The sequence below is a fragment of the Macaca fascicularis genome, chromosome 8 (assembly GCF_037993035.2).
Source record: "Macaca fascicularis isolate 582-1 chromosome 8, T2T-MFA8v1.1".
NCBI classification, from domain to species: Eukaryota; Metazoa; Chordata; class Mammalia; order Primates; family Cercopithecidae; genus Macaca; species Macaca fascicularis.
Genome location: NC_088382.1, coordinates 72,936,104 through 73,080,282, shown reverse-complemented (window position 1 = coordinate 73,080,282; position 144,179 = coordinate 72,936,104). Strand labels below are relative to the sequence as shown.

General features: G+C 39.4%; 2 protein-coding genes and 1 pseudogene across 5 annotated transcripts; all 3 read left to right on the top strand.

Annotated features, from left to right (window-relative positions):
* The first annotated feature begins 15,829 nt into the window (after positions 1–15,829).
* On the top strand, positions 15,830–17,522 carry LOC102126829 (TAR DNA-binding protein 43-like; annotated as a pseudogene).
* Positions 17,523–64,831: 47,309 nt separating this feature from the next.
* Positions 64,832–92,513, top strand: TTPA (alpha tocopherol transfer protein). 3 transcript variants are annotated; one of them, XM_005563422.3, is made up of 5 exons: positions 64,832–65,067; positions 77,823–77,976; positions 84,834–85,027; positions 86,628–86,738; positions 89,906–92,513. In XM_005563422.3, the coding sequence occupies exons 1-5, from the start codon at positions 64,864–64,866 to the stop codon at positions 90,077–90,079; spliced, it is 837 nt and encodes a 278-aa protein (XP_005563479.1). In that variant the 5' UTR covers positions 64,832–64,863; the 3' UTR covers positions 90,080–92,513. The 3 variants fall into 3 exon arrangements, 2 of the variants coding, with proteins under 2 accessions (XP_005563479.1, XP_065375359.1); XR_012416450.1 differs by lacking the exon at positions 84,834–85,027; XM_065519287.1 differs by lacking the exons at positions 84,834–85,027; positions 86,628–86,738.
* A 17,962-nt stretch (positions 92,514–110,475) lies between these two features.
* On the top strand, positions 110,476–134,668 carry GGH (gamma-glutamyl hydrolase). Of its 2 annotated transcripts, XM_005563421.4 has the most exons (9): positions 110,476–110,671; positions 113,561–113,675; positions 119,081–119,131; positions 122,375–122,459; positions 123,370–123,508; positions 125,471–125,577; positions 125,660–125,750; positions 132,052–132,189; positions 134,295–134,668. In XM_005563421.4, exons 1-9 carry the CDS (start codon positions 110,563–110,565, stop codon positions 134,414–134,416), a joined length of 957 nt encoding a protein of 318 aa, XP_005563478.3. In that variant the 5' UTR covers positions 110,476–110,562; the 3' UTR covers positions 134,417–134,668. The 2 variants fall into 2 exon arrangements, with proteins under 2 accessions (XP_005563478.3, XP_065375358.1); XM_065519286.2 differs by lacking the exons at positions 132,052–132,189; positions 134,295–134,668 and adding an exon at positions 125,912–126,150.
* The last annotated feature ends 9,511 nt before the right edge of the window (positions 134,669–144,179 follow it).

Below are 144,179 nucleotides of genomic sequence, written 5' to 3'. Positions count from 1 at the left end.
TCGAAAAAGGTTGCTTTACGATGAAGTTAAGTTTAAAAGTAGAAGGCAAAGAATTGAACATACTGACATACTGATTCTTTGAAAAGAAATTTAGAACTCATATCTAACAATCCTCATTATGATACCTCTACCTGTGACCCATGATGGCTGCTCAACTTCCAGCCATCATAATCACATTCCCACCAGCAGAAAAACAAAGTTAAGAAAGCACATTATAGGCCGGGCGCGGTGGCTCAAGCCTGTAATCCCAGCACTTTGGGAGGCCGAGACGGGCGGATCACGAGGTCAGGAGATTGAGACCATCCTGGCTAACATGGTGAAACCCTGTCTCTACTAAAAATACAAAAAAACTAGCCGGGCGAGGTGGCGGGCGCCTGTAGTCCCAGCTACTCAGGAGGCTGAGGCAGGAGAATGGCATAAACCTGGGAGACAGAGCTTGTAGTGAGCTGAGATCCGGCCACTGTACTCCAGACTGGGTGACAGAGCGAGACTCTGTCTCAAAAAAAAAAAAAAAAAAAAAAACAGAAAGCACATTGTTCTCCTTTAAGGACATTTTGTAGAAATTGCATTTTTCCCATCTGTATTAGTCTGTTTTTGCATCACTATAAAGGAATACCCAAGACCGAGAAATTTATAAAGAAGAGAGGTTTAGTTGACTTACTGTTCTGCAGGCTATTCAGGAAGCATGGTGCCAACATCTGCTTGGCTTCTGGTGAGGCCTCAGGAAGCTTACAATCATGGCAGAAGGCAAAGGGGGAGCTGGCTTACACATGGTGAGAATGGATGCAAGAGTGAGATGGGGGAGGTGACATACACTTCTAAACAACCAGTTCTCCTGTGAACTCACAGAAAGAACTCAGTCATCACCAAGGGGATGGTGCTAAACCATTCGTAAAGGATCTGCCCCAGTGATCCAAATGCCTCTCCCCCATCAACATCAGGGATTACATTTAATTGTGAAATTTGGAGGGGACAAACATCCAAACTATATTACCATTTCTGGCTACTTCCTACTAACTAAAACATAGTTTCCTACAAGTATTTAAAGCTAAGTGAAAGCTGGAAAATATATTCTGAGTGGCCATTTGTTCAGTTAAAATGAGGGCTTTTACTACTAAGGAAGAAGGGGAGAATGGTTGGAGAGATACTTAGTAGTAAACTCTGTGCCTAGTAATTTCCTGGATTTGCTTTGTTAACTAGCAGCACTTAAACTTATCTTTGAGTTTTACCAGTGTTTAAGCCAAAATTTCTAAGGCTTTCTGTTATTTAAGTAACATACATAGTACATGAATGAAGTGTAGAAAATTCAACTTGAGGATTGGTTGATGCACTTTTAAAAAGAAGTATTCTTAAATATGCTTAAGGTAAAATCACTAACAGCTTAGAAAGACACTGAATAAAGTAAAAAATCAGTCAATCTTCTTTGAAACAGAAAAGCCAAAACTTTTCCATTTATTCTTATGTTTACTGCAGGGAAATTTACAGTGACAAGAAAAAGGCAGCAGAAAACATCAAATAACCTTAAGATTTGATTAAAGCAATTTCTTCAAACTGTTTCCTTGGGACTAGCAGCAACATCTAGGAACTTATTCAAATGGAGATTCTCGGGCCCAGCCCTTATTTACAGAATCAGAAGCTCTAGGGTTGGGACCAAAAGTCCGTGTATCAAAAAAAAAAAAAAAAAAAAAAAAAAAAAACAGTCATGGTGACCCACGCCTATAATCCCAGCACTTTTGGGAGGCTGAGGCAGATGGATCGCCTGGGGTCAGAAGTTCGAGATCAGTCTCACCAACATGGTGAAACTCCATCTGTACTAAAAATACAAAAATTAGCCAGGCATGGTGGTGTGCGCCTGTAATCCCAGCTACTTAGGAGGCTGAGGTAGGAGAATCATTTGAACCCAGGAAGTGGAGGTTGCAGTGAGCCACGATCACATCACTGCATTCCAGCCTGGGCAGCAGAGTGAGACTCTATCTCAAAAAAAAAAAAAAAAAAAAAAAAAAAAAAGCATCTTTGGTTGGGCACGGTGGCTCATGCCTGTAATCCCAGCACTTTGGGAGGCCGAGGTGGGAGGATCACCTGAGGTCAGACCAGCCTGACCAACATGGAGAAACCCTGTCTCTACTAAAAATACAAAATTAGCCAGGTGTGGTGGTGCATGCCTGTAATCCCAGCTACTCGGGAGGCTGAGGCAGGAGAATTGCTTGAACGTGGGAAGTTGCGGTGAGCCGCAATGGTGCCATTTCACTCAGGCCTGGGCAACAAGAGCAAAACTACGTCTCAAAAAAAAAAAGCACCTTTATTTTGAAATAATTGTAAATTTATGGAAGTATTGCAAAGAGAGTTCCCATGTGTTCTTCACTCCCCTTTCCGTAATTTTCACATCTTACACAACATTGTAATTATGCCAAGATATGGGCTTTAAAAAATTGTAATTGACATGGGTACAATACTTTTAACATTGGTACAATATTATTAACTATAGACTACTTAGAGTTCCTCAGTTTTTCCATGAATATTTTTTTTTCTATTCTAGAATACCATATAACATTTCAATGTCATGTCTCTTTAATCCCCTACAATTTGTCAGTTTCCTTGTTAGGTCTTGTTAAGTGTAGTTAGACTGGCATGAGTAGGGCAGGAGAGGGCTCTTCCCCTACCCACTAGGAATGTCGGGTAATGGTTTGGCAATTATCACATTGCCTTTCTAAAAGTGATAAATTGGCAGCTGGTGCCAGGAAGAGGCCATTTCCTGATGGTCCACACCTATTGCACTAAAACGTTAATTGAAAGCAGACATCAGGGAGAAGCAACTTCCTATGTATATGCATTAAGAGACAAAATGGTGGAGTATGATGTCTCCGGGCACTCCACCAGAAAAGGGAAAAAGTCTTAGATTGGCATGCATACGGGCTGGGTGCTGTGGCTCACGCCTGTAATCCCAGCACGTTGAGAGGCCAGGGCAGGTGAATCACTTGAAGTCAGGAGTTGAAGACCAACCTGATCAACATGGCGAAACCCCATCTCTACTAAAAGTACAAAAATTAAGCCAGGCACGGTGGCTCACACCTGTAATCCCAGCACTTTGGGAGGCTGAGGAGGGTGGATCACCTGAGGTCGGGAGTTCGAGACCAGACTGACCAACATGGTGAAACCGCATCTCTACTAAAAATACAAAAAGTAGCCGTGCGTGGTGGCCAGCGCCTGTAGTCTCAGCTACACGGGAGGCTGAGGCAGGAGAATTGCTTGAACCTGAGAGGTGGAGGTTGCAGTGAGCCAAGATTGCGCCACTGCACTCCAGCACTCCAAAAAACAAAAACAAAAATTAGCCAGGTGTGGTGGTTCATGCCTATAATCCCAACTACTCGGGAGGCTGAGGTAGGAGAATCACTTGAACCCGGAAGGCAGAGGTTGCAGTGAGCCAAGATCATGCCACTGCACTCCAGCCTGGGTGACAAGTGAGACTCGTCTCAAAAAAAAAAAAAAAAAAAAAAAAGGATGGGCATGCGTACAACTTCCTAAACACAGTACGCATGCTCACTTCCCAAGGGGAGGTAGGGCACTGTGCCTGCGGGTGGCCCACCCTAAGCAAAGAATCCTGGAAAGGGGTGAGCCTATAAAGTCCTAGGGTCAACGTTAAACATCTCACTTGACCTCGGTGCCCCCTTGGAACTCTTCCAAGGTTAAACATCTCACTTGACCTTGGTGCCCCCTTGGAACTCTTCCAAGTGTACCTTCCTTTCTTTCCTGTTCTAAAACCTTTTTTTTTTGAGACGGAGTCTAGCTCTGTCTTCCAGGCTGGAGTGCAGTGGCGTTTGATTTCCACTCACTGCAACCTCCGCCTCCCAGGCTCAAGTGATTATCTTGCTTCAGCCTCCTGAGGAGCTGGGACTACAGGTGACTACCACTATGCCCTGCTAATTTTTTTTTTTTTTTTTTTTGTATTTTTAGTAGATACATGGTTTTGCCATGTTTGCCGGGCTGGTCTCGAACTTGTGATCTCAGCTGTCGACCCACCTTGGCCTCCCAGAGTGCTGGGATTGCAGGCATGAGCCACTGCACCCAGCCCCATTCCAAGTCTTTTTAAATAAACTTTCACTCCTGCTCTGAAAGCTTGCCTCAGTCTCCTTTTCTGCCTTGTGTCCCTCAGTTGAATTCTTCCTTCTCAGGAGGCAAGAATTGAGGTTGCTGCAGACCCATATGGATTCACCACTGGCAACTTGGATACCTTCTACCGGTAACAGGAATGCTTTTAACTTTTCCCCATTCAGCAAGATACTGGCTGTGGGTTTGTCATAAATGGCTTTATTACTTTGATATTCCTTTACTTTCCTAACAAACTTGCTTTCACTTTACTCTGTCAGCTTGCTTTTGAGCTCTTTCCTGCATGAAGCCAAGAAGCCACTTGTCCTTCCAGACTGAGCCCCAATTTGTGAGTTCACCCTGCCACGGGAGGACAGTACCACAAGGATAGGTGCCTTTCTCATCACATCATATATCATACATGACTTCAGTATGTATATATTGGTGATATTCCTCTTGATCATTTCGTTAAGATGATGTATGCCAGATTTTTCCATGGCAAAGTTAGTATTTTCTCCTTAAGATGAGTCATTAAATCCAGCCCACACTCAAGAGGAAGAGAATTAAAACTTCATCTCTTTGGTGGGAGAGTACTTAGATATGTTATTTAGAATTCATATGTAAGTAAGGCTTGCCCCTTCTCCCCCATTTATTCTTTTTTTTTTTTTTTTTTTTGAGATAGGGTCTCACTCTGTCACCCAGGCTGGAGTGCAGTGAAGTGATCTCAGCTCACTGCAACCTCCGCCTCCCAGTTGCAAGCAATTCTCCCACCTCAAACTCCTGAGTAGCTGGGAGTACAGGTCCCTGCCACCATGCCTGGCTAATTTTTGTATTTTTAGTATAGACTGGATTTCACCATGTTGGCTAGGCTGATCTCGAACTCCTGGCCTTAAGTGGTCCACCCACCTTGGCATCCCAAAGTGGTGGGATTACAGGCGTGAGCCATGGCACCCAGCCTCCCCCATTTATTTATATAACAATGGACTATGAACCCAAAATATGTGAGACAGGTCTTACTCAACTTTGAAAGTTTATTTTGCCAAGGTTAAGGACACATCCATGACACAGCCTTAGGAGGTCCTGCTGACATGTGCTCAAAGGGGTCAGGGCACAGTTTGGTTTTATACATTTTAGGGAGACATGAGACATTAATCAATATAGGTAAGATGCACAATGGTTCAGTCCAGAAAGGTGGGACAACTTGAAGTGGGGATGGGGCGTCCAGGTCATAGTGATACAGAAGGGCTGGGCTCCCTGCTAAACCCTACCCTTAAGCCTGAAACTGACGCCCTAAGTAAAAACAGCCAACCCCATTTTTTCCACCCAAATGTTGCCTGTTTGATCTGCCATGCCCATATCATGTGCCCATAAAAAGACTTCAGCTGGCAGAGCAACATAAGCGACTGTTGGGGATACAAGCAGCTGAGCATTGGGCATACAAGTGGTTGAGTGGTGATCAGAGAAGCAACTGAGCATTGGAGACTATGGATAGACATGGCTAACTTCAGATGTGCGGGTTCAGAGAGAGGCCTGGCCGGAGATGGCCAGTCTTCAGGGAAAGATCACTTTTTTTCCCATACCATCCATCCCCTTTCTCACTCCCCATTCCACTGACAGCCACTTCCACTGCCCAGTAAAATCCTCCACATACATTACCCTTCAATCCATTCATGTGACCTGATTCTTCCTGGACGCCGAACAAGAACCCAGGTACCGAGAGGGCAGGGGCTGCCAACCTGACCCTTGCAACTGTTTGGCACTTGGCCATCCCCAGATGGCAGAGATGAAAGAGCATTGGTTGTAACATGCTTGGATGCTGCCACGGGGCTGCACAGAGCCTGCTTCCATCAGAGGGTAACAACAGGTGGGTTACAGCGTTCATTTGGTTCATTTGCTCCGGTTCCCATACTTGCTTGCTTGCACGTTCCCTCTCATGAGGAGTGGCCAGCGGAGGGCTAAGCGAAACAAACTATTCCAGTTCCTGCCCATGAAGGGGGTCAAGGGAATTATCCCATCTGGATAGGTAGATAAGAGACAAATGATTGTATTGTTTTGAGTTTCTGATGAGCCTTTGAATACACAACTTATAGTAGTAGTCACTTATGCCTTTGTCTAGCTTAGTGAAACAATAGGGCAAAGGAAGCAGTCACATATGCATTTGTCTCATGGGAGCAGAGGGATGACTGAGTTATTTCTGTCCTTTGTCTACAAGAAATTTCCTTGTGGGAAAGTTGTGAGGGAGGTATACAGCTTTTTTATCTTTGTAGCTATTTTATTTAGGAATACAATGGGAGGCAGTTTTACCCTACAGCTTGACTTTTCCCTTTGGCTTAGTGAATTTGGGGTCCAAAGTTATATTTTCCTTTCACAAGACTTAGAGATATTTGTTTTATTCTTTAGGTTGTAATCCAGTACAGTTATTACTTATTTTATTGTTCAAATTATTCTAGTTTTAGCCTTTTGAAGATCAGGTTGGTTCTTGTGTCTTTTTGACATGTCTCCAACCATTTTTGTTTTTTGGTAGCACTTCACTTTTGAGCACAACTTTCTCATTCATTGTCAGTTTACTACAGGAAAATTTACAATGACAAAATGGTGGGTGTGGTGCAGTGGCTCACACCTGTAATCCCAGCACTTTGGGAGGCTGAGGCAGGCAGATCCCTTGAGCTCAGGACCAGCCTTGGTAACGTGGTGAAACTCCATCTCTACAAAAACTACAAAAATTAGCTGGGCGTGGTGGCATTCACCTGTAGTCCCAGATACTTGAGAGGCTAAGGTGGGATGATCACTTGAGCCCAGGAAGTTGAGGCTGCAGTGAGCTGTGTTTGCACCACTACACGCCAGCCTGGGCAACAAAGTGAGACCCTGTCTCAAAGGAAAAAAAAAAAAGGCAGCAGGAAATTATTTCCTGGAATAAGAGGATCAGCAACACAAGGGAGTTCATTGGAAATGCAGATTATCTACAGCCCACCCCATAGTTATTAAATCAGAAATTTTGAAATTTTGGTTGCGTCGCAACAATTTGTTTAATAAGCTCTACTCATGATTCTGATGCACACTAAAGTTTTAGAAGCACTACACTAAAATTTCCCCAGAGATGGAGGTCAAAAATTTATCCAAAGAATGGCTTAATTCTGTTATTACCCCTGGTGAAAATATTTCTAAAGAACTGCTGGTTATTTACATTAAAAATAATGCAGACAAAGAGATATGGACAGATACTTTACCAAAGAGAATATACAGATGCCATGTAAAAACCATGAGTATATCCAACATCTTTAGCTATTAGAGAAATGCAAATTAAAGCCATAGTAAGATATCATTAACCACCTATTAGAATGGCTAAAATAAAAAAAGAGTGACAGCACCAAATGCTCGTGAAGTTGTAGAGAAACTATGTCACTCCCATGTTGCTTAGGGGATTATAAACTGAGGCAGTCAATATGGAAAACTGACAATTTCATAAAAAACTATACATACAACTATCATATGAACGAATTGTTGCACTTTTGGATACCTGTGAAGCTGCCATTGTAAAATTATAACTGAGACAGTGAAAGAGATCTTAGCTAACCAAGTCCATTTTGCTTCTAACCTCCAAATAATGCTTGCTCATCCCTGGGCATAGGTTGAACTAACTTTGGGAGGAACTTAGTTTGTAGTTTAAAACAAAGATGATAAAAGCCCTTTCCCAAAACAGACCTCCTTCTTGTCTGGGGACATGACTGCCTTTGTAGGACTAACAAATTAGCCACAAGATTAGAAATTATGGTTTTGGAGTCATGCACCTGGAGAATAACATTATTATTATAAAACCTAAGATCACTGCTTGAGATATTTTACAGCCCCTGCACTTCATGAATCAGCTGGCACTGTCCAAGGGACATGAACCAGAACGACTCCATCTTAAATGGGGGCTGGGTAAAATAAGGCTTCTCCTACTGGGCTGCATTCCCAGGAGGTCAGGCAGTCTAAGTCACAGGATAAGACAGGAGGTCAGCACAAGGTCATAAAGACCTTGTTCATAAAAGAATGAGATAAAGAAGCTGGTCAAAACCCATCAAAACCAAGATGGTGACAAAAGTGACCTCTGGTCATCCTCACTGCTCATTATACACTAATTACGATGCATTCACTTGCTGAAACACTCTCCCACCAGTGCCATGACAGTTTACAAATGTCACCACAACGCCAGGAAGTTACCCTATATAGTTGAAAAACAGGAACCCTCAGTTTTGGGAATTGCTCACCCTCTTCCCAGAAAACTCCTGAATAATCCATGCCTTGTTTAGCATATAATCAACAAATAACCATTAAAACAGCCAAACAGCAGCCCTTACGGCTGCTCTGCCTATGGAGTAGCCATTCCTTATTCTTTTACTTTCTTAATAAACTTGCTTTCACTTTATGGATTTGCCTCCAGTCGTTTTTTGCGCAAGATCCAAGAACCCTCTCTTGGGGTCTGGATCAGGACCCCCTCCAGTAACAGCACCACCCAGACTAATAAACTGGCTCATCTGATCTTGTGATCCCCACCCAGGAACTGACTCCGTGCAAGACAGTTTTGACTCCTTATGATTTCATCTCCTTACCCAATCAGTCAGCACTCCTGACTCACTGGCTGTCCCCAACCCACCAAATTATCCTTAAAAACTCTGATCCCTGAATGCTTGGGGAGACTGATTGGGGTAATAATAAAGCTCCAGTCTCCTGCACAGCTGGCTCTGCGTGAATTACTCTTTCTGTATTGTAATTCCCCTATCTTGATAAATAAGCTCTGTCTAGGCAGCAGGCAAGGTGAACCCATTGGGCAGTTACACTTAACCCAGAGAAGTGAAAATTCATTGTGCCCAGCTAAATAATAGCCCCATAATGATGTATACATCCTAATCCACAGAATTTGGGAACACATTACTTTACATGGCAGAGGTTTTTTGCAGAGGTGATTAAATTAGGTGGATTAATGAAGCCAAAAGCAACAAATGCCAGCAACCTCTAGAAGGAAAAGACAAAGAATGGATTTTTTTTTCCCTAGAGCCTCCAGAAGAAAGGCAGACCTCTGACCTCCCTAAGTGTAAGATAATAAGTTTATATTGTTTTAAGCCATTAAATTTGTGATGATTCGTTACAGCAGGAATATAAGTCTAATGTACTTTCATATTCATGCAAAAACCTGTACACAAATGTTTATAGTCACTTTATTGGTGAGAAATCAAAATGAAATCCTAAGACCCTCAACAAACTGGACAGACTCACTCTTGGCCAAGGGAACCCCAGAGAAACCTGGGGTTGGACACACCTCCTTGTACCCCTGTTTATACTCCCTCCTTATACTCCCTCCCTTACTAACCACCATTAGGCTTTCTTTCCTAAGAGTTAAACAGAAACCAGCCCTTTGGAAAGACTCACTCCACCCTGATATCAACCAACTGCCTGATGCTGCCCCTCCCTTTTGAAGTTTCAACAAGGTAACCAACTAGCATTCCTTACTGATAGAGACCACTGACCATGGAGTCATTCTGGCCAGTCTACAGAGGATGCACAGTGAGAGTTTTTGTTTTTACTATTTTTATTAAGACAGGATCTCACCCTGTCACCCAGGCTGCAGTACAGTGGCATGATAATGGCTCACCGCAGCCTCCACCTCCCCAGCTCAGGCAATCCTTCCACCTCAGCCTGACAAGTAGCTGGCATCACAAGAACGCCCCACCACACCCAGCTAATTTTTTGTGTGTTTTGTAGAGACAGGGTTTTGCCATGTTGCCCAGGCCAGTCTTGATCTCCTGGGCTCGAGCAATCCACCTGTCTCAGCCTCCCAAAGTGCTGGGATTACAGGCATGAGTCGCTGTGTCTAGCTCAGTGAGGCTGTGTCCTCTGCTTCACCTTTTGATGTCGGGGGGCCAAAAACTCTCCCCTCAGATTGTTATGGCCACTAGTTTTTGAACATGGGTCCCTGAAGAGGCATGAAGCTCAACTGCACATGTAGGTTTCTCCTTTCATGAATATTCACGACTGCTCCTATTACTTATTGAATATGTATATTTTGCTACTTCATTTAGCATAAATCCATGTCTTATTCTTTCTACCCTCAAGTGTCTGTTTTCAGCTTCTGACCAGAGGCTGCATTTCCCAGCCTGTAAGAATGGCCAACCTACAGGCTGCAACTCTTTATAAGAAATAAAGCTCTCCTCTCCAAATTTATGAACATCATTCTTCAGTTGACATTTATAATAACACAAAACTGGAATCAACCCAGATATCATAGTGACTGAATGGCTGAATAAACTGTGCTACACTGACACTTGGAATAAAAAGGAAAGGACTTTTGACATGCGCATCAACTTTGATAAATCTCCAGGGAATTATGCTGAGTGAAAAAAAACAGTCTCAATGGTTCATATACTATATGAATCTATTGGGGCTCAGCAAGTGATACCCCGAAGACTGGCACTTTGACATGCTAGGAAGCCTTGCATGCTGCCTGAAAGTCAAGGTTTCTCTAACCTTGTCCTTCCTTCTCTCCCAAATGCAGAGAAAGACTCTCTTTGGAGTTTTCTTGTCTGATCAACAAAGCTTTCTTTCTAAAAGAAATTCCAATGTCTTAAATCCGCTCCCTAGAGATCTCAGAAAATAATTGGAAAAGATTAACTACTGGAAAAGAGATGAGGCTAGGAGTAATCACCATGCCCAACACACTTTTCATCTATTCTTCCAAGGGCAGCTCCCAGAGATTACCTGGGGGACTTCATTCACATAATAAGACAACCTTAATTCCTGTGCAACTCCATTCCTCACTTTCTCATAATGTCTGCCTAACACCTCCCAGGTTCATTCACTTCTCTCTAATGATTTACTATCCCTCAGAAGAACTGTCTACATTCCCAATCTCCTTCCTACTCTATGAAAAAGGATAAACAGGTTTCTACATCTCTTGGGTTATTTGGGTAATCATTCTCCTGCTCTTCCCCTATAGTGTGGTCATTTAAAAAAAATTATGTGTGATTTTTTTCTCCTATTAATCTATCTTTTTCCAGTTTATTTTCAGTGAACCCGCAGAGGGTGACGGGTAAACTTCCCCTAGAATTTATTTATATTAACATTCTCAAAATGACAAAATTATACAGCTGGGCACAGTGGCTTATGTCTGTAATCCCAGCACTTTGGGAGGCTGAGGTGGGTGGATCACAAGGTCAGGAGTACAAGACCAGCCTGACCAATATGGTGAAACCCCGTCTTTACTGAAAATACAAAAACATTAGCTAGGAGTAGTGGCACATACCTGTGATCCTAGCTACTTGGGAGGCTGAGGCAGGGGAATCGCTTGAACCCAGGAGGCGGAGGTTGCAGTGAGCCGAGATAGCGCCTCACTGCACTCCAGTCTGGGCAACAAAGCAAGACTTTGTCTCGAAAATAATAATAATAAAAGACAAAATTAGAAAATTGAGAACAGATTAGTGGTTACTAGTGTTTAAGGAGGAATTGGGGGCAGTAGAGACGTAGAGTTAGCTATAAAAGAACAACACAAATGACCCTTGTTTTGAGGGAAAATTTTGCATCTTAGTGTATTGATGTCAATGTCCTGATCGTAATTGAAAGATTCTCTCCGGGGCCTGAAAGCTTAAGGGAATGAATAACTTCTCCCTTCTCAGGCCCAGTCCCAAGGCACAAGACCACTTGTGCCAGCAGCCTGCGAGATAGCAGCCAGTAAGATAACAGAAGCAGGAAGAGAGCTGGCGGGAAGACACATACCCGCCTGAAGACTCAGAGAGAGGCCGTCTGGATACCACGCATAGCAGTTACATCAGACTGAGGCACTTCCTGTTTGCAGGAGACTATGAAACCCCTGCCCCGTTCTCATTTGGTACTGACGCCATTTTAGGCCTCAGCTCACCTGCACCCAGGCGCTCATTAAAACAGCGTGTTGCTCCACACCACCCGGTGTTGTCTGCTGGCCGCTCTTGGGGTTCGAACTGATACAAGAACCTTTCAGTAATATAGAACTCTAGTTTTGCAAAATGTTGACATTGGCAGGAAACTAGGTAAAATTGTGGAAACAAGAAGCACAGAAACTTTTTATTAGTAATTTAAAATATTAAAAAGTTGTGTTAAGTAACGGAATCATAAAGAGTCTGAGTCGTTGCTAGGTAAATTAAAATATTAAAACACTAACTATTACATATAAGGTAAATTTTATATACTTTGGCATCTGATGTTTAATATTAAAAACAATATATTTAGATCTGTTAATTAAAAAATGAGAAGACATTTTCCTCAAAATTATGAAATGGTTTTAATCTATTGATACTGATATAAAACAGTTCAAAATCACTTCCTAGTTTTCTCACTGGAAATAAGGCTTACTAAGATATAACATTGTAATTAATATATGTAATTAAAACTGCTAGATACAAGAGGAAGACTCTTTATGCAAAGTATCAAAAAAAAAAAAAAAAAAAAAAAACAGGATGTGGGCTGGGTGTGGTGGCTCATGCCTGTAATCCCAGCAATTTGGGAGGCTGAGGTGGGTGGATTACCTGAGGTCAGGAGTTCGAGACCAGCCTGGCCAACATGGTGAAACCCCATCTCTACTAAAAATACAAAAGTTAGCCGGAAGTGGTGGCGGACACCTGTAATCCCAGCTGCTCAGGAGACTGAGGCTGGAGAATTGCTTGAGCCCGGGAGGCAGAGGTTGCAGTGAGCCGAGATCGTGCCACTGCACTCCAGCCTGGCCGACAGACTGAGACTGTGTCTCAAAAAACAAACAAACAACAACAACAACAACAAAAACAGGGTGTGTTTTTCATGAAGAGCATTATAAAAAATAAATGAGATACAGTTTTTTTTAATACTTTAATTTTAAGTTGAGGGCTGCAAGTATAGGTTTGTTACATAGGTAAATTTGTGTATTGGGGTTTGTTGTATAGATTATGTCATTACCCAGGTGATGAATATGTACATGTGTTGGTTACATGTGCTCCAATATTGTATGATATTTCTAAATTCTGATATGTCTTGGTATATGAAAAGTACTAAGCTTAGTACCCATTAGTTAATTTTAGTTATTAAATGTATTAAGCCTAGTATCCATTAGTTATTTTTCCTGATTCTCTCCTTCCTTCCACCCTCCACCCTCCAAACGCCCTGTTGTGTGCGCTCCTCTCTATGTGTCCATGTGTTCTCATCATTTAGCTCCCAGAAGATGTAGTTTTTGTTAAAGGCAAAGTACTTTTGTCTAGTTTAGAGGCTGGACACATTTCACATTTTAAAAATTATGTAGAGAAACTAAATGAATATTAAAAGTTGGGAAAAGAAGACTTTTTAAAAATTTGTAAAAAGTTATAAAATTTTATAAAAAAACTTTTGTGGTCAAAGCAGATTGAGATTGCATAGATTTATTTATAAGTTTTTACTAAAATTAGCTTTCACATTAATAATATACTAATGCAAAGGTCTAATTTGGTTTTCTTATATGAACAAGATTTCAGTGTAGTATTAATAAGGGATATTAAAAGGTTTTGTTCACCTTTTGTGTAAACTGCCGAAAAAAAAAAAGAGAGAAGGGAGAGAGGGAACGATAGATTCAGCTGGCTTTATGCTGTCTGTATTGGGTCTTTTGATTGGGAAACTGAGTCTCCTCTCTCAAAGAGTAAAGGTGTTTGTTTTTGAAACGTCTTGTCACTTTGGCTAAATGACTGACTTATTTTATGGTGATTTGTGATCCGATTTTGACATCAATCATTTTATACTTGATCTTAGCCAAAAGGCTGAGAAACGACAAGTATCTTAAACTTTGATATTTGAAATACTTCCCCCAAAATCAAATTTCAAATTCTAAAATCAAGTCTTTTTCACCTGACTAACTTGGAAGTCCCTGGACGTCCAAAAGAGACATATTAGGCTTGTTTGGCATGTTAAAATCACATGGAAAGCACTGTCAAATAAGAAATGGTGTTTAAATTATATTTGTATACATATACATGTGTTGGTTACATGTGTTCCAATATTCTATGATATTTCTAAATTCTGATATGTCTTGGTATATGTTATCAGTCATAATATGATTTTACATTAACTTCTATACCACAGAAATAATCAAATTTCTTTGTCAGTTGCGTCTTTGCATCTTTTTTTTTTTTTTTTGGAGACTGAGTCTCACTCTTTTGCCCAGGCTGGAGTGTAGTGGTGTGATCTTGGCTCACCGCAACTTCTGCCTCCCTGGTTCAAGCGATTCTCCTGCCTCAGCCTCCTGAGTAACTGGGATTACAGGCATATGCTACCACACTGGGCTAATTTTGTATTTCTAGTAGAGACAGGGTTTCTCCATGTTGGTCAGGCTGGTCTCGAACTCCTGACCTCAGGTGATCTGCCCACCTCGGCCTCCCAAAGTGCTGGGATTACAGGCGTGAGCCATCGCTCCCAGCCTCAGTTGCATCTTTAATCATGGCTGTTCTAAGTCTTGTTATCCACAGAGAATTGTTTTTGTTGTTATTTCTGAGATGGAGTTTTGCTCTTGTTGCCCAGGCTGGAGTGCAATGGCATGATCTTGACTTTCTGCAACCTCTGCCTCCCAGGTTCAAGTGATTCTCCTGCCTCAGCCTCCTGAGCAGCTGGGATTACAGGCATGTGCCACCGCGCCCAGCTAATTTTGTATTTTTAGTAGAGATGGGGTTTCACCATATTGGTCAGGCTGGTCTCCAACTCTTGACCTCAGGTAATATGCCTGCCTCGGCCTCTCAAAGTGCTGGGAATTAAAGGCATCAGCTACCGCGCCCCGCCAAATTGTTTTAATTTGATTATCTTAAAAAGCCATTTACTATTTGTTAAAGTCTAAACTTTGCCTTTTCAAAGAAATTTATGGAAAGGACACTGATAAGTACTGTTGAATATAGATTTCTGATAACTTTGGAGATCATACCATTGGATGAGGTTAAAAACTTCCAGATCTCTAATTAAAAGCTGATGTATTCGTGAAGATTGCTAGGCCAACGTCAAACAAAACAAGAATTCATTATATGGGCCTTAACTGATAAAAGACTGATATAATTGTTTATGACTTTTGTTTTCTGAAACCCTTATGATTCCTTTAAAAAGAATTTTTGAAGAGACAAAGACTGCCTCTGATTTTCTCTACTATTCTAATCTTCCTTTTCTTTTCCCTTTTAACTTTAAAATTTTATCCTTAGAAATTGTATCTAATTATGTTGTTCAGGCTGGACTCAAACTGCTAGCTCACGAGATCCTCACACCTCAGCCTCCAGAGTAACTGGGACTACAGACGCGTGCCACCACACCAGGCCTTCTTTTTCCATTTTGTTTTCCAGAGTCAGTAAATCATTTTATATTTTTCTTTTGGTCATTTATAGCTTACATTAATTGGGTAAAATATACTTTTTTGAGCAAAATTGAAACATTTACCTTTCTCTCTACCTGATTTCTCCAGAATTTAAAAACTATTCATGAGTATTATTTTATGACACTTTAGTTATTTGCATAAGTTCAATAAGAATATGTTTTCTTTTGTATCAGGACATTGGAGACACTGGTTATTTTACCAAGGCTTTCATTGGAATGCCGTATTTTCAGATATGAATAGACTGCTTGAGGAGTTGATGTTGTCTTTATAGAGTTGATAAAAAGCCCCTAGCATTTTGTGGGAGCGAAGTGGTTATTGGGCTGTGCTTGAATCTGTCACTCCCTCGGTGTCCCTGTTGGGATTCCCAGCAGCAGCCTAGCAGAAAAGTGAAAGATGTCTGAATAGATTCAGGTAACCGAAGATGAGAACAATTAGCCCATTTAAATACCACCAGAAAACAATGGGACGGCGCTGCTGTCCATGATTACGGCCAAGGGGCTCGCAGGCTTTGCTACAGGAATCCAGTGTCTCAGTGTATGAGAGGTTTCCGGCTGGTAGAAGGAATTCTGCATGCCCCGATGCTGGCTGGGGAAATCTGGTGTATGTTTTCAACTATCCCAAAGACAACAGAAGCAAAATGGATGAGACAGATGCTTCATCAGCAGTGAAAGTGAAAAGTGCTGGATCTCCCATGGAAAACAACTGAACAGGATCTGAAAAAACATTTTAGTACCTTTGGAGTTCTTACGGTGCAGGTCTAAAAAGATATTAAGACTGGTCATTCAGAGGGGTTTGCTTTGTTCATTCTGTGGAATATGAAACACAGGTGAAAGTAATGTCACAGCGACATATAGTAGATGGACAATGGTGTGACTGTAAACTTTCTAATTCTAAGCAAAGCCCAGATGAAACTTTGAGAAGCAGAAAAGTGTTTTGGGGGCAGTACAGAGAACATGACTGTGGATGAGCTGTCGCAGTTCTTCTGTGAGTACGGGGAAGTGGTAATGTCTTCATCTCTAAGCCATTCAGGGCCTTTACCTTTGTTACATTTGCAGATGATCAGATTGCTCAATCTCTCTCTTTTTAAAATTTATTTTTGATTTTTATTATACTTTGAGTTCTAGGGTACATGTGCACAACGTGCAGGTTTGTTACATAGGTATGCATGTGCCATGTTGTTTTGCTGCACCCATCAGCTCGTCATTTACATTAGGTATTTCTCCTAATGGTACCCCTCCCCCAGGCCCCCACTCCTTGACATGCCCCGGTGTGTGATGCTCCCCTCCCTGTGACCAAGTGTTCTCATTGTTCAGTTCCCACCTATGAGTGAGAACATGCGGTGTTTGGTTTTCTGTCTTTGTGATAGTTTGCTGAGAATGGTGGTTTCCAGCTTCATCCATGTCTCTCCAAAGGACATGAACTCATTCTTTTTTTATGGCTGCATAGTATTCCATGGTGTATATGTGCCACATTTTCTTAATCCAGTCTGTCATTGATGGACATTTGGGTTGGTTCCAAGTCTTTGCTACTGTGAATAGTGCCGCAATAAACATATGTGGGTTGCACAATCTCTTTGTGGAGAGGACTTGATCATTAAAGGAATCAGCATTCAAATACCCAATGCCAAACCTAAGCACAATAGCAATAGACAGAAAGAAGTGGAAGATTTGGTGGTAATCCAGGTGGCTTTGGGAATCAGGGTGGATTTGGTAATAGTAGAGGGGGTGGAGCTGGTTTGCAAAACAACCAAAGTAGTAATATGGGTGGTGGGATAAACTTTGGTGAGTTCAGCATTAATTCAGCCATGATGGCTGCAGCCCAGGCAGCGCTACACAGCAGTTGGGGTATCATGGGCATGTTAGCCAGCCGGCAGAACCAGCCAGGCCCATTGGGTAATAACCAAAGCCAAGGCAACACGCAGAGGGAGTCAAATCAGGCCTTCAATTCTGGAAATAACTCTTATAGTGGTTCTAATTCTGGGGCAGCAATTGGTTGGGGATCAGCATCAAATGCAGGGTGGGGCAGTGGTTTTAATGGAGGCTTTGGCTCAAGCATGGGTTCTAAGTCTTCTGGCTGAGGAATGTAAACAGTGGGATTGTGGTTGCTTGATATAGAATGGTGGGAATTTAAATTTTTCTAAACTCATTGTAAAATACATATGTACTAAGAATTTTCAAAATTGTTTTGTTCAGTGTGTAGTACATTCAGTAAGTGTTTTTGATTTTTCTTTAGAAAAAGGAAGAGCTTAAGGAATTTTATGCTTTGTTACATGAAAGGTTGAAATATTGAATGGTTGAAAGTGAACTGCTGTTTGCCTGATCGGTAAACCAACACACTACAATTGATATCAAAAGGCTTCTATAATATTTTATCCCTGGACTTGTCAAGTGAATTCTTTGCATGTTCAAAATGGAAACCATTGATTATAACTACATTCTTTACTCCTTGTTTTAATTTGAACCCCACCATATGGATTTTTTTCCTTAAGAAAATCTCCTTTTGGGAGATCGTGGTGTCACAGTGTTTAGTTCTTTTGTTTTTTAACACTTTTCTTCTCTCATATACAAAAGTACAATAGCCTTCATTTAATCTCTGCAGTTCATCTCATTTCAAATGTTTATGAAAGAAGCACTTCATTGAAAATAGTGCTGTAGATATTCTGCCATAGGAATACTTCTTCTGTCTACACGCTTTCTCATTCAAGAATTCATCATCACGCATCACAGGTTGCGTCTTTGATGGTGGGTGTTCCATTTTTATCTACTATTCTTTATTTCATGGAGTAGTATCAACGCTGTGAATGCAAGGCTGTGATACGGAACCAGAAGGCTGTTAGAACTTTTGAAACCTTGTGTGGGACTGATGGTGGTACCGAGGCATGAAAGGTTAGTATGAGTGAGAAAAGGAGAGAGCGTGTGCGGAAACTTGGTGGTGCATAATGGATATGTTTTTATTTTATTTTTATTTTTTATAGAGTTTCGCTCTTGTGGTCTAGGCTGGAGTGAAATGGTGCAATCTCGGCTCACCACAACCTCCACCTCCCAGGTTCAAGCAATTCTCCTGTCTCAGCCTCCGGAATAACTGGGATTAAAGGCATGCTCCACCACGCCTGGCTAACTTTGTATTTTTAGTAGAGACGGGGTTACTCTCTGTTGTTTAGGGTGGTCTGGAACTCCCAACCTCAGGTGATTTGCCCGCCTCAGCCTCTCAGAGTGTTGGGATTACAGGATTACAGGTGTGAGCCACTGTGCCTGGCCAATGGATACTTTTTAACTTGGCCAGATGTGCCTCTCAGTCCTGTGGCTTTGATGAGACAATGTGCAGAAGGCAATGATAGCAAATAATGTATGAATTTTTTTTTTTTTTAGACGGAGTCTTGCTCTGTCACCCAGGCTGGAGGGCAGTGGCATGATCTCGGCTCCCTGCAAGCCCCGTCTCCCAGGTTCACGCCATTCTCCTGCCTCAGCCTCCCGAGTAGCTGAGATTACAGGTGCCCGCCACCACACCCAACTAATTTTTCTATTTTTAGTAGAGGCGGGGTTTCACCATGTTGGCCAGGATGGTCTCGATCTCCTGACTCTGTGATCTGCCCGCATCAGCCTCCCAAAGTGCTGGGATTACAGGCGTAATCCCACACCACGCCCGGCCATGTATGAATTTTTTTTGCATTCAAAGGACATCCACATCTGTTGGAAGACTTTGAGTTTTTGTTCTTAGATAACCCACATAAGTTTAATGTGTTAAGTGAAATGATACTTGTATTCCCCCTACCCCTTTGTCAACTGCTGTGAATGTTGTATGGTATGTGTTCTCTTCTGTTATTGATCTGTAAGTGTGGTAATGTGAATTGAAGCTGATGGTTTGAGAACATGGACTGAGCTTGCAGTGTGCTTTGCAAGAGTGCTTGGAAGCAGAGTTCGCCAGTGAGCTTAGGTGTCTCAAAAAAGAGTGGAAGTTCTAATGTCTGTTAGCTACCCATAAGAATGCTGTTTGCTGCAGTTCTGTGTCCTGTGCTTGGATGCTTTTTATAAGAGTTGTCAATGTTGGAAATTCTTTTTTTTTCTTTTTTTTTTTGAGACGGAGTCTCGCTCTGTCGCCCGGGCTGGAGTGCAGTGGCCGGATCTCAGCTCACTGCAAGCTCCGCCTCCCGGGTTCACGCCATTCTCCTGCCTCAGCCTCCTGAGTAGCTGGGACTACAGGCGCCCGCCACCTCGCCCGGCTAGTTTTTTGTATTTTTTAGTAGAGACGGGGTTTCACCGTGTTAGCCAGGATGGTCTCGATCTCCTGACCTCGTGATCCGCCCGTCTCGGCCTCCCAAAGTGCTGGGATTACAGGCTTGAGCCACCGCGCCCGGCCGGAAATCCTTAAATAAAACTGATTTAATTTTTAAAAAAGCCCCTTGGTAAGACTGGCCTGGTACATTGTCTATGCTGTTCTTTCACAAGATTCTTGACCTATGGTTAGTGAAGAATGTTACTTTCTGACAGGCCTAGGAAACTAAGATATTTTGAAACTTCAAGAAGAGAGAAATTCACCCAATTTGGACATGTATTACAAGCACAGTCTGATGGTGAATCCTTGACTTGGCTTCCTAGCCTTGAGACGTTTTAAAAACTCTAATCTGGATGGGGCATGTGGTTCACACCTGTAATCCCAGCACTTTGTCAGGCTGAGGCAGGAGGGTTGCTTAAGGCCAGGAGTTCGAGACCACCCTGGCCAACACAGCAAGACCCTGTCTCTACTGAAAAATAAAGAAGCTGGTTGCAGTGACTCATGCCTATAATCCCAGCATTTTGGGAGGCTGAGGCAGGCAGATCGCTCGAGGCCAGGAGTTCAAGAGGAGCCTGGCTAACTGGTGAAACCTATCTCTACTAAAAATACAAAAGTTAGCTGGGTGTCATGGTGCATGCCTGTAATCTCAGCTACTTGGGAGGCTGAGGCAGGAGAATTGCTTGAACCCAGGAGGCAGAGGTTGCAGTGAACCGAGATCACACCACTGTACTCCAGCCTGGGTGACAAAGTGAGATTCTGTCTCAAAAAATAAAAATAAAAATAAATAAATAAGGCCGGGCACTGTGGCTCATGCCTGTAATCCCAGCACTTTGGGAAGCTGAGGCAGGCGGATCACTTGAGGTCAGGAGTTCCAGACCAGCCTGGCCAACATGGTGAAACCCTGTCTCTATTAAAAATAACAACAACAAAAAAAAATTAGCTGGGTGTGGTGGCGGTCACCTGTGGTGGCGGGCACCTGTAATCCAAGCTACTTGGGAGGCTGAGGCAGGAAAATTGCTTAAACCCAGGAGGCAGAAGTTGCAGTGAGCTAAGATCGTGCCACTGCCCTCCAGCCTGGGCAACAGAGCAAGACTGCGTCTCAAACAAAACAAAACAAAACAAAGCACATTTCCAGCAAAGCCAATTTAAAAGGAGCCTATGGCTGGGCACAGTGCCTCATGCCTGTAGTCCCAGCTACTCGGTAGGCTGAAGCAGGAGAATCGCTTGTGGACCTGGGAGGCAGAAGTTGCAGTGAGCTGAGATCACCACTGCACTCCAACCTGGGCAACAGAGTGAGACTCTGGCTCAAAAAAATAAAACAAAACAAAACAAAACAAAACAAAATAAATCAACAAAGAAGCCTATATGGCTAATCACTATTCTTGTTGCACATTATGCAAATAATCAGGCCAAGTATAATAACACTAATTTTTTTTCGCTAATAAATTGGTCTTTCCGTGATTTCTCATTGGTAGAGAAGGGGGACTATAGTGAGAAAAATTACGCTTCAGAAGGAAACTATAGTGCAACTGTTAGTTATTCGATTCTAGCTCTGTTCATCATATTTGAGCTTTTATTATCTTCCCACAATTTGGACTAAATTCTGAATTATTTCCTGGCTACAAGAAGTCTCTGCCAGGCACGGTGGCTAATGCTTTAGTCCTAGCACTTTTGGAGGTCAACGTGGGAGGGTCAATTGACCCCAGGAGTTCATGATCAGCCTGGGCAACATGGTGAAACCCCATCTCTACAAAAATTCAAAAATTAGCCATGATGGTGTGTCTCTGTAGTCCCAGCTACTCAGGAGGCTGAGGTGAGAGGATCATCTGAGCCCTGTCTCATCTGAGTCAAAGCTGCAATGAGCCCCAGTCTGGTCGACAGAGTGAGACCTTATCTCAAAAAAGAAAAAAAAAAAAAAAAAAAAAAACTGGTTGTCATTTTCTTCATGGTGTTTTCAGTTGACTCCTTAATGGAATGTGTTTTGTTGTTGTTGTTGTTGTTTTTCTCATTCTGGCATACAGATTCTTTTTTGTTTGTTTGTTTGTTTTGTTTTTTTGCTTATAAATCTTATGTGTTACTAGAAAACTAAAGTCATGAATTCCAAGGACTAGAGTGATTCAATAGGCCATAGCAGCTCTATAAACCAGTGATTAACTGAGGTCTCATTTTTGTCATTCTGTGATGCCATACCAAATCAACTTTTGGGTACTCTTTAAAAATTCTTCACTGACAGCATACTGGCTTGTGCCTGTAATTCCTGTTATCTGGGAGGCCGAAGTGGAGACTTACTTAAGTCCAGGAGAGGGAGACCAGCCTGGGCAATATAGAGAGACCCCATGCATGTATACTAAAACAAAATTCCTCATTGAAATGTCTCTTTCTTTCCCTCTTGATGTGGGACAGGACTATCCAAGAATGGGCCCTCCGGGTGACAAAGAACACCCTAACACTCAGATTTGGATAATCAATGGTTTCAAGAAGATAGTTATTAAATTTTTAATATTTAATACTTTTTTAATTTCTTTTTTGAGACAGAGTATCACTCTGTTGCCCAGGCTGGAGTGCAGTGGCGTGATCTCGGCCTCAGGGCAACCTCCATCTCCTGGGCTCAAGTGATCCTCACACCTCAGACTCCCGAGGAGCTGGGCCTACAGGCACATGCCCTCAAACCCAGCTAATTTTTGTATTTTTCGTAGAGACAGGGTTTCCCCATGTTGCCTGAGCTTGTCTCAAACTCCTGAGCTCATGCGATTCTCCCACCTTGACCACTCAAAGTGCTGGGATTACAGGCATGAGCCACCACATCTAGCCAATGGAAAGATTTTTTTTTTAATCAAAAGGGGAAATTTGAAAAAATAAAATAAAAGAAGAGACACTTTATCTGAGGAATATGAGTCCCTTTTAAATTGTCAGGCCCAGAGAAGTACTGGAATAAAACAGCAGTCATGTTACTTCACCTTGAGCCAATAATTACCTCTTGAGTCCTGGCGCAGTGACTTAGGTCTGTAATTCCAGCACTTTGAGAGGCCAAGGAGGGCAGATCGCTTGAGCTCAGGAGTTCGAGGCCAGCCTGGGGAATATGGTGAAACCCTGTCTCTGCAAAATATACAAAAAATTTGCCAGGCATGGTAGCATGCGCCTGTAGTCCCAGCTGCTATGGCGGCTGAGGTGGGAGGATGGCTTGAGCCTGAAAGGCAGAGGTTACAGTGACCTAAGATTGCATTACTGAAATCCAGCTTGGGCAACAGGGTGAGAAGCTGTTTCAAAAAGAAAAAAAACCAAAAATCCAAAAAAAACCCCTGTTGAAGTCACTTGTTATGTGGGCTCTAGACTAATAATGCCGAGTAGGCATAAAATGCCACACACCCTATAGTTCAACAGTGTATCACCAATCACTGACTATTGTAAGTTCTGTAAACCAATGAGAATTCCTGACAAAAACCTGTGTAATCACTCCCTCTGCTGATTCATCCCTTTTTCTTTAAAAATGGGATCCTCTCCTTTGTTCCCCAGAGCACTTTTCAAGGTAACGTGGAAGTGCGTCCTGGTCTGCAGTCCTCAAACTTGGCCCAAATAAACTCTCTATATTAATTTTGCCTCAGCTTCTTCCTTTTAGGTTGGCAAAGTGTATACTTTATTATCTGTATTCTTTCTTACAACATATATGAATCTACAATTATCTCAAATGACATTAATTTTAAATAAATAAGTGGTCACATCTCTCTTAAAAAGTAGGGTAGATATGAAAAAATAGTATGACATTAAACGAGAATGTGTAAAAAGTTATATTTTATTTTACATGCGTGCGCACACACACACACATTTTTGAGACAGGATCTGCCTCTGTTACCCAGGGTAGACTGCAATGATGTGATCATAGTTCACTGTAGCCTCTACCTTCCAGGGCTGAGGTGATCCTCCCACCTCAGCCTCCCAAGTAGCTGGGATTATAGGCTTGTGCCACCATGCCCAGTTAATATTTGTATGTTTTGGTAAAGACGGGTTTCACCATATTGCCCAGGCTGGTGTTGAACTCCTGGACTCGGGTGATCTACCCAACTTGGCTTTCCAAAGTGCTGAGATTACCATTGTGAACCACCATGCAGAGGCTATTTCACTATATTTTTGAAGAATGTTTAACGTTATTTAAAAAAATTTAATGTTATATGAAAAGAAATCTAATCAGAATGATTTCAATCTTTTAATTTACTCTATACATAAAAAGACTGAGAAAAATAAAATGTTAATTCAGTATTAATTTATATAGTTATTTTCTCCTCCTTGTAACTCTTCCAGAGTTGAGATTATCTATTCTTATAATTTTAAAAAGTTAACAAGAATTTAATGTATAAAGTAGATAAGGCTGAAATGATACAATGTCTGGGATTTGTGTCAAATGCAAGGAGGAGAGAAGGAATTAGAAGGTTAAAGAGAAAACAAGTTTGGCTGAGTTGCTAATTTTTGAGGCTGGGTGGTACATCCCCAGGGTTTCATTTTACCATTCTCTTTACTTATCTATTTGAATTTTTTCATAACAAAAAATTTTAAAAGAAGAATTAGCATATACAAACAAATGTACAGTCGATTTTTTCTTATCCGCAGTAGTTCTATAAAGTCATCTCAAACACTGAATTAGAGATTATGGAGTCATTGCTCCTGGGTGTAATATAGCGTTAGGTTCCCTCAAGCCCCTGGTCACAACATTCTCATCAGGGGATAACCAGGTAACCTTGTTTTATTCCTGTTTCTGTGTAAAGACACCTTATGTAATATAAACTGTTGATTCATTAACAACAAACTCAAGGCCAAAGCATTATAACTGCTGCCTGAAGGAGGTTTGTTTAACATACTTAATTTTCTTCATAAGACACATTACAACTTCTTCACTTAGAAACTCTGGACAGCACTTCAGAACTACACTTCGGAGCCATTTCAGACAACAAAATCACTAAGAAAAAGTACAAAAATGTAAAAAATGTGGCGCTAAGAAGATCACAAAAAGGAAACTTGTTTACTGTGTAAGAACCGAAAGAAAAAGGCAGAGCATCATCTGGTTTGAGTTCAGCTAGGAAATGGGCCTCCTCCAGCAATGCAATTTGTTTTTTCTGTTCTGTGCATGTATATGTCTGTGACCATGAAAGCACTGGAGTGTTGATTTGGGGATTACAAATTTTTTTTTAGAGATGGGGGGTTGGGGTGTTCGCCACGTTGGCCAGGCTGGTCTCGAACTCCTGGCATCAAGTGATCCACCCGCCTTAGCTTCCCAAGGTGCTGGGATTACAGGTGTGAGGCACCATGCCTGGCCTACAAATAAATTTTAATGAGTGGACATATTTGCAAATACAGAATTTGCAAATAATGAAGATTGACTGTATTTAAAGTAACAAGCATAGTGATTGACACATTGTGATACCTAAGTGTTCCTTCTTGTTGATATAGACTATGATACTGAATTATTAAATATTATTGTAGTTCTCTAAGTTAAATATGTTAGAAAGCAATGTATAGATTAAACAGATATGTCATTTGTAGCTGATTAAAAGTGGTGGTTGGGTCGTAGAAAGTTGGACATAACCTCGTAGCCTATGAGAAAATCAGCTTTAATATGAATGTTTTAAAATTAAAGTTTTTTGGCCGGACATGGTGGTACATGCCTGTAATCCCAGCTACTTGGGAGGCTGAGGCTGGAGAATCGCTTGAAGCCAGGAGGTGGTGGGTGCAGTGAGCCGAGATCATGCGACTGCACTCCAGCCTGGGTGACAGAGACCCTGTCTCATATAAAATAAATAAATAAATAAAGTAACAAAATAAGCAGAAATAATAACAAAATACTATATTGGACAAACCATGAGTCCAGAATTCTGTAAGAGGCAGTGATGCGCTTTACCACATTCTCACACTTACAATTAGCAAATAATCTTAAATTCATCTTTAGAAACCCATCATGAATATTTCATTCAGGAATTACAATTATACTTATTAAGCAGGAGACTGATTTTGCAATATTTATTGGTCTCTATCCAAACCCCCTCTTCTCTTTTTTCCACATTTTCCTTTTGCTTCTTGATCCTTTTTCCATATTTAAGCAGCAGCTGTACTCTTTGATTTATACTCAGGGAAAGGATGTGGCTACAGAAAAAAATAAGGTTGGGGGAGTCTCTTCCTGGCTTTTGATTTTTAAAAGCAGAGACCTACAGATAAAAAGAAGAAACTGATGAATAGACAGAAGAGTTAGAAGATATCGAAAGAATACAACCCTTCATCTTCCATATCCCTATACACCCTTTGCAAACAAGAATCCCCAAGGTTGAGAGGAGTTTGCAGAGTCTGAGAGGAGGGGCGTGGGAGGGCCGGAGAGAAAGAAGTTGCCCTTGCTGAGCTCCAGAGAGCACTACCCCATGTGGGGGCGAGAGGTCCATACCACTTCCTTACTCCAGCAATGCAGACTTCAGCAATGTGCTCAGACTCACTGGAAGCAGCTGTGAGTTGTGTCCGCGCAGGTGCGGTCTTAGCCTCAGGAGAGTTCCCCTGAGCCAGGTTTCAGGACTGGGGTAACCGAATGGGTCCCATGGATCCAATAATGGAGAGTAGAGGAGAGACACCCTGGCTCAGTGGAGTCTAGAATAGGAACAAGGATGTCTCCAGAGAAATCTTCTTGGACTAATTCAAAATGGCCAAATGAGGAATGGATATCTCAGTAACTGAAGGGACAGATGACAGTGAGGATAAAAGAGCTTCGTTTTAGTAGGACTTTGGCTCCATACAATCACAAGAGGAAAAAGAGGGAAAGACATGGAATTGACCAACACGAAATTTCTACTAGCCTTGTAAAACGATGCCGTGAAATACAAATAAAGTGGAATTGTAGAAATCAAGTTATATTTCTTGCACGTCTGAGTTTGTAGATGGAGATTCTGGCCTAATATGCCTGTTTTATATGTTCAACATATAAAGCTTAATTTAATTTATTCAACATTTACTACGTGCCCCTCATGTGCCATGCAGTGTCCCTGCCCAAGTTATGATTATAGTCCAGTGGGAGGCAGGTAGTAAAAAATAATTACAAATCAAATAAATGTTAGCAAAAGGAAGTACATGGGAGCATGTGGCAAAAGTATTTAAACCTTATAATGGTATGGTAAGTGCCTTCTTGAGAAAATTAGTAAGTTTAAGCTGAAACATGAAAAATAATACCCAAGGCAAAATGCAGGGGCAGAAGAGTAGTAGAGGGAAGGGAGGGAAGAACATGTCTCAGAATTGAGAGGATAGAATCAGTACGGGGAGAGCATAGAGGGCAAAGGGAAGAATATTAGTGGCTAGGGCTCAAAAAACTTTTTAGATTTTTATTTTATTATTTCTTTGCTGGGTAAGTTGGCTGCAAAATAAGGTAAATCCCGTATTTCGGTATAAAACAGGGAGAAAAAGTGTAGTAATTATTTAAAATAGCATTCTATCATAATGTTCCAAATTAACTTGCAATGAGAGTTTCTGAAAGATTCTCCCCGGGGCCTGAAAACTTAAGGGAATGAGTAAGTCCTCCCTTCTCAGGCCCAGTCCCAAGGCGCAAGACCGCTTGGCACCAGCAGGGTGCCTCAGCAAGATAGCAGAAGCAGGAAAAGAGCTGGCCAAAGACACATACCTCCTGAAGAGAGGCCTTCCGGGTATGGCGTAGCAGTTACATCAGACTGAGACACTTCCTGTTTACAGGAGACTGTAAAACCCCTGCCCGGTCTTCACTGGATACTGATGTCATTTTAGGCCTCAGCCCTCCTGCACCCAGGCGCTCTTTAAAACAGCGTGTTGGCCAGGCGCGGTGGCTCACGCCTGTAATCCCAGCACTTTGGAAGCCGAGGCGGGCAGATCAAAAGGTCAAGAGATGGAGACCATCGTGGCCAACATGGTGAAAACTCGTCTCTACTAAAAATACAAAAAAAAAAAAAAAAAAAAAAATTAGCTGGGCGTGGTGGCACGCACCTATAGTCCCAGCTGCTCAGGAGGCTAAGGCAGGAAAATCGCTTGAACCCAGGAGGAGGCGGTTGCAATGAGCCGATATCATGCCACTGCACTCCAGCCTGGTGACAGAGCAAGACTCCGTCTCAAAACACCAACCAACCAACCAAACAAAAAAGCGGTTCTCCACACTGCCTTGTGGTGTTTGCTGGCGTGCTCTCGGGTTCGAACTGACACAAGAGCCTTGCTGTTTCAGAGTAAAAAGATTTTCACTCCTACACCCTGTGCCTATCTCTAGACATTATCTGTAGCTTTGCATGGTTTCCAGACGGGGATTCGCTGAACTTTAGAAAGACTGGGTACTCTTGTAATTATGTCACTATCTTTACAACAATGGATGGTGTTTACAAGTAGAAATTAGTTTAGAACTTTAAACCACTTCCATTGGAACTCATTACATTTCAAATATTTCTTTCAATCAGAGTGTGATAATTTGTTCTACTTCTGGGTTAATGGTATCCAACTACATATATTTTAGACAGAGTCTCGCTCTGTCGCCCAGGCTGTGGTGGATTGGTGCGATCTTGGCTCACTGCAATCTCTGCCTCCTGGGTTCAAGCGATTCTACTGCCTCAGCCTCCCGAGTAGCTGGGACTACAGGCGCCTGCCAACAATATATTTATTATGTTATATCTGTGTAGGTTGGCAATTCAGAACTTAAAATGCTTTCTTGCACTAAACTAATGTAAATGGTGACCTATACAAGGATATACATCCTGTAATGTTGCTGAAATGATTTATTCTGCTTGAATTTATTTATTCTTGACATTTGATTGTCATTGTTCATGTGAGACCTGTCCTCGAGATCCGTCCTCTTCTTTCTGTTATTTCTGTTCTTTTTTCTCTGCATTCCACAAAGTATTAATTTATTAAGCCCGCTCTATTTTACTTCTAAGTATCACTCCAATATGTCACTTTCTCACCATTCCCACTCCTGTTTCTTGAGTTCCACTTTTCATTATTTCTCACTTTGACTCGTACCTCCAGACTGCTTTTCAGCCAGCAGCATTTCTCCACCCTGTTGCCGAGGTTTCAGGTCTTGTTGACATACTTTTTTTTTTTTTTTGGAGACGGAGTCTCGCTCTGTCGCCCAGGCTGGAGTGCAGTGGCCGGATCTCAGCTCACTGCAAGCTCCGCCTCCCGGGTTCACGCCATTCTCCTGCCTCAGCCTCCGGAGTAGCTGGGACTACAGGCGCCCGCCACCGCGCCCGGCTAGTTTTTTGTAATTTTTAGTAGAGACGGGGTTTCACCGTGTTAGCCAGGATGGTCTCGATCTCCTGACCTCGTGATCCGCCCGTCTCGGCCTCCCTCGTGATCCGCCCGTCTCGGCCTCCCAAAGTGCTGGGATTACAGGCGTGAGCCACCGCGCCCGGCCTGTTGACATACTTTCTTACTTAAAACCCTTCATGGTTCTTCTTTACTTAAAGTAAGAGTAGTTACTTTTTAGAGTAGTTGTCTTCAAATTTCATTGAACCCATATCCATAACCAGTAAAACAATTTTGAGGATTCAATGTAGCCTAATTCAGTTTTTGTAATTTACGTATTGGTATTGTTGTACTAATATTAGGTGTAATATAGATTATATCATAAGAAGACATTTAGTTCCTAAAAATAAGAACATATATATTCCTACTTTTTTTTTCTTCAAATTAAAGTTTTCTTTTCACTTTTTCTTTTTAAGACAGGATCTCACTTTGTCACTCAGGCTGGAGTGCCATGGCATGGTCTTGGTTGGCTCACTGTAACCTCGGCCTCCCAGGCTCAAGGGATCCTCCCGCCTTGGCCTCCCGAGGAACTGGGACTACAAGCATGCACTACCACACCCGACTAATTTTTATTGATTGATTGATTGATTGATTGTAGAGCCAGGGTTTCACCATGTTGCCTAGGCTGGTCTCGAACTCCTGAGCTGACGTGATCTGCTCGCCTTAGCTTCCCAAAGTGCTGGAATCACAGGCATGATGCACCGTGCTGGGCCTATATTCCTATTAGGTTGGTGCAAAAGGAATGGCAGCTTTTGTCATTTCTTTTAATAACACTTTCTAGCCGCTATAAAGTACTTAAAATTCTCAGTGTACTGTTATTCTCTGTCTCTTTGCACAGATTGTTCTCTCTACCTGGAAATTCTTTTACACTCCCATTCTCCCCGGCCACCTCTTTGCCTAATGCATACTCATCCTTCAGGGCTCATTTCTATTACTGTCCTCAAGAATATCTTTCTTGATCCTTTATCCAAGATTGGATACCTTTCTCTGTATATCAGGAGCATTCTGGGAATCCTTTATGTTGCCTGTGTCTCTTAAAGCTCCTTGAAGATAAGGATGAGGTATTTCATCTTTGGGAGCTAAATGATAAGAACTTATGAACACAAAGAAGGAAACAACAGACATTGGGGCCTCCTTGAGGGTGGAGATTGGGAGGAGGGAGAGGTGCAGAAAAGGTGACTATTGGGTGCTGGGCTTAATATCTGGGTGATGAAATAATCTGTACAACACACCCCTGTGACGTGTGTTTACCTATGTAACAAACCTTCACATGTACTCCCAAACCTAAAATAAAATAAAAATTTTAAGGTATTTTATCTTTAATATCATCGTTGGCTAGTATAGTACTCATAGTGAAACATTACTATTTTACTGAAAATAATTTGGAGGAAAGCAAACTGGTCAACAACATGTCATTTGGGTCATGGGGATGGTTTTGTAATGTTTTATGCATCTTTAAGCATTTTTTGCTTATTTTTTATCGCCCCTCGCCCTCCCCCCCACCGTGGCGGATTGTACTTAAAAAAAAAAAAAAAAACACAAACTAGATTTAATGTACAAAGGGATTGTACTTTTTAATACTAACTTATTTTCATCTACTTTTAACTGCTCTTCAGTGTCATTTCAAAAATTTGGGGTACCCTACTTGTCCAATAAATGGTAAATTGCAAAAAAGTATGTGTGACATTAGGTTGTAGAAAAAGGACACATATTGTTTGTATAATAGAATATTGAAGGATATAATCTAAGGTATTGTAATCATATTTTATTACAAAAATAGATTTGCATTATTAAAACTTTTTGCTCCTTACAGAAAATCAGAAACTACAAACAAGCAAATGAATAAAAGAACAGTCAAATTTTGGTGATTTAGAGACAATTGCTACATGGGAAAAAGAAGATAGGTATATGAATTGAGGATTAGTGACTAGATTAAGAAAAGTTTACTCTTGATAAGATTTTTGGAGGAGGATATAGAATATTAAATGAATTTGATGCTAATCTAGGAGGGGTAGCTTGAAATAAACAAGGAACTCTTTTGAGGGATAGTAAAAATGCCTATGGCACAACTTTGCTGAGGGTACCTGTTGTGATGGTGCCCAGTTGTAGCTAAACTGATCTTTCTGCCTCAGATTAAAGCACAATTTGTTTATTTTATTCACCTACCCTGAATCAAGATGAATTAAGCATACATTCCTGAATCTAAATTTCTAGACTTATTTTCTTCTACTTTTCCAGCCAAATAATGTTCCTCATGCTTCTACTAAATTCTTCCCTTTCTTAATCTAGTCACCAATCCCCAATTCACATATATATCTTCTCTTGACTTTGTGTCTATGCACATAGAACCATTGCCACCAATCATTGTGTACTGAAGCATATTCACCTTTTGAAGCTCACCTAAAATATTTCCTTCCCCATGAAGTCTTCACTTCTCACCCCATGCCTACTACTCAACTACAAGGAATCTCTTTCTTTTGATCCTCCATAGTACTTTGTATTTTACTGATGGCCTTTAAATTCTGGTAGCATAGAAAGGGGGGCAGAGAGGTGAATTCACAATGTGTGAATTTACAATGTGAAGTTCTTTGTAAACTGAAAAGCGTTGTAGAAATATATGATGTTACCACTGCCTCATCCTCAGAATTACATTCTAAGCTCCTTTAGGGCAGACATGATACTTTATTCAACTTTTTGTCCAGATTACCTAATGTAATGTCCAACACATAGTTATTTAAAAAATATTTGCTAAATAGCATATAGTAGTTCTCTTCTGCCTTCCTTGGTACTGAGGAGTGGTCATGGATCTTAAAGAAATGCTTCTTGTTTGTACTAAGCTATTATTCACAAATTCTAAAGAAGTCTTTTCACTGACTATGAATGATGATAAGATATTCATCTTCCCTATTGAGTTTGTGAGGTGTTGGTATATAAGGTTTATTTCCAGGCTACTTCCAGGCATCATGCCCAAATGTCGACTCTTTGATGAACAGATAATGAGAAGTTGTCTTGGTCCTTTAGATCTGGGGCAGTTTATGGACATGTGCTGGGTATAGGTGAAGGATTTTTAGTGTAATGCTTTCTGTAATGCCCTTAGAATACAGACAGCATTTTAAGGGCATTATAGAAAATGTTACACCATCTGCATGACCCAAATGACATGTTCACCAGCTTGCTCTTCTCCAAAAGGGCTTTCTATAATGTCCTTAGAATAGAAGGAGAGCAGACATGCTTCTCTGAGTGACACATTTCAGGACACCTGCATTCACTTTGGAATATCTGCTGCACATTGTCTCTTGCCTCCAATCTTGTTTTATGGTGCCACCAGGAATTTCCCCCTGCCTCTAGGAGTCTGAAAAGGTAACAAATTCCTTCCACAACAGCATTTTAGATGATCTTGTTATTTATGCCCATTATGAACAGGTGGGACTCAACATAAAATTAAGAAGCCTGGCTCTCTCATTCTACTAGCTACTTCTGGACCATACTGAACTACTTGCCAAATGACATAAATTTTCGTTTTTAAAATGTGAGTTATCAGAGTGGGAGGGTTGAGACAAATCACTACTAGATACAGAATTATGTTGTTAGACAGATTTATTCATCAGAAAATTTCCTTTATAAATGTGCATTCATTCATGCACACATATTTACAGAAACATGTTTGTTTCTGCACAGACCATTCCTTTCAGTTCAGTACCCATTATTTGTAGCCTTAATTTGTGCCAGACACCATGCTAGCTCCTGAGCACGGAGAGACGCATGAATTGCAGCCCTGTCTTATGGAACTTAGATAAACCCTCCAATATGCTTAAGAGTTCACAGGGAATTGGGGAAGATCAATAATTTAAATTCACTATGACATGTAGGGCAGCAGACACAAAGTATAACATTAGTGCATAGGAAAGTAATTTTATCACAGTCTAAAAGAACCAAGGAAAGCTTCACAAAAGTGGTAAAAGTTTTGAAGGATAAGTAGGGGTTCACCAAGCCCAAAGGTGTAAAATGGTGTGGCAGTTTTGGGGTACTATAGTAAGTAATGTATTTGAGGAGATCTGTGAGATGATCCATTAGAGTACCAGGTAATATATTAGAGCTTCTATTTAAACAGAAACATTAATTAAATATATGCTTAGAAGCTATTTCCCTGTCAGATTAGCAAAAATCCATAAATTCTACATACTCTTTTTTTTTTTTTCTTTTTGTTTTGAGACAGCATCTTACTCTGTCACCCAGGCTGGAGTGCAATGGTATGATCATAGCCCACTATAACATTGAAATCCTGGGCTCAAGCAATCCTCTCACTTTAGCTTTTCAACTAGATGAGGCTACAAGCATGTGCCATCATGGTCACCTAATTTTTGTATTTTTTGTACAGACAGAGTCTCACTATGTTGCTCAGGATTCTACACACACACACACTCTTTTGAGCACCCTCTACACTGCTAGTAGGAATGCAAATTAATATAGCCCCCAAGGAAGGCAATTTTGAAATATCTATCAAAATGACAAACACACATGTCCTCTGACCTAGTAATCCCTCTTCAAATAATTTATCATATATACATCTACATATATATATTTGCACACTTGCAAAATTATATGTGTTATATAGGTTATTCATTCTAGCATCATTTGTAATACTATTGAGATTCATCCAGATTATTGCATGTACCAGCACTCATTCCTTTTTCTTGCTGATAGTATTTCATTATAAAGAGATTTATTCATTGTTTTTCCACGTTTATCCACAATCTATTTAACAATAAATGGATATGTGTTTTTTCCCAAATTTTGGCTATTATGAATAAACATTCACCTTTACCTCTTTATGGTATTTTGATTTCTCTTGATTGTCTTCTTATGGACTTCTGAGGGTTCTTTGCATATCCCATATACATGTCCTTCATCAGGACATTTCAGGGAGAAATTTTCTCCCAGTCTGGGGCCTTTTTTTTCCCTTTTTCACAGTAGTTCTTCTAAAGACTGGAAGTGTTCAATTTTTATTAAGTCCAATTTATCAATTTTATTTATTATGGTTCATGCTTATTGCATCCTATCTAATAAATGTTTGCCTTAAGCAAGGTCACAAAGATTTTCTTGTATGTTTTCTTATAGAAGTTTATAGTTTTAGTTCTAACATTTAGAGCTGTTATTTATTTGAATTTAATTATTTGTACGTAGTGTGTACATGTTAATTTCCAATAAAAACTTTAAAAATAAAAAGTTTCTAACTTTGTTGACCTTTTGTTGGTTTTGTCAGATTAGTATTACTCCACCTAGTGGATACCTAAAAACACACATTTTATCTGTCAGTTCATATGACATTTTAATTACAAATACAAAAGTTGTTTTTTTCCATAAAATAAACAAAAGTATTTTGACACCAAATGTTTTTAAAATTATGATATAATTTTATTTTTGGAACAAATATATCACCTATACAAATTCTCATATCCCCACATGCTTAGGAAATTTAGAAAGAGATTTTTTAAAACATATTCTAAAGTCTTTCAATTTAAAATGAAGCACTTCTGTGAGATTCCAATGCTTTTAAAGATTTGAAAATACAGCACCTTCCAGGTAGTTGACATTAGAAAACAGCTACTTGACATTATGAAAAGTGGAAATGTATTAAGTTTTCATTGATTAAGTCTATGAAATTGAATAGCAAGTATTGGATCTACATATTTTTGTGAGGTATCTTTTAAAACTATAGCTGATTATCAAAATAAGCTGAACTTATAATTCAGCTTTTGATTGTTGTATTGAAAAGTGATCACTCAAAATTTTAAAAAATGATTATGCATATTCACTCAGTACTCAGCAAAAATATTAATAGTAAGAGCAAAAAGTATCTTTATAACATTAGTAAAACTAAATGATTTTAAATTATTTCTTCTTTATATCATACTGTAAAATGCTTGTCTATATTTTATAATACACATAATTTATAAGCATTTAGTACATAACAATTAGCAATATCCTTAGTCCTAGAACTTTGGGAGGCCTAGTCAGGAGGATTGCTTGAGGTCAGGAGTTTGAGACCAGCCCGGGCATCATAGCCAGACCCCATCTGTACAAAAAATTTTAAATTAAAATATTAGCCAGGCATGGTGGTGCACATCTGTTGTATCAGCTACTCCAGAGGGTGAAATGGGAAGATTACTTGAGCCCAGGAGTTCGAGGCTACAGACAGCTATGATCATACCACTGTGCTCCAGCCTGGGCAGCAGAGTGAGACTCTGTCTCTTAAAAACAAAAAGGAAAAAGAAAATTCCAAGCTTAGCGATCGGAAGAATGGTGATATCATAGACAGATATATGAACATATTTAAAAAGATATCAGTTCGTGATGGGAGAATGTTGAACTCAGTGGTGAAGGTTAAATTTGAAGTCGTTTTGGTAAGTTATTATTTTTCTCTACATTTTCCAAAAAAAAAAACAGATTGAGGAAAAATGGATTGAGATCCTTAATGGATAAAGGTCATGTACAAATCAATAGAAAAAATAAACACATTTTCAATGAAAAATGGGCAAAAACAATAGGCAGGAATTCATCAAAGAAAATACCCAAATGACCAATAAACATGTGAAAAATGTTCAACCTCATAAATAATTTATGAGATGTGAAATTAAAAAAATAATAACTTGTAAAGACGATCAGAATACGCTTTAGCAGAATTACGTTGCTTCTTTAGAGAAATGATTCTTTTACATAATTAGACTTGAATGCACTTAGAATATACTTAGAATTGCTGAGTGATGGAAATGAGAATCTGAGAGGGAGTGCAGCAGGGTGATGCCACAGGACAGATGGGCCAGGAATGCTCTGAGAGGGGCTGACAGTTGGAGGAATTAATAGTGACTACACCAAGTGGAGAAGGCAATCTTTCCCAACATATCTGGAGAAGTTAAGAAAGCACCAAACAGAAAAGTATTTTGCAAATACTTTTCTGCCAAAAGTTGCAGAATCTTAGGCACATCAATACAGAACATAAAGTTTGTCACGTGCACTCCAGTATCCAAGAAATGGAGAAGTGTTATTTGAATATCTAAGAGGATGCCCTAGGAATTCAAAAGAGAAAAATAGATCCCATTAAAGCATAATCATCAGGGGAAATAGAATTCCTCCAACTCTATTTGGAGTCTACAGAAAAAATTAAGGAACAACACAATTATGAAGAAACTTCCTTTTACCAGCTTCAGGACTTGTGGTGTATTTTATGGCAAGTCTTCATCTTCATCAAGATTAATGCAGTTAGCTAGTTTCCTTCTCAACATACTGCTGATTCTTTGAATGTCTAGTGACTACCTCCTATTCTAACTGAATGAAGCTTAGAAACCTCGGAGTGCGTCCTCATTTGCAGGCTGAAATTTTTAGGCCAAGTTGTGCTATGTAGAATGGACTTTCAGGGCCTCAAGCCCTTGTTTATCTACATTTGGAAAGAAATTTTAAAAAATTATAAGTAGATTCTGGATCTGACCTTCAGCATACATACTTCTTTGGATCATCTATCTTCTTGGAGAAGTAGTAACCTTCATTCAGATGCAATTTTTGGTTAGTCTTCTCAGTTTTCACAGAGGATGTCAGACCTCTGACTTGTCTGATGACACACATGAGTCTATTTAAGTGACAGCAGAGAAAATCTGCAGTTTCAGTAACAGTCAAGCATTACATGTCAATTGCTGAGATGTTATCAATATCTTAGCTGAGTGAGAGAAGTCATGTTCTGGAAAGACTGACAGAGAATTTATACTTTGTGCTGGCTGCTGTGGTGTCCTGCCCGGACCTGGCCCTTCAGGACTGACACACTCATTTCCCCAGCTGCTCACACTGTTGGCTACTGATGTCTCACAGTTCCTCTTCAGAAATCATCCTTAGCAGAAGGAAGCTGACTTATCCAAGGTTATGCCCCCTCCCTGGAGACAGCTTCTATCCAGTTATTGGTTGGGGTGAGGGCACAGGCGATTTTCTTTCCTTCATCTCTGAAGGGCGATCCAGATCCAGGGCTCTCTCTGGGATTGACTGACGCCCCTCCAGCTGCTGCATCACAGTTTAACTTCTGCCCAGTTTACTTCCCTGGCTCCCCTAGAGGTGTTCCTCCTGAGTGCATGCCCCAATAAACTCCCTGCGTGCAGATCGCTGTCTCAGACGCTATTTCCATAGAGCCTGAACTAAGATGTAGTCTGAATATTCTTTTAGGCATTGTAAGCTCAACACCTGGATCTAGCTGGATCATAAGAGAGATGGCTTTCTTGGTAGCTTACTAGTGGTCACCATAAAATTGCTTACTTTTAATTTGTTTTAAGGAGTTACCTCTGCTTTTGTGGGGTGATTCCTTAAAGAACAGCCTGTCTGGCACAGGCTGGGAAATTGTGGGAATAACGGCAAGTTACAGTGGCTTACGCCTGTAATTCTAGCACTCTGGGGGGCCGAAGTGGGAGAAGTGCTTGAGGACAGGAGTTCGAGACCAATCTGGGCAACATACTGAGTCATCCCCCACCTGCCCATCACTACGTAAAAAACCAAAAAATTAGCCAGCTGATAATGGTGCATGCCTGTGGTCTCAGGTACTCAGGAGGCTGAGGTGCAAGGATCTTTTGACCCCAGAAGTTTGAGGGTATAGTGAGCTATGATTGTACCATTGCACTCCAGCCTCAGTGACAGAATGATACTCTATCTCTAAGAAAAAAAAAAGTTATAGTCGCTATTCTAAACTTGCCATTATTACCACAATTTCATTTCTTTTTTAAAAATTAAAAAAATTGATCACTGTTTCTACAATTTCATTTCTGCATTGGCTGCATGCAAAGATGTATAAATACAGATAATGATCATAACAGTTTAGAAATAAGACAATAATGGAAATTATGAATATTCACCACATAGACATTAAAGTTTAAAAACACATGTAACAATATATTCATATTGTTGAATTGTTTAATCTCATTTTTTAAATGCCCTAAATATGTTCATGAGTGAAGACGTATGAAGTATGTCATGACAGATCATGACATTAGATGTATAGTAATTAAATACATTGAAGTAAAAGCTGAAACCACATTATTCTTACAACTTCATAAAATGGTATGCATTTGACTCATTTTATTTATTTTTTAGAGACAAGGTCTCACTCTGTCACCCATGCTGGAGTGCAGTGGCACAACCATAGCTCACTGTAGCCTGGAACTTATGGGCTGAAGCAATCCTCCCGCCTGCTGAGTAGCTGGGATTACAGACCCACGCCACTGCATCCAGCTCTCATTTTTATTTAATTTCAGACAGTTATTATGTTAATAAAATGTGTGTGCTATAAAAATTTAACATTTTATTAAATCGATTTAATTTTTAAGCAAATTCTATGAATGTTCTTCAAAATAAAGGAGTTTTAAGGCTTAGTTGTGATAGGTTAATTTTAATAACCATGGAATTACTTCCCAGCATAACTAAATTATTTATTTATTTAGTAACAGAGTCTTGCTTTGTAGCCTAGGCTGGAGTGCAGTGGCGCGATCTCGGCTCACTGCAACCTCCATCTCCGGGTTCAAACAATTCTCCTGTCTGAGATTCCTGAGTAGTTGGGGTTATAGGCCCCCACCACCATGCCCGGCTAATTTTTTTTTTTTTTTTTTTTTTTTTTTAGTGGTTTCATCATGTTGGCCAGGCTGATCTCCTGGCCTCAAGTAATCTGCCCCTCAGCCTCCCAAAGTACTGGGATTATAGGCGTGAGCCACTGCACCTGGCCAGCTAAATGATTTTTATATCTATTTAATTTGCATCAACCAACTTATAGCTATAGTTACTGTTTATTAATTGTCTCTGTACACTAGTTTTTTATTTGCACAATGTGCCATTTATTCCTATTAACCTTATGAAATTGACTTTCATCAAGTTTTATTGAGAACAAACTGACCTTCAACAGATTTAGCCTGAGGTTGCTTATCTAGTTCATAGAATTTTTGAGACTCAACTTCCAGCCTATCTTTTTCAAAGTTTTTTCTTTTGCTTATTTGCCAAGACATATGTTCAAATTACATGTATTTTTACTGAATCCGTCCATGAAACACTGTAATAAATATTTAATAGCTTGATATAACCAACGAAGTTTTAAATGAAAACAGTGTTACAACATAAACTTCATTTTGAAATGTAAATATATACCCATGGACATAGAAAAAAATGTCTGAAATCACATACATACTTGAATGGGGGAATTATGAATGAATGAGTTTTAACCTAGTAGACTTTTTTATTTTGTAAAATACATAAGATGGGTAAGTTTCAACTCATAACTAGAAAAAAATAGTTTTACAAATATAAAGTTGCTTCCATTTTTTTTTTTTTTTTTGAGATGGGATTTTATAATGTTGCCCAAGCTGGACTCTGACTCTTGGGTTCAAGTGAACCCCCCTTCTTAGTCTCATAAATAGTTGAGACTACACGGCTTCTCATTTTTAAATGGAGCATATTCGTTTCCTTGATCACTTTAGGAAGTGCAATTTACTTTGAGCTGACTTTAAAATGAACTCAGTTCACTTTATTTTTCCTTGTTTGAAAGAGAAAAAATCCAATTTATTTCTTCAAAATTTCCACTAGGTGGTGCTAAAGTAAAATTAATTAATTGCCTTTTTAAAAAAATCCACTCGTTCTCAAACTTTAGATCTTAGTTTGGTGTTCAAGGTGTGTTTGATTTCCCCCACTCAATCTCTTCATTGTGTTACTGCTGATAAACAAAAGCAGATCAACTTGTTGCAAGTCTAGAGCTGATTTAATGAAACACCTGGAAGGTGACATCTATCAAGTATTATGGAAAATAAATTGACTTATGTTACATGACAAACAAGCAATGATCTATTAAAAACATTTAAAAGACATAATTTTGACCCTTATAACTGTGAGGTCCTTTGAAATAACAGGTGGTACCTGGACCATACTTTGTAAGCCATTAATTTACAATATAGTACTTTTAGAAATTTGGGTAAGTAATTTTCCAATTACCAGTAGTTCTCAACTTTCAGATATACAGTTAAAGTAATAAAAAATTATGGCACACTTCTGATCACATGCACTTATGTGGCATTACCTATGGTATTTAGAGCAGTCTGCAAAAACTGTGACTTAAATCTTCTTCCTTGGCGCTGTGGCCCAGAGGTCCTTTATCAATGAGGCTCAGTAAGTTTCCCCCTTTACTGTATGTCTGTTTCCCAGTGATCTCTCTGGCTCATGACTACAGATATCACAAAATTATCTCATTGTAATACATGGTATTCAGCTTTCTTCCTGGTTGTATCATCAATAAATGCAGGTTAATTTTAATGAAATTAGTTGTAATTTTATGCCATTACACTGATTTAGCAACTAAAAAATGTGCAAGTTTATTACTTGTGAATAAATTTATAGACTGTCTATAAAAAGGTTTTTGTGGCAGACTGAATAATGGTTCCCAAACATATGAGGGAACTTCAAAAAGTTTATGGAAAAATGGAATTAAAAGATAAAAATAAAATGATAAACTTTATTTCTCAACATAACCTCCATCAAGGTCAAGATACTTTTTTTGTAAGCAATGATATCAGCTGTTTAGTCCATTCCTAAAGAATTGAGAATCCTGGGAATTTAACCATGTTAATGTAGTCTTTTTAATCTTACTAACAGAAATGAGTTCCTTTTAAATATTTTTTTAAGATTAGGAAACAAAAAGAAGTTGAAAGTGAAATCAGCACTGTAAGGTAAATACCTAATGATTTCCCACCAAAACTCTCACAAAGTTTCCCTTGTTTGATGAGAGGAATGAGCAGGAGCATTGTTGTGGTGGTGAAGAACACTCGGATAAAATTTTCTTCAGGGTTTTTCTGCTAAAGCTTTGGCTAAATTTCTCAAAAACGCTCTAATAATAAGCTGATGTTATTGCTCTTCGGCCCTCCAGAAAATCAACAGGTAAAATGCTTTGAGCATCCTGATACACTGTTACCATGACTTTTACTCTTGACTAGACCCTTCACCTCTTGGTAACCATTGCTTTGATTGTGCTTTGTCTTCAGGGTCATACTGGTAAAGTCATGTTTCACTTTCTGTTACAATTCTTTGACGAAATCCTTCAGGATCTTGATTCCACTTGGTTAAAATTTCCATCGAAGCTTGTTCTTGTCTGTAGCTGATCTGCATGCAATGGTTTTGGCTTCCATTGACTGGAAAGTTTGCTCAAATTTGTTTCTTCAGTCAGAATTGTGTGAATGAAATCTGTCAGGATATCTATAGTGTTGGCTATTGTTTGTGCTGTTAACTGTCAGTTCTCTTTAATTAGGGCATGAACAAGGAACATTTTTTTCCTGACAAATTGATGTAGATGGTCTGCCATTCAGGGCTTCATCTTCAACATTGTCTTGTCCTTTCTTAAAACAAGTATCCAATTGTAACCTCTAATTCCTTTGAGGCACTGTCCCTGTAAGCTTTTTGTAAAGCATTAATGATTTCATCTTCTTTCACCTAAGCTTCATCACAAATTTGACGTTTGTTCTTGTGTTAATTTTAGCAGAATTCATGTTGCTGTGATAGGGGCTTTTCTCAAACTGATGTCTTATACTTTTTCGTGCCTTAAACTAGATTCTGTTTAGACATGTTGTAATAAGTTAGTATGAGCTTATTTTGGTGCAAAAAAAACCTTAAAGTCTGTGCATAGTTTTTTCATAATATGTATTTTCTGTGAGTTTTTTGAAGACCTCTCCTATTTATGTCTTATTCTCTGGAACTTGTAAATGTTACCTTATATGGCAAAACACACTTTACAGCTATGATTAAATTAGGGATCTTGAGATAGAGAGACTATCCTGATTATTTAGGTGTGCCTGATGTAATTACAGAACTCATTGTAAGAGAGATACATGAGGAATCAAAAGTTAGAGAAGAAGGTGATGTGATGATGGAAGTAGATGAGTGGTGATGACATACTTTGAAGATGGAAGAAGAAGCCACAAGCTAAAGAATACAGGCTAGGCTGGGTGCGGTGGCTCGTGCCTGTAATCCCAGCACTTTGGGAGGCTGAGGTGGGTGGATCACTTGAGGTCAGGAGTTCGAGATCAGCCTGGCTTACGTGGTGAAACCCTGTCTCTACTAAAAATACAAAAATTAGCCGGGTGTGGTGGTGGGTGCCTGTAATCCCAGTTACTCAGGAGACTGAGGCATGAGAATCATTTGAACCCGAGAGGAGAAGGTTGCAGTGAGCCAAGATTGTGCCACTGCACTCCAGCCTGTGCGATAGAGCAAGACTCAGTCTCAAAAAAAGAATATAGGCTAGAAGCAGAAAAATGCAAGAGAATGAATTCTCCTTTAAGATCCTCCAGAACAAACCCACCTTGTAAACACCTCAACTATAACCATGTAAAACTGATTTTGAACTTCCAGTCTCCAAAATCGTAAGATAATACATTTGTGTTGTCTTTTAGAAACAGGGTCTCACTGTGTTTCCCAGCCTGGAGTGCAGTGGCTATTTACAGGCCTGATCATAACACATTACATCCTCGAACACTTGGGCCCAAACAATCCTCCTACCTCATCTTCCTGAGTAGCTGGGACTAGGCACACGCCACTGCACCTGGCTAAATTTGTTTTATTTTAAGTTACTAAATTTATGGTAGTTTGTTACAATAGCAATGGGAAATTAATATAGTTGCATATTAGTTCCTTATACCCATAAATATAACACTGCTGCATATATTTCAGATTCATAACTTGCCTATTTTGTTGAAATATAAAAATTGTGATTCATTGGAAATATACGGTCTACTTTTGGTAGTTTTATTAACTAATTTGATTTTGCTGGAAGAAGGTTTATCAACATGTATCAAGATATTTAAATACATTTATACTCTGACTATAGAGTGATTCTAGATATCTAAGGAAAAATCTGAATTTTAAAACATACTACAAAGCTATAGTAATTAATACAGTGTTGTATTGGCATAAGGATAGACATATATAGATCAATGGACTAGAATTGAGAGCCTAGAAATAAACACTTCTCATTGACAGTTGGTTGATTTTCAACAAGGGTACCAAGACTGTTCAATGGGGAAAAATAATATTTTCAACAAATGATGTTGTGGCAACTGAATATTCACATGCAAAAGAAAGAAGTTAGATCCCTCCCTCACACTTAATACACAAAATTAAGTCAAAGGTTACAGCTAAACATAAAAGACCTAAACCTAAATGTAAAGGCTAAACTTATAAAACATATAGAAGAAAATGTAAGAGTAAATTTTGATGATTTTGGTACAGGCAAAACCTTCTTAGATGTGACACCTATAGCACAAGTGACAAAACAAAAAGTACATTGAATTTCATCAAAATTAAAAACTTTGCATTTCAAATGACACAAGCAAGAAAGTCAAAAGACAACCCAGAGAATGGGAGAAAATATTTACAAGTCATGTGTCTGATAAGGAGTTTACATCTAGAACATATAAAGAACTCTTACACGTCAGTAATAAAAAGATAATTCGATTTAAAAATGAGCAAAGGATATAAACAAATATTTCTTCAAAGAAGAGATACAAATGGCAAATAATTACATGAAAATATATTCATCATCATTAGGCGTCAGGGAAATGAAAATCAAAATCATAATTAGATACCATTTCACATCTGTTAGTATGGCTATAATAAAAAAGTCAGATAATAACAAGTGTTGATGAGGATGTTGAGAAGTGAGAATCCTCATACATTGTTGGTGACAATATGAAACATTTCACCTACCTTGGAAAACATCCTGGCAGTTCCTGAAAAGGTTACACGTAAAGTTATCATAAGATGTAAGCATGAGGTTACATCAATAGCAGTTAAATGGGAATCTTTTTTGCTCTTTCTTATCTTTCATCCTTCAACCCTCTTCTCCTTGTCCTTTTAAACCCTGAAAGGGCCATAAATAAGATGATGTCAAATGAGTGGAATTTTCAGTTAATTCTCCTTTTTCTAACTGCAGAAAGGCCAAGCTGGGAGTCAAGTGCAATTTTATCTTATTTTTTAATGTTATTATTTGTGCTCTATAATTCAGAGAAACTTTTCTTGTAACAAACTATAGAAATGATCCCTGAAAGTCTTTCAGGTGACAATTTAATTCATAGTTGTGATTCTTAACGTGATTATTACGTAGGACTAAACATTGTAATTTCTAAATCGAGACTGTTTTGCTGAAAATAAGGGATCATGGGAATGATTTTTAAAAAATTTTCCAGTGGTTGGGAAAGAATTTCTTCCAATAGACAGATTGTAAAGCCATACTAGGATACAAAAATAAAGTTTCCTTCTGATTAACTTCCATGGGTCCTGGTTATTCAATGTATTGGTTACATATTAACAGTGTTTTAATTATAAATTTATTTTTATAAAATGATATTTTTATAAAACAATGGGCATTGCCATATTATAGAAACAAACATAGTAGAAAAATATAAATTATTATATATGTGTGAGATATGATTCACATATGTAATAATTCATCCATTTATAGTGTACGTCTCAATGGTTTTTAGAATTTTAGTATGTTCATAGAATTATGCAGCCATCCCACAATCCATTTTTTGACAGATATTTAATACTGTACTGACTCTTTCCTTCTCCATGGTATAGATCAGGGTTTCTCTTTTTTTTTTTTTTTTTTTTTTTGAGACGGAGTCTGGCTCTGTCGTCCAGGCTGGAGTGCAGTGGCCGGATCTCAGCTCACTGCAAGCTCCGCCTCCCGGGTTTACACCATTCTCCTGCCTCAGCCTCCCGAGTAGCTGGGACTACAGGCGCCCGCCACCTCGCCTGGCTAGTTTTTATATTTTTTAGTAGAGACGGGGTTTCACCGTGTTAGCCAGGATGGTCTCGATCTCCTGACCTCGTGATTCGCCCGCCTCGGCCTCCCAAAGTGCTGGGATTACGGGCTTGAGCCACCGCGCCCGGCCTGATCAGGGTTTCTCAATCTCAGCACTCTTGCCATTTGGGCTAGATAATTGTTGTCTTGTATAGGATGTTAATCACCATATCTGGCCTCTACCCATGAGTGTAATGCTTGTATCAGTTGTGACCATCAAAAATATCTTTGGACACTATCAAATGTCCCCAAGGGTGCAAAATAATCCCCGGCTGAGAAAGCACAGTTATAGATGATGTACTTTCCAACAGCTGAACTCTACCCCCTCAACTTCTGTTTCCTATTCATGGTCTGTAGAAGACATACTTCTGTCCACAGCATGGTCTGCCTCATACAGACTGTTTTTGGAACCTGATCCCTCCAGACAGCTTCCCTTGGACGGAATTTAAGGCAGCACCAGGCTAGCTCTTTTTACAAATGTGCTCCAAATCTCATTCATGGGAAACACTCAGCATTTTTTTTACCCTAACAAGCCCTGAGAGTGGAGACACTCAGCTTCCCTCCTCTCCTCTTGCCATAAAGCAGCTCACCAACAGGTCTCTGGCTGGTATGCTTTCCAACCAAGAATTACATGCTAGTCTACGACATCCCCCTAATTACAGGGGAATCATATTAGCCCTCAGAGTGACCCCATTGAGGGCCAACTTTCTTGATGTAAAAAGAAAAAGAGAAAGCCTTCCTTTTCCCTTCCCCACTGGGACTCAGCTTCAATCTCTCTGGAGAACTCCGTTTTATAAATCTCCCCTTCGTCTCCACTTTTGGCCCCTTTAAATCCGAGATGAGGATAAGGTATTCAAAAGTTATGAGCAAGTTTTCAGACAATCATTCTGATATTTCTACAGAGTAATTTGTCTTACAAATCACATTGGTATCTTATATCTAAATACCTTAGGGTCTAGAAAATGTCCATTTTATCATCCTGTTCCAAGTTTAACAATGTTGTGAATGGTTAAGTAACTTATAGTGTATGTTATTTGATAAAATATTATGCAATTATTAAAGTTACCCTATAAAGAAATACAATATGTTGGTTAAAGAAAAAGCTATAAAATATTTTTACCTTATCATTTTATTTTTATTTTTGACATAGGGTCTTACTCTATCAGCCAGGTTCGAGTGCAGTGGCGTAAACATGGTTCCCTGCAGACTTGAACTGTGAGCTCAAGTGATCCTCTCACCTTAGCCTCCTGAGTAGCTAGGGCTACAGGCATACACCACCATGCCCAGCTAATTTTTTTTTATTTTTAATTGTCTTTTAGAGATGGGATCTCACAATATTGCCCAGACTGGTCTCGAACTGCTGGGCTCAAACAATCCTCCTGCCTCAGCCTCTCAAAGTGCTGGCATTACAGGTGTGAGCCACTGCACCTGCCTTACCTTATCATTTTAATATTTAAAAACATGTATTTTAGACAAAAAGAAGGAATATACTGAAATAGTAATTGTGACAATCTGTAGATGGCAGGATTATTATTTTTTTAAATAATTTTATGTTGTTCTCAAATTTTCCACTGTAAGCATGTATTTTTTAACAGAAGAAAAAGGTGTTGTATGATAATAAAATGAAGTTTGGTCATAATTACATTCTATTCCTCTTCAATGTAAATATTGTTAAAACTCAGGTACAGTTAGACGTCCAGAAAATCTAATTTATTTCTTCTTTGGAAAGCCTCTTGTTGCCTCAGGAAAAATCCAAACCTCTTGGCATGGCATGCCAGGCTCTCATCAGGTGGCCTTTTGCCTGTCATCTGCCTCTTGGCTCTCAGTCCCCATGCCCACCTCTCCCTTCTGTACCTGGATATGTATTTTTGGGCTGAGAACCTTGCAAACTTTATTTCTCAGACTCCTTTGCTAGCTGGCTTCTGGTCAACTTCTTTCTACCAATGAGAAGATAGTGGGAGATTAGAAGATGGGGGGAAAGGAAGAGAAATGCATCCTTCATTGTGTCAATATTCTTTCAGAAGCAGTCAGCTATGGAAAAGTGTCTTTTAACTGTCTCATTGTTTAACGGGCGCAGCCCATTCCCAGTGCTGACTTCCTCAGTCCCAGCATTAGCACTCAGATCCTGCTCGTAGTCTCAGCATCTGCTAGGGGCCTCTTCCTCATGATCCCAGCAGTGCTCTGTGGTGGTCCCTCCATCTTTCAGTGGATCCAGCACCAACTCAAGGGCTCTTCCTCTGTGGTCCCAAGCACCAGCCCAGGTGGCATCTCCTCTACATTACTGGTCGCTGGTGACACCAACTCTTCCCATTATTCTTCCAATTGTGCACATGGTAGGTGCTTTCTGACATTACTAATCTTGGCATTTCATCACTTTATTCTTCTTTTTACTTTCTCAGCCCTTTCGATACCTGTGCAAGCAATAATCTGCATTAACTTTCTGTTACTAGAAATGCTTTTTGTCTGCTTTCCTAATTGGCTCTTGACATCACACATCACATCTGCTTAAATTTCACTGGCCAGAATTCAGGCACATGTCCCACCCAACTACAAAAGGAGGGTGCGCTGGGAAATGTGGTCTAGCTGCCTGTCCAGCAAGGAAAACACAGATATAGGTGGTACCAGTAGTTTCTTCCACACTGCCTAACGAGGCACATAATAAGTTGACCATAATGCAAATGTAGATGATTAGGAGATTTTTTTTTTTTTAAAGAATATAATCGTCTAAAGAAAACCTAGGGGTGTGTGTGTGTGTGTGTGTGTGTGTGTGTGTATACATATATATATATATATACATATATATATATATATACACATTTTGTTTTTGAGATGGAGTTTCACTCTTATTGCCCAGGCTGGAGTGCAATGGCACGATCTTGGCTCACCACAACCTCTGCCTCCCAGGTTCAAGTAATTCTCCTGCCTCAGTCTCCCGAGTAGCTGGGATTACAGGCATGTGCCACCATGCCCGGCTAATTTTGCATTTTTAGTAGAGAAAGGATTTCTCCATGTTGGTCAGGTCAGTCTTGCACTCCCGACCTCAGGTGATTCACCTGCCTCGGTCTCCCAAAGTGCTAGGATTATAGCTGTGAGCCACTGCCCGGCCCAAATCTAGGTACATTTAACCAAAGACCTGAAATGAGTTGATTTGTTTTCTTTTCTCTTTTTGTTTTTGGCAGGGTCTCACTCTGTTGCCCAGGCTGGAGTACAGTGGTGCGATCTTGGCTCACTGCAGCTTCAACCTCCTGGACTCAAGCCATGGTCCTCCTGGGCTCAGGTCATGATCCTCCTACTCCTCTTGTGAATGACACAGCTTGGTCAGTTCTCCTGGAGCTATAGCAACAGGATGCCCCCTCTCCTGCTTGTTACATTCAGTTAGGGGGATTTCACAACAGAGACTTCAGGCCTTAACTTTTAAATATTTAGCGAGAAATCTCTGAGTTTACCCCTCCTACAATGAGCATGTTTGTATGTCGTCCTTTATATTCTTGTCCAATAATTTCCTCAAAATAAATCTTTGGATTAAATTGCATGTACTTTTCCCCCAGAGCATTTGAATATGAATTGCCAAACAATCTGGAAATGTGTGCCAAACTATACTCCCACTCTCTGTGGTGTATTGTTCTGTATAAGTATTGGTTTCCTAATGTTCTTCTCAACAATCATGTTGATCTTTAATCTTCATTTAACCAATTCTAATCTGATGTATTAAAATAGTATTTCTGGCCAGGCATGGTGGCTCATGCGTATAATCCCAGCACTTTAAGAGGCTGAGGTGGGTAGATCACCTGAACTCAGGAGTTTGAGACCAGCCTGGGCAACATGGCAAAACCTTGTCTCTACAAAAAAATTATTTCTTTGATTATAGTTTATGCAAGCTGTATAAAAATACATTTTGGAAACATTTAAATCAGGAAAATACCAATTTTTTTGTGTAGTACAAAAAAGCAAATACTGTTTTGAAATATTATTTGAACTTGGCTAATAGGATGAAAGTTAATTTGTATAGCTGATCTCCAGAACTAACTCAAAGGGCAAGGCTAAGTAAGCACATGCTGGCATTGGCCTTTGGATATTTACAACACTGGGTAGCCAACTCCTTTAGTACACTACCCTAAAAAAAAGTAGGTTACCACTGAATAAACAGACTACAGATGCCTGGGTGCCTCATTCTTTTTAAAAACTCTGCCTTCAGATACTTATTCCTATTCCCAGACTACGACAATCTATACAAATGACTTTCATGTAGCAGAGTAATTATGTGTTAACATTCTCTGAAACCAGACAAATTGGCATTTTTCATATTCTTAATCTGACGTTAAATTATAAGTGTAACAGAGAAAATAGCTTCCCTCATATAAAATTCCTTCCTCAATTATGACTCTGCTGCTGTCATCCTTGCTGGGAGTGCGACATCACTTGGGAAGAGGGCTTTTCTTAGTGTGAATTCTAGACGCTACATGCCAAGTAGATATGGCTATTTAGGTTTGTTTTACTTTTATACCATATAGAAGCTCTTTCATGACAAAGAAGATTTTTATACTTTCTAGATATAACGTTAATCATATTAATACTGTCATTTAAGATATTACAGGGGAAAAAGCAAATTTTAGATTGAATATTTTCAAATATTTTAGAACTATAATGCTTACACCTAAGGAAGTATCTAGTCCAATTCCTCTCTTTTTAGACAAGGAAAACAGATTGAATGATTTTCTGTCACTTAACTTTTGAAACAAGCTGTTTTAGCTTGGTGATTCCAAAATAAAGTTTCAGATGATCTTGCAGTGCCTACAACACAGAAAGCTCTTACCAACGTATATCCTATCTCCCATGCTGTCAGTGGCCTTCAATTTCCCTAGACCTCATTTATGCCATGAATACTAGCATGACTTTTATCCATGGAACAGGAGGAATTAGTCAAGCTCACGTGTGCTATGCCTTTTAACTTCCTTTATTGTCTGCCTCTGGATTCCTCTGATCCAGTTTTCTTTCCTAAGGCTTTGACTCTAAGCTTGGAACTGAATTTGGACAAAAATGTGTCTCAGGGGATTACATGGACTCTTTATCATCAGCCAAATGCTAAGGCAAAGCTGTGGAATTGAGTCCTCCTCCAACATGAGAGAGAAAAGGATGTCTTGTGACACACCCAGATAACTGGTGGCTAGAATTACGCTTGCTAAGATTCGGGTGCATGGGGCTTGGCTTTGGTTAGCTACCTTGGTCTCACTTTCCCAAAAAGGAAACCTCTGTATTATGGGCACCCTATTTATTCCCATCACTTGGCAGAATTTGCAGTATAATTGTTCAGAACTAGAATATTGATCCAGATTTTTACATTACCCATCCCTTTTGTTCCTTCTGAGCTGCAGTCAGAGATTGCTGGTTGGTCCACAGGAATAAGCAGGGTTAGATTAAAATGTAGGCAAAAACTTAATAACAACTAATGCGTATAGAATTTAATGACAAATGTATGATAAACCCTGAAACACAATTTCTTTCTCTCCAGTCCTCAATTTTGTTAAAAACAAATCATAATGGGACTGAGTTGTTTGTAAAATAAACTTTAGTCTTATACTTGGCCTGATCATTTGCATAAAGTGCAGCAAGAATAATTATTTCTACATAGGCTTTTAAAATTGGCTTTCGTGGAACTCTATTCTGCAAAGAATCTCAGATAGGACTTTCTAAAGCCGAGCCCAGGCATGAGTTTGTACCCTCAAATACCTGTGAGTTGGGTAAACTTCTCTCTTCTTGAGGTCCCAAGAACATGGAGATCCTGGGCCTGTTAGAAAGTGACATTCTTTTTTTTTTTTTTTTTTTTTTTCCATTGAGACAGAGTCTTGCTCTGGAGTGTAGTGGCATGGTCCTGGCTCACTGCAACATCTGCCTCCTGGGTTCAAGCAATTCTCGTGCCTCAGCCTCCTGAGTAGCTGGGACTGCAGGTGTGCACTACCATGCCCAGCTAGTTTTTGTGTGTTTTAGAAGAGACAGAGTTTCTGCATGCTGGCCAGGCTAGTCTCAAACTCCTGGTCTCAAGTGATCCACTCGCCTCGGCCTCCCAAAGTGTTGGGATTACAGGCATGAGCCACCGTGCTCAACCAGAAAGTGACATTCTTTCCTCACTCATTCTTTATTTGCAGATTAGGAACCCTGTCTACACAGGGACTGTGTAGAGAAGTCCAGTTTTCCCAAGGGAATTTTACTGGCTCTGCAAGTCGAGCTTGACTCCTTAAAAGGAAACATACCCTTCCAGTCAATATTTTGGTAAAAAAATCAGTTTCTCCAGTTGTGTCCTGTTGCAAAAGGAAATGAATTTTTATTATGCTGATGCAAACAACTATATTGTCATAAGTTAAGAATACTAATAGCTAGTTTCCAAATTCTGGAGAAGCCAGGCAGAGAGAAACAAATATGCTCCAAATTTTGTTCTCAGGAATATACCTTACTCAATTATTAAGGGCCATAAATAGCTCAAAATCAGTTTCTTTGACTCTGAATAACAAAACAAGGATCAGCAATGTTCCAAGCAAAAGTCGAAAAACATTACTTCAGTTTTCTATTAGTTCAGTCCATTCTGTTAACTCTTGTTCTGTTTGATATTTGTGAACATTTCAGCTTTTCATGAGTCCTGTACCTTTTTCCTTTATTCCAATGTTATAATCTCCAAAGTTATCAGAAACCTGCATTTGAGAGCACCTGTCAAACTCCTATAGCTGATTATAAACCAACTTTTGAAAATAATCAAAACAAAACAACAATTGTCTGTGAATAACAAACTGTCCAGGGTAGTTACAGTTGGAAACATGATTGACAAAGAAATTTGGTTACCTCCATGGTTTGCAATAACTTAACATAAAAACTTCATTATGATTGATAGCATATAATCACCTTTTCTCATGTGCCCATACGGGTCATGACAATAATGCAAGATTTTCTGCTTTTTAGTTAAGCTACAATCTGGGTTCTTGTGTCACGACCAGGAAAACTTAGGCACATGGATACATTGAAAGGTGAGTACGGTGTACGGTGGTATCTATTTATTTATTTATATTTTTTGAGAGGGAGTTTCACTCTTGTTCGCTCTTGTTCATTGTACCCCAAGCTGGAGTGCAATGGCGCAATCTCAGCTCTCTGCACCTTCCACCTCCCAGGTTCAAGCAATTCTCTTGCCCCAGCCTCCCGAGTTGGTGGGATTACAGGCATGCACCATCACGCCCAGCTAATTTTGTATTTTTAGTAGAGACAAAGTTTCTCCATGTTGGTCAGGGTGGTCTTGAACTCCTGACCTCAGGTGATCTGCCTGCCTAGACCTCCCAAAGTGTTGGGATTACAGGCGTGAGCCACCGTCCCCAGGGGAGACTGGAATTTATTAAAATAAAGCTCCCAGTGAAAAAAGGGTGTCCTGGCAATAGGTTCCCACCTCACAAATTGAATACCAGGCCACCACACATGAGCTGAAGAGGCTAGGCTCCTCTCCCCTGCATAAGGTGTGAATTCCTGGTGGCTCCACCCCATTATCCCAGTGTGCAGGTAGACTACTGGTCTGAGCTACTCCACATTTATTTATTTTCCTTAATGCACATAACACATGTTCCTTAACACAAGGGACAGAATTTTTCACCATGGGCATGTTTGAGCAAGTTCCCTGTGCACAATGACCTGGGTGGCATTTGGCTGTCTCCTCTCTCTATCACATGTTTTTCCATACAATTATCATCCCCTGTGGCATCAAAATTCAGAATTTGTTAAAAGAATCCATGAAAGGACTAAGCCCCATTGGTTATGAACTCTAAGCCAGCTTTGCAATTAAATAAAACTACCATATTTTGACTTTGGGAATGTTGAGCACTGCATCCGATTCATCAACTCCCCCACCTATTTCCCATGACCATTGATTTATACCCATGACCTGCTGGTTGGCAAGGATTAAAAGATTGTACCAGTTAAAGCCTCTATGGAAAACAACATGTGAGTTCCTCAAAAAGTTAAGCAGAGAACTACTGCAGTACCCAGAAAGTCTACTCCTGGGTATATATCCAGAGAAACTGAACGTAAAGACTAAAACAGGTATTTGTATACAAATGCTCATAACAGTGCTATTCACAATCACCAAAAGAAGAAGCAACCCAAGGATCCATGGACAGATGAATGGATCAAGAAAATGTGCTGTATACATAAAATGAACTATTATTCGGCCATAAAGGGGATGTAATTTGATATATACTACCACATGGATGGCCCTTGAAAACATTATGTTAAGTAAAATAGGTCAGGCAGAGAAAAACAAATATGGAACCATTCCATGGATTTTTATTGCACTGATGCAAACAACTATATTGCCATGAGTTAAGAATACTCACAACTAGTTTCCAAATTCTGGAGAAGCCAGGCAGAGACAGAGAAACAAATATGCTCCAAATTTTGTTCACAGGTGTATTACAGTGTATTATACCTTACTCAATTATTAAAGTCCATAAAAAAATCAAAATTAGTTTCTTTGATTCTGAGAAATGAAACAAGGATCATTAATGTTCCAAGCAAAAGTAAAAAAAATATTACTTCAGTTTTCTATTAGAAAGCTTTAGCTTTCTATTACATAGGATACATATAACAGGCAAATTTATAGAGACGGAAAGTAGAATAGAGGTTACCAGAAGCTGGGGGAGTAGGAGGAGGGGAATTATTGGTTAATGGGTACAGAGGATTGTTGAGAATGATGAAAACGTATGTACAGATAGTGGTGAATAATTTGGGAATGAATATGTTAAACTGAACTTGATTACTTAATTGCGTACTTACAAGAGATTAAAATGATAAATATCATGTTACGTCTATTTTACCACCAAAAAAATATTGCGTCATTATTTTATCTCTGATTTTGCTTCCATGTCACAATTTGAAGCCAGAGGTCAAGGAAACCCACTGAGGAAGCCAATAAAGGCCAGCTTTGTGGCACACAGAGAATTGTGGGAAAGAAGAGTCGGTGTACCTGGAGTGGAAATGGAAACTATTCAGCACACTTGTCTGTTACATTATTATATGTTAATTGGGTCTGGTGAGCAGGATATAGCCAACAAATGAGGTGCTTTAGTAAGATGGCACATGCCAGAGGACAGAAATGGGCCTCATATTAGTTCAGGTGCTGCCATGTCAGTGAGGAAAGAGGCACATCGGATTGGCCCCTTGGATGTTAGAAGCAACATGTTACCACACCGGAGCTTGCTGCTCCAGACTACTTGGCATCCAGCTGTCAGGCTGTCAGTGTTGTATGGGGCATGAAGTAAGAAAAGGCTTTGCAGTAGGTTCAAGCTGTAGCACCAGCTGCCCTGCCATTTGAGTCTTATGACCCACCCAATGGTGTTGGAAATGACTATGGCAGACAGAGGGGCCTCATTAGGAGAATCACAGTGCATACTTCTAGCATTTTTTAGTAAGGGCATGCCCTGTTCTGCTCACAACACTTCTTCATTCAAACAGAGCTCCTGGCTTGCTATTGGGCTCTGGCAGAGACTGGAGGTCTGACCGTGGAACACCAAGTACTTATCTAACCTGAATTGTTCATCATCAATTTTTTATTACCTGATCTAATGAATCATAAAATTGAATGTTTGCAGCAGTATTTTGTTGTAAAATGGAAAGAATATATACAAAGCAGGGCTCTAGCAGGTAAGGAAGCATAGAAAAATTTCATAAGTATGCAGCCCAAATTTTCGTGGTACCTCACCCTACTGCTTTGCCATCTCTCCCGTAACTCCCAGCTATGGTGTTATGAAGAATTCCTATAATTAGTTAATAGAGGAGGAAAAGCATGGTCCAGCTTATGAATGGGCCAACACCATAAAGGCACAAACTGGATGTAAACAACTACTTCATGACACGTTCATTCAGGTTATCCCTGAAAGATGATGGTAAAGGGAAACTTTCCCAGTGGGCAGAACTTCAGGTACATCTGGCTGTCTGCTTCATGTTGTAGGAGAAAAGGCCTGAAATACATATCTACTCTGTTTTATGTACAGTGGCTAATGGGTTGTTGGGATAACAGATTTGGAAACAACAATATTAAATATCTGACAATCAGGCAGATGGGTGGAAATGTGTGGATGTATCTCCTGAGATGGGCACAGGCTTCAAATATAAATACCCTTTGGAGACGAGGATTTCTGATGGAAAGGTGATGATAAAAGGTTACTAAAGGTCTCCACTGCAGAGGAGTCTCTCAGTAATCAAGAGGATAAGGCAACCCATCCTGTGTGTGATCCTTTTAATTGCCAGGCACCCTATTGTCAATTTAATGGGTTCCATTACAAGGTGGCAATTACATGATGGCAGAAATGTGCGCTATATACGTAACTCAAAATCCTGACTTCCCTTCACTAAGTCTGAACTGGTTCTTTCCCAATTTGACATCGATGTAATGAGCCCCAATATGGCACCATTCCCTGGGGAGACAATTCAGTGGCTGACCTGTTGATTACACGGAACCCACTTACATAAAGGAGAGGCAGTAATATGTTCTCATAGAAAAGTTACACATTTCACTTATAAATTGGCTTTCCTCACCAAAGTAGCTTCAGAAACACCATTGTGGGTAGACTTACAGATGTCTTGTCGTCACCGTAGTATCGCACACATAATTGCTTCAGACTGAGAATTTATTTTATGGCATAGTAGACATAGTGAAGAGCTCATTCCAACAGAATTCACTGGGTTTGCCAGCCTCCTTACCACCTAGACACAGTTGATTGACTTAGAATCAACTAAAGATTGACAAAGAACCAAGCAAGACTCAATTATGGTGCTACCTGAGAGAAAGCATCCTGCAAGATTTATAATTTGCGTTAGAGGATATCGATATACCTTAAACACATGGCCAATATTTGGTGCAGAAACACTATTGCATAAGACAAGGGTCAGGAAACAATAGATAAAAGTGACTATGTGTCTCTTACTATTACATCTAATAACCTACTTACTAAGTTTGTTTACTGTACCAAAAAGCTTTGATTCAGAAAATTTAAAGGTCTTAGTGCCCAAGAGAATTATTTGATTAGAGAATACAATTATGGTTGTAATAAATTAGAAACTGAAACTGTCACATAGCCATTTACAACTTCTCTTACTATTGAATTGACCTTCAGAAAAGGGGAGTCATAGTGCTAGCCAAATTCTAGCCCCTGCTGGGATTTTCATGAAGAGACTTTTCATGATCTGAATTACTAAGGAGAAATTGGGTTTCAGCTATAGAAGAGGGGTAAGAAAGACCATATTTCCACCCGAAGGAATTCACCCAAGAGTTCTATGTTATGTGGTAATAATTAAGAAAAACTACATTAACTCAACAAAGTTAGGGGCACCAAGGACTCAGAGCTTATGAAACAAAGGTTTGGGTTATCCCATCAGATAGATTCTGTCCCACTGGTAGAGAATATGAGAACCATGAATAAAAACTGAATGAGATTCTTCTCTCCTCTTGTTTTAATGGTTTTGAGAGCTTGACTTGTGACCAAGTGGGAGCACTGTCATTCTGAGTGTGATTTTCACGTCATGTCCAGTAGCCCTGTCTGAAAAGTCTGGAACCCAAGACACACACAATTTTAAGCAAAACACTTTTTGTTCCAAATGTGTCAAGCTCTCAGGAGAGTTTGTCTTAATAAAAAGTTCCATCCATAAGAGGCTTTTGTCTTCTCACCGTTGTTGCCTGGTTAGTTCTGGCAATATGCAATCCCAGGAGAAGCTACCTAGTGTCATGGATTAACAGGTCTGTTAACAATATCCCAGATCTGTGGGATATTGGCAGCACTGTATGCACAAACGCTATGTTTTTTTTTTTCTTCCCTGAGACTTCAGCAGAACAAGCACCATTCATAGCCATCTGTGGCAACAAGTATTTTACTATCTCAGCCTATTCCTCGGAGTAAATTCTCTCTCTCTTTCTCTCTCTCTCTCTCTCTCTCTCTCTCTCTCTCTCTCTCAGATAATCATTGAGATTGCCTTTTCTATGCTCTCTCCAAGAAACTTCTCTTGCTTATATGGTGAAAGCTTATTCTAAATCTGGAAAAATACCTCCTGGGGTTTTCATGAAGAGACTTATTGGACTGAGTCCCAACAAGGATAAGTACACCACTGGAAAGTTGTACTTCTAAAAAGGTACTTTTGGGGGTACTCTTTTGTTACTGATCCTTTTCCCTTCCAACAACAGGTTTTGATTGCCGGTCTTCTTCCGTCTCTGAGAGCACACGAGGCTTTTGGATCTTTGTAGGTAGATGGTCAGCTGAGAAGCTGAGACCCTAGAGAATATGGCTGTACAGAAACGTGGGTTATTCCCTGTTTGAGGCTAGTAAAACTTTCCTTTCTTTGAGCCATCTTTGTTGTAGTCCTGCATCTTGTGAGAATTGCTTTGCAACCCTTTGGAGCTGTCTAGGGCATCCTTAGTTTCAGTAATAACCTTGGTTAAGGCTTATTGATTTTAGTGAGTCACTTGGAAAGATACTTTTGGTTTAACAGAAAAAAAAAGTTCAAAAGCCAGGAATATTGGCTGGTTGTGCTGGTGGAAATCTGATAAGAAATTTGAAAACTTTTTTTTTTTAAAGAACTCTAAGGTCAGAAGCCAGCTTAGCTGAAAGCTGATAACAAGTTATGAATTTTTTTTTTTTTTTTTTTTTTTTTTTTGAGACAGAGTGTCGCTCTGCCGCCCAGGCTGGAGTGCAGTGGCATGATCTCGGCTCACTGCAAGCTCTGCCTCCCGGGTTCACCCCATTCTTCTGCCTCAGCCTCATGAGTAACTGGGACTACAGGTGCCCGCCACCACGCCCGGCTAATTTTTTTTATTTTCCGGTAGAGACGGGGTTTCATCGTGTTAGCCAGGATGGTCTCTATCTCCTGACCTCGTGACCCGCCCGCCTCAGTCTCCCAAAGTGCTGGGATTACAGGCGTGAGCTACCGCGCCCGGCCAACAAGTTATGATTTTTATTTTTAAAGGTCTTTCTACTTTTTCTCTTTTGGACCCTGTTCCTGGAAAGTTTTTTCAGTCGACTGAAATCATTTTTAATAAGGTGTTACTCTCAGAGGGGTTGGTCCCTCTGTTTGCTTCCCTTCTTGTTGGCATGTTTTTTTAATGAGAAAAATGCAAAACTTCATTCGCCTTTGGAAAGCTTAAAATCTCTCCCAATTGACTCCTCTAAGACTTGTTTTTCCATTTACTTCCACTTTGGCTCCTCCTTCCTTTTGCCACATAAAGAAATCTAGAGATTTCTAGCCACCCTGAGACCCCTTGAGGAACCCAGAGAAAGGTGCCACACACCTCCTCTTTAAGGTCTTTTGTCTTCCTCATGGAGTCGCAAGAGTTATGGACAGGTTTTTCTCAGGTCTAAAACTCTGCTTTCTTTTGCATTGAGTTCCATGACCTCTCCTGTCTTCCCCTCCTCTCCCCTCCCCTCCCCTCCCTCCCTCTCTCTCTTCCCTCCCTCACTTCCTTCCCTCCTTCCTTCCCTTCCTTCCCTCCCTTCCTCCTTTCCTCTCCTCTCCTCTCCTCTCCTCTCCTCTCCTCTCCTCTCCTCTCCTCTCCTCTCCTCTCCTCTCCTCTCCCCTCTCCCCCTCCCCTCCTCTCCTTTCCTTTCCTATTTTACTTTAAGTTCTGGGATACTTACGTGGATTGTGCAGATTTGTTACCTAGGTATACATGTGCCATGGTGGTTTGCTGCACCTATCAACCCGTCATCTAGGTTTTAAGCCCCACATGCATTAGATATTTGTCCTAATGCTATCCCTCCCCTTGCCCCCCAACCCCCAAAAGGCCCCAGTGTGTGTGTTCTCCTCTCCATGTCCATGTGTTCTCATTGCTCAACTCCCACTTATGAGTGAGAACATGCAATGTTCAGTTTTCTATTCCTGTGTTAGTATGCTGAGGATGATGGCTTCCAGCTTCATCCATGTGCCTACAAAGGACAGGATCTCATTCTTTTTTATGACTGCATATATTCCAAGGTGTGTATATGTACCACATTTTCTTTATCCAGTCTATCATTGATGGGCATTTGGCTTGGTTCCAAGTCTGTGCTATTGTAAATAGTGCTTCAGTGGACATATGTGTGCATGTGTCTTTAGAGTGGAATGATTTATATTCCTTTGGGTATACACCCAGTAATGAGATTGCTGAGTCAAAAGGTATTCTGGTTCTAGATCCTTGAGGAATTGCCACACTGTCTTCCACAATGGTTTAACTAATTTTCAATCTCACTAACAGTGTAAAAGCATTCCTATTTCTCTACAGCCTCACCAGCATCTATTGTTTCCTGACTTTTTAATAATCGCCATTCTGACTGGCATTAGATGGTTCTTTATTGTGGGTTTGATTTGCATTTCTCTGCTGATCAGGGATGATGAGCTTTTTTTCATATGTTTGTTGGTGCATAAATGTTTTCTTTTGAGAAGCGTCCTTTGCCCACTTTTTGATGGGGTTGTTTTCCTTGTAAATTTGTTTAAGTTCCTTGCAGATTCTGAATATTAGACCTTTGTCAAATGGGTAGATTGAAAAAATTTTCTCCCATTCTGTAGGTTGCCTGTTCATTCTGACGATAGTTTCTTTTGCTGTGCTGAAGCTTTTTAGTTTAATTAGATCCTGTTTGTCAGTTTTGGCTTTTGTTGCAATTGCTTTTTGTGTTTTAGTCATGAAGTCTTTGCCCGTGCCTATGTCCTGAATGTTATTGCCTAGGCTTTCTTCTAGGATTTTTATGGTTTTGGGTTTTACATTTAAGCCTTTAATACATCTTGAGTTCCATGATCTTTTTGGCTTTAGGGGGTACCAGGGATTACTGTGTTTTGTGAGAAAGCACTTAGCCACTGTGTGTGCAATAGCTACCAGGTCACTGGCAAGGGCAGCAGTTTTGGAGACGTCTGAGAGCAGTTGCAGTAAATGGTTATTACTGCAGTGGGCTGTTCATTTCTTTGTGCATTTAGAGGGGGAAAAAGAACAATTTAAACACTTTGAGGCTGTGGAAACATTTGCCTTCAAGGGCAGTAAGATTCCCATTGGAGACAGGTTGATTAGAGAGTGAGCTGATTGATGTTGGGTCACCCACTAGCATCAGGAGAATATCTTTTGAGATGTACCATGGAAGCATTGCATGGTCCATTCTCAAAGCATTTTCCTCTTTTGTGAGGATCTACACTGGGAACAACATAGATATTATATACCTTTTCATGTGATGCACCTCATGAAACATTCTTGCCAAAGTAAGATTGAATCTAAATCTAACCAATCCTCTAGATCTAACTATTCTTTACCAGAAATGCAGAGGAAAGAAAAACAATGTAATGATGCCAATAAGAAGCAATCAGAAAAATCCGGAAGATGGTAAATGCTAAACAAAATTGACCTGGTTATGCAGACAAATTAATAGCATTTAAAAAAGAGGGAGGCTATTCTTGACACTTACACACAGCAACCAAATGCAATGTATGAACTGTATATGGATCCTAATGTGAAGAACTTAAACAAAATATCTTTGAGATAATCAGGGAATTTTGAATATAGACTGGGTACTAGATAATACTGGGGAATTGTTGCTAATTTTTTAAGTGTGAAAAATGGTATTGTGGTGATGTAAAAAGTTTATTTTGTGGTATTTACAAGAGTGTGATATTTAAAATAGTGTAATATGTGGGTATGTCTTTAAAATATTTCAGCTTATTAAAAAGTACGGGAGGTGGATAAAACAAGATTGGCAAAATATCATTGATTACTGAAGCAGGCTGTACATTGGTATTCATTACTATTATTTTTACATATGTTTGAAATGTTCTATGGTAAATATTATTTTATAAATCTTACATAGAGTTTTCCAAGTGATGTGGGGTAATATTTGTGCTTCAGTGGAAAATTATGCATTACATAGACTCTAGATGGCACCTCCTGCATTATTTGATTCTCATTCTATTGAAGCTATTTTACAATTCTATGAACTGTAGATAACTGATAGCAATGGTAAATAATTCTTGTCTAATAACATGCTAATTCTGTCATACCTGGAGGAGTTTTGATTGACCTCTGTCCCTCACTGTGAAAGCAGTTAGTTTTGCCTCCATTTGCACATCCCTTTCAACATCCTTTACTCCATGTAAATGTGTGCTTTTTTTTTTACTTCTTCGAACTTGCAATAACGTGTCTACTTTCCTCCTTACCAGTTGAATAAAATCTTTAACACATGTTCACTTTTATATATGTGTATGTGTCATAATTTTATCTTTTTTGAAAAGTTATCTTTCAACAGAGAAAAATATTTGTCTTTTCTCTGAAGCTGAAAGTAAAATAAATCAGTATACTTATGAATTATTATGTTAATAAATAACTACATGTTAAGTGATTTCAGAGTAAATTGTAAGGTAGCTACAAAAGTCAACGAACTTTTCCTTCCAGTTTTGTTTTTATTTCCTCATACCATTAGTTCCAGAAACCCCTTTGGAATCTTTCAGCCAGAGGCCTGGATGCATTTTCGGTAAACACAAGAGCTCACCAGACAAAAATATGAGCATAGAAAATCTGAAAACACTTCAAAACAAAAATTGAGTAATGTCTCTTGAAAGCTTGTGCCAAGAAATCTAAAATTTTTATACAAACGCAAAATAACATTGTTGAAAGACAGAAGCAAGATCTGTATAATTTACCCCCAAAGTAATCAAATTTTAGTGTAAAATTGTCGCCTTATATGTCTGCCCCATCAATTCTTCAATGTTTTTCTCTCTTTCCCATAGTGGTGCAATCTTTTCTACCACTGGACTAACCACTGATATTGGCATTGCTTCCCACTTGAGTTACAGACATCCGCTGCTTCCTCTGCCACCTCTTAGGTATTCAGGGGCCACCTCTCGCCACCATCTGGGCTCCACGTAAGCTTCATTTTCACTGAGTTTAATGGCAATCAATCAATCAATCAATCTTATTGATTTCTTAGAAGAGTTTCACAGATGCAGAAATAACAGATTTATCAGTTCTAAAAAGGGATACTAAGCCGGGCACAGTGGCTCACGCCTGAAATCCCAGCACTTTGGGAGGCTGAGGCGGGCTGATCACAAGGTCAAGAGATTGAGACCATCCTGGCCAACATGGTGAAACCCCATCTCTACTAAAAATACACAAATTAGCTAGGCATGGCAGCGCCCACCTGTAGTTCCAGCTACTCAGGAGGCTGAGGTAGGAGAATCGATTGAACCTGGCGGGCAGAGGTTGCAGTGAATTGAGACTGCGCCACTGCACTCCAGCCTGGCGACAGAGCAAGACTCCGTCTCAAAAATAAAAAAAAAAGGAAACTAAAATGAAGGAAACCAAAGATATGCCATTCACAATATACTCCTTTGGTCTATTTTGAGATGGCTATTCAGAGGGACTGCCAACACAAGAATAGCCCTGAAAAGCTGTCTTTTATGGGGGAGATTTGTATCTGCAGAGAAAATCCATATAGGTAAAATAAACATCCAAGCTTTCTCTGTGGCTTCCCTTCTCTGGATCTAGGAAAGATTAACTTTTGGGAAAAAGGGACTAAAAGTTGGACACCTTAAAGGTTTGCTAAGGAAACTGCTACCACAGGCTCCTGTCTTATTCTTTCTGAGAGCTCTTCCCTGGAGGATTTTATCTGCAAAACTAGATAAGCTCTATGCCATGCTTTCCTCCCTCACTTTCCCATAACCAGTGTCTCCATCTCTCCCCGAGAAGCCCCAAGCCCCTGTTCTTTTTGTAACCTCAGGATGGTATAAAACTTCATTACCTGGCCCCTTCTATAAGTCTCATACTTTGTGTATGACTCCCTTGTTTACACACGTTAATATACGTGTGTGCCTTTTTCCCGTTAGTCTGTCTACTGTCAGTTTGTTTTATAGACTAAAATCATGGAACTTTCAGAGAGGAAGAAACATTCTCTTTGCACCTTCAACAGCTATCGCTAGATAATGTCCCCGATCTCTCACTGAACTTTCTGCCCAATTTCAAAAAAGCAGATGCTAATTGCTAAAAACAAGTAGGAGAGTGCGTTGAAAAAAATCTTCTTGAAGGGAGGAAAACACGCTCTATAGGCCCTGTCTTATTAATTTACTTTTAGACACTTAAAACTTCTAGAAAAGAAAGACTACCATTGTCTTTTAATTCTTCGGAGCTTCCAGAAAGGCCTTGCACAGGCAGCCCCTCTTGACTAGTACTTTCTTCTTTCCCTTTCTCTCCTTTGGCTGGCAAACGTTCCCAGTACATTCACTGAGGCCATGCAAACAGCCCCTTTGTGAGGCCTTTCCAGATCTCCTAGGGAGTGTTGGTAGCGTTCCTCTGTGTTCTCACACCATGGTCTCCAAACCTGTTTTGTGCACTTGTCACATTGACTCGTAAACCTTTGCTCCAATAGCTCGGTCTCACTGAGTATAAGCCAAAGCTAGGAATCTTTTGTCCCCAAGTATAGTTGCTTTCTGATTGGATTGGGATTATTTACTCTAATGCTTCCCATCTCCCTCAGAATAGAAGCCAAAGCCCACAGCCCTCCAGTCCCAGATACCCCTGGGCCAGCTCGCTCACCTCACTCAGGTGTTTATTCCAGCATCACTATAGGTGCTGCCCACGTTTTGGCTTTGTTTCCCTATAGCATTGACTGCCATTTCTTATATCACATTATTTACTGATTTATCTTGTTTATCATCCATTCCCTCCCCCCAAAGAATGAAAACTCCTTGAAAGCAAGAGTTGTGTCTATTTTGTTCACAGGAGCAGCCTCAGTACCTAGAACAGGGTCATGCAATCACTCTTTCTTTAATGAAATGGCAGTCTCTTTCTCCACCCTCTGAGCTCCTTAAAAGCAAAGATTTGGTTTGTTTTTTTCCAAGTCCAGCATTTAACTGAAGCATAGTATGCATTTAATAAGAAACGGTTTCATGGATTCTCTCTCGGGAAGACACGTCAATTGTAGGCTAGTTCCAATACGGAGAAATCAAGAAAAGGACAATGAAACAGCCTTTCAAGTTTCCACATTATTTTCCTACTTCATCTTCATTCCCCAGGCTTTCATAGACACAATCATATAACAGCTTTGGACTGTCTATTTTAGCGAGTACAGATGCTTAAAATTTAGTGGTGGTGGAGTGTAACAGAGTAAGTTTATGGTGCTAAAAATATTTGGAGGCCAGTCATTGTGGCTCATGCCTGTAATACGAAAACTTTGGGAGGCCCAGGCAGGAGGATCACTTGAGCCCAGGAGTTGGAGGCTGCTGTGAGCCTTGATCAGACTGCTGCACTCCAGCCTGGGTGACAGTGAGATCCTGTCTCTAAATAAGTAAATAATAAATTAATAAAACATATAAATATATAAATATTGGTGGGGAAGGCGGGCAGGGCACGAGCTAGTCACTTATTTGTGTCAGAAACAGGGGCCGGTGCCAGGATTAGAGAAGTTTTCCCGAATCGGGAGGAAGGGAGAAAAGCGGTGAGGCAGCTAAGGAGGCATTGTAGAATGCGTGTTTTAGAATGCATGCTGTAATCCAGTGCGAGGCGAGGGGTCAGCAGTCTGGAATCTGATGGAAAGAGGCCGGAGAGAGCTAGGTAGCGCGTCCGCCACGGGCCATTAAAGGCTCGTTCTAAGGCTCCTTTCAGCTCCAAGACTGTAAGAAGGATGGAAGAATGGAAGCAAGAGAGAGGGAGGAAGGAAAAAGAAAAAAAAAAGGTTCTCTAGTAGATTGTAAAAAACATCCCAACTAACTTTGACATCGTTCCCTCGGTGTTGAGCACCAGTGGTTTCCCTCGCTGGGAAAAAGCTGGGATTCCTAACTAAAGCTGCTAAACGGGTGGTTAGCATCCGTGGGGACACTATGCGGTTTCCTTTAAGAGGCAGCTCTCCTCGGCACGGGTCGGGCGTGCGAGGCCGGAGGCCGCCCTGCCAGGCTGGAGGGTGGTTGTGGGTTGGGCAGCGGCCGCAGAGGCGGGGCCGAGGGTGGCGCGGGGCGCGCGCTTTTCCCGGGTGCTCGGGTAGCTGCGGCCGCAGCGGCGGCGGCGGGCATGGCAGAGGCGCGGTCCCAGCCCTGGAGGGGGCCGCAGCTCAACGCGCTACCGGACCACTCGCCGTTGCTGCAGCCGGGCCTGGCGGAGCTGCGGCGCCGGGCCCGGGAAGCTGGCGTCCCGCTCGCGCCGCTGCCGCTCACCGACTCCTTCCTGCTGCGGTTCCTGCGCGCCCGGGATTTCGATCTGGACCTGGCCTGGAGGGTAAGCGTGCGTGCCCCGGGCGCTCGGCAGTGCGCACCTCACCCGCCCAGTCCCCTGTCCCACGACCCCGGATCCCCGACCCGTGCCGAAGCCCAAGGTGCAGGCAGGACCCTGGCAGGTAATGCGCCGGTAACCACCTGGCGTGGGCGCTGAGGCTGTAGGTGTTACGAGAATCCCGCGCTGGTCCTTCCAGTTTCTCTGGGTCATGGAAACGAGAAACTTAGAAAGTGTTGGAGCGGTGGGATAATGGCCCATTTGATCTCAAGCCTGGGGAACGCCTGCGCTAGATGAGTCTCCTGAACCTACAAAGTTTGGGGGAAATGCCTTCCTCTCTCTGTAGGAAAGCTTGTGGTACAAAACAAAGTAACAGCTTAGAAGTTCGAAGCTCAGATTTATCACACGTGACCAGATTAACTACGTGTAGCGGGGAAAATGAAATTGCTGGTAAAACTGAAGTTCTGAAGCCATATAGTAGCAACATAGTATTATTACTAGTAACACTTAAGTGTCAAGACAGTAAAACAACCCAGTATACTTCGAGTCTGGGTTGTAGCCGGGCAGTTCCTTTGTGTTTCCGGTTTGTTACAGCTCATTGAAAGAAGAGGTGATGGAAAGATAAGGATTAGAAAGAGGGATGCGATCTTGAGTTCTATCACTTTAGGTTCAGCATCCTTATCTGTTAAATAATGATGGAAATGCCTGTCTCATTGATTGTGAAGATTGAACATTAACCAGTTTAACAGAACAAGCTGTGCCCAGCACAGTGCCTGGCACACGGTAAGCATTTAGCAGTTGGACCAGATCTAGCCCTTTCTCTAAGTGGCTTGTTCAGTGTCACACAGCTGCCTAGCAGGAAAGACATTATAGTACAAAATTCCAGTGTGTCTCAGTATGAGGTTTTTGAGGGTTTCTCTTGTTTGTTTGTTTTAGAGTGAAAGCAAGTTTATTAAGAATGTAAAGAAACAAAATAATGGCTACTCCATAGAGACAGAGCAGCCTGAGGTTGTTTTTAACTTAAGTAAAATTATGGTAAAAATAATCTAGACAACACAAAATCCTAAAACGTGAAAAACAAGTTTCTAACACAAACTTTCTAAAGGAAAAAAGCTCCCTACCTCAAACTTTAGTTTGTCAGTCACATACCCAGAGGCTGGTTAGTGTTACTCATTTATCTTTTTAGACAGCCTGATCTTGCACAAGCATGTTTGTGTGTGATTTCTATTTTGTCTTTCTTTCCTGTCTTTGCAGCCATCCCATATCAACTGGTATACATCCATCTTACTCTTTATTGGGCTGCTGTTATTCTACTGTATGGATATAGCAGACTACATTAAAATTTACGTAACCTGTTATTGGACTTAGGGCTTATTGCTGTTCATTCCTTCATTCAACAATTATTTTTTGGACTCTACGATTTGCCTAGTCGTACACAAGTTGCAGTCAACAAGGCGGCTTGGTTTCTTCCATCACTGACTGGGCATGCTTCATGTCCTTATACTTTGTGCATAAATAGGAATATCAACTTACAGGATAAATTCAACCAGTGAAATTACTGGGTGAAATTAGATGTGTATTTTTCAGTGTTGAGTAATATAGCAAAATGTCTTCCAAAGAGTTTTCAGTGCCTTCCAAAGGTCGCAGTGGCTCAGACCTGCAATCCCAGCACTTTGGGAGGCTGAGGATGGTGGATCAATTGAGCTCAGGAGATCACGAACAATCTGCGCAACGTGATGAAACCTCATCTCTACAAAAAATAACAAAAATTAGCCAGGTGTGGTGGCACATGCATGTAATCTCAGCTACTTGGGAGGCTGAGGTGGGAGAATCACTTGACCGAGGAGGCAGAGGTTGCAGAGAGCTGAGATTGTGCCATTGCACGACAGCCTGGACAACAGAGTGAGGCCCTGTTTCAAAAAAAAAAAAAAAGAAAGAAAGAAAGAAAGAAAGAAAGAAAGAAAGAAAGAAAGAAAGAAAGAAAGAAAGAAAATCTCTATCACTCGTCGCTTTGATATTACATGATTTTGCCTTTTCCTCCATAACCCACACTGTATTACCAAACATGTTTTGTGTATAAACCTGCTAGAAGAGATATACTTTTTCATTGTTATTATAATATGCATTTAATTATAAGTGTGATTAATAATTTTTATATACATGTAAAATTTCAAAATTTCCAGTTAACTGAAAATGGCCTGTGTTTACTTTTGTTCATATTTTTACTATTATACTTTAAGTTTTAGGGTACATGTGCACAGCGTTCAGGTTTGATGCATAGGTATACGTGTGCCATGTTGGTTTGCTGCACTCATCAACTCGTCATTTACATTAGGTATTTCTCCTAATGCTATCCCTCCCCCAGTTCCCCTCCGTCCAACAGGCCCTGGTATGTGATGTTCCCTACCCTGTGTCCAAGTGTTCTTATTGTTCAGTTCCCACCTATGAGTGAGAACATGCAGTGTTTGGTTTTCTGTCTTTGTGATAGTTTGCTGAGATAGATGGTTTCCAGCTTCATCCATGTCCCTGCAAAGGACATGAACTCATCCTTTTTTATGGCTGCATAGTATTCCATGGTGTATACGTGCCACATTTTCTTAATCCAGTCTATCATTGATGGACATTTAGGTTGGTTCCAAGTCTTTGCTATTGTGAATAGTGCCACAATAAATATACTTGTGCGTGTGTCTTTATAGTAGCATGATTTATAATCTTTTGGGTATATACCCAGTAATGGGATTGCTGGGATAAATGGTATTTCTAGTTCTAGATCCTTGAAGAGTCACCACACTGTCTTCCACAATGGTTAAACTAATTTACACTCCCACCAACAGTGTAAAAGTGTTCCTATTTCTCCACATCCTCTCCAGCATCTGTTGTTTCCTGACTTTTCAATGATCGCCATTCTAACTGGCATGAGATGGTATCTCATTGTGGTTTTGATTTGCATTTCTCTGATGGCCAGTGATGATGAGAATTTCTTCATGTGTCTGTTGGCTGCATAATGTCTTCTTTTGAGAAGTGTCTGTTCATATCCTTCACCCACTTTTTGATGGGGTTGTTTTTCTTATAAATTTGTTTAAGTTCCTGGCAGATTCTGGATATTAGACCTTTGTCAGATGGGTAGATTTCTAGAATTTTCTCCCATTCTGTAGGTTGCCTCTTCATTCTGATGGTAGTTTCTTTTGCTGTACAGAAGCTCTTTAGTTTAATTAGATCCCATTTGTCTATTTTAGCTTTTGTTGCCATTGCTTTTGGTGTTTTAGTCATGAAGTCCTTGCCCATGCCTATGTCCTGAATTGTATTGCCTAGGTTTTTTCTAGAGTTTTTATGGTTTTAGGTCTAACATTTAAGTCTTTAATCCATCTTGAATAAATTTTTGTATAAGGTTTAAGAAAGGGATCCAGTTTCAGCTTTCTACATATGGCTAGCCAGTTTTCCCAGCACCATTTATTAAATAGGGAATCCTTTCCTCATTTCTTGTTTTTGTCGGGTTTGTCAAAGATCAGATGGCTGTAGATATGTGGTGTTATTTCTCAGGCCTCTGTTCTGTTCCATTGGTCTGTTTAACTGTTTTGGTACCAGTACCATGCTGTTTTGGTTACTGTAGCCTTGTAGTATAGTTTGAAGTCAGGTAGCGTGATACCTCCAGCTTTGTTCTTTTTGCTTAGGATTGTCTTGGCAATGCGGGATCTTTTTTGGTTCCATATGAACTTTATAGTAGTTTTTTCCAATTCTGTTAAGAAAGACATTGGTAGCTTGATGGGGATGGCATTGAATCTGTAAACTACCTTGGGCAGTATGGCCATTTTCACGATATTGTTTCTTCCTATCCATGAGCATGGAATGTTCTTCCATTTGTTTGTGTCCTCTTTTATTTCGTTGAGCAGTGGTTTGTAGTACTCCTTGAAGAGGTCCTTCACATCCCTTGTAAGTTGGATTGCTAGGTATTTTATTCTCACTGTAGCAATTGTGAATGGGAGTTCTCTCATGATTTGGCTCTCCGTTTGTCTGTTATTGGTATATAGAAATGCTTGTGAGTTTTGCACATTGATTATGTATCCTGAGACTTTGCTGAAGTTGCTTATCAGCTTAAGGAGATTTTGGGTTGAGACGATGGGGCTTTCTAAATATACAATCATGTCTTCTGCAAACAGGGACAATATGACTTCCTCATTTACTAATTGAATACCCTTTATTTCTTTCTCCTGCCTGAGTGCCCTGGCCAGAACTTCCAACACTATGTTGAATGGGAGGGGTGAGAGAGGGCTTCCTTGTGCCTGTTTTCAAAGGAAATGCTTCCAGTTTTTGCCCATTCAGTATGATACAGGCTGTGGGTCTGTCATAAATACCTCTTCTTATTTTGAGATACATTCCATCAACATCCAGTTTTTTGACAGTCTTTAGCATGAAGGGCTGTTGAATTTTGTCAAAGACCTTTTCTGCATCTATTGAGATAATCATGTGGTTTTTGTCGTTGCTTCTGTTTATGTGATGGATTACATTTATTGATTTGCGTATGTTGAACCAGGCTTGTATCCCAGGGATGAAGCCCTCTTGGTCATGTTGGATAAGCTTTTTGATGTGCTGCTTGATTCGGTTTGCCAGTATTTTATTGAGAATTTTTGCATCGATGTTCATCAGGCATATTGGTCTAAAATTTTCTTTTTTTGTTGTGTCTCTGCCAGCCTTTGGTATCAGGATGATGCTGGCCTCATAAAGTGAGTTAGTGAGGATCCCCTCTTTTTGTATTGATTGGAATAGTTTCAGAAGGAATGGTACCAACTCCTCTTTGTACCACTGGTAGAATTTGTCTGTTAATCTGTCTGGTCCTTTTTTTGGTTGGTAGGCTATTAATTATTGCCTTAATTTCAGAGCCTGTTATTAGTCTATTCAGAGATTCAGCTTCTTCTTGGTTTAGTCTTGGGAAGGTGTATGTGTCCAGGAACTTATCCATTTCTTCTAGATTTTCCAGTTTATTTGAGTAAAGGTATTTATAGTATTCTCTGATGGTAGTTTGTATTTATGTGGGATCGGTGGTGATATCCCCTTGATCATTTTTTATTGTGCCTATTTGATTCTTCTCTCTTTTCTTCTTTATTAGTCTTGCTAGCGGTCTATCAATTTTGTTGATCTTTCCAAAAAATCAGCTCCTGGATTCATTGATTTTTTGAAGGGTTTTTTGTGTCTCTATCTCTTTCAGTTCTGCTCTGATCTTAGTTATTTCTTGCCTTCTGCTAGCTTTTGAATTTGTTTGCTCTTGCATCTCTAGCTCTTTTAATTGTGATGTTAGGGTGTCGATTTGAGATCTTTCCTGCTTTCTCTTGTGGGCATTTAGTGCTATAAATTTCCCTCTACACACTGCTTTAAATTTGTCCCAGAGATTCTGGTACATTGTGTCTTTGTTCTTATTGGTTTCAAAGAACATCTTTATTTCTGCCTTCATTTCCTTATTTACCCAATAGTCATTCAGGAGTAGGTTGTTCAATTTCCATGTAGCTGTGCGGTTTTGAGTGAGTTTCTTAATCCTGAGTTCTAATTTGATTGCACTGTGGTCTGAGAGACAGTTTGTTATAATTTCTGTTCTTTTACATTTGCCGAGGAGTGCTTTACTTCCAATTATGTGGTCAATTTTAGAATAAGTGCGACGTGGTGCTGAGAAGAATGTATATTCTGTTGATTTGGGGTGGAGAGTTCTCTAGATGTCTATTAGGTCTGCTTGGTGCAGAACTGAGTTCAAGTCCTGGATATCCTTGTTGACCTTCTGTCTCATTGATCTGTCTAATATTGACAGTGGGGTGTTAAAGTCTCCCATTATTATTGTGTAGGAGTCTAAGTCTCTTTGTAGGTCTCTAAGGACTTGCTTTATGAATTTGGGTGCTTCTGTATTGGGTGCTTATATATTTAGGATAGTTAGCTCTTCTTGTAGAATTGATCCCTTTACCATTATATAATGGCCTTCTTTGTCTCTTTTGATCTTTGTTGGTTTAAAGTCTGTTTTATCAGAGACTAGGATTGCAACCCCTGCCTTTTTTTGTTTGTTTGTTTGTTTGTTTTGCTTTCCACGTGCTTGGTAGATCTTCCTCCATTCCTTTATTTATTTATTTATTTATTTATTTATTTTTGAGATAGAGTCCTGCTCTGTTGCCCAGGCTGGAGTGCAGTGGCATGATCTTGGCTCACTGCAAGCTCCACCTCCTGGGTTCATGCCATTCTCCTGCCTCAGCCTCCCGAGTAGCTAGGACTACAGGCGCCTGCCACCACGCCTGGCTAATTTTTTGTATTTTCAGTAGAGACAAGGTTTCACCATGTTAGCCAGGATGGTCTCGATCTCCTGACCTCGTGATCCGCCTGCCTTGGCCTCCCAAAGTGCTGGGATTACAGGCGTGAGCCACCGCGCCCTGCCTTCCATTCCTTTATTCTGAGCCTATATGTGTCTCTGCATGTGAGATGGGTCTCCTGAATATAGCACACTGATGGGTCTTGACTATCCAATTTGCCAGTCTGTGTCTTTTAACTGGGGCATTTAGCACATTTACATTTAAGGTTAATATTGTTGTGTGTGAACTTGATTCTGTCATTATGATGTTAGCTGGTTATTTTGCTCATTAATTGATGCAGTTTCTTCATGACGTCGATGGTCTCTACAATTTGGCATGTTTTTCAGTGACTGATCCTGTTTGTTCCTTTCCACATTTAGTATTTCCTTCAGGGGCTCTTGTAAGGCAGGCCTGGTGGTGACAAATCTCTCAGCTTCTCTGTAAAGGATTTTATTTCTTCTTCACTTATGAAGCTTAGTTTGGCTGGATATGAAATTCTGGGTTGAAATTCTTTTCTTTAAGAATGTTGAATATTGGCCCTACTGTCTTCTGGCTTGTAGGGTTTCTGTCGAGAGATCTGCTGTTAGTCTGATGGGCTTCCCTTTGTGGGTAACCCGACCTTTCTCTCTGCCTGCCCTTAACAATTCTTCCTTCATTTCAATCTTGGTGAATCTGACAATTATGTGTCTTGGGGTTGCTCTTCTTGAGGAGTATCTTTCTGGTGTTCTCTGTATTTCCTGAATTTGAATGTTGGTCTGCCTTGCTAGGTTGGGGAAATTCTCCTGGATAATATCCTGAAGAGTGTTTTCCAACTTGGTTCCATTCTCCCCATCACTTTCAGGTGCACCTATCAAAAGTAGATTTGGTCTTTTCACATAGTCCCATATTTCTTGAAGTCTTTGTTCGTTTCTTTTTGCTCTTTTTCCTCTAACCTTGTCTTCTTGCTTTATTTCATTAATTTGATTTTCAATCACTGATACCCTTTCTTCCACTTGATCAAATCAGCTATTGAAGCTCGTGTATGCGTCATGAAGTTTTCATGCTGTGTTTTTCAGTTCCATCAGGTCATTTAAGGTCTTCTCTACACTGTTTATTCTAGTTAGCCATTCATCTAACCTTTTTTTCTAGGTTTTTAGCTTCCTTGCGATGGGTTTGAACATGTTCCTTTGGCTCAGAGAAGTGTGTTATTACTGACCTTCTGAAGCCTACTTCTGTCAACTCGTCAAAGTCATTCTCTGTCTGGCTTTGTTCCATTGCTGGCAAGGAGCTGTGATCCTTTGTAGGAGAAGAGGTGCTTTGGTTTTTAGAATTTTCAGCTTTTCTGCTCTAGTTTCTCCCCATCTTTGTGGTTTTTTCTACCTTTGGTCTTTGACGTTCATGACCTACAGATTGAGTTTTGGTGTGGATGTACTTTTTGTTGATGTTGGTGCTATTCCTTTCTGTTTGTTAGTTTTCCTTCTAACAGCCAGATCTCTCAGCTGCAGGTCTGTTGGAGTTTGCTGGAGGTCCACTCCAGACCCCGTTTGCCTGTGTATGACCAGTGGAGGCTGCAGAACAGCAAATATTGAAGAATAGCAAATATTGTTGCCTGATCCTTCCTCTGGAAGCTTCGTCCCAGAGGGGCCTATATGAGGTATCTGTTGGCCCCTACTGGGAGGTGTCTCCCAGTTAGGCTACAGAGGGGTTAGGGACCCACTTGAGGAAGCAGTGTGTCCATTCTCAGAGCATAAACATCGTGCTGGGGAAACCACTCATCTCTTCAGAACTGTCAGACAGAACTGTCAACGTTTAAGTCTGCAGAAGCAGTCTGCTGTCTTTTGTTCAGCTATGCCCTGCCCACAGAGGTGGAGTCTATAGAGGCCATAGGCCTTGTTGAGCTGCGGTGGGCTCCACCCAGTTTGAGCTTTTGGCCTGCTTAGTTTACCTACTCAAGCCTCCGCAATGGCAGACACCCCTCCCCGAGCCAGGCTGCCACCTTGAAGTTAGATCTCAGCCTGCTGTGCTAGTAGTGAGCAAGGCTCCATGCGCATGGGACCCCCCCGAGCCATGCACAGGAGAGAATCTCCTTGTCTGTGGTTGCTAAGACCTTGGGAAAGCATAGTATTTGGGTGGGCATGTCCCTTTTTCCAGGTACAGTCTCTCACGGCTTCCCTTGGCTAGGAAAGGGAAATCCCCCAACCCCTTGCGCTTCCCAGGTGAGGCGATGCCCCACCTCGCTTCAGCTCACCCTCTGTGGGCTGTACCCACTCTCCAACCAGTCCCAATGAGATGAACCGGGTACCTCAGTTGGAAATGCAGAAATCACCTGTCTTCTGCATTGATCACACTGGGAGCTGCAGACCAGAGCTGTTCCTATTCAGCCATCTTGTAATGGATCCCATTTTTATGTTTTACTGATTTGTAAAATATTTTAATGTATTTTAGGCCTTTGTCCTTGATTTTTGTCTGTTATGTTAGTTATATTTTTTCTGTGCAGAATTTTAAATTTTAATGTAATCAAATGAATTGATTTTATTAGTCTTTGATTGCCTTTGGGTTTTATAATCTCTTCTCTTGTCCAAAATTTTTTCTAGTTATTTATGTCTTATCTTTTTTATGTTGGAGTCTTTGATCTATTGAGATTTGTTTTTATGTTAGGAGCAAAATAGGAATCCAGCTTTATTTATTTTCATTTTTTAGATGTCTATATAAGTATCCCAATATCATGAGTAATAAACTAATATGTACTAGTAACTACTGAATATGAAAACACAATCTCAGGTCCTATGAAGAATGAAGCTTAAATAAGGCGTTAAACATATATATGTTTAGAGATAACTAACAATAAAACATGTTTAACTTACTGATTTCCTTTTAGCTGCTTTTAAAAAAGTAACGTTTAAATAGAAAAATAAAATTGACCCTCAGCCCCTGGGACATATATATTTTTTTCTGTATTCCTTAAATAAGGAATTGTTTTCATTGCACTATGCCCTTGAGGAATTGGCTAGCAGGACTGTGTCTAAATCCACTGGATATAAATCAAGTTTCTGTCTGTGAACTCTTTGTCTTGCTTTTCTGCCAACTGGAAAGGAAAAGGAGAGGGTAAGAGTGCAAAACTTTTTTTTCATTTTCCTCTGCAATAGCACTTAATTCAACTCTAACTTCTTCATTCATAATATAGAAGCCCTATGGTTTTTGTATAAAGAAAACTTGATAAGTGCTTCAGTCACAATGAAATTTCTCGTTATTCTAGTTTTTGTATTTGAAGTTATAATGAATTAGTAAGGTTTTATTATATAATCCTAATAGCTAATGTGCTTATAGAATGCAACATACTTTGGTAAGTAGGGTTTTCATGGATTATCTTTTATTATTTTCTCATTTTGGGAGAAACAGATATAAAGAGTAAGTAACTTTTCTGAAATTATGTAGCTATTACGTGTTGAAGCAGGGATTTGAACTTGGGTGGGGCTCAGGAGAGAGCCTGTGCTCTCAAATACACTGCACTTGCCTCTTCTGTTTAAAACAAGAAACATATAAAACAGATAACCATTCACTTCTCTGCCTGTTCTACATAGTCTCATGAATTCCTTCTATCAAGTGATAGCCCAGTTCCTTATACTTTTATTCCATATGATAAGCTTTTTATGCTATAATTATCTTTATGGTTTTCCCAAAGCTTTCAAAATTCCATAGATTCTCCCTGCTAATTTCTCTCTAAATGCAGCTTCTTTTATAAACTTTTTCACATCATGTGTCCATTTCAGTTTCTACTCTGCTCCTGATAGTTATTGCCCTTGAACAAATGTGTAACTTCTCAGAGTTTTACTTTACTTTTTTTTTTGAGACAGAGTCTCGCTCTGTTGCCAGGTTGAAGCACATCGGCACGATCTCAGCTCAGAAAACTGCAACCTTCGCCTCCCAGTTTCAAGTGATTCTTCTGCCTCAACCTCCTGATCATGCGCCACCACACCCAGCTAATTTTTGTAGTTTTAGAGATGGGGTTTCACCATGTTGGCAGGATGGTCTTGATCTCTTGACCTCGTGATGCATCCACTTTGGCCTCCCAAAGTGCTGGGATTACAGGCGTGAGCCACTGCACCTGGTTGGAGCGTTACTTTTCTTATTCTTATAATGCCACAACTGTAGCTACTTCTCAGGGTGGTTGTGAGGAGGAATTCAAATGATGGCATTAGACCCTATAAAAGTGCTCCAAATATGGTGGTTCTTATTTTGCTTCAAAGTACATGAAACATGTAAGAAGAAACCTACTCTATTACAAAACATAGTTAACCCGTAACATTTTAAATGTTTATTTACTTCTAATAATTGCAAAACAGACACCTTCCAATAATGAATATTTATTTTTAGCCACTTCTTTGTTGTTGTTGTGGACATAGGGTGATTTGTTTGAGAATTGCTCAGTAGCAGTTCATTTACATAATTTATTTATGACACCTGTACTGTTAATTTATCTATCAGTGGATAAGTAACGACCAAAGATCCAGGTTTAGATCTTTCAGTTTGCAAAAATTGTGCCAGATAGTGATTTGTGCCTCTACATAGAAGTCAGTTTTTCAAGTGTGTGGATCCAGTTGGTTTACTCATGACTTAATTTATTCTTTCATTCAACACGTGTTGTTATCTCCTGAGTGTGCAGCACTCTGCAGAGATGAATAAGCTGAGCACCCTGCCACTATTAAACCTAAATCATCCCTTCTAATGAAGGCACGACTTTTATCATTCCACAGGAAAAAAAACATTTCTATATAGTTACTAATATGCTGCCTCTAGCATTTTACTTGAATTGGAATGAAAAAGACTTTTTATCTCTGAGGAAACTATCAGAAAAGTAAACAGCATTGTAGAATGCTATTAACAGTTATTCTGGTACCCCCTAAGACTGGAGGAGGAAGAGAAATTCACCTTATAGAGTAGAATGAAGATATTAGGATCCACAATGTGCCTGTTGTTCTCACTGCTTTTGGAAACTGCTATTTAGGTCACCAATTATTTCTTTGTTGGCAAATTGACTTTTTTCTTTCTTACTTCTCTCTTGCATTTAACTCTTAGCAACATTCTCTCCTTTTTTAAAGTTAAGAAAAGTTTATTAAATACAGAAATGAAATAGAGGGAGACAGACAGAGAGAGAAAGAGAGGGAGATAAATCAGAGATGGGGATGAGGGGGAGCAGAGCAACACAGATGGCACTGTCTTCCCTCTCCTCTACCAGTGCTGGTTCTCTTAAGGTCCACTCAGTTTCTCTCTTCCTCCAGCCATTCCCAGCCATTGACATTTTCCAAGGCTCAGCATTTTCCTCTCTAGTTTTTGTTGTTTGTAGTTTCTCCACCAGATCATTGCTGTTTTTGTGGTTATAGTTACCTTGTTTATTCCAGTGACTCTCAAATATAAATTCTGTCCTTTTCTTTGCATTGCAGTTTCACGTTGTTAATAGGTCTCTTTAAACTCAAAACAAATATATTGTAACTTGTGAAAAATTGAGAGTGCCAAAAATCATAAAGAGGAAAATTAAAATATAAACATAATAATTTTTGAATACATAATTTGCTTTAGTATTTTCCACAATATGCTGGCGGTGTTCGTATTATTTGCATATGCAATTAGACATTTCTGGTGGTTCTTTTGGAAAGAAAGAAAGTGGGATTTCTTCAAACCATATTTTGACAAGATCCAATACCCAAGCATACTGCTATTGGGCTCTTCTAACTCATTTGATTGATTTCTATACTTCCTTATTTCAAAAAATACCAAAGGTGGTGTTTCAGTTCTCTATTGCTAAGTAACAAGTCACTCCAAGAATAAGTGGCTTAAAACACAATGATTTATTTGTTTTTGATATCACCAGTTTGCGCAGGGCTCAGTGGGAGTGGTTCATCTCTGTTCCACATGGCATTAGATGGGAACTTGGCTGAAGTCACACTATCCAGGATGGCCTCTCAACCTCCATGCCTCTCTCCACATGAACTGCTATCATTCAGTAATCTCACATAGTGTCTGGATCCCAAATAGTAAATTCAGAAGGTACCAGGCTTCTTAAAGCTTGGCCCACGAAGTGTCACTTCTGCCAATTGATATTAGATCAAAGCGAGGTGGAAGGCCAGCCTAGATTCAAGGGGAGGGAAGCAAATAGATGCCACCTCTTAATGGGAAGAATGGTGCATAGGTATATCAGGAGGGGGGGAATTGGTGGGCTGTCTTTGGAGAAATGCCATGGGTGGTGGATGAAAATTGCTCAGCTCTGAATTTGTGATAAACCCCGGTCACCTCAGATCCTTGATAAAAGGAACTTCCAGTTTTCACAGCTAAAAAGTTACCCCAGATTAAACGCTTGACATAATGGATGGCAAAGTTTATACACAATGCCAAAGCTTTTCTTTCATTTTTACAAAATCCTTACCATGTATGCCATTTGTAGACAATTTTAATTTTATTTTTCAGTTACTACAAAACTATTATAAGTGGAGAGCAGAATGTCCAGAAATAAGTGCAGATCTACACCCTAGAAGTATTATTGGCCTCCTAAAGGCTGGCTACCATGGAGTCCTGAGATCCAGGGATCCTACCGGCAGCAAAGTTCTTATTTACAGAATCGGTAAGTCATATACAACTCTTCTTTTTTTCTCCTCTCCTCCAGTTCAGTTCTGTTCCCTCCCCTCTCTTCTCTCTTTCTTCCATTTCTTCCTTGAATACCATATAGAGAGCTTCAAAGCATTCATCTTTAGGAATTTGGGCTTTAGTTTAAAATTTTAGGTTTTAACTTAGGTTAATTTAGGTCTTAATGTCCCCCAAATATAATAACACTTTGGCAGTTGTGAGAAAATTAACAGATACAAGTGAAAATCCTAGTTCCATTCTTCCATGCAGTCAACTGTACAAGATAAGAAGAAAGGAAAATAGTGAAGATAAATAGTATGAGAATATTTTAAAAAATCATGGAATAGTGTTTCAAAAATGCTTAGTGGGAAGTACAAATAAGAATTCTGAACTATTGGCTGGGCATGGTGGCTCATGCCTGTAATCCCAGCTGAGGTCAGGAGTTTGAGACCAACCTGGCCAACATGGTGAAACCCCGTGTCTACTAAAAATACAAAAATTAGCCGGGTGTGGTGGTGCATGCCTGTAATCCCAGCTACTTGGGAGGCCAAGGCAGGAGGATCACATGAACCTGGGAGGCAGAGGTTGCAGTGAGCCAATTGCGCCATTGCAGTCCAGCCTGGGCAAAACAACAAGAGTCTGTCTCAAACAAACGAACGAACAAAAAACAACCAGAATTCTGGGCTATAATGTAAACTCCATGAGATTATGGATTTTATCTGATCTATTTACTGGTGTATTCCAAGCACTGAAAACATGGTCTGGTACTTGGTAGGCAGTCACTAAATATTTGTGGAATGAGTGAGTGAATGACTAGTTCGAAAATGCCCCAGGCCGAGGAGCAAGAGGCTCATTCTCTTGGGTGGAGGAGGGTACAGAGGAAAGGCAACTCCTCTGGGAGCTGTTGCAAATACTGTATTCCATTAACTCCTGTTTATTCTCATTGCATCCCCCTTTTTTCTATTAGGTGTTGCTAGTGTTTCTTGTAGATTGGTGTCTTAGTGTATTCCGGCCACTATAACAAAATGCCATAGACTGGATGACTTATAAAAACAGAATTCTATTTCTCACAGTTCTGGAGTCGGGGAAGTCCAAGATCAAGGCACTGGCAGATTTGGTGTTTGGTGAGGGCTGCTACCTGGTTCCTAGGTGATATCTCTCACTTTAACCTCACATATTGGAAGGGAAAAGGCGTCTCTCTTGGGATTCATGAGGGAAGTAATCCTATTCATGAGGGTTCCATCCTCATGACCTCATCATCTTGCAAAGGCCCCACCTCTTACTACCATCACGTTGGGAGTCAGAATTTCAGTATATGACTGTTGAGGGGACGCAAACATTCAGACCATAGCAGTTGGTGACCTATAACTTCTGTCCTCCTTCAGACCTGTGTGTGATTAAAAATGACAGGCACAGGAGAAGGACTCACACTACTCCCAGAATTTCTCATGACCCAGTTGGAAGGACAAAGATAAACTATCATTTCATGACCAGAATTTTTGAATTATGATTTTACAGAAATATCTATATCTTTAAAGATTTAAACTATTTAAAGATTTAAAATATTTAAATATTTGCATTTCTTGCCTGCTTATAGATAAGATACCTGCCTATAACTCAACTGCTTGCTATACTGCAAGAAGATACTGTATTTAATTTTTGAAAGGGTATTGGAAGATGGAGTAAAATGATTTGGGGCTGTTTTTTATTTTTTATTTTTGTGTGCTAGCTTAAGTGTCAAATAAAATTGAATTAATCATGAAATCCCATATATAAAACAGACATCATGATCTTTCTGTTCTTTCATTGCTGCACTAGTGTCAGAGGAAATTGAATGAGCTCACAGCAATGAAGTTCCTTGAGCTATTTAGGGGTAGTCTTGCCAGATTTAACAAAGTACCTATGTTTTATTTAGAAAATAAACCTATATGTTATAAAATTAAAGGATGCCCAGTTACATTTGAATTTCAGATAAACAACAAATAGTGTTTTTAAGTATGTTTGGAGCATCCTTATGTTAAAAATTATATACTGGTTATCTGAAATTCAACTTTAATTGGGTGTTATATATTTTACCTGGTAACTCTACTCAGGGGTCCAAGAACCATAAAACTGAAACCTGCAGCTAATTATTTCTGTAAATGTCTTGGCTCTGCATTGCCTGGCTAGATTTTATTGTTTCTAGTTTGTTCATAAACTGACTGAGGCAGGTGAAGAAGTAAAAGTGACATCTTGATAGTGAGAAAGCAGATGTGCAGATTTGATCATAAATACCTTAACACTGAACCAGTAGGGATATTTTCTGGGCCTCGTGTAGCACATTAATTTAGAAGTATATTGTTTAACTCAAGAGATTTGAAAATCAAGAAAACGTAATTTAATGATGGTCAGAACAGGAGGGTATGTTGCAAATTTCCTGTATGCTCTGTTATTCTAAGATGAAAGGGAGAAACTCAGAAAGTTTTATGAGTAAAATGAAAACTTTTCTAAATTTAATTGAATTAATGGGAGGAGTTAAAGAAGGAAATCTGTGGTGGAGCTTTTTGATAGAACTTTAGCATAACCACTTCCTCTAGATACCATCTCTGTGTAGTAAAAGCAATGAGAAAATGCACACAGCCCTTTCCTCCATGCGGGCCGGGCAACCCAAGGTAAAGCTAAGTTTTGACCTTTATCAGCCAACATACTGGAGGATATCATTTTATGTCTTTTGAGATTCAATAGTATACTACAGCAGCAAAAGTAAAATTTAACAGTGAGTGTGAAGTTTTGACTGTGGCTTAGTTCTTGTGAATACAGGTTCTGGAGCATGTGACCTGGATTGGAATCTCAGCTCTGCTACATTCTAGCTGTGTGAAACACTATGTAGCTGTAACTGCATTTTCTCATCTGTAAAATGGGCATAGTGAAAAGCTATCACATAGGGTTGCTATAAGCATGAAATCAATCAATCAGTCTGTCTATCTAAAATATAACAAGAACATTACCTGGTACATAAAAGCACTCAATACATGTGAAGTAGATACTGGAGAAGGAATTCAAAATATAAGGTATATTTTCCTTTTGCCTCAATGGAGCTTAAATTCTAGCCAGCACTGTACCACAGAACTTTCTATGATGATGAAACTGTTCTACAGTAGCCACTATTCTCATGTGGCTATTGAGCGCTGAAATGTGACTACTGCAACTAAGAAACAGATTTTTTTTTTTTCTTCTAAGCTAGGATCTTGCTCTGCCACCTGGGCTAGAGTGCAGTGGCACAATCAGCTCACTGCAGCCTTGAACTCCTGGGCTCAAGTGATCCTCCCGCTTCAGCTTTTGGAGTAGCTGGGACTAGAGGCATGTGCTACCACACCCAGTCGGTTATTTTATTTTTAGTTTTTAGAGATACGTTCTCACTATGTTGCCCAGGATGGTCTCACTCCTGGCCTCAAGCAATCCTCCCCTATCAGACCCACAAAGTGCTGGGGTTCTAGGCATGAACCACTGCACCCGGTGAAACTAAATTTTTAATTTAAATTTGAATGGCCACACATGGCTAATGGCTACTATATTAGCCAGTGTAGGTCAAACAGTTATGTTGGTTGGTTCAGAACTTAGGATATTAACTATTTTTTTGATTGGCAAACTTCGTTTGTTCTGCTTGTTTTTTATCATTATTGTATTCAGCCAATGTCTGAAGTTAGTATAGTATTTTTGATCTGGGTTACCTGTGGGTTGATTATTCAAATTCTTATGAGAAATCTGATGTTTGGTTTTTTTTGTTGTTGTTTTTTGTTTTTTTGTTTTTTGTTGTTTTGAGACAGAGTCTTGTTCTGTTGCCCAGGCTGGAGAGCAGTGGGCCACCTCGACTCACTGCAACCTCCGCCTCCCGAGTTCAAGCGATTCTCCTGCCTCAGCTTTCCAAGTAGCTGGGACTACAGGCGTGTGCCACTATGCTCAGCTAATTTTGTGTTTTTAGTAAAGACAAAGTTTCACCATGTTGGCCAGGCTGGTCTTGAACTCCTGGCCTCAAGTGATCTGCCCACCTTGGCCTCCCAAAGTGCTGGGATCAGAGGCGTGAGCCACCATACCAGGCCAGAAATTTGAGACTTTTAAAAAATAACACACCTCCTAAAGGATCCATTAATATGACAGAAAATAAAAATTTAAAAATAACAATCGCATTGTGCCTTCTTAGGAATATTTCTGTTTATTCTTTCTTTTTCTAGATCTTCAACTTTTCTCTTGCTACTACATGCTACCAGTTATCATTTAAATCAATTAATGACCAGCCACCGAAAACAAAACAAAAACTCCTTGTTTCCACAAAACTCTCCATCCTTCTCCATTTCCTTACATCCATCTCCCCCTCTTCTTGTTCTCAGCCAGACTCCTTTTGTTAGCTATGTCCACCATCCACATTTTCTCACAGTTCTTCCTCAGCCCACCCTAGTTTGATTTCACTCCCATCCCTGCTGAAATGAACATAACCAACCATCAGTGACTTTCTTTTCACCACGTCTAATGGACGGGTTTAGTCCTATTTCACTTAACCTCTCAACACAGTGAATCACTTCCTCTTTCTTGAAAAATCCTCTTCCCTTGGCTTCTCTGATGCCATGTCCGCCTGGTGTTTTCCTCTGACCTCACTGGCTGCTCCTCCTTAATCTCTTTTGCTGGCATCTTCTCTTCTATTCATCCTTTAAACTCTGAATTTTTTTAGGACATTGGCCTCAGCATTTTCTTCTCTCTGCTTTGATAGAGAAAAACATAGCTCTGAGATAATCCCAGATTGTCTCATGTGGATCATCATATAGGCATAAACAACCCCCAGATTTGTATCTTCACTCCTACCTTTTCCTTGAGGATCCCGACCCACACAACTAGCTCCTATTCCAGCTGCACCCAGTTGGATGTCTCACAGTCACCATTTTAACATGTCCATACTTATGATCTTTTCCACCCAAACACGTCTCTTATCTCAATAAATGGCACCACGTGTACACCATGGAATACTACACAGCCATAAAACGAATGAAATTATGTCCTTTGCAGCAACATGGATGCAGCTGGAGGCCATTATCTTTAGTGAATTAAGACAGGAACAGAAAACCAAATACCACACGTTCTCACTTATAAGTAGGAGCTAAACACTGGATATATATGACTTAAAGATGGGAACAGTAGACACTGGAGACGACAAGAGAGGAGAGGGAAGGAGGGGAGCAAGGGCTGAAAAACTAACTATTGGGTACTATGCTCACATACCTGGGTGACAAGATCATCTATACCTGAAACCTCAGCATCATGCAGTATACCATGGTAACAAACCTGCACATGCACCTCCTGAATCTAAAAAAGAGTTGAAAATAAATAAATAAATGGTGTTACCATTCTATCCAGTTCCCCATGCCAGAAACTTTGTTTGTTTGCTTGAAAATTTACTATTACTTAGTTAAGATTGTTTTTTTTTTTTTTCTTTTTCATTCATCCTGTCGGGCACTTCAGTCTGAAGACTTACATGTTTTTTTCAGCTTTGGAGAACTTTTCTCTATTGCTATGATTCCTCTCTCCTTTGTTCTCTGTTACTGCCTTCTAGAACTTTTATTAGTTGGATGTTGAAACTCCTGGGTCCAGCTGCATGTGTTTCTTACCTTTTTATTCATACATGTGAACTCTTGGCTCTTTTTGTGCCAAATTTGAGAGAATTCTTCAACTTAATCTTCCAAACCATTTTTCCTTGATCGACTCTGTCTTTTCCAGCATTTATCCCATCAATGAATTTTTTTAAAAAACTTATCTTTTTATTTCTAAGATCTCAACTGAGTCTTTTTAATAATAGCCTGTTCTTGTAATAACTTACAGTATTCTCCCCACCCTCTGCTGAAACTATTATGCTTCTTTAAAAAAATTCTTAACTTTTTTTTTTTACAGACTGGTTCTTGCTATGTTGCCCTGATTGGACTTGAACTCCTGGGCTTCAGTGTCCCCCTGCCCCCAGTTCAACCACCCTAGTAGCTGGAAATACAGGCACCTACCACGGCACCTGCACCTGGCTTCTATTATGTTGTTTTCTTATTTTCTCGAGTTGATGCCTTTGTCTATTGAGTTTGGCTTCCCTCTCTCTCTCTCTCTGTGTATGAATGTGTTTAATATTCTAATTTTTAAGGAATAGATGTCTTTTAAAAAAGATTATCTGCTTGTCTATTCATTACTGTCATTTCTGCATGGCGTGACCTGTCCCGGGGGTGGTGGGAAGGGGTGAGATGAATGAACAAGAATCTCAGTAACTCCTCTCTTAGCACAGGTACTCCCTGTTTTTCTTTGGTGTGGGCAGCCACCTAAGTGCTTCCCTGGCTCTTCTTTCCCAAGCCCTCACTTCCTGCTCTAGCCTACAGGGACATGACTCTGCAATGTGCTACTTGCCACTGGAAGGCTGTCAGAGGATCAACTTGCCTGTCTGTTTCCTCATGCATTTCTCTTAGCCACCTCTTTAGTTGCTATGGGGCCCTAATTGCTCTTTATAATCCAGGCCCTTGCTTTTCCATTTCCAACACCTCTGAGCTTGGAGCATACACAATGGCGTTCCCATCTTTATGTGAGGTTGTAACTTCATCTTGCAGTCAGATTCATCCTGCATCCATTCCTTTTTCCCCCATATTCTTTAAAAGTCATTCTTTGCTAGAATTTGAGGAGGGAGGGAGAAGCAGGCACATGTTCTTGTACCCCGGTTGGATTTATTACTCAATTCATGATCTTTGTAGATGCTTTTATTTCAACTGATCTTTTAAGTCTAAAATGAATTAATCTCCCTTTGGAAATATTTCTGATTTTTTATACAATGCTAAGATATGATGTGCTTTGTTTTTTTAGCACACTGGGACCCCAAAGTTTTTACAGCTTATGATGTATTTCGAGTAAGTCTAATCACATCTGAGCTTATTGTACGGGAGGTAGAAACTCAGAGGAATGGAATCAAGGCTATCTTTGATCTGGAAGGCTGGCAGTTTTCTCATGCTTTTCAAATCACTCCATCTGTAGCCAAGAAGATTGCTGCTGTACTTACGGTAAATGTATATTTTAACTATCAGGCATAATACTTCCAAATTATAGTTTTAAATTTTGTTGTATATTAGACAAAGAGAAGCAAAAGTACATTTATTAGAAATTTAAATACAATTTTAGAAATAATATGTAGAATTCAATAATGCTAAGAGGAAGTAAAATGTTATTAGTTTATAAAAGAAAAAATGGTGCAACAAACTGCAAAAATATGTTCAAATTAGTAACGAGAGGATTTATGCATCTTAATATGTGGTGACTTTATCTTTTCATCATTAAAATATTTTTCCTAAATTAAAAATTGATTAAAAAATATATAAGCAATGGCACAATAAGATGTCACATAAGTCTTGGTAGGTATATATTGATATCTTTTTTTTCAAAAGGTTTTTAAAGTGGTCATCATCTTTGACTCAGTAATTCTATTTCTGGGAAACTAGCTAAGGAATAATCTTTAATATATTAAAGATAGCATATAACAATAATAGCTTACTATGTGCCAGGTACTTTGCTAAGTGTTTCAAATGCATTATCTTTTAATGTCCACACTGAGCCTATGACATATGACTATTGTATTTTCCCACTTTGCAATTAATAAACTATATCCGAGAAGTGACATAGCGATGCCCAGGCACATACAGTTTATCAGTAGTGAAGTGAGAATTCCAGCCCAGGTCATCTGAATGTAAAAGTTGTGCTTATAGCCACCACTTCTCCTATACATAAAGACAGTTACTGCAGCATCAATTTCAGTAAAGAAGTAAAATGAAATAAAATAAAATAAATAGTTTATTAGTCTGGAAAATAGAAAGATGGTTACTTAAGCAATGGTACATTCATTTGATGGATTCTTGCAACAATAATAAAACATGATTATTTGCAAAAGCTGTATTGTATCAGTGGAACACAGTGGGTTGAAAATTATTTAGACAGCATATTAGCAATTATGTTTAAAAGAAAGTTATGCATAGAAGGGATTTGGAAGGACAATCCCCAAGTTAACAATACACCTCTGAAAGTGATGCATGGAAAAAATAAAAGAACTTCACATAAAAGAACCTTGGAATGAAAGGTCTCTGTATTAATAATACAACTTGTAGGTAGGAAAACTATCCTCTTCCTTCAACTCTTAACTTTGTAAACTTTCTAAATAAGCCTATATTACTGTGATGCTAAAGACGTATACCAATGTCAGAGTTTAAAAGTATGTGTTTATTGTGCTAGTCTTTCAATATTTGTGAATTTTTTTCTCAAAATAAACATTTTTTGGGAAAAAATTAAATGTAAATTTCTAAAGGACTCATTGGTTTGTTAAAAGAACATCTATATGTGATGGGAAAGGAATTTTCTGGTGAAAGTGTGCAGATATTTCGTAAAATACTTTGCCAAATCTATAAGGAGAAACCTTTTTAGAGATCTTTTCTTAATCTAGTGACAGTGAACTGTAAGTCACGCTTGTGTGTTGCTGGAATAAATAATTTTGAAGATAAAATCACACTTTAGATATTTCCGTAAGTTTCACAAGTGTTCAAAGAAGAGACTTGACATTAGGTATCAGATTGTAATATTTATGTTTTGTTATTAAGATTTTTTTATTTTCAAAAGGATTCATTTCCATTGAAAGTTCGTGGCATACATTTGATAAATGAACCAGTAATTTTCCATGCTGTCTTTTCCATGATCAAACCATTCCTGACTGAAAAAATTAAGGAACGGGTGAGTAAAGCATATTCAAGTTTGTGTTCCTCTATGCCAAACATTCCAACCCTTTTTAATTTAAGGATTGCTTTATTATCTTTCCTTGTACCTGCCCATCTATGTCGTTAGCCCAATATTTGGAATATTTATCTAACAAGTCAACTAAAAAAAAGTAAATTAAAATTTAGTTTTAATTTATAAAAATGAGGCATATTGGTTGTAAGACTGTGGGGTAACTGGGCTTTTCGTACGCTGCCGGTTGGAATGCTTAATGGTATATTCCTATAGAGGGCAGTGTGGCAAAGACATCAAAATCACTGTCTTGAATTACCTGTACATAAACAAAATTACATATATTAGAGGAGCCACAGCAGCAGAAGACTGAAAACCAGCAGGTGTTCACCATTAGGGCATTGGTTAAATAAATATCGACACAACAGAAAACAACGAGATTGCATGATGTTTTGTAAACTGAAGTAAGCAAAATGTGGAATAGTGTTTATGGCATGCTACCTTTTGTATACAAAGGGGAGAAATAAGAATATATTTCATACATTTACATTAAAAGGATATACAAAAAGTAATATAAGTGGATATCTATAGGGAACAAGAGAAGAGGTGTGAACTACAGTAGATGAGAATAGGTTTGGGAGCAAGACCTCTCACTGTGTATCTTTTATCTTGTTTTGATTTGTAACCATGTGAATTTATTATTAACGCAAATAAAAATAAACATTTTTCTTAAACAGTGAAGCCTAATTAACAGTTTCAGTGTAACTGAGAACCACAGTAACTGAGGTATATGACAATGTCACGCTAGTTAGAGCAAAGATACTGGATTTTTTTTTTTTTTTTTTTTTTTTTACCTACCCTGTGGAGCCTTATCTCAGAAAAAACATCTCATATCTCTTAGACTTTTTGAAATATTGAAAATAGAGTATGCGTTCTCAAGAATGGCAACAATTCTTCTAAATTAATCTGTAAAGAAGAATTTTTAGAGCATCTATTTAGACAAACATTGGCATCATCTAATGCCTTGAACACAAAACAGTTTGTAAAGGCTTTAACAATGTAAATCTAAAAAATTACTGAAATGTCAGCAGTGATAATATAAACTGTAATAACACATTTGGAATTTTTAAAAAAGATGTTCTTTCATATTAAGAAAATATAACATCTTATACCTGGTCAGAAAGTTATGCCCCTCAAGCTTCTTTAGAGGTTATCTGGTGGATATTTCTGTTTGTCTTCAGGAACCACCCTTAAATTGCCTGCTTTAGCAAAGATGGCCATTTTCAGCTACTTTTTATTCTAGCATTTTTATACAAATCAACTTTTTTGTTTGTCTTTTTCTGTCTTCAGTGTAACTTGATGATAGTTGGTTTCCCTCTGTTTAATTCTTAGAGAGTTAAAAATGGCTATTTCTAGTTTGCATTATATTTTAGATAAAAACAAAAACAAGAATAAACTGAACCTAATAAATAGGAGAATATGGAGAAAAAAGAAAGAAAAGTAAAAAGTTGAGAAGTTAGGGGAAGGATGTCAGCAAAAGTTAGTTGACATGAAACAGACTTGCCAAAATAGGGACAAAAAACTCTGATCCAGCCACTGTTTTCCTTTTCAACTTTTTGGCAATGCCCCATACATTTTCTTTCTTTCTTTTTTTTTTTGTGGGTACATTTCTTTTTCTTTTTTTTTTTTATACTTTAAGTTCTAGGGTACACGTGCATAACGTGCAGGTTTTTTACATATGTATACTTGTGCCATGTTGGTGTGCTGCACCCATCAACTCGTCAGCACCCATCAACTCGTCATTTACATCAGGTATAACTCCCAGTGCAATCCCTCCCCCCTCCCCCCTCCCCATGATAGGCCCCCGGTGTGTGATGTTCCCCTTCCCGAGTCCAAGTGATCTCATTGTTCAGTTCCTACCTGTGAGTGAGAACATGCGGTGTTTGGTTTTCTGTTCTTGTGATAGTTTGCTAAGAATGATGGTTCTTATTATGGTTCTTATTATTATGGTTCTTATTATTTTGCCGCTTCCTGAGGAGACAGAATTTCTTCTCAATTAACTGATAATATTTCACATATTTCAGAAAAAAATTAAAGATTGGCTTTGTGAGTTTCCTAAGTGAGTATAGGAAACTCATTTCATCCATCAAGCTTCATACCCTGGCACATAGTAGGTGCTTATTAAATGATTGTTGAATTCATAGAGGAACATATTGCCCTAGAAAGTGGAAAAAGCTTATTTATTTATTTTAGCAGGTGTGTGCTTTTGGTTCAAGTTTCTATGGCTTTCTCTTAACTTCAGGGCATTCTATGATCAATTTTTATAGTTTAAAATATTTGAAAAGTTAAGGTTCTCAACCGTCATAATTGTCTTTTCATATTTTTAAAAAAATTTGACTTTTTTTTTCTTTTTTTTTTTAAGACAGGGTCTCACTTTGTGCAGTGGCACGATCTCGGCTCACTGCAACCTCCACCTCCTGGGTTCAAGCAGTCCTCCTGCCTCAGCCCACCAAGTAGCTGGGACTACAGTCCCACACCACCATGCCCAGCTAATTTTTGTATTTTTTTGTACCAGCCATGTTGCCCAGGCTGGTGTTGAACTCCTGAGCTCAAGCAATCCACCTGCCTTGGTCTCTCAAAGTGCTGGGATTACAGACATGAGCCACTGCACCCGGCTGTCTCTTAACTTTATACTAGCCAACGGTATCCATCGACTGTACCATATAAATTGTTTCTCATAGACCTAATTGTGTGCTCAGATATATGCTTCTAGTTAATATGAATTGGTACCAACTAGTACATTTTTATTATCTATAGACTAGTCCCAAGATATTAGTTTGGTAAGAATCACTTGCAAATAAGGGAATAGAATTTATAAAATAACTTTAGTTAGTCTTTAAAAATTTACTTATGGAAGAGGAAAATGACCTTTTATAAATTTTATGGAGTTATAAGAATGCAAATCCAAGAAAGAGTAAGATTATTAGATCCACAGTAACACAACCTAAACATAAACAAAATTATTAGATTCATAACCAGAGGAATAAAGGATGTAGTATCTATTTATACTTTCCTATTTTAGAAGTTATTAGAATACCTTGTTTTATGAGGTTGATTTTCCACTGGAAATGCATCTAATGAGGATTCCTTCTAAAATGTTTTGGCTTTTTCAGATTCATATGCATGGGAACAACTACAAACAAAGTTTGCTTCAGCATTTCCCAGACATTCTTCCTCTGGAATATGGTGGTGAAGAATTCTCCATGGAGGACATTTGTCAGGAATGGACAAATTTTATAATGAAATCTGAAGATTATCTCAGCAGCATTTCTGAGAGCGTTCAATGAGAAGTTATTTCGTATGAATGGCTTCCTAATTAAAAACATGAGTGATATCCAACCTGGTTAAATGAATGAAACAAAAGGAGCAAATCTTTTAAACTAATGCTTGCCTGATCTTTAAAAATGTAGAAATCTTCTGACATGAGGAACACAAGTGTTTGGAAAGATTTTTTACTTTTTAAATGCTTTTTTCTCTACTTTTGAAGTAATTAAATGGCAGTACATTTTAAGAGCATAAAAATTGGCGATTTTGTACTTGGAAGAGAACACGAAAGTTATTACTAAAGTAGCCGTTCATGTGCATCTTTGTATGTTTCTAGAAAATTATATTTTTAAAAAGTTCTCTGATTATGTTTAGAAATAAATTTAGAAATATTCCACGTAAAAATATTCGCACAAGTCAGCTGATGATAAAAAAATTAACACTTATTTTAAGTGGATGTCAGATTAAATTATAATTCATTATAATTAAAATCTGAATAGAGTTTTATAGTTATTCCTGTGGGCCAGCAAGACATTTAATCTCAGGGAAATTTTATTTTAGTATATTAACACGATAGAGACTTTTTTTTTTTTTTTCCAGACAGAGTCTTGCTGTGTCCCCCAGGCTGGAGTGCGGTGGTGCGATCTCAGTTCACTGCAACCTCTGCTAGGATTACAGGTGCACACCACCACTCCTGGCTAAGTTTTGTATTTTTACATAGAGATGGGGTTTTGCCATGTTGGTCAAGCTGGTCTCAAACTCCTGAACTCAAGTAATTTGCCTGCTTCGGCCTCCCAAAGTACTGGGATTACAGTCGTGAGCCATCGCGCCTGGCCACAACAGAAACTTTCAACTGAGGAGTCTATATACCATACTACTTTGTGTGGCATCTTTAGGTCTCTATGAAATCATTCATGTTGATGTCATTGATTAACAAAAATAATTTAGAAAATACATCAGGCACAGTTGATGGCTTCTCAATATCTGTTTTGCATTTTTAAACAAATCAAAAATGTAATTTTAACTTTTGCTTTTGGCTATTCTTATGACTACACAGAAAGGGATGGAATCATATTTAATTGTCTTATACATGAACTGTTTTTAGTTAAAAATAACATAACTACACAAAGGAAAGGAACTGTTTATATTTTAAAAAAATTACTGTCAATTACGTCTGGTATTTTTCAGATTATGCATAAAATAATATGAGTTTGACTATTGTATCAGAATATTTTAATCAAATCCTGCAATTTATATTAACTTAAAAAAAAACATCTGGTAGAGGCTGGGCGTGGTAGCTCAAACCTGTAATCCCAGGACTTTGGGAGGCCGAGGCAGGATGATTGCTTGAGTGCAGGAGTTGTAGACCAGCCTGGGCAACACAGGGAAACCCTGTCTCTATTTTAAAAATAAATAAATAACCGGTAAAGACATACTGTTTGTACTGCAGTTTATAATATTTCATTTATTAAGAAAGATATCATCTCAGCTTTATATTCAACATAGCTCTCAATGTATGACATAATTTTTATACTTTTTATAAGTATTTTATAATTTCTTAATTTTGTTATAAACTTGAAAATGAAAGAATATGGGGTCCAAAATCTGTTGAACATTTGTTCAGCTAGTTAAGTTTCAACATTAATCATATACATTAATAGTATCTTTATGTAAGGATATGTGAAGGGTGTTTTTCTTTATAAGAAAATTAGTTTAATCAGGTGAGCTGATACTTATGATTATGCATATAGCTATGATAAAATTGAAAGTAATTGTGGATGTTCTTTAGAGAACGTGTTTTGATTTTGACTTAGCATTGGGAAGCTAACAACACTATAATTTTTATTAAAAAACTAGACCCTGCCTGTTTTCTAAAAAACACTTTAAATTCTTTTAAAATAAAAGCATACTATTTAAAATTGTATAATTAAAAATAATAAATGAATAAAACCACTTAAAAAGAATAAACAGTGTGAATAACAAAAAACCTCTGGCTCACCCAACTTTTGTTTCTGGAAGATTTATATCACCAGTTCCACTTCATTTATTTTTGGCTATTTCAAACACTTTCTTATGACTCTGTGGAGGAGTGATTAGTTTAGTACCCAAATAAAGGATAACATTTTAAAATGTCTTTTAAATGTGATTTTTTGATGATAGGATCAATAGCAAATAGAATTAAGATAAGTCAATCAATCTAGGCATATTTTATGATGGAACTTTGTAATGTTTACAAATGAAGCAATTCACTGAAGAATATTAAAAGAAAATTGAAATGAATGGGTAAACGAACAAAGTGTCAAAGCAAGTACTTGTCTAATTGTCCATATTACTTTAGTGATTATACCAGAAGTGCCTTTTAAAAGATTAACTGTATTATGTGCTCATTGTGTTAACTGCACAGTAATTTATTTGTTTTAATATTGTTTGAAAGAAAATAAACATCTTTCACATAAACCATAGTGTACAAGTTATTTTTTAATTTTAAAATATAAATATGAGGCATTCTTTTTCAAAAACTGCTTTTCCTTACAGAAAAAAAAAAAATCTTAGCACATCTATTTGTCCATTACTCAAGTGTCAGTTTTTTCTTCATAAGTTTAGTGACAGGCTGGTATTCCAGCTGCTTAGTTCAACACCATATTTCTCTAATGTCTTTTGCTGTACATAAAGGGACCACAAACTAATACCTAAGCCATGTATAGTCAAGAAGTTAAAAGTTCTAAGCAAAAAATGCCATAGTTTGCCACTTAATCAGATAATTTTATTTTCTTTAATAGACTTCAATTTTTAGAACAGTTTTAGGTTCTCAGCAAAATTGAGCATGAAGTACAAGATAGAGTCATTTGATTTTGAAACAATATGCTATTAGCCTAGATCATGATTTAATTTGTCAAACTAGATTTTTTCTTACAGAAATAGCACTGAAGTCCTATTGCAAATATCTTTATCTTTGTCAATCACCTAAATAAACACTGTAGATCATAAAACAGGTTAGACATATAACCAAGAACTCCAGCCAATTAGTCAGATGGTATTGTCTGAAACACTCCTTACTGGCCTTATATATTGAATTTTGCCATACCTAGATGCTGTGGAGGAACTAGAAATGAGAGCAATAAAATTAGGATTGGCAGCTGTACAACCCTACGACTTTTCTGGTTAGCAATGACATACACCATTCTTCTCCCACACCCATACCTAGCACTCAACGGACTGTTCTCCTCTCTCTCAGGCAATCATATTAATCTGTTAAATATCTACTTTTGATAAGTAGACTGAATTAAGTACTACAGTGACTAGGAAAATTAATCATATGCTGTGTGGGAGTGGGAAAAATATATTCCAAATAGCTAAAGTGCAGTATATTGTAAGGGCCATTAAAGTGATTCCAATAAAGTGTTTCAAGAGTTTAACAGAAGGAAAGATAATTTCCATGTAGGGTACTGAGGATGTGTTCTTTTTTTTTTTTTTTTTAATACTTTAAGTTCTAGGGTACATGTGCACAACGTGCAGGTTGGTACATATGTATGCATGTGCCATGTTGGTGTGCTGCACCCATTAACTAGTCATTTACATTAGGTATATCTCCTAATGCTATCCCTCCCTGCTCCCCACAATAGGCCCTGGTGTGTGATGTTCCCCTTCCTGTGTCCAAGTGATCTCATTGTTCAATTCCCACCTATGAGTGAGAACATGCGGTGTTTCGTTTTCTGTTCTTGCGATAGTTTGCTGAGAATGATGGTTTCCAGCTGCATCCATGTCCCTACAAAGGACACGAACTCACCCTTTTTTATGGCTGCATAGTATTCCATGGTGTATATGTGCCACATTTTCTTAATCTAGTCTGTCACTGATGGACAGTTGGGTTGATTCCAAGTCTTTGCTATTGTGAATAGTGCTGCAAAAAGGAGGTATTATTTGAAGCAAAGCCTTTAAGGTAGCAATGAAAACTGAGGAGAAGGATACTTAAAGAAAATAAATTGAGGAAAGACTTAGAGATCAGAAAGAGTAAGGCATGTCTGAGAAATAGCAAATAGCCCTGTAATTTAATGGCATGAGTTGTATGTCTTCTTTTTCATTTCTGAGTTTGTTTATTTGAATTTTCTCTTTTTTTTCTTAGTCTAGCTAATGTTTTGTCAATTTTGTTTATCTTTTCAAAAAACCAACTTCTTGTTTCATTGATCTTTTGTATTTTTTTGGTTCTCTATTTCATTTATTTCTGCTCTGAATTTTATTATTTATTTCTTTCTGCTAATTTTAAGTTTTATTTGTTGTTGCTTTTCTAGTTCCTTGAGGTGCATCATTGGGTTATTTATTTGGGATTTAAAGGGACAGATAGACCCTAATATAATAATAGTTGGGGACTTCAATTCTTTACTCATAGCATCGGACCAATCATCTAGACAAAAAATCAACAAAGAAACATTGGATTTAAGTTGCACTTTAGAGAAAATGGTCTTAATAGACATATAAACAACATGTCATTCAACAGCTGCAGAATGTGTATTCTTCTCATCAGCATATAGAACATTCTCCAGGTAGACCATATGTTAGGCCACAAAACAAGTCTCAATTTTGAAAAAATCATACCAAATCTCTTTACGGCCCATAATGGAACAAAACTAGAAATCAGTAACAAAAAAACCCTTGGAAACTGTACAAATACATGGAAATTAAACAACATCCTCCTGAATGACCTACGGGTTAATGAAGAAATTAAGAAGGATATTTAAAAATTTCTTGAAACCAATGAAAATAGAAACACAACATACCAAAATCTGTGAGATACAACAAAAGTAGTACCAAGAGGGAAATTTATAAGCAGAAATGCCTACATCAAAAAAGCCTCCTATTTTTGGAGGAAAGGGATGAGTACAGGAGAGTGGTTCATTTACCTAGAAAGATCCATGTGAATCAAATTATGAGAGGCCTTAAACACCAGCTGAAGGGCACTAAGGTGCATGAATTACTTATGTGCCAGGGACTATATTAGATTTACATATATGGCATCATTTCATCTTTGCAAAAAAAAAAAAAAAAAGGTTAAATGGCATTAGACCAATTTGCACATCCTTTGCTCAGAATCACAGAGCTTTGCAAGGCAGAATCAGACTGAACTCGGCTGGCCTGGCTATAAAGTCCACATATTCCACACCACCACCATGCTCCTGTCAGACCAGATTCTGCAGGCCATGGAGATCAGTGGCCATCAAATTCTATCAGTCTTACCCAGAAATGTCTGACCCTGATCCATCTCTGAGGCTTGTCATCTTTCATCCAGTCTTCTGCAATAGCTTCCTCTTGGACTTCAGGTTTTTCATTGTTCCTCCCTTTACCCACGCTTTCCATGCTGCCTGACTTACCTTTCTGATCTTCAGGGGAGCAGCACTGTAAGTAGGGTAAACTGCTAATTGGCACCCAAGGCCCTTCACACCCAGGAACAACCTGTTTTTTCATTCTCACATTGTAGGACTCAACTCCACCTATACTCCAGGCACACCAACCTTTTCACCACTGTGACAATATCATCCCTTCCATATAAGACACATCGGAACTGGCAGAAAGGAGTGGAGGAATGAGGTGGAAGGGAAGTAAGGAATATTTTGGACTCTGAACCTTTGTTCTTTGTCTCCTCTATTCGATGCCCTTGTTCTGTCTGCTCATATAGAGATATAAGTCCTGCCCCGTTGTCCCCTCTGTGAAACATTCACTAACCATCCCCAGTAAGAATTCTTTGCTCCCACTTGTGTGTTCTCCTGTTTGAACTTACAGGCAGTTACCTGCCTCTCTCCCTTCTAGAAAGTATTCTTAAATGCAAACACTGTCTTTTCCATCCTTGTATAACCAGTATCTAACTAGTGTCTATCACAGGGTCAATACTCACAGGGTAGACATGACATAGGCATATTTCTTGTTGCAAGGGTGGGTGACAGCCATCAGCGGGGGCAGCCATGGGTCATACATAGTGCAAATGAAGCCTTGCACTATGCTAAATAGAGTATCATTTACTGAGAAGTTGGGATGACCTCAACAGCCTCCTCATAAGCTCTTAGACTTGACTTTCTCCCTCTACTTTTTCCCACTCATTCTAAGTGTTAGCTGTCTTACAAAAGTTCTTACCCACTAGTCTTTATTTCCATCTCTAACTTCACTCCAATGTCTCTGTTTTAAGTATCTTAACAAATTAGGTTTGATTTTTAATTGATTTTGAATTTCAATTCTTTTAATCTCATATATATTCATAAATATTATAGGCTGGTCCCTAAGGGGTTGTTCAGGAGAATCATTAACCATTGTTAAATAAAAACCTCTTGCAATTTGCTTTTCTGTGTGGCTCTCTCTCCAGTCAACAAGAAAACATGTGCTGCTGCTGCATTGAGCTCTTTTGGTGGGTTTCCCACAGCAGAGCTTTGCTGTGCTCTGTATCCCTCTCTTTCTCAGAGCATCATGCTCTTGGGAAGATGTGGGGGTCTGAGATGGGAATGGTCAGGCATAGCCCCTGCATTGTACCGGCTATCCTTCCCTTCTGCTCAGTCTCATCCACTCATGACTCAGGCCAGCCTCATTTGAGGAACTTCAGTCCATCAGTCACCTCTGAAAGTGTCTGAGCTCCAATATTACCTGAATTCAGAAGGTAGATGACCCCTCCTCAGTTCAATGGTGATTGTTAACACTCCATATTTACTTCAAACTGTTGCCCACAAGGGACATAACATCATTAAACCCAACATAAAATTAACAGCTCTCAAGTGCCTAGAACATATCTCCCTTGAAGAACACACTTTGTCTCCTAAAAGAATTAAGATTATCATCACTTTCCTTTCCCCTAAGGCCAAAAGACAACTCTGTTTCTAAAATACATAGGCTAATGCCAAAACTGGATCCCTAACTTTTCTGCTATTGCTCCTCCCTGAGTAGACTGTACTAAAACCCCTTAATTGGGCTTTTGAGTCTACATTTCAAAGCCTCAAGTTCTCTCTATCCTCTTCCCTCACTGCTAGATGCCCCAATTACTCATTAACCTTTCCCTTTTTATACACGAAAGGGATGGATATACTTCAGGTGTCCTCAGCCAAATCACAGCTCTCTTCTTCACCACCAAAACTGCTGCAAGACTACAAAGCATACAACCTTAGGTTCACATTTCATAATTTAAAAAATACAAGCCTTCAAATAGAAATTCACCCCAAAAGGAAACATTAAATTGGAGGTCTTTCCAGAGCCCCTAGAAGCAGATGATGACATGAGGAAGACTGCTCTCCCAAGAACAACTGCATGATGCCATCAGGTGGCTGACTTCTACCCAAGACACCAGAACAAGATCTCCCTATTTTTAATTCCCTCCATATTCTCCCTTTGTGTCCTTCTTATTGTCCTTATTATCCTTTTGCACTCATAAGTACAAAAGATTTCTGAGTGAAGTCTGTTCTTTTCCTTTTTGCCCTCCCTACCATTTCTTTCTTCTCTATTTCCCATTTACCTACCTTCAGAAAGGATGCTCAAAACTTATGGATGGCTTGTACTGAAGAGATTACCCAATCTTAAAATCTTTCTTAAAATCATTGCTTTTATTCATCCTTTTCTTTCTTGGATCAACCATCTGATATAGTTTGGATCTGTGTTCTCACCAAATCTCATGTTGCATTGTAGTCCCCAGTGTTGGAGGTGGGACCTGGTGGGAGGTGGTTGGATCATGGGAATGGACTTCTTGTGAATGGTTTAGCAAAACACTGTTGATGCTGTTCTTGTAATAGTGAATGAGTTCTCATTTTTGAGATCTGGTTTTTAAAAAATGTGCAGCATCTGTGCTCTCACTCTCTCTTGCTCCTGCTCCTGCCATGTGAGACGCTTCACTCCTTTTTACTTTTCACCATGATTGGAAGCTTCCTGAGGCCTCCCCAGAAGCAGAAGCCACTATGCTTCCTGTATAGCTTGCAGAACCATGAGCCAATTAAACGTTTTTTCTTTATAAATTGCCCAGGCTCAGTTATTTCTTTATAGAAGTGCAAGACTTTACTAATATATCATCTTCCCCCAAATTATTCTTATCATTTTTAAAATCTGCATAGTTATTGATTTAGCTGTTTTCCTCTGCACAATGTTAGGAAATTCTTCCTATATTTCACATCAATCACACAAGTATCCAAATAGAATCTGAACCACTTTTATAAAAAGTCATTTTTATTTCTCTCACAATTTTATAGACAGCAATGTTCTAGATTCTAGTTTCTGGCTTTATAGGATTTATTGTGTCAACTCTGATGACAGTACTTGTAACTATTAGTCATTTTCCCACAGAAAATACAATGTTATATGAAATAAGTTTACCATGGGGAATTGCCATGCAGAGACTAAAGATTTACATATGGAAAAGTACCAATCAAGATATTCCCCTTATAGCCATACTGTTTCCTCAACCTAGTATAGTGGAAGAGAATTGCTCCCACTTCACTTGGTTAGCCATAGAAGACAACTATTTCATTTATGGAAGAGGAAACTACCGGTATCTCCTAGAACACTGGACAGGCTGGTGTTATCTAGCCAATCTTGTCAACCCCTACCATATGTATAGCTCAATTACCTTCTTAAACTATTTAAATTCTTCTCTATCCCTTTTAATGTCCATCATTGGTCTTGATGGTGTACTAGTAACTGTGCCTCCTGAAAATGTAGAGGTCGGCACCAAAATATTACTGCATTCTTCCTTTCATTGTTAGAGCTCAGAGACCCTTGAAAATGAAGCTGAGATAGTAGGAAATCTCCAGAACTTAAAGCTGCATTTGATCACATTTAGGCCACTTTTTTGCCTGGAGCAGCTGCAGTATGGGATACTCAGAGTGAAGAGAAACTCTCACATGTTCCAAGATGTAATATGGGAGATGACCATCACTGCAAACAACCAAATAAAGAACTTCACTCTTTCCAACCCAGAATTTCAAAAGACTCAATACACAGAGTTCCACAACTGACTGGCACTCAATATGACCTTGGCATCTAGAGGTGAGACATGTTTTCTTTGGAAGCAGCTGCTGCATGATTGTTATCTAAAATATCTCTGACCTCTACATCATAAACTAGAATATTTAGTTGCTAATGAGGAAATGCATGCCGCTGCCACCACAATCCTAACTCAATCAAAAAAGGACCTCGTCACATGAATTTCCTGGAATCCACTAGATTGGTCGCTTCCTGGCCTCAAGTCTTGGTTTTACTCCTTAACACACCTCTCATAGTTATTTTTCTGCTTTTGCTTATAAGTATCCCCTTGATTAAATGCCTCGTCTCCAGAGCCCTTCTCAGTTCCAGATCACCATCAGAGCATAATACAGGCATACCTCAGGGATATTGTGGGTTTGGTTCCAGACCACCTCAACAAAGCAAATATTGCAATCAAGCAAGTCATAATTTTTTGTTTGGTTTCCCAGTACATAGGAAAGTTTTGTTTATACTCTACTGTATTTTATTATGTGTGCAATAGCATTGTGTCTAAAAAAACCCCAATGTACACATCTTAAAAATACTTTATTGCTAAAAAATGCTAATGGTCATCTGAGACTTCAACAAATTGTATCTTTTTGCTGGTGGAGGGTCTTGCCTCAATATTGATGGCTGCTGACTTGATCAGAGTGGTAGTTGCTGAAGTTTGGGGTGGCTGTGGCAATTTCTTAAAATACAATAACAATGAAGTTGGCTGCATCGATTGACTCTTTCACAAAAGATTTCTCTATAGCATGTGAAGCTTTTTGTAGCATTTTACCCACAGTAGAACTTCTTTCAAAATTGGAGTCAATCCTGTCAAACCTGGTAGTTGCTTTACCCATTAAGTTTCAACAATGTTCATAGCAACTTCTCATCCAATCAAGTTTCATCATGAGGTTAGAGCAATTCAGTCACATCTTCAGGCTCAACTTCTAATTCTAGTTATCTTGCTATTTCTACCACATGTGCATTACTATCTCCACTGAAATCTTAAACCACTCAAAATTATCCATGAGGGTTGGAATCAACTTCTTCTAAACCCCTGTTAATGATGGTATTTTGACCTAACCCCATGAATCAGGAATAGTCTGTGAATGCATCTGATCCTGGGATTTTTTTTTCTTTTTTTTTTTTTTTTCAGTTGGTAGGCTATTTATTACTGATTCAGTTTCACACTTCATTACTGGGCTGTCCAGGGATTCAATTTCTTCCTGGTTCAGTCTTGGGAGAGTGTTTGTGTCCAGGAATTTGTCCATTTCTTCTAGATCTTCTAGTTTATGTCCACAAAGGTGTTTATAATATTCTCTGATGATTGTGTGTATTTCTGTGGGGTCAGTGGTAATATCTCCCTTGTTGTTTCTAATTGTGTTAATTTTGATATTCTCTCTTTTCTTCTTTATTAGTCTAGCTAGTAGTTTATCTATTTTATTAATTTTTTCAAAAAAGCAGCTCCTGGATTCTTTTTTTTGTTTTTTTTTTTTTCTTTTTTTTTGAAACGGAGTTTTGCTCTTGTTGCCCAGGCTGGAGTGCAATGGCACTATCTCAGCTCACCACAACTTCCACCTCCCAGGTTCAAGAGATTCTCCTGCCTCAGCCTCCTGAGTAGGTAGGATTACAGGCATTTGCCACCATGCCCAGGTAATTTTTGTACTTTTAGTAGAGACGAAGTTTCTTCACGTTGGTCAGGCTGGTCTTGAACTCCTCACCTCAGGTGATCTGCCCACCATGGCCTCCCAAAGTGCTGGGATTACAGGTGTTAGCCACCGTGCCCTACCTCATTGATTTTTTTAATGGTTTTTGTATTTCAATCTCCTTCAGTTAATGTCTGATTTTAGTTGTTTCTTGTCTTCTAGTTTTGAGGTTGGGTTTCTCTTGGTTCTCTAGATCTTTTATTAAGTTGGTAAAAATGTGATTGCAGTTTTTGCATTGTTGGAATTTGATGTTTGATGTCAGAACACATTCTTAAATAAATGTGGTTATGTTGTACATTGTTTTAATGCACATTTCTTGCTTTTTTTGCTAACGACTTATCACTTGCTGTTTATTTTATGTTTATTTTAGACTCTGGAAATGATGTTAGACAAAAAGTAAATTCTAGCTGTTTTCTTATTCGAGTTCAAAATGGGTCATAAAGCAGCAGAGACAACTTGCAACATCAACAATGCATGTTGGCTAGGAACTGCTAGTGAATGTACAGGACAGTGGTGGTTCAAGAGGTTTTGCAAAGGAGACAAGAGCCTTGAAAATGAAGAGTGTAGTGAACCGACATTGGAATTTGACAATGACCAATTGAGAGCAATTATTGAAGCTGATTCTCTTATAACTACATGAGAAGTTGCCAAAGAACTCAACATCAACCACTCTATGGTCATTCGGCATTTGAAGCAAATTGGGACAGTGAAAAAGCTCAATAAGTGGGCGCCTCATGAGCTGACTGAAAATTTTAAAAAAGTCATCATTTTAAGTGTCATCTTCTCTTATTCTATGCAACAACAATGAACCACTTCTCAATCAGATTGTGATGTACGATGAAAAGTGGATTTTATGCCACAACCAGAGACAACCAGCTCAGTGGTTGGACCAAGAAGAAGCTCCAAAGCACTTCCCAAAGCTGAACTTACACCAAAAAAAGATCATGGTCACTGTTTGGTGGTCTGCTGCCAATCTGATCCACTACTATTCAGCTTTCTGAATCCCAATGAAACCATTACATATGAGAAGTATGCTCAGCAAATCAATGAGATGCACTAAAAACTGCAGTGCCTGCAACTGGCATTGGTCAACATAAAGGGCCCAAATCTTCTCCATGGCAATGCCTGATCACACGTCACACAACCAAGGCTTCAAAAGTTGAACAAATTGGGCTATGAAGTTTTACGTCATCCACCATATTCACATGACCTCTCACCAACTAACTACCACTTCTTCAAGCATCATCCCCAAGACTCATAATTATCAGTCTCCAAGGTCAAAATGAAAGAAAAAATGGTAAAGGCAGCTAGAGAGAAAGGCCAGGTTTTCTACAAAGGGAAGCCCATCATATTAACAGCCGACCTCTCAGCAGAAACCCTACAAACCAGAAGAGATTGGGGGCAAATAATCAAAATTCTTAAATAAAGAAATTACAATCCAGAATTTCATATCTGGCTAAACTAAACTTCATAAGTGAAGGAGAAATAAGACCCTTTCAGACAAGCAAATACTGTGGGAATTCATTACCACCAGACCTGCCTTACAAGAGTTCCTGAAGGAAGCACTAAATATGGAAAGGAGAGACTGTTACCAGCCAGTACAAACAAAAAAACACTGAGGCACACAGACCAGTGATACTATAAAGCAACCACGTAAACAAGTCTATGAAATACCCTGCTAACATCATGACAGGATCAAATCCACACATAACAATACTAACCTTGAAAGTAAATGGGTTAAGTGCCCCAGTTAAAAGGCACAGAGGGGCAAGCTGGATAAATAACCAAGACTCATTGGTATGCTGTTTTCAAGAGACCCATCTCACGTGCAATGACACACATATGGTCAAAATAAAAGATGGAGAAAAATCCACCAAGTAAATGGAAAACAACAACAACAAAAGAGCAGGGATTGCAATCTTAATTTCAGACAAAACAGACTTTCAACCAACAAAGATTTTAAAAAACCAAAGAAGGGCATTACATAATGATAAAAGGTTCAATTCAGCAGGAAGACCTAACTATACTAAACATATATGCACCCAACACAGGAGCACCCAGATTCATAAAGGAAGTTCTTAGAGACCTTCAAAAAGACTTAGACTCCTACACAACAATAATGAGAGACTTTAACACTCCATTGATGATATTAGACAGATCATTGAGACAGAAAATTAACAAAGATATTCAGGGTCTGAATTTAGCACTGGATCAGATGAACCTGATAGACACCTACAGAACTCTTCATGCAGAAAAAACAGAATATACATTCTCATTGCCACATGACATATACTTTAAAATTGATCAGATAATCAGAAATAAAACACACCTGAGCAAATGCAAAAGAACTAAAATCATAATCTCTTGGACTACAGTGCAATGAAATTAGAAATCAAGACTAACGGCAGGGTGTGGTGGCTCACACATGTAATCCCAGCACTTTGAGAGGTCAAGGTGGGTGGAACACCTGAGGTCGGGAGTTCAAGACCAGCCTGGCCAACATGGCAAAACTCCGTCTCTACAAAAAACACAAAAATTAGCTGGGCATGGTGGCACGTGCCTGTAGTGCCAGCTACTCAGAAGACTGAGGCATGAGGATTGCTTGAACCCAGGAGGTGGAGTTGCAGTCAGCCAAGATCTTGCCACTGCACTCTAGCCTGGGTGACAGAGTGAGACTCCTTCTCGAACAAATAAATAAATAAATAAATAAATAAAAATCAAAACTACGAAATCTACTCAAACATACAATTGCACAGAAATTGAATAACCTGCTCCTGAATGGTTTTGGGGTAAATAATGATATTAAGGCAGAAATAAAGAAAATGAGAACAAAGATACAACCTACTGGAATCTCTGGGGCAAAGGTAAGGCAGTTTTAAGAGTGAAATTTATAGCACTAAACACCCACATCAGAGAGAAAGGTCTCAAGTTAACAACCTAACATTACAACTATTAGGTTGGTGCAAATATAATTATGGTTTTGGACCGTGAATTTTAAATCATTATAACTAGGCTCAAACATATCTTTATTATTATGTAATGCCATTCTTCATCTTTTCTTATTGTTTTCAGCTTAAAGTCTGCTTTATCTGAAATTAAAATATGAAACCCTATATTTTTTCCTTTTGCTTGGTAGATTTCCATTTGTTTGTTTTCCGTTTGCTTGGTAGATTTTTCTCCATCCATTTACTTTGAAACTATGACTGTCATTGCATGTGAAATAGGTCTCTTGAAGACAGCATATGATGGGGTCTTGCTTCTTTATCCAAGTTGCCACTCTGTGCCTTTTAAGTGGGGCATTTGGCCCATTTACATTCAAGGTTAATATCGATGTGTGCAGATTTGATCCTGTCATTGTGTTGTTAGCTGGTTGTTATGTATACTTGAATGTGTAATTGCTTTATAGTGTCAATGGTCCATGTATTTAAGTGTGTTTTTGTGGTGGCTGGTAATGATCTTTTGTTTCTATGTTTAATATTCCCTTAAGGATCTTTCATAAAGTAGGTCTAGTGGTAACAAATTCCCTTAGCATTGGCTTGTCTTTTAAGATCTTATTTTTCCTTTGCTTATTGAGTTTAGTTTGACTGGATACAAAATTATTAGTTAGAATTTCTTTTCTTTAAGAATGCTGAATATAGGCCCCCATCTCTTCTGGTTGTAGAGTTTCTGCTGAAAGGTCTGCTGTTAGCCTGATGATATTTCCTTTTTAGGTGACCTGCCCCTTCTCTCCAGCTGCCTTCAACATTTTTTCCTTCACATTGACCTTGGAGAATCTGATGACTATGTGTTTTGGAGATGGTCATCTTATACAGTATCTTTCAGGGGTTCTCTGCATTTCTCATATTTGAATGTTCTTTCTAGTGAGGTTGGAGACATTTTTGTGGTCAGTATTCTCAAATATGTTTTTCAAGTTGCTTGATCTTTCTCTCTCTTTCAGGGATGCCAATTAAGTTGTAGTTTAGTTCTCTTTATATAATCCCATATTTCTCAGTGGCTTTGTTTATTCTTTTTTCTTTATTTTTGTCTGACTGAGTTGATTCAATGAAACAATCTTTGAACTATCAGAGTCTTTCCTCACCTTGGTCTATTCTGCTGTTAATACTTGCAATTTTATTATTATATTATTTTAGTGAGTTTTTCAGCTCCATCAGATTGGTTTGGTTCTTTCTTAAAATGGTTATTTTGTCTTTCATCTCTTGTATGATTTTATTTCAACTTTCTCCTGAATCTCAATGATCTTCATCTCTATCCAGATTCCAAATTCTATGTCTCTCATTTTAGCCATTTCAGCCTGGTTAAGAAACATTGCTGAGGAGTTACTACTATCATTTGGATGTAAGAAGACACTCTGACTTTTTGAGTTGCCAGAGTTCTTGCACTGGTTGTTTCTCAGGCCAGGAACACAGTGGCCTGATGTTCCTTTAGTCTTTAAAGTTGCTGTCTTTTGATGGGGTTTTTTGCTTTTATATTCCTTGATACCATAAGGGTTTGACTGTGGTATAAGTTGGGTTTAGTTGACTGGTTTTCTTTCTGGAAGATTTCAGGGGACCAAAGCTCAGCTAATTACTCTTGAGCTGCTTGCTGTAATCCTGGACGTCTAGTACCAGGCCCATAGGTTTGTTCTCTGGCACCTTGAGGTTAAGCACCTACTGCACCTTAGGGGTTAAGGTGCTCCCAGTCTGCTGGTAACAATACTCTGATGAGGAGTGCCAACCAAAGCACTTCGTCAGGGTGGTGGCAGTGGAGTCAATGCTTGCACATGCATGTCAGGAACAGCTATCAGTGGTGTCCAGACAAAACTATTAAAACCAACTATAGCTATAAATTATTAATGAATACAAATTACCAAATATGTAAATTTTGACATCAAAATAATGAAATGTGGGTGGGAGGGAGTGAAAGTGTAGAGTTTTTATATGCAATTAAAGACAAGTTTTATCAGATTAAAGTAAACTGTTTTAAGGATAAGCTATATTATGTAAGCCTCATGGTAATCATAAAGCAAACATTTATAGTAGTTACACACAATATAAAAAGAAAGGATAAAAAGTATACAACCATACAAAGCCACCAAACCACAAAGGAAGATAGTAAGAGAGAAAGAAGGAAGCAAAAGACCTATAACACAATCAGAAGAGAAATTACAAAATGGCAGTGGTAAGCACTTACTTGTCCATAATGACTTTCAATGTAAATGGATTATACTGTCCAATAAAATACATGGAGCAGCTGAATAGATTTTAAAAAAGCAAGATCTAATCATAAGCTGCATACAAGAGACTCACTTTAGTAATAAGGACACACACAGACTGAAAGTAAAGGGATGGAAAAGATATTCCATGCAAATAGAAACGAAAAGAGAGCTGGGGTAGCTATACTTATATCAGACAAAATAGATTTAAGTTAAATACTACAAAAAGAGAAAAAGAAGGCCATTACATAACAAAGCATTAAAATCACCGCAAAGACATAACAATTGTAAATATACACCTACCTAAGATCAGAGCACCTAAATACACAAAGCAATTACTAAACGATCTAAAGGAAAAAATAGAATTTAATAATATTACAGTAGGGGCTCTCCATATTCCACTTGCAATAATGGACAGATCGTCTAGAGAGAAAATCTATAAAGAAACCATGGACTTGAATTACACTTTAAATAGACCAAATAGAAATACACACAACACTGTATCCAATAGCAACAAAATAGACATCCTTCTTAAGTGCGCATAGAACATTCTCTAGGATAGCCCATATGTTAATGCACAAAACAAATCTTAACAAATTTAAGAGAATTGAAATCATATTAAGAATCTTTTGAGATCACAATGGCATGAAATCAGAAATCAATAACCTCCAGGATTACAGATATCTTGGAAAATACACAAATGTGTGGAAATGAAACAACATTCTCCTAAACAACCAATAGGTTAAAGAAGAAAGCAAATAGAAGATAAAAAATTACCATGAGACAAATGAAAATGTTAAGACAATATATCAAAACTTATGGGAGACAGCAAAAGCAATCTTAAGAGGGAAATTCATAGCAATGAACATCTATATCAAATAAAGTAAGGTTACAAATAATCTAATGTTACCACTCAAGAAACTAGAAATATAAGTATAAACTAAGCCCAGTGACAGCAGATGAGAGGAAATAACAAAACTCAGCACAGAAATAAATGAAATAGAGACTAGAAAAACAATAGAAAATGTCAATAAAACTAAGTTGGTGTTTTGAAAAGATAAACAAAGTTGACAAACCCATGGCTAGACTAGGAAAACAAGAGACTACTCAAATAAGATCAGAAGTGAAAGAGGAGACATTACAATATGCATTGCCTATATCTACTATAATAGACATATATACACACACAAATCAATATGTGATATACCACATTATTAAAGGATGAAAATCATATAATGATTTCAATACATGCAGAAACAACATTTGAAAAAACTCAACATCCTTTTATGATAAAATTCTTAACAAATTGGGTATAGGTATGGAGGGAATGTACCTCAGCACAATAAAGGTTACATATGACAAACCCTTAGCTAACATCATTCTCAATAGTAAAACACTGAAAGCTTTTCCTCTAGTGACAAGACAAGCATGCCTATTCTCACCACCTCTTTTCAATATAGTACTAGAAGTCCTAACTAGAGCAATTAGGCAAGAGGAAAAATTGAAGCCTAATAGGAAATGAAGAAGTGAAAATATCTCTATTTTCTGATGACATGATCTTATATGTAAATCCACCAAAAAATTATTAGAACTGATAAATGAACAGTAAAGTTGCAGAATACAAAATCAACATATAAAAGTCAGTAGCATTTTTATATACTAATAACAAATTAAAATGAAATTAACAAAACAATCCCATTTAAAATAGTAACAAAACACTAAATACTTAGGTGTACATTTAATGAGTAAGCAAAAGTCCTGTACACTGAAAACTATAAAACACATGAAAGAAATTGAAGAAAATACAAGTAAATGGAAAGATACCTCATGTTCACGGATTGGAATAGTTAATATTGTGAACGCGTCTATACTACCTGCAGCAATCTACAGATTCATTGTAATCCCTACAAAAATTCCAATGTCACTTTTTTCACATAAATGTAAAAAAATCCTTAAATTTATATGAAACCACAAAAGACCCCACATACCTAAAACAATCTTGAGAAAAAAAATCAAAGTTGAAGGCATCATACTCTGTGATTTCAAGACACATTACAATTATAGTAATTTAATCAAAATATCATCGTACCGGCATAAAAATACGGGCATTGACCAATGCGCCAGGATCGAAGGCCCAACACATATGTTGTCAATTGATTTTTGACAAAGGTGTCAAGAACACACAACGAGGAAAGGGCATCTTCTTCAATAATCAGTGTTGGGAAAAACTGGAAATTAGATCCTTATCTCTCACCATGTGCAAAAATCAACTAAAGTGAATTAAGCACTTAAATATGAGACCCGAAACTGTAAAATGACTAGAAGAAAACATAAGGGAAAAACTTCATGACATTGGTCATTCACATTTAATATTTTGCTATTACAAAAAGATGCTCCAAAAAGCATACTTACACATATTTTTTGTTCACAGGCACATGCATTAATCTAGATACATACTTATATCTAAGAAGTACTGGGTTACAAAATATGTAGATCTTCACCTTTACCAGATATTGCTTAATTTTTCTCAAAAATAGTTACAATAATTACAGTTCCACCAGAAATGCAGAGAACTCTCATTTTACTACATCCTTCACTTATTATCAAGGGCTTACATTTTTGTCAATTTACAGAAACCTGCTTCCAAAGACCGAGGAAGCAGGGAGACTAAAGAGGCTGACCAATCCGTTTCTCAGAAAGAAACACTTAATAGAGACAAACAGAAGCAACCCTTGCACTTGCTCTCCTGAAAGTATGCTTTATTTAGCAAGATATAAGGGTAAAAAGAAGTGCGACTAGTTAGCTCTCAGACTATTGTGATCACTGGGGACGTTAGATAAGCATCTTTATGAGGGATTATGTATGTATGTTATGAACATTGTTTAAAGACCTTTGCTGCAGAACACTTTGGTATGCAGTGGGTCAAACATCAGTTCCCAAGATAGTTTTGCTTCAAGTTGGTGTCACTCTTGCCACGAAACAGGTTGTTTTTCTGCACAGTCTAATGGATGTGACATATTATCTTGTCTTAACTTGCATTTTTCGGATGACTACAGAAAGTTTGGCTTGCTGTTCACATTTTTTCCATTTTTCTAGTGTGTCATTGTTCTTATTACCTCTTTGCATATTTTAGAAATACTTTATATTTTATAACTACGTTTTCCAAGTTTGTGCTTTAACTTTAATTTTCTTAGTTATTAGTCAATTTTTAATTAACTTTTTTTAATGTTTTTTGAAACTTCCGACCGCCAAAGTTGTGAACACATATTTCTATATTTTCTTATCAAAGTATAATATTTTGCCTTTCATATTTACATATTCACTTCACCTGGAGTTTATTTTTGTGTGTAATGCCAGGTAAAAAATTTTTCCTACGTGGATATCAATTATTTTGGCACCACAAGTTCATATTTACAAGGCTACTTGTCTATTTAATCATGCTCAAAACCAGCTCGACCCTTTCATGTCTTTCATCACATCCTTTATTGCTTACCTCTCACCACGCCCTTCTACAGTAGCATTATTTCCTTGTTAAACCAGACCATTCACTGCATTTACTCTTCTTGCAATATGCTAAAACTGTTCCTATTGTCTCTGAGTCATGTTTTCTGCCTTTTTTTCCTTACTAAATTTAAACCTCTTGTGAAAAAGACATTGTCCAATTTATGTTTTCACCTTTAATACCGAGCATTGATGTAGTAGGTTTTCAAATATTCTTGTTTTATTCTGAATTTAAGTTGGCCCTTATAGATGGGAAATTTCACCTAGTACGAGCTATATATCCATATATTTAGGAACAATCACAACAGTTTTAATGAATAGGAACCAGTCATCTTTTCTGCCCTGGTGGATAGGCTACTTAGTGGTCGTCGGTGGATGGCGCTGACCGCGGTTGATCAAAGGAACTGACCCCGTTTGCAGGCGTGGCCTGGGCGTGCTCGCTTCGCAGTAGAAGCTGGGAGTTGGGCCAGTTCTGAGCCTAGTGATGCGCCTGTGTATGTGTTCACATCGCCGTCCAGTCTTCTTCACTTCCTACAGATGCCGGGACCCCCAAAACAGCAAGATGTGGACATTCACATTCGAAGACACAGGCTGTCCGTACAGCGAACGTTGTCACCATTCCCAGACATAGGGCCCCGACCTTCAAGTAGGCGGTGCGGTTGGCGCGCAGTTCTCAGGGGCCTTCTAGAATCTCCCGCCAGCCTCCCCGCTGCCTGGTTACCACACGCTGCCAGGGATACCCAACCTCCCCTCTCGAGGGCCCGGGTTGGCCGGCCCAGCTTTGTAGGGCTGATTGAAGGCCACATCGGCATAACAGTTGAAAGGGAAGGACGCGGACACCACCCAGTACCCGCCCCAGGCGTTTCCAGAGTCTCCGGTTAGGTGACCCGTGGGGGTCGCGGTCGCGGACCGGGGACAGAGCAACGGGGCGGGCGCGCAGCGAGGGCCGCAGTCCCAGAGCCGCCCACCGCCGCCCCACGGCCGCCTAGCGCGCGCCGGGACTGCATTTCCCATAGGCCCGCGCTGCGGAGCACCGCCCACCCGAGCCCCACGCGAGTGCGCGGCCGCGAGGTGTCCCCGCCGCAGCCCCAGCCCGCCGGCCCGCAGAGCTTTTGAAAGGCGGCGGGAGGTGGCGAGCGCCATGGCGAGCCCGGGCCGCCTACTGTGCGTGCTGGGCCTGCTACTCTGCGGGGCGGCGAGCCTCCGGCTGTCCAGACCCCACGGTGACACCGCCAAGAAGCCCATCATCGGTAAGGAAGCTGTGCGGAGCCGCAGCATATGGGGAGGGGCTGGGTGTCGGCGCTGGGCGCCTCCCGCCGCCGCGCTCCAGCTGTCGCGTCCTGCCGGGGAAAATCCCCAGATGTGCTTGGCTTTTGGTGCAAGGAGGACCCCGGGCTGGGTACCATTTGGATCGTACTGAAATGTACCTAGCTGAAGTGTCTCGTTCATTCCTTTAGACTCATATGGCTCTTAAAGATGGGAGGGAGGAGGATGCACCGTGAAGAATCCTGCGGATTTTCTTTTTTTTGTACACAGCTAGGAATTTATACTAAAATAAAACATTTCTTTTTCGCACATAGTTGGGAATTTTTTACTCATTTACATCTACACGTGCGTGCATTACATTTGTCAAAATGTCTCAGGTTGAGGGCGTATTTAAAATACCAGTGCATTGTAATATAAAATCAAGAAATTAAGGTATAATTTGGATTTTGTCATGTTCAGTAGCAGAGGACAACAGTGGCTAATATCCTAATGTAGGTTCTATTTGATATTAAAATGCAGTACACAATTTTTCGTTTCCAACATATTTGTGTTTTAAAGAGATAGTAAAATCAGTCTGTGTTACCAAAACACACATTTGAGACAGGCCCAAGGAAGGCTACCTGGGAGAAATCATCCTGGGGTTAAAATTTGCCCAAATAAATTTGTGTGGAATTAAGATTAGTTTTATTTTGGCTGTAGGATTATGCCTTTCATACTATTTTTTTTTCTATGAAGATTATCACTGTATTCTGTAACTAAACAGAAATTAGATGAATGTTTTTTCATATAGGTAGTGCCCAATTTTCAAATGGATTGCTTACTAATATTTGGAACTTATTTCATAGCTGTTTAACATGGTGATTTGATTCTCCACGAACTAACTCAAGCTGTAATTAATGTAACAGGTTGCATATTGTGTGTCCAGAGGAGAGAAAAAAAGCAGAGGGGATTGTTTTCCCTTACCTAGAATCAGGGGTAGCCCTGTGTCAAATATTTAAAAAAGGGACTTTGCTTTTGGTCACTGAGATCAGCACAGAATCGTTAACCGAGTACCGACTATGTACACAGTCTTGCTCTAGGAAGTGCAAAGGATTAAAAGATGACAAGGAAGCTACAAAAGTTATCAGATGGCCTTAAATTATTGGTGAAATTTTGGTCACATTTTGAGGGAGAGGGAGAACAGCTTGAGCTCTTTTCCCAGGGATGGGAAAAGTGAGTATGCTGGGCCCAGGGGAAGGGGAGATGTTGGTGGAACTCACTTTGATGTACTTCTCTTTCTGGTAACCCTTGTGCTCCCATGATGCCCCATGTCACCTTTGTGGTACCTCACTCCATGTACCCTGTACCACTCCATTTCCTATGACATTCCTAGTTCTTTGTTCCCTAGTCAAACTTTGTATTCCTTAGTAAAGATGATTTTACCTACCAATAAGGACAAAAAGTCTTACGGAACAAATTTTGTCGTTTGATATGTTACCGGAATACCTGATGAATGCCAATTGTAAGAAGCTGGAAATACAAAAGTGAGTAATACAGACAACAGCTCTTCCTATCAGGTGGCCTACAGAGACACTGAAAGTGTTCCAAATGCTGAAGTGCTGAATAGTAGTAGGCACAGGTACTCACCCGACAGACGTGTTTTGATGTGTGCTGGTTGCTGTACTGTGCTGGGGCTGGGTTTCACTGGTAAAAGGAGGCCAGAGAGATGGGTGGGGCAGAGCACACAGGGTCTTACAGAGTTTATTAAAGTTTAGGGACCCACTGAGGTAGTTAAACAAGGTGGTGACACCTGCTTGCTGATCTGTCTCTCCCTGATCTCCTTTCCTATTGCTTTCTGCCTTCACTCACCTGGCTCTAGTAACATGGATTCCTTGCAATGTGACAGGCACCTTCCTGACTCCTGGCTGTTTCTCTTGCCATTCCTTTTTCCTGGATTCCTCTTTTCCCAGATATGTGAATATGGTTTACTCTGTCACCTCTCTGGAGTCCTGGCTCAAATGTCATGTTTTACCTTCTCAAGGAGGACTTGCCTGGCCACCATATTGAAGACACTGTCCTTTCCTCCACAGATGGGATCTCCTTCCCCACCTTCTTTCTCTCCTTAGTGCCTACGACCAGCCACTCTATATATTATGCCTTTTTATCTTGTTTATTGTTTGGCCTCTCTCCCCTCCCTGATACATATTTGATTTAATACACACAGGGTAGGGGTTTTTGTTTGGTTCTCTCATATTCATGTGTCCCCAGCACCTAGTTTGTTGCCTGGCATGAGGTATGATTCAACAGTATATATTGAATGACTGTAGGAATAGGAATGGTGATGTGATCCGATTTGCTTCTACGCGGGGAGCTGCTTGGAGCTTGAGGGATTTCTTAAGAAAAGATGTAAGAAGACCTTCTAAGAGTCTATTATCATAGTGCAGTGGGGAGAGGAGAGATATTGATAGTTTGGGCTAAAGTAATGTTGGAGAGGTGTGGATGGAAGATGTTTTCACTCCTTTGCTTCATTGTCAGGGAATCAGTGTGTCTGTGAGTATGTGTGGGAAAGGAGCGACAGTCTTGTAGATTTAAGGATCTGTATTCTTTAGATGGATTCTAGGTCTACAGTTGTGTGAAGGCTGCATGTGCTACTGTAGTCCTTCTTTGGGGGCTTATTTGGCTTCCCTGATGTGGTGAGAGATGGATCTACTTGAAACCAAGATTAGCCTCCTCTGCTTCTTTCCCACAGCCTGTGGGTGGACTTGGAGGAGAAACTTCCTATTTAATTCTGTGAATTGAAATAATAAAATATGATATTTTTGCTGTGATAGATTTCAGTTTCTGAGCAAGAAGAAATTTGCTTGAAACTAAACTTTTTTTTTTGTTGTTATTAGGAATATTAATGCAAAAATGCCGCAATAAAGTCATGAAAAACTATGGAAGATACTATATTGCTGCATCCTATGTAAAGTATTTGGAGTCTGCAGGTGCAAGAGTTGTACCAGTAAGGTATGGTTCAGTGTTTTTTTAAATTTTACTCTGTAAAGAAATTGCTGCATAGGCCGGGTGCGGTGCCTCATGCCTATAATCCCAGCAATTCGGGAGGCCGAGGCGGGTGGACTACCTGAGGTCAGGAGTTCGAGACCAGCCTGGCCAACCTGGTGAAACCCTGTCTCTACTAAAAATACAACAATTAGCTGAATACAGTGGTGCGCATCTGTAATCTTAGCTACTGGGGAGGCTGAGGAAGGAGAATCGCTTGAACCAGGGAGGTGGAGGTTGCAGTGAGTTGAGATTGTACCACTGCACTCCAGTTTGAGCAACAGAGCAAGACTCCGTCTCAAAAAAATAATAATTACTGCATAATATCTCTAAAATTAGTGCTTTCTCTTTATGATTACATCGTTTAAATGCAGTAACATTGAACCTGATTTTTGCCACAAACATGTTGCTTAGAGTCTCTCATTGAATTGTTCAGTGTGGGAAGCTGTGTGTTACCTGTAACGTCATTAGAGGTACTGTATGTCATATGCATTAGCATCAAGAATGAAATGATAGTTTCCTTTACCCCAGAAAAGGTGGTCCTCACAGATACTATGAAGGTAATGGAGTAAAAGAATCTAAAATTTATGCAAACTCAGAGTGGGAGAGGGTGGTTGTGGGGGTGTGAGATAAAAAATTACATATTTGGTACACTGTACATTACTTGGGTGACTGGTGCATTGAAATCTCAGACTTCACCACTATACAATTAATCCATGTAACCAAAAACCAATTTTACCCTAAAGGCCATTGAAAAAAAATTTTTTTAAAAAATCTACAGTTTAACCAGCTTTATTTTATAATATTAGGATAAGAGAACACTTAGGGAATGAAGGAGGTTTTTAGAAAATGACTTTTAAAATACCTTCACACTCTACTTTAAAAGTTTGTAAATTACTAATGCATTAGAGTTGCTTCAGTGTAGATTATAGGTATTGCAGTTTTAAAGGCACTACATTATTTTTGTGATAAAATGTTCCTATAAGAATGAGATGATTCATCTCATATTTTCATTTAGAACTGAATTCTTCCCATATTTTTCATTTGGAAGGAGCTAACAACCAGAATCTTATATGTATTTATAATATCTTGTCAGCTAAAATTAATGTATTTTATAATCTTTCAGCACCCTCATCTAATCCATTTTGAGTGATTTCACACACAAAACACTATTTATTCTATACAGCCTGTTTCTGTAAATAATTTCTCATCAAAAATTATAACAAAAGTACTGTTCAAATATACTACTACTAATAAAGCCAATATTACAATTTAGAGAATTGTACCACAAAATGGCTTTAGGTTTAGATTTATGAGAATTGTTTTCTCGTATGATCTTTTACATTTAAATTAAGTTTCTACACCAAGATTACCATTTGCTTTTGATATTAGTCTTTCATATTTTAGTAGCATACCTAATTTTACAAATGACATTTTATTTGAAACCCATGTAACATCAGAGTTTTAGAGCTGGGTAAGAGGCTCTAGAGAGTCTTCAGAACAGTGTTTCCAAGTTTTCATCAAGGAAGCTTTTAAATGCAGACTGTTCTAGGATGTTAGCACTGACCATGTGCATGGGAGATAGGAGAGGCAAAAGGCAGAACAGCCATAAAAAAGAATGAAATCATATCCTTTGCTGTGATGTGGATGCAGCTGGAGGCCTAAGTGAATTAATGCAGAAACAGAAAACCAAATACCGTATGTTTTCACTTATAAGTGGGAGCTAAACATTAGGTACACATGGACACAAGGATGGCAGCAATAGATACTGAAGGCTACTAGAGGAGGAGGGGGATAAGGGCTGAAAACTTACCTGTTGGATACTGGACTCACTACCTGGGTGACAGGATCTTTTGTACCCCAAACCTCAGCATCACACAGTATACCCATGTAACAAATCTGCACACATACCCTCTGAATCTAAAATAAAAGTTGAAATTATGCAAAATAAATGAAGTAAAATCATAAGTGAAAGAGGAGACATTACAACTAATGCTACAGAAATAAAAAGGTTCATAAAGACTACTTACAAGAAACTGTATGCCAACAACATGTGTAACCTAGAAGAAATGAATAAATTGCTAGAAACACACAGTCTACAAAGACTGAATCATAAAGAAACAGGAAACAAACCTGTCACTGGTGAAGAGATTGAAATGGTAATCAGTAGCCTCTCAACACAGAAAAGCCCAAGACCAGCTGGCTTCACTGGTGAATTCTACCAAACATCTAAAGCAGAATTAATACCAGCCCTTCTCACACTCATCCAAACAATTGAAGACAGTACAATTCCAAGAATGAACCCCAATGTAAACTAGGATTTGGGCAATTATGATGTGTCACTGTGTTTTTATCAACAGTTAAAATGTACCACCCAAGATGTTAATGGAGGAAGCTATGCATCTTTTGGGGCAAGGGTTGTATAGGAAATCCTTAACCTTCCCTTAATTTTGCTGTGAACCTGAAATTACTCTAAAAAATAAAGTCTTTAAAAAAATAAAACAAAATGCCTTAAGGCAGGTAGACCAGTTTAGAGGTAGTTGCAGTAGGCTAGGTGTGAAGTGTTGAGGGCTTGGCTTAGACCGGTGGTGTGGGAATGATAGGTAAGTGTTGTTTAAAAAAAAAATCACCAATATATGATGACTAATAAAAGGGCACAGGGAAGAAAAAATAGATAAGGATGATGGAAGTTTTGAAATCATGGGAGTTTTGAAACTGAATGACTTTGCCGAATATTGGTATTTATGAGAGATGCTGAGAACGTGACTGTCAGCATATAGGTTAATTTCCAGCTTGGGTTCTCAGAGTTCATTTAAGGTATATTGTTGGAATCATGAGATCCTGTAGAAACAGTGTAATACATAGGGGCTAAGTTCACAGACTAGCCTGCAAAGGATTATCTGATGCAAAATAAGACTGAAATGATCATGATGATGTTAGGTTCATTTCTGAATTTTGGATGCTAGGAGTCAACTTCTGTGGTTTAGAAGTGAAAAGGAAGAGATGGGAGACCTGGGAAGCATTCTGAAATAGGTCAAGAAATTTGTCTTTGGTTTCCTTTTGCCTTCTTCCTGCCACCTTCTCTCTCAGGTGCTTGGTGCTCTCAGGTTGTCATAAATTCCCAGTGTGGGACTAGTGGAAAACAGAATGTCCTGCTTCCTCAGAGGTAGCATACAACAGCCCATGGGCTGCAGCTTTTGGTTTAAAAATGTGTGTTGTTCACACCACGTTTTAAAACACAAATCAGGCTGGTCACGGTGGCTCAGGTCTATTATCCCAGCAATTTGGGAGGCCGAGGTGGGAAGATCACTTACACTCATGAGTTTGAGACCAGCTTGGGCAACATGGAAAAACCCCTATTTATAAAAAAATTTTTAAAAAGCCGGGAGTGGTGGCGTGCACCTATTGGCCCAGCTATTCAGGAGGCTGAGGTGGGAAAATCACTTGAACCCAGGAGGTGGAGGTTGCAGTGAGCTGAGATGGCGCTACTGCACTCCAGCCTGGGTGACAGAGCCGGACCTTTCTCAAAAAAAAAACCCAAAGACCACAAATCAGACTTTATAAGAGTCTGAATTTTTGGTTTTTTTGAAGACAGTAATTTGGATTGGGTTTTAAATGAGGCAAACACTCCCCATTGGCAACAGTGCTTTGCCATCCTTTTCATGCTGCTAAAACTGTGTCATTTGCCGTCATCACCAGGCTTAAGCCATTTCCTTATAGTTAAGGAGAGAATAAACTGTTTCTTATACCTTGTTGAAAGGGGCTTTTGTTTCAGGAAATGTCTGACAATGTGCAACTTACAGTTATATTCTCTGCCAGGGCCCTTAGGCACCAGAGTTGTGACATGGCACACTCCTTCCCCTGTGACAATTAAGCCTCTTAATAGTGATAAGTGGGGACCAAAACTATAGTCATGGACAACGTGGGAGCCATTTATTTAGAATTAATGAAATGACTGAAACTAGCTTGCACTGCTAGCTGGCAGGAGTCCTTGGAGTGCAGCTGTGTGATCTAAATCCATTTTGGTCCCTGATGGTAGTGGTTGCCCATTCTGGTTTAAATATCCATGGGGAGAATTCTGGGTCCTGACTGGTTGGTTCCTTTTTATTGCCACAATCTGGGGAGATTAGATTGGCAGAATACTGGGTACATGTAGATTCATATTTCACCTCCCTGTCACTTCCCAAGGCAGGGCTACCTGTCAGTATTTCTCCACTTAAGACCATGGTAAGCACCATTCTGGTATTACCCATTGCTTTTGTGGCCCTCTGCCAGGAAGAGATTACTATGAACTTGTGAAAGACAGACCTGGACTTGCAAAGCTTGTTTGGACTTGAGAGTAGATCCCAAAGTTGTTTGCTGGCAAAACACAGCCTGTGTTCTGGATATCACAGGTGTCTAGTTAATAATCGGTGTGAGGGATCTCACCTTCCCCAAAAACTTCTTTGAGGGCAGAAATGGACTAGTTGACATCTAGTCATAAGTCTACTTCCTTTAGGGCAGGTTGAGAGGACAGGTACCATTTATTCTCTCGCAGAAACCAAAGGCTGCTAAATGTGGGAGAGTTCTTGCAAGGATTTCACCGACTTGGTGCTCTCTTCCCTTATTGTTGCATTTTATTGAACTTTTGGGAGAGCAAATGTCTTACTGTGACTTAGTAAATGTTGTCGCCGTATGTCACAGATTAATCCCATCTTTTTTTTCTGGAGAAAGGGAATAAAGTCACCAATAATATGGCAATTGTTAGGAGGCCCTTAAGGGGTGTTTGATCAAGGGTCTTTCAGAGTAATTACCTGGGCGTTTAGGCTGTTCTACAGTCATCTCTCTGTAGTCTGTCAATTCAGACTAGATCTGAACCGTCCTGACTTTGAAATGCAGAGTAGTCCCTAGACTCTTGCAACTAGTTTGTTGAGGTAAGATGAAGCAGAGACTTGACATTTATTTATATATTTTTTTCATCTGCCAGAGCTGCCTGTAGTTAAATAGGAATGATAAATAAAGTTACTTAAAGGAGTCTTTACATAAAACTACTGACTATTCTTACATTTCTTTTTGTAGTTTTTGGTTAGTAGAGAAATTACTGGTGCCTAAATCTCACAGTCTTTAATGTTTTGCATACTAAAACATACTTCACAATATTAAATTACGTTAGATCACAGAAAAGCATATTTACTTGTCTGATTAGCAAAACAAGGATAGAATTATGTGGCTTTCAAGTGGTTTGCAAAAATGCCTCTAGGAAAGTAGATAATATTGTCTAGTAATGAAAAATTAGTTTTTATTTGGCTTTTTAAAAGTAATGTGGTGACTTCGTTTAGAGGTTTACTTGTAAGTTTCACAAATATAACAATAACTGTTTTTATTGTTTTCAGGCTGGATCTTACAGAGAAAGACTATGAAATACTTTTCAAATCTATTAATGGGTAAGTTGGCAGCATTGGTTTGATGCGGTATATGAGTGGTCTACATATATGTCTGCTTTTGTGAAGGAAATCATACAAATATTATACATGTTTCTTTGTAACTATCTTAGAGTGGTATAGTATTTTCTGAGTTCTTTTATAGGATATATTTTCTTGGGAGATGCAAAAGTTCTTCAAAAGAGGAAGAGGCAGGTTAGAAAATGTATAATTGTTACATAGTAGACACACATAATTTTTTTAAACGTGTGACTTAATCTTTGTTCTTTTAATGCTTGTCTTAAATGTTTGAAGCTACCTTGAATGGCATGGCATACTGCTTGCATATGGAGTTTATAAGTCCAAAGTCTGAGGATGTTGATTTTTTTTTTTTTTCGGGTATATTGAAAAAAACTGTTCTGTTCTCTGGTTTCACCACAAAAGATATGTTAGCTCACAGAACAAGACTTCTAATCATATGAAAAAAAAAATGTCCACCATTACTCTTAATTTTAGGAAAGAAGGCTAATTACAGCAGTCAAAAACATTTAATTACCAAGTTGGCAGAGATCAGAAAATTTGCTTATACTCTATAGGGCCTGTGAGGAAACAGGCATGCCCATACTTTATTAGAGGAAATGTAAATCATGTAGTCTATTTTGGGATAATGTTGCAATACCTATTGAAATTAGAAGTACATACACCCTTTGACCTGGGAACTTGAGGAGGAATTTTATTTTATAAGTATATTCCACATTGCATGAAGACTTAGACTCAAATATATGCATTGTATTAGTAGTATTGTCTGACTGTCACCCAGTAGTCCATCAGGTGAGAATTGGTGAAATAAAACAGACTATGTACATTTAATAGAATACTATGCAGGAATTAAAAAATGAGGTTATCTGTAGATGCTGACTTGGATCACCATTGTCCCCCATGTGAAAAAGGCAAGGCATGTGATGGTGTGTATAGCATACACCCCGTTTGCTTTTTGTTAAAAGTCAGAGTGAAGAGATATGCATATTTCTACAAATCAACACAGCAGATTTTAATGGCAGTCATTTCTGATTGAGAATAGGGTGGGAGGAAGTATTTTACTGTAAAACGTTTTTTAAAAAGAGCTTTATTATTTTTACTTCTAAAACCATGTTAATTTATTGTTTCTTTTAAAAAGCCATGTTTACAAACACCGCATGTTCTCACTCATAGGTGGGAACTGAACAATGAGATCACTTGGACTCGGGAAGGGGAACATCACACACTGGGGCCTATTATGGGGAGGGGGGAGGGGGGAGGGGGGAGGGATTGCATTGGGAGTTATACCTGATATAAATGACGAGTTGATGGGTGCTGATGAGTTGATGGGTGCAGCACACCAACATGGCACAAGTATACATATGTAACAAACCTGCACGTTGTACACATGTACCCTAGAACTTAAAGTATAATAATTTAAAAAAAAAGCCATGTTTAGAAAATTATTTGCTTTCAGTTCAGTTTGGTTCAGTAAATATTTACTGTAAAATCATTTCAATTTAGTAAAACATTTACAATGCCCAGTATGTGCTGTGTGCAAGGTACTTTGGCATGGACAAAGATCATTAAGTCTAGGCTAGAATGTAATAGTAGAACCTCAAAAATAGACCTTTTGAATCACTTCATTTTCTTCCCACCCTCTCCCCAATTGCATTCCTGTTTGGAGAGGAATCTGAAATCAAGTAGCAGTGTAGACAGTAATACATACTTTTGGGAGCTAGCCTGTCCATTTGATCAGTATGTCTTCATGCAAACCACCAAAATGAGCCCATTTTCTATCTTCCTCACTTGCTTTCTGCATTGTCACTAATTCTTGCTCCTGTAGGCCCCCTTTCTCTCTCATGTAGTCACTGAAAGCTGCACTCCAAAGTGGGTTAAATTGGGGGCCTTATTTATATCTCGGAGTGTCACCAGAAAATGAGCTGTATTCTAATGTGACTTCAAAAGCACCTTTATTGAGTCACTATTATGCATTGGACCCCATAGTATTTTTCAGGGGGAATAACAGAGATGAAAAGACAGAGCCATGCCTTAAGGAGTTTGTCATATAGGAGGGACAGTCAGGTTTTGCTGCATGAAAGGACTTTGGGGTTAGACATACCATATTTGATCAGAGGCAGCTTTTTAAATACTAAGTTAATGTCTGTAAGCTGGAGACCTGGGATGCAAAACATAAAAATTAAAAAATACTGAGTTAATGGAAAGAGAGAACGCTAATGAGTCTTCCCTATGCCACTTTTAATTGTGGGATTTTCTGCTTGGGTTTGTGGTAGATATTCTCCCACACAGATGCTTATATGTTTTCTACCAGACTGTGATCTTTCTAACAGCAAAACCACTCATGTTTGTCTCTCTAGGCAAGTCCTGAGTCTAGCTCGTGGAAGAAACAGAATATATTTCTTGAATAACAACAATCTCACAAGTGATATTTCACATACCTCAAACTTGTATTTAAATATTTTCAAAATTTTAATATGTTTAATACCATTTTTCTTACCTCTTTTGAATATCCTTGGTTCTTTCAAGACGTTGCTATAAATTATAAATTTAAAAGTTTAATTTTAAAAGTTGATATAAAAACATGAAAATAGTTTTCTATATTTCACCTTTATAAGTGTGTAAAAGAATATCAAATATTTTTGATTGCCTCCTTTTCCTAGACTTTTTGTAGAATCGTAATTATGTTTCTTGAAAAAAATGTTCTAATACCATGTGTATTTCTGAAGAGACTCGGGGTGATAAGAATTAAGTTCTTGTAGAAATTTAATTCCAGCTTAAATATCTTTTTTATGACCAGCTTGTTCTTTATAGTTAAATTATTTGTGAGCTAAGTCCTACCCACCTGCAATTGATTTGGCATGACAGATCACCTTCTTTTAAACCTGGCTAAACCTGGAATTTTGTCCGTCTTTGATATCTAGCTCTGTGTACTCTTGCCCCTCCCCTACTTATTTACTTTTAATTTTCCCACACTCTATTTCATCAAATAAACTTTTTGAAGAGGTTTTTGGAAAATATTCTCTAAAGTGTTGTTAACTGCTGTAGTTTCTGAATGGCTGGGATTGTAAATATTTTATAATTTCTTTTTTGTTTTTCTAATTTTCTTCAAGGATCTTATTGCATATGTAATAAGAAAAATTGTTTTAAAATAAAAAGATTGTTTTCTGTGTGTGTATGGGTCAGGGGTGGCAAAATACACCCTATCTGATTTATGTGACGTTGTTTCAGAATCCTTTTCCCTGGAGGAAGTGTTGACCTGAGGCGCTCAGATTATGCTAAAGTGGCCAAAATATTTTACGACTTGTCCATACAGGTAATTATCAGTTATTGCTTGTTATTCCAGATGGATTTTTGTAAGTTTTGTAAGTTTTAGTGAGAGTAGTTCTTGTTTTAAGCAGATGGTAATGCTCCCTTCAAAATTACCCTTAGCCTCATCATACCTTTTAACCTTAAGGCACCTGTTCTTGGCTGCGCCCAAATAAAAGTGTTTTCCATGTGCTTCATCTAATCCTGGGCTTCCAGAGACCCTTCAGAGCCCTGCTGACTGGTCCTCTCTTGATGCTTGTTAATGTGAACCATGTCCTCATGTGGTGTAGACATTCTGATGTCTCTCTCTGTCCTCTTATTTTATTTTTTTGCGGCATTGTTTTTATGTTATTAATTCTCACTTCTTGAAATCTGTTCTTCTTCCCAACTCATTCAATCCTATTTGAACTTTCTTCACAGTTACCGTAGACTCCATGTTCATTTACCAAGCAGAGCTTCTGAGCCTCTGACTTCTCCTTTGTAATGGTCACAGTGGGACTGCCTTTGTACCATAGCTCACACCCTTACTGTTTCTCTCCTCAACTATTAACAGTGATTTTTAAATTAATCTTGCTAGCCCTAGTATCTTACCAATCCCCGCTTAAATATTTCCCTAAATAAGTGTTTTTAGCCTTTGAAATACTTGTTTCAAACTTTTAATAGCTAAGGTCAGTAATCTGTAGGCTTTTATAGTCTTTGGGTCAAGATATACAGTGTGTCCACAGCTCATGTTTTCCAGCCTGTGTGGGAGCTCGGTCTGAAGAGAGAGTAAGTGATAGCCTACTTATGGATCCTGGAGAATGCTTCAGAAATCCATGTGTAACTCAGGTGCCTGTTTGGTAATGACAAAAGATATGGCTAATTTTTATTTTGAAAAGTTTGAATAAACTTAGTTTTCTCTTTTTCTACTTGCAAAGAGTTTTCACGATGGAGACTATTTTCCTGTGTGGGGCACATGCCTTGGATTTGAAGAGCTTTCACTACTGATTAGTGGAGAGTTCTTATTAACTGTCACAAATACTGTTGACGTGGCAATGCCGCTGAACTTCACTGGAGGTAAGAGTACTCTTTCAACCCTCTAAAAAAAATATTTGCTGGGCAGGATTAGTAAGTAGCAAATATGAAAGTAAAAGTGCTTATTTTTATTTTCTTTTTAGCCTTTTTCCTGAAGAAAAAAATGCTTACAACATTAGCATTTAATTTATTTACATAGGTTGAAGATGTGAATTACCATCCTTATACTCATTGATGAGGATGACTTAAGGAATTGTGAATTTTAATAACTCATTGCTTCTAGTGATATCAGGACTGTGTGTGATGAAGAACTCTGAAATGGAATCTGGTTTTGAGTCCTAGTTTTCTCACTTTGACCTTGAGGAATCATTTTTACCCCTGAGGTTCAGTGTCCTCATTTGCAAAAGGGTCTAACGCTTAGGGGTTTTTTGTGTGTGAGAATTAAATAAGTTTTTTTTTTTTTTTTTTTTTTTTTTAAGACAGAGTCTGTCACTCTGGAGCGCAGTGACGCAATCTTGGCTCACAGCAACCTCCACCTCCAGGGTTCAAGGGATTCTCCTGCCTCAGCCTCCTGAGTGGCTGGGACTACAGGCGCCCCACCACACCTGGCTGAATTTTGTGTTTTTAGTAGAGACAAGGTTTCACCATGTTGGCCAGGCTGGTCTCAAACTCCTGACCTCTGGTGATCCGCCCACCTTGGCCTCCCAAAGTGCTGGGATTAGAGGATCCACCGGGAAGCGCTGTATTTACTCAGCAACCAGGAACTCCAGTGAGTTTTGGTGTCTAGAGTTTTTACTGGAATGTTGTTATGAAATAATTGATTGAATCATTGCCTATGTGACTGAACTCAAATCTCCAGCCCCTCTTTCATACTTGGAGATTGATTGGGCTGGCTCGAAGTTTCAACTTTCTGATCATGAAGTTAGTGTTTCTAATGATTAGTCTTCATCCTGAAATATTTGAGGGACCCACCTTGAATTACCACATTAGCATAACAAAAATACTTTTATCACTCCAGGAATTCTAAGGGTTTTAGAAGCTTCCTGTCAGGAACCCAGGACGAAGACCAGAAAGATTCTTAATGATACCACTCTGTATAAGTAGATAATGATTGTTGTTGGTTACTTGATCTCTGAATGCTTAGAATTGAAGCCACCAGCTATTTCTGTTCTCTTGAGGATTTTGCAAGGAAAGTAGCAGTCATACTTAAAACCTATAGAATGCTTTATGCTTTTGAAAGCTCTTTCTTCCATTGTCTCACTTAATAATTGCAAAAACCCAGTGGGAAGTACATGTATTAGGTCAGAGTACTTTGGTTCTGTTGCCAGAACCCAGTTTATACAGAAAAGGAATGTTTCAGGGAGCTGCGATTTTCATGGAAGTCTCTAGCAAGAATAAGGGGCCTGGTTTGCAACAGCTGGCACTATCACCTTGAAAACGTCAGTTTCTTTTTTTCAAAATCTGTTTGTTGGTGTTTGAGTCTGTGCAGCACCTTCAGTGTTGACCACTAAGATATATTGCTTTTTGATCTGTTTACTGAGTCAAAATTTCTTGGCTTGGTTCGTGTTCTTTTCTACATTGTTTTTATTTTTATTTGTTTGTCCCAGATACTTCTGAAAATATGTTGAAAGTTTTGGATCCTTTCCTGGGCAAATACGTACACCCATGGAAAGTTTTAACTGTTTTTCAGAATAGTCTGTGGAAATCTAGTTAAGATTCCCTGCCTGTTCTATAGCTTGCCAATACTCATATCAGAAGAATTTTACTTATTCATGTTAAAATTCTAGAAGAAAATTACTTATATCTGGAGCATATTTGAGTTTATGTTAAACACATTTTGTAACTTGATTGGAATACTTCTATGGAAATGATGCGTTTTGCTTATCATTTAGTCATCTTGATTATATCTTCATAATGGCTTCTCTTTGGGTGCAGATAAGCGATTTCAGTGGATTTTATTTTTTGTGTGTTTAAATTATTTCTCTTGTACTTAAATTATTTCAGGTCAATTACACAGCAGAATGTTCCAGAATTTTCCTACTGAGTTGTTGCTGTCGTTAGCAGTAGAACCTCTGACTGCCAATTTCCATAAGTGGAGCCTCTCCATGAAGGTATCACACTAATTACACAATGAAATTAATATGTTTAGAATAACTGCAGAAGTAATCATTTTGTTTTGTTTTCGTATTCTAGAATTTTACGATGAATGAAAAGTTAAAGAAGTTTTTCAGTGTCTTAACTACAAATACAGATGGCGAGATTGAGTTTATTTCATCAATGGAAGGTATATCACTATAGCATGTACACTTTATTTCATTTATTTTATATTTTTGAGTTTTGATTTTGTATGTCTTAAAATCATGTTACTTTGGGGCCTGAAGATGGATGTTAGGGCATTTTCGGAGACAGGAGACGTGTTTTGTCCGTGTTTCAAATTAATTGCAGTTTTCCTGGGTATTTTCCTGAATGAAGTGGTGAAGAAGAAACGTAAAAGAATAAAGGGGGTGGAGATGAAGAAAGAAATGAAGAAAATGACTTCTGTTTCTGGCAATATTGCAGATTAAATAACTTGATAGACTTTCCTCCAGCCAACAACAAAATAAATGTGGGTGATAATAGAAAAACATAGTAAATACGCTGATGAATTGGCAAACAAATAAAGATACTCAGGTTCAAAATTTTAAGAGTTGAATGGAATATTTAAACCAGTGTTGTTATTGAATCAGGAGAACTTGAGACAGTCAGGACCCTCTACATGGAGCAGGACTTGGAAGGCTATACCTGCAATGTCAGGCTGAACTCAAAATACAGCTGGAATCCGCCCTACAGAATGGCAAGGAGAATAGCCCATCCTGAGCCTTGGGGCTAAGGGAGTGGGGTGGGGGTCAGTGAATAAAGCCTTGAATGTTTATAATGATGGGCTGTTCTCCTAGTGTGGCCAGCATTATACTAACTGGGAAGTTGGACAAATCTTAAGTAATTTTGTTCAGGGTTGTCTCAGACTGGTAATGCCCTCACATGTGACGCTGAAGCAAATGTAAATAATTATTTTGAGAGGACCAGAGGTTCATCCCAGGCTTCACGGAATTTCCATATATGAAGTTTGAAGGAAAATGAACACTTCACAGCCAAAATACTACTAATGTACAAGCAAGCAAAGTACTGTGAATGAGAACTTGCAGAGATAACAGATGTGGAAGCAGACCTGCATAAATGTTAGATATTAGTATTATGAGATAAAGTATAATATATTTTAAGTTTTAAAGAAAGAAATAAGAATGCTTGCAAATATAGGCATGAAACAGTCAGATTTGAAAATAACCAAATTCAGCTATTAGAAATTATAGTTGAGGCTAGGTGTGGTGGCTCACACCTGTAATCCCAGCACTTTGAGAGGCCGAGGCGGATCACCTGAGGTCAGAAGTTCAAGACCAGCCTGGCCAACGTGGTGAAATCCCATCTCTACTAAAAATACAAAAAAAAAAAAAAAAAAGGCCGAGCATAGTGGCACGTGCCTGTAGTCCCCTACTTGGAGGTTGCAGTGAGTCGAGACTATGCCACTGCACTCCAGCCTGGATGACAGAGCGAGACTCTGTTTCCAAAAAAAAAAGAAGAAATTGTAATTGAAATAAAACCCTCAGTAGACATGTTAATCAGAAGGTTAGACACAGTTGAGGAGAAATTAATGAACTAGAATAGAAGATAGATGTGAAGGAAACATTCAGAATCCAACATAGCCAGACATGTAAACGTAAATGCCAAATGTGTCAGAAGAAAGGTGGGAATCTGGAGGGTAAAGTGATTTCTTACATACCTAACCAGAACTCTTGAAGGAATGGGAAAAAGTAGGGCAGAGACAGACTCTTTTTTCTGTGTTTAAAAAAAAAAAATTCAGGTGGATAAAAGACCTAAGGAGAAAGGCACACTACAATAAGGTTTTAGAAAAAGTAAAGGAGAATTGTCTTTATGATCTTGTTTAAGGGAAGGAGTTTTGAAGACAAAATATAAACAAACCATAAAGGAAAAGATTGATGAATTCAATCAAATGAGGAAGTTGTGTTCATAAAAGGAAACAAATTACACAAGAAAAAAAGGGGAGGTATTTGTAATGCATATAACTGACAAAAGTTGTGCGTCTAGCTTACATACAGTAAAGCTATGTAATTTAAGAAGAAAAGATAACTTATGAAAAATGGATATGAGGGCTGGGCATGGTAGCTCACGCCTGTAATCCCAGAACTTTCAGAGACCAAGGCGGCAGATCGCTTGAGGTCAGGAGTTTGAGACCAGCGTGATCAACCTAGTGAAACTGCGTCTCTACTAAAAATACAAAAATTAGCCAGGCGTGGTGGCACACACTTGTAATCCCAGCTACTTGAGAGGCTGAGGCAGGAGAATTCCTTGAACCTAGCGGGCGGAGGTTTCAGTAAGCTGAGATTGCACCACTGCACTCCAGCCTGGGCGACAGAGTGAGACTCAGCCTCAAAAAAAAAAAAAAAGAAAAAAAAAAGGATATGATATTTGAATAGATACCATACCAGAGAAACTTGTCCACTTATGGCTTGGTGAGATAAGTTGCTCAGTGTAATTACAGGGAATTAATTCATGATCAGGGAATGCAAATGGAAACCAAAGTAAAAACCATTTTATACCCATCAGATTGGCAAAATTAAGAAGCCTGCTGATAACTAGTGTTACCCAGGATGTGGCACAGCAGGTGCTTTCATGCACTTATGATTGGAAAACATTTTGGCATTTCTTAGTAAAATCAAACATTTTCCAGTTTTGTTACCTGGCAGTTTTATTTATTGGTTAAAAAATACCTTAATTAAATAATTTCATGTATGTAGAAATGTACGTGACATTATGTTCATACCAGCAAAAAAATGGGAAACCACTCAAAAGTCCAATAGTGCAAAGGATAAGTAATACTACATAGCTATTAAAATCAGTGAGCACACTGGCGTGTACCACTGAATGAATTATGAAGACAATTTTGAGTTGAAGCAAGTCCCAAGGGAATGCTGTATATTTTCATTTATATGATGATTAAAATTTGGCAAAAAAGAAACAATGTATTGTTTGGTGCTAAATTTAAGGCAAGGATGGGGTGATAAATAAATATGAGAGCTGAAGGGGTGGGAAGGACAGTAGAAGGGCTTTGGAAGTATTGGTCATGTTTCCTCCTCCCAATCCAGCAGACCTCACTACATCAGCATTAACCACCTGCTACCTGGATTGCTGCAGCAGCAGCCTCCTAAGGCTTCCACAAACCCATCTTCTTCCAGCCACCCATTCGTGGTCTGCTGAAGTACCAGTCTGATAGCATTGCCTGAACAAAACTCCTCAGTGGCTCCTCTGCATGGGAGGATGAAGTCTAGATTTATGAGCTCACTTCCTCCACGCCCTCTCTCTGCCTTCACCTCTAGCTTGTACCCTGCTAGAGTAGCATGACCCTGCTACACACAGCCCTTCCACAGAGCCATGCTTCTTGGCTCTGCGCTCCTCATGTGCTTTCCTCTTCTCTGAAAAGCTCCCGCTTTCCCCTATTTGTTTCTCCTGATGAACTCTTAGCCATCTTGAAAAACCCAGGCCACTTGTCATCCCTAGAGGCCTTCTCTACCATCATTCCTCTTCTCTACAACCTTGGTGCTTTGTGCTATGTGGGAATGTTTCCTAAGAGCATGTATTTGCTCTTGTTCTACCATCCCTCTAGATGAAGAGCTCTTTGAGATCAGGAACTGTATCTTACTCTCCTTTGTGTTTCCAGGGCTTTATGTAAACCTCATAGATGTTGAATGAATGCCTACTTATTTAAATGATAGAATATTGGGTTAGAAGTTAGGGAATCAGGTTCCATGTTGGTTCTGCTTTTGACTATGCCATACCAGGCTCATTTGAAAATTTTCTCCCACCTCCAAAATAGGAACACTTGAGATGCTTTATTATTTGCATATTTTCTTTCCACTCTTGATACTTTTGTCTAAATCAGTGAGGCAGGGTATGATTCCTCATATTCAGGAAACTGCACTGGTCTTTTAGTAATGCAGTTTACTAAAGAAGAGTAAATCTCACTTGTTACTGAATGTCGGTGACTTCAAAAAGTTTATGGGAAAAATTGAATTAAAATATAAAAATAAAAACTATAAACTTTGTTTCTCAAGCTCTATCAAGTTTAAGACATTTTTGCCCATGATGATACCAGCCTTTTAGTTCATCCCTAAAGAACTGAGGGTCCTGTGAATTGAACCATGTCAAATGCAGTCTTTTTTACATTCTTAACAGAAATGAGTGCCCTTTAAAGACTTTTTAAGATTAGGAAACAAGAATAAGTCAGAAGGAGCCAAATCAGGACCATAAGGTCCTAATGGTTTCTCATCAAAATGCTCACTAAATAGCCCTTGTTGGATGAAAGGAATGAGCAGGAACAATGTCATGCTGGAGAAGGACTCTGGAGAAGCTTCCTTGGGCGTTTTTCTGCTAAAGCTTTGGCTGACTTTCTGAAAACACATAAAAAGCAAATGTTACTGTTCTTTGGTTCTCCAGAAAATCAACAAGCAAAATGCCTTGGAGCATCCAAAAAAACATTATGACCTTTGCCCTTGACCAGTTCACTTTGGCTTTGACTGGACCATGTCCATCTCTTGGCAGCCATTACTTTGATTGTGTTTTCAGGTTCATACTGGTAAAGCCGTGTTTTATCTGCAGTGGCAGTTCTTCAAAGTAATGCTCTAGGGTCTTGATCCAACCTGTTAAAATGTCCATTGAAAGTTCTCCTCTTGTGTGCAGCTGATCTGTGTGCAGTGGTTTTGGCACCCATCGAGTGGGAAGTTTGCTCAACTCTGGTTTTTCAGTCAGGGTTGTGTAAGCTGTCCCAATTGAGATGTCTGTGGTATTGGCTATTCTGCTGTTTATTGTCGATCTTCTTTAATATTTTCCTGGCAAATTGATGTGAATAGTCTGCCTGGAGGGCTTCAACATTGTGTCATTCCGTCTTAAAATGAGTTATCCATTGGGAAACTGCTGACTTCCTTGGGTCATTATCTCCATAAATTTTTCATAAAGTGTTAGTGATTTCACCATTCTTTCATCCAAGCTTCACCATAAATTTACTATTTTTTCTGTCTTCAATTTTAGCAAAATTCATATTGCTGTTACAGGGGTTCTTTTAAAAGTGATGTCTTATCCTTCTTAGTGCCTCATACTCGATCCTGTTCATACAAGTTACTTCAAGTTTATTTTGGTGCGAAAAAGTTGAAACCCTTGCATAATTTTTTTTCGTAATACACATTTTCCATGAGCTTTTTGAAGACTTCTTATATATATGTTATGTATGTCTCTCTTTCTCTTTCTGTCTCTGATTCTATTGGATGTAAATCCTTTTTATGATTTAAGATATTTTTTGTCCTCAATAGTGCTTCATGCATTGGAAAATTTACTAGAAGATCTGCCTTTCAGTTAACTATACGTCACAGTTAATTTGCTAGTCCCCCAGCCTGTGGGCCTCTTGCCGGTAGCTTCACAGGTAGTCCCAGAATAGAGAGGAAGAAATGGTAGTGTCACACGGAAGTAGGGGAGGCAGGGAGCTGAGTGCCTGGAATTGCATGAGGCGGGTGTTTCCTCTCGTGAATATCCACAAAGCTGAGATAAAATGTTTCCCTTCTGTGGCCTGCTCTCTAGTCAGAAAGCTTACTGGGATGAGAATGGACAGTGCTCTTACCCCTAGATGTCTCTTCTTTCATTAATTGTCTTCATTCCTCCAAGTACTTTCTGATGGTGGTCATGGTTACAATTCCAAAGCAAAAAATAATAGAGGGGAGATTTTTATTTTTTTCAAATCAAAATGAGGGAAAGGCACATCTGAAAAAGAGACGAATATGTGTATTTTTCTGAAGGTAACTATTACAGATATTCACATTTTTTTGAATTGTGGAATTGTTCATGCTTATGTAAAAGTAGAGAGAGTAATATGAACCCTGGGTGTCTGTCTCAGTTAGCTTCGACGATTGTCAATAGCTCTGTGTCCCTTCTTGTTTTATGTCTGCTTTTAAACTTCTAAAAAATATTTTAAAAATGTATACCACAAAGTCATCAGTCATTCCATAGACTGAGAGAGAGAGACACAGTTTAGGCTGGGACAAACTGGCTTGTGTGAAAGGACACCAGAAGTGCTGCCATACTTCATTCTCATATGAATAAGTCGTTATGGGAGGACAGGAAAGCATGTTATGAGACGGGGGAGAAAGAGACCAACTGTGGAAGAAGCTTATATCACCAATAAAATGTGCATCTGACTTTTGGACGGGGATACATTCCTCCGCTCAGCTGCTACTTTGCTATGAATATCTCGAAAAGCAAATCGCTCCACAAATTGTAAAAGGTTTGCTAATCAGTGAAATACATTACTGGGAATTTTCACAGTGAGTGTGAATGGAAATTATTTTGTGTCTCAGAGAATATGTACAATTTTACCTTGTCTGCTATTGTGAGTTTATAACATGTTTTACATAAGACATAAACCAATTTCATTATAAGTAACATCTTAAACCATTCTTAGTACTTACTAATTTATGTTCTTCTTACAGGATATAAATATCCAATATATGGTGTCCAGTGGCATCCAGAGAAAGCACCTTATGAGTGGAAGAATTTGGATGGCATTTCCCATGCGCCTAATGCTGTGAAAACTGCATTTTATTTAGCAGAGTTTTTTGTTAATGAAGGTAATATGAGGGTGTATAATTTTGTCATTTTGGGGTAGTTTTGAAGAAAATTGCCCTCATCTGAACTTTTACCTACCTTTTTGCTCTATAAATGTTTTGGAAGTTCTACAGGTTTAACTTTAATGAATAATACAAATGGTAAGTAATGTGAAAGCCCTGAAATTGAGATGTTAGGTATTCTAATAAAACCAGGACAGTTATTTCAATTAAGAGTATCATACATGCTTCAGTGGGCAGAATTCTTGAACAACAGCATGAATAATGTTGAGAGTTTTTTCTTTCTTTCTTTCTTTCTTTTTCTTTGTTTTTGTTTTGTTTTGTTTTGTTTTGTTTTGACAGAATCTTGCTCTGTTGCCCAGGCTGAAATGCAGTGATGTGATCATAGCTTATTGCAGCCTCGAACTCCTGGGCTCAGGGGATCCTCCTGCCTCAGCATCCTGAGTTGCTGGGACTACAGGTGCACACTACCATGCCGAGCTCTTTCTTCTCGGATACTTTTCATTTAGATTCTTCCATATTACTCTCCATTTTTTAGAATAATGCTTTAATTATAACCATCTCTGAGAATTAGGTGTTACTTTTCCAAGACAGTGATAGAAATTGAATGTATACCACCAGTTGGTGATTTTAAGGCTACCTGTCTGTAGGCATTGGCATAGTGGAGAAAGCAGATAAACTCTGCCTGCTTTTTGGTGATGAAAACCTAGACATATTCATGCTGTGTTATGTTTGTGGTAAACCAAGAATTTGGTTGTAAACGCTCATTTCTTAGTTAAGCATTTTAGGTACAATAAGTCCTATGATTTAAGCAGAACTGTGTATAGCAGGTCCTTGAACAACATTGTTTACTTTGAAGCTGTTTCATTATAACATTGATGGAAAATGGTTTTGTTATACATTGTTTTGCTTAAAAGTAGTACAAGAACCTATCAATGATGTTAAGTGAGACTGTAAGACAGAGGTACAGAAACAACTTGTAAAGGATAGAGATCACTTTGGTGAGGTATAGCCATTTAAAGACTTCAATGAACTTTGTTGTCATTCCATCTCCAAGCTTGCCCTAAGTTTTTATCAACTCTCCTGCCATTGCTGGGAAGTTAAGTACTTCCTACTGAGTTTACTCTGCTTTAGAATTATGCAAAGCTGAGTGGATGGTTTTATGACAAAAACTGCAAATTAAAAAAAAAAAGTATCCCATATACAGTATTAGTCCAAAGGAACGTTTTCATGTGTGCGTGGAGTGAATGAGGGCAGCAGTGGCAGTGCCGCATTTGCTGCAGTAGTAGTCACGTGGCATTTAGTCTATGTGGTCTTTATCTTCCAACATTCTTCTTTCTAAAAATGCTGTAAGAGCCTGTATTTCCTTTGACTTTGGGAGCTTTAGGAGCTCTCACCTCCTCACATTTCAGCTTTATCATGCCAAACTTCTCACTGAGCCTCCTGGTTTTTCGTAATTCTGCCTTACCTGTGAAAATGTCTCACTTCTCCGTCTGCCTCAGCTTCGCCAGTTTCTCCATCCTTTTTACTCTTGTAGCATCCAGTGATGATACGCCATGAAAACATTTTTATCATGTGATTCTGTGTGGTTACGAGGCTGAACTTCTTGAGTGTTAGGATCTGTTCTGTTTATATTTCCATCCCCAGGCTGTGTATCAAGTCTTGTGTACACATAGCCACTTGGTAAGTATTTGAATGAGTTGCTGAGTGAGCACCACGTGGGATATGCTGCAGGGCAAATGCAGCACAGCTGCTGTGTCCGTGGGCGAGTGCCATAAATCGGGCACTGCTTTATTTGGGGAAATGTTGTAAAGCATTTCCCTCCCTCCCTCCTCCTCCTCCTCCTCCTCCTCCTCCTCCTCTTCCTCCTCCTCCTTCTTCTTCCCCCTCCCCCTCCCCCTTCTCCTCCTCCTCCTCCCTGAAAGCAAGTTTATTAGAGAAGTAAAGAAAAAAAAGATGGCTGCTCTATAGGCAGAGCAGTCGCATTTCTCTTCTTGTTGATATTTTCCCACTTAATAATGCTGATTGCAGGAAGAAATGTTATAAAATAGTCTCTTGAAGATTTTATCATCTAATATTTTTAAAAATTAACTTTTTTTTTCTTCCAGCTCGGAAAAACAACCATCATTTTCAATCTGAATCTGAAGAGGAGAAAGCACTGATTTATCAGTTCAGTCCTGTTTATACTGGAAATATTTCTTCATTTCAGCAATGTTATATATTTGATTGAGAGTCTTCAATTTGTTGACAGGGCAAATTTGAATAATTCCATGATTAAACTGTTAGAATAACTTGCTACTCATGGCAAGATTAGAAAGTCACAGATTCTTTTCTATAATGTGACTGGCTCTGATTCTTCATTCAGTATAGGACTATTTATATAATATTTGATAATTAGTGAGACATAAATAATCACAGTGTTTTCATGGAAAAGCCTTCTTATAGCTGAAGATTGGAAAAAATAAATTTACTGAAATACAAATATTTTTTCTAATTGATTTGCTTTGGATATAAATACCATCCTCTACCTGCCCACCCCGTCCTCCTTGCTGAAAAAGAAAAGAATCTTTTAAAATCCTACCACTTGTTCATTGTGATGTCTCCCTCCTTTGGGTCTCAGGAGTATTTGTGTGTGCGTGTGTGTGTGTGCGTGTGTGTAGGTATGTGTGTATAGATATGTGTGTGTATGTGTGTATCTCCTTTTCTGCCCTGTGTTAACTTCACATTTCAAGCGTACACATCCTGAAAACAGAGTCTGTGTCTTGAACTTTTTATCTTTCACAATGTCTAGCCCAGTAGGCCCTCACTAAGTAATTGTCACTACTTGTAAGTTTTTTCCCATGGAAAATAATTTAAAAGCTGTCATATATTTATTTTGGCACACTTTAATGTACTTTTCTTTGTCTTTTTTTTTTTTTTTTTTTTTTTTTTTTTTTTTTTGAGATGGAGCTTCTCTCTTGTTGCCCAGGCTGGAGTGCAATGGTACAATCTCAGCTCCCTGCAACCTCCACTTCCTGGGTTCAAGCAATTCTCCTGCCTCAGTGTCCTGAGTAGCTGGGATTACAAGCATGCGCCACCACACCTGGCTAAATTTTGTATTTTTAGTAGAGATGGGGTTTCGCCATGTTGTCCAGGCTGATCTCAAACTCCTGACCTCAGGTGATCCACCAGCCTCGGCCTCCGAAAGTGCTGGGATTACAGGCATGAACCACTGCACCTGGCCAACTTTAATGTATTTTTCAATCCGTCTACTCTCCTCCACCCTTCACCATCCCATATAACCCTCAGAAGTATGAAATTTAGGAACTCCTTGAGGACAACCAAGCTGCTGGAAGGAAGAAAGAGAGGGTTTGCTGAGCTGTGAATGGTAAATGGTATTTGTACATCTGTTCTCTGTGGGCTTCCAGAGCTTCTGCAAGAGAAGGGGAAATAGAAAACCGTGATTAGGGATGATGTTGGAGGGCATCGTGGATGATTTCACATGCAACAAGAGAAGAACAATCACCTGCAGACACTGAGCTAAGCCATAATCTTTGGGGAGTGGGGACAAATGGCACATATAAGTTGGAAGAGATTAATACATTTAATTAACAAAGAAAGAACTTTACTAGTAATGTGGCAGATTTAGTTTCTGTCTGTGAACATGATTATTTGTTGAGTCTTACTGTTGAATGTGCCTGGCTAAGTTTTTGTCTCCTACCACTAGAAAAAGGTAGTGACACTATTATTGCTCACGGTGCCAGGGTTCTACCCAACCCATTTGTGTTGAAACCATATAGAACTGCTTATCTGTGCAGTTCCCAAGAACAACTTCATCCCAACTCTGGTTACTCATGATGCTGCATCCTCCATCCTTTTCCTTGAATACTGGCTTCCAAAGGTTCTTACTGTGCTTCATAGACCACCACAAATGCAAGATGTGTTTCTGCTCATGTTCAGCTTATCGTTTTTCCCATCATGTATTTTTTTTTTTTTTTTTGAAAACTTTATTTGCTAGGTAACTTTATTCCAAGAATGGAATCTCTTTCAAAGCTGACCACACCCTTACCTCTGCCCACCACCACCAGCAGGAAAGACAAGCCAGCTTGAAGGCAAGTGAGGAGAGCAGTGCCGTTCAGAAGCCTGGCATCCCTACATTAGTGGACACAGGAGAGGTCGTTGATTAGAGGTGCCTGTTGGAGTTGCTGGACAGCAGTCTGGAAAGCCCTGAGAGATGGATGGCCACTCCTGGAAGAGGGCCTAACGTGGGGAGCCTGGGGAGGAGGGAGGTCACAGCCCTCTGTCAGCAGGAGAGGGCAGAGGCTGAAAGAAAGTGTGACTGAGGGAGCAGGTGTGGATTGGAAAGGAATAAGAAGAAAGAACAGAAACAGGAAGGACTGGGTGGGTATGGAAGAGACAGCTAATGTGTTCCCTTCCCCAGCCAAAGCTGATTTGAGTTTCCAAGGGTTTTTGGAGAGCGATTGCCAAAGCTCTTACCTCCAGCATTTCCAGTTATCTTCCTGTGTGGAATATCCCAAATGGAGTAGATACACTGGGCTTCAAAGGCAGGCCCTGCACTCATTTCTGTTGGGCCAGATGTTTCTGAGGGCCCACAGCTTCATGTATCTTGAGGGCTGGCGCAAGATATTTTATGAGGAGATGTTGAGTGTCTCCATTTCCACATAGCAGAGTAGGGGAATCCTCAAAACCTTGTCAGTAGGCCGAATCCCTCATTGCACAAATGGTCCTGTGAGAGTCCTCGCACCTAGAGTCTGGCGCACAGAAGCCTGGCGCACCTGCATGCGCTTCCCCCATCTTCCCTCCCTCCATTGTAATAATCAAGTAGCCCTGCCTACATGCTGGGTCTTTCCATTTTTATCGAATTGCAAGAAAATATTAAAAAGAATTTTCTTCTATGGAAATAATTAAGCAAAAAAGGTCTTTCACTCCTCAGACACAACTTTGTTGTTTGTTTGGGATTTTATTTCATTTAAACAAATTTATTTCAAAAATAAATAAAATTTTTGTTCCACATAGCATTTTCTTTTTTCTTTTCTTTTCTTTTTTTTTTTTTTTTTGAAACAGTCTCGTTCTGTCACCCCAGGCTGGATGGAGTGCAGTGGTGCAATCTCAGCTCACTGCAACCTCCATCTCTGGGATTCAGGTGACTCTCCTGCCTCAGCCTCCCAAGCAGCTGGGATTACAGGCACGCATCACCACAACTGGCTACTTTTTGTATTTTTAGTGGAGATGGGGTTTCACCATGTTGGTCAGACTGGTCTTGAATTCCTGACTTCAAGTGATCTCCCTGCCTCAGCCGCCTAAAGTGCTGGGATTACAGGCGTGAGCCACTGCGCCTGGCCAGCATTTTAATTTTAGTTGTTAAAAATTAACTGGGGTTCTCCAGAGAGGGCCCCACCACATACCTTGGGGGAAGGAATGCTGACCTCATGAAGCTTCCATTAAAGCCCAAGAGGATGGAGTCTGGAGAGCTTCTGGACAGCTGAACACAGGGAAGTTCCTGTAGGGAGGCGCGCCCAGGGAGGGCATGGAAGCTCCGTGCCCCTTCCCTGGTACCTCGCCCTATGTGTCTCTTCATCTGTGTCCTTTGTAATGTCCTTTATAATAAACCTGTAAACATTAAAAATGAAAAACTGGAGGTGTTTTGCAGTAATGTATAGGAAACACTAGATGTCAGGAGAGAACAAGCTAACCTAATGTTTAACTGGTTGTGTTTGCACTCTATTTAGAATAGTAGATTTTAGGAAATTGTTAGAAACCTAAGGAACATTTACAAGTAAATTATATTTGTTAAATATTGTATTTAATTTATTTAAGTATATATTTATTTAAATATAAACGTAAACATAGACTACACCTAATACTGGATGTTTTCCACTCTGATCTATGAGGAGGTCCTGATGACTCAATAAAAACACTTTTAAGTGTGTATTAAGGGCCAGGTGCTATCATGTACATAAATCTATAGATTGTACATACAATTCCAATTTTCTCTCCCCTGATGCTTAACTGTCCAAAATCTAAGCTAGCAGAGTGTTTTTTTTGGGGGGGTGGGTGAAGAAAGAATCAACACCTCATGTAATGAGAGATGCTTCTGGGAAGGCCTGCAGGGAAGGTACCAAATCCATCAAGCATTCCTTGGTCATTTCTAAGGGTGTGGGCAGGAGAAGTACTTCAAATGAGCATGAACTTGGGTTTTTTGTTTGTTTGTTTGTTTGTTTGTTTTTTCCTATAGCGTAGGTTTCTCAACTTAATGTACTTTAAATCTTGTCATGGTTTCTCTTCCAAATTTAAAGGAAAGTTTCTAATCATTAGCTTTCCTGTTGAACTTGTTCCTTTTTGCATAAATTTGGCATGCTTTTCGGCTTCCAGTTCTCTGACATTTATTACAATTTCTCATAATCTTAATTTAGAGTCAGTTTGTTTCATAGCATAGATTCCCTTTAGAAAAATTTTACAATAACACTATAACATCTTTTGCTATAGTTCGGCATTCAAGTTACTCCTAGAAGTTTTTCAGGGAGAAACTCAAGAGTTTGAGGGAATTAGAGAATCTCAGAATGGAAGAGAATTTAGTTGATCACACTGGGTAGTGGGAAGACTGTATTTCCATTAATGAAGCCTACATAGTATTTGTTTTAGGCCAGCCACATCACTCCTGGATTATTACAATGAACTGTTCACAAACTAAAAATTGCAATTCTTAACCAGTTTGTATGTCATACCTTCCATCCAGCTTCCCAGTGGAGAAGAGTGGGCAAGCGCACCAGAAGTCAGATGCCAAGGGTCAGGTTTTATTTGTGCCGTTCGCTAACTGTGTAACCTTAGCCATGAAAGTTTCTGTTTATACTCTGCATACTTTGAGTCCTTTACATTTTTTCTGCCTTTTTAAACCGAGAAAAGATGATTTTTCTTTTATAGTCTCTGATAATCTAAAAAATTATTTCCTACACTTTTAATAAAATTAATAATTTGCACAATAAAAGTATTCACCTTGAGCAGCTAGAATAGCAGTTTTACTTTGCCAACAGGTAAAACTATCCTTTCTCTTTCAGTTTTGTAAAATGAAGTGAGGATGGGAATTTGCATTTTTTCTCTTCTCTAGTCAAAAGAATCTAAATTACTTGGTTCCTCTTTGCTAGTCTCTACCCAAGGACAAAGGAGCTAACACATAATATATGCGAATCTCTTAGTATAATTAAATATGATGATTGACCCCAGTTTTGAGGGAAAATAACCACATAAAACAAGATTTGAACTTAGAATGGACTTTAGAACAATAACAGTGTAACAACGATAATAAAAGAATTGAATTAAGGAACTCCTTTTGTTATTTCCCCTTGGCCTGTTTTCACACAGTTGCCAATACTTTGTGTTCTGCTCTTTTTACTTAACTAGATCAAAAGCACATTTCCTCATTGCTGCAGGGCGGCCTGAGCTGCTGGGTCTTTACCCTGTGGGAGGGTCAGATTGCCCTGCTGAGTGACTAAGCTCAGCAGGCTAGGATTGGTCAGTGTAGGAGGTGGATCGAGGGTGCAGACAGGTCAGGAATTCTACTTGTTATGGCCCAAAGTGGGGCAGGGAGGCAGATCCAAGCCAAAGTCCACCTGGGGAATCAAAGTGCAAGAGCCAAAGGACCAGAGCAATTTAGTAACTGGACAATGGAGCCCGGAATTAGGAACAGAACTGAAGAAAGCTTGACATGCAAGCAGGTTCCCACAAGCCGAGAGTGTCCAGGACAAGTGCCCCAGTGTCTGATGGAGATCGCAACTTTATGGTGTTCAGGAAGGTGACTAGGGGCTTGTCTTTCTGTCTTGGAGATACAGTATCAAGAATTACACTTTAAAAAATTTTCAATAACTGCAAGACATTCCATCTGGAAAAGCTGCCAAACACTTGCCTCCTTTGAGCATGAAGGATGGTGCCTTTAAAGTCAACAGACTGACAGTAACCCTGCTTCTCCCAACGCTCAGGTGTAGGCTCCCTGTTGAGGCCTCCTGGGTTAGAATTGCTCTAGGCCACCAGCCACTGCCTACCCCAGACCTCTTCTCTTCCATGCTCTCCCTGGTCTCTCCCAGAGGGGGTTTGATATTCAGGATTTTTTTCTTATCCAGCACCCTTGGGTGTGTGGATCTTTGGGATGATTTGCCTGGCTTTGTAATTAACTGAGTAATGTACAAGTTCAGTCTGCAGCCCCAGCCTCAGCCTCAGCTCCACCAGTGTTTGCTGCCTTGTGGTCAGAACATGACGAGAGCAGAACATTACCACATGTGGGGAAGACTGACTGCCTAGCCCAGCATTCACTGGGTGGGTTTTATTCAAGCAGAAGTGGTGAGAGACCTCATTTTGGCCCTGTGCTTAAGCAGTGCAGCTTTACAGAACAAGAAAATTGGCCAAGCATGGGGGTTCATGCCTGTAATCCCAGCAGTTTTGGAGGCTGATGCATGAGGATCATTTGAGCCCAGGAATTTGAAACCAGTCTGGGCAATATAGCGAGATTCTGTCTCTATTTAAAAAGAAAAAAAAAAAAGAGCAAGAAAGTGATTACTGCGTTTGAATCTTCTCCCATGTGTATAGAAAACAAACAAACAAAAACAAACAAAAAAACCCGGAAGGACCGGGCTTTCTCAGAGTCCCTGATACCTGCGCAAAAACAAGCTGCATAAAAGTCCTTGTTCCCGTTTACCTTGGGCTTCGGCTTAAAATCCTTCTGAAGATGAGGTCCGTTGCAGTGGCCTAATGTTGCTGCAGCTTCCTGCAGCTGGACCTCACTGCCTTCCTCAGGATACCCTTGGTGTTCCTATCGATGCTTCTCCTGGCTGGCAGGAGCCTCATTTGCAGAACTGCCAGGCTCAGTTCCATGTTCATCTAGTCCTCCCACAGGAAGGGGCTCCAGGTCCAGATTGAGGGAGTGCTAACCTCAGGACATCAAGCCGAATCAGAAGCTCTTGTTTGTTGTGCAGCAACTCTTATTATTTTAGTGGTTTAAAATAACCATTTTATTTAGCTTTGAATACTGTGGGACCACTGGGCAGTCCTTGTCGTCTGGGCTGGCAGCAGACAGACAACCATGTGTCTGTCCTTCCTGAGACCCAACTCCTCCCAGGATAAGCATAAGAGACCCTGAAAGCATCGCAAGGGGGTCGATTCCTTTTGTATACATGAGCTGTCTTTGTCCATGTTTGAGCCAGTTAGATAGCATGGACCCCTGAAAACACTGAGACAAGACTGCTCAAATTTGCCAGCTTGGAAGGAGGCTGACAGTCTGCCCCTGAGCCCCTTTTAAAATGTAGATTTTATTGTTTATTTAAGTATCATGAGGCCAACAGATCAGGAGACAATTGCCATTGAAATGATAGTTTATTACAGTTTCCAGGAGGAGGGGGGCAGGTCAGCCACCCACGCAGGCCACAGGAGGGGTGCTGAGGTCGGTTGTAGGCGCAGAGAGTGAGGCGAACTGCCGCCGGAAAGAGCCTTTTTGTGGTGTTTGCAGGAAGGTGTGGGCGAGGCCGGGTGAGCAGGCTAAGCAGGTTTAAGATTGGCTCACTTGCATAACTCGATGCCCCGCCTGCTCCCGAGGTGATTAGGACAGGGGAATAGTGTCCCCCAGTGCAAGAGCTCATTAAGCAGGGGGTGGGGAGCGGGCTCTGAATTGGTTAGTTTGCTTATGAAAGGCACCCTCACAGGAGGGTTTGTTATCTCTAAGAATTAGCTGGCGCTGGGAGGAGCAGCACCCCGCCTCCCCCCACAGGCGTCCCTCCCCTTCAGGAAGGCCTCTCAGGTCAAAGCATCCGATATTGAAGCTAGAAAACAGGTGGTTAATACAGTCACTTCTGTGCCTTCTGTGCCTTGGCCAGGTGACTTGTGCCATATCTAATCTCCAAGTGCCCCCAGGAAGTTCTTGCTTGGACTTCTCTTTCTATTTGCCTCCTCTTATGGTTGTGAGATTTATGTGACACCCTCATAAAAATGGTAGATGCTGTCCCCTGGAGTGCAAGTCCCCCATTCCGTTCTCCACTGATTACCAGCAACAGCTAATGGCTTTATGGATGGCCAAGTTAGCCAACATTTGATCCCAGCGCTCAGTTTGTGCCTGGATTCTGAAACCTCAGAATCAGGTTCATTGTTCAGGATTCTTCACTGATAGATCCAAAGCGAAAGAGAGCTTTCAGGTTAGGGCCTAGAGCCCCTTGCATCTGGTCAAGCACACCTCTGCCACCATTGCTGCCCATTTCCCTTTCACATAAACGGTGGTTTTTACTCTGACTACTTCCTCACTTCCTCTGATAAGATACTTACCTGGCTGCTGGTCACTGCCTGGGACAACCAAAGGGTCACCCAAAGGGACCTCCGGGGTGCCTTTGACCCACAGGGATTAGGGATCGTCGCTGCTTTTTGATTCAGCATCTTCCTTAGCTATGGCGGCATCTGACAGCTGGTGCTACCAGTGTCAAGTGACATCCTGCCCCGGTTCCTGAACAGGAACTTTGGGATAATTTCCTTGATTTCCAAAATGGGATTACTGGGAAATCTTTGGTTCTTGATTCAGTTGCAAAGTTGCTTTCCACAAGAATCAATGTATTTTACAGTGTATCTGACAACATTTTAAAAAATTAGTTGTTATTATTATTATTATTATTTTGAGACAGGGTCTGTTACCCAGGCTGGGGTGCAGTGGTGCAATCACAGCTCACTGCAGCCTTGACCTCCCGGGTTCAGGTGATCCTCACACCTCAGCCTCCCAAATAGCTGGGACTACAGGTGTACGCCACCACGCCCAGCTAATTTTTTGTACTTTTTGTAGAGATGGGGTTTCGCCATGTTGCCCAGGCTGATCTCAAACTCCTGTGCTCAGGCGATCCTCCCACCTTGGCCTCCCAAAGTGCTGGAATTACAGGCATGAGCCACTGTGTCTGGCAACACTTTATGGCACCAATTTTACCAGACCCTCAATAGCCGTGAATATTATTGAATACTGCTACAGTCTGAATGCTTGTTTCACCCACAAGTTCATAGGTTGAGATCCTAATCCCCAAGGTGATAGTATTAGGATGTGTGGCCTTTGGTAGGTGTTTAGTGTGGAGCCTTTGTGAATGGCGTTAGTGTACTTATAAAAGAGGCCTGAACGAGACCTACTGCCTCTTCTACCATGTGAAGTTAGAGTAAGCAGCTGTCCATCTATGAACCAGGAAATAGGCCCTTACCAGACATCAAATCTGCCAGACGCTTGTTCTTGGACTTTCTAGCCTCCAGAACTGTGAGAAATAAGTTTTGTTAAAGCAGCCTGAATGGACCAAGCAAGAGAAACATTTTATTTCATTATTTGCTAATAAATGAGGAAAGGTACATTATTGTTTCTCTCATTTCTTTGATGGCTAGTGAGAATAAATGAGCTCAGTATTTTTTCTTCTTTCTTTCTTTTTTTTTTTTTTTTTCTTGAGACAGAGTTTCACTCTTGTTGCCCAGGCTGGAGTGCAACGGCACAATCTTGGCTCACCGCAACCTCCGCCTCCCGGGTTCAAGCCATTCTCCTGCCTCAGTCTCCAGAGTAGCTGGGATTACAGGCATGCACCACCATGTCCAGCAAATTTTGTATTTTTAGTAGAGACAGTGTTTCTCCATGTTGGTCAGGCTGGTCTCGAACTCCCAACATCAGGTGATCCACCTGCCTTGGCTTCCCAAAGTGCTGGGATTACAGGCAGGAGCCACTGTGCCCAGCAGTATTTGTTTCTTTATTTCTTTAATTATTAATTTTTTTTTTAGAGACAGGATCTCTTGGTATTGCTCAGGCTGGAATGCAGAGGCTATTCATGAGCATAATCATAGTATAGCGTCCATCTTCTGGGCTCAAGTGGTCCTCCTGCCTCAGTCTCCCAAGCAGCTGGGACTATAGGCACACACCACCACACTAGGCTCAATATTTGTTTTATCTATATTGCAAATTATTCATTTTTTTTTTTTTACTTTTTATTAGTTTCTTAATGTTTATCTTA

What these genes read in the sequence shown, in the direction of transcription:
- TTPA (XM_005563422.3), top strand. Translation starts at nt 64,864, where the DNA reads ATGGCAGAGGCGCGGTCCCAGCCCTGGAGGGGGCCGCAGCTCAACGCG. An exon ending in AGTTCTTATTTACAGAATCG is followed by an intron (nt 77,977 to 84,833) that starts GTAAGTCATATA and finishes TTGTTTTTTTAG; the next exon opens with CACACTGGGACCCCAAAGTT. An exon ending in AGATTGCTGCTGTACTTACG is followed by an intron (nt 85,028 to 86,627) that starts GTAAATGTATAT and finishes TATTTTCAAAAG; the next exon opens with GATTCATTTCCATTGAAAGT.
- GGH (XM_005563421.4), top strand. Translation starts at nt 110,563, where the DNA reads ATGGCGAGCCCGGGCCGCCTACTGTGCGTGCTGGGCCTGCTACTCTGC. An exon ending in GTTTATTTCATCAATGGAAG is followed by an intron (nt 125,751 to 132,051) that starts GTATATCACTAT and finishes TTCTTCTTACAG; the next exon opens with GATATAAATATCCAATATAT. An exon ending in AGAGTTTTTTGTTAATGAAG is followed by an intron (nt 132,190 to 134,294) that starts GTAATATGAGGG and finishes TTTTTCTTCCAG; the next exon opens with CTCGGAAAAACAACCATCAT.